The sequence below is a fragment of the Heterocephalus glaber genome, unplaced genomic scaffold (assembly GCF_053883595.1).
Source record: "Heterocephalus glaber isolate CG9 unplaced genomic scaffold, H.glaber_assembly_v1.0 deba00001481, whole genome shotgun sequence".
In the NCBI taxonomy this organism is placed as follows: domain Eukaryota; kingdom Metazoa; phylum Chordata; class Mammalia; order Rodentia; family Bathyergidae; genus Heterocephalus; species Heterocephalus glaber.
This window is the reverse complement of record NW_028258317.1, coordinates 30,978,821-31,096,972: the sequence shown is the minus strand read 5'-3', so window position 1 is coordinate 31,096,972 and position 118,152 is coordinate 30,978,821. Positions and strand designations below refer to the sequence as shown.

Below are 118,152 nucleotides of genomic sequence, written 5' to 3'. Positions count from 1 at the left end.
TCACAGGCTAAAATTATGGGTTCCTCACAGTCCACAGAAGGAACTCCACTTGATTGTGTTTTGAATAACTTCAGACAAATTTCTTCCACAGAAAGGGAAGTTGAATATGGCATGAAATTTTCTAAAGAAAAGTTGCAAAGCCTGTGTCAATTAGAGTGGCCCAGTTTCAGTGTCGGTTGGCCCCCGGTGGGAACCTTATCTCTAACCATCGCTCGTGAGGTTTGAAATATGGTCACGGGAGTAGGGGGCCTGTGGCATCTGGATCAATTTCCCTATATTGATATTTAGATAATGATGTTAGAGGATCCCCCTAAATATTTTATGCAATGCACAGGTCCTGATCGACCTTTGGCGACCCTGAACTGGAGGAAAAGGGGAAATTGGAACCAAAAGGGGGAGGCTCCCCCTTTGATGGTTGTGTCAACAAACAAAGGTGTCCTCCAGTCTGGCCCTGAGGATGACTTTAGCTGACCTCCCCCTTTTCACGTGGGAGGTATTGGCACCTGGGAAAGGGGGCCTGAATCTCCCATCACAGGCCCTCCGGTTCTGGACTCCTCCTCAGACGAGATCTGCTCACCTCCCCATACTTTATCAGGACAGGACTACTGGCCATTGGCCCCATCTTCCTCCTCCCTTTTTGCCTTAAAACAGACAGAGCCTGGGGGAGGATTAATGTCCCTTTCACAACTAGTGATCTCTATAATTAAAAACATCAAAATCCCCCCTTCTCTGAGAAGCCCCAGGCATTGATTTCTCTTCTTGAGTCTGTTTTTCATACCCATCAGCCAACTTGGGATGATTGCCAGCAGATCCTGTTCACCACCGAGGAGTGGGACTGCATTTATCAACAGGCAGTCAAGGAGGCCCTGGGGCCAAACCCCGGTGCCACTCCTGGAACCCCAGGGTATTTAGCCAGGGCCGAAGCTGTGGTTCCATCGTGGCACCCTGAATGGGACCCCAATGATGATGGTAGGAGGAGGCTGGGGACCTACCACCAGCACTTATTAGAGGGACTCTGGGCAGCTGCCAGCCCACTAATTTGAGTAAGGTAAGTGGGGTTCCCCAGGAAAAAAAAAAAGGAATTTCCAGCTGCATTTTTAGAGAGACTCTTGGAAGCCTGCTCCTATTGACCCAGAGGTTCCCAAAAATGCAGCAGCTGTAAATCTGGCCTTTGTTTCCCAATCAGCCCCAGATATTAGAAAAACGTTACAAAAGGTAAAAGGATTTCAGGGAAAAAATAGGACTGAGCTCTTGAGTATTGCCCAAAAGGTTTACGAAAATCGTGACTCCCCTGAAGAAGCGGTGGCAAAAAAAAATTTTTTAAAAAGTCACTATTGCAGCCTTGGAACCTGTGAATCTAAGGGGTGAGGGAGGGATGGGCAAAGGAAAAAGGGATGCCTGCCCTTAAAAAAGATCAATACACAATTTACAAAAAGTTTGGCCACTGGCAGAGAGAGTGCCCCTTCCAAGAGGATAAAAAGAAGACCCCCATGGAGAGGGAACAAAAGGTCCTGATAATGGAGACTGCCAAAGATTAGGGGAGTCGGGGCTCTTTCACTATCAACCCCTGGAAGCCCATTGCGGGGAACCCCCGACTGTTGGCTCTCCAACATCTGACTGACCCAGTATCAAGCCTTACTCCTAGAGCAACTCTGGATTCGCTTCACAAAAGAGATGGCCCTCAACCCAGTGACCTTGCTCCCCGATCCTGACCTGGACAAACCAGCTCACGATTGCCAGGACGTGATCCCTTCCTCCAGCACCAGCGGGCCAGACCTCACTGATGTCCCTATCTGAGAGCTGGAAACAGTATACTTCATGGATGGGAGTGGTTATGTGGAGGACAGGGTCAGGTGTGCTGGGGCAGCTATGGTCACACTGGAAGGAAAAATTAAATGGGCTCAGCCTCTAAATAGGGGCTCCTCGGCCTAAAAAAGCTGAGCTGATAACACTGACTCAGGCTTTGTGGCTCGGCCAAAAAAAAGACTGTAAATATTTATACTGACAGCGGGTATGTGTTTGCCACAGCCCATGTACATGGCGCCATCTACTGGCAACAAGGCTTATTGACCTCAGAAAAAAAATTATTTAAAAAAAATTTGGCCTTATTGGAGACAATTTGGGAACCCAGGGCATTGTCCATTGTTCATTACAAAAGCCACCAAAAGGAGACAGTTTCGAGGCCTGCAGTAACTGAGAGGCCGATGATGCGGCCCGATGAGTGGCCAGAGAACCAGTGGGGCCCATAGACATATTGCCCATCCAACCTTTTGGCTACTTACTGGAACTGCCCATGGTACACTCAGGAGGGAACCCCCCCCCCCAAATGCCCAACTAGGGGTGATAAAACAGAACTCCATGTGATGGAAGTGACCAGATGAAAAAATCTGCCTACCTCAAGCCCTGGGCAGACAACTTCTTCAACAGCTCCATCACTTCACCCATCTAGGGGAATCCAAACTAAAAAAAACTGGTGAGTTCCAAATTCTCCGTTCCAGGATTAACTTCATTGGTTACGGATATCTGTTCCAGGTGCCAAGTATGTGCTCGAGTCAACCCCCGTGCAGGGCCCCATAAGGAGGGGGCCTGATTGAGGGGAACACAACCCGGAAAACACTGGAAACTGGACTTTACTGAGGTAAAAATCCAGCCAAAGGTACAAATATTTACTGGTCCTAGTAGATACTTTTTCAGGATGGGTAAAATCTTACCCTACCAGGACAAAGTCTGCTAATATGGTTACTACAATATAACTCCAAGAGTTCATCCCCAGATTTGGTCTCCCACAGTACCTGGGGTCCGACAGTGGCCTGGCCTTCACGGCTCAAGTGTCTAAATTATTGGCCAGGGCCCTAAATATTAAATGGAAACTACATTGTGCCTATCACCCACAAAGTTCAGGACAAGTAAAAAAGATAAATAGATCTTTAAAAAAAACATTGACAAAGTTCATTTTGGAAACTGGTGGTAGGTGGCCTGATTTGCTCCCTCTTGTCTTACTCAGGGTTTGATGTCAAAACATTCACTCCTTTGGAAAATCTCCACCCCCAAGAGGCCGAAGACCACCATACCAATCTTACAGATATTAACTAAGGTTCATAAATTGCTAAATTTGTCTAGACTGGAAAAAAAAAGAGGAGATTGTTGGTTATGTCTAGACCCAAAGCCCCCCTATTATGTAGGGGTGAGAGTGACCTCTGTGCCTAAATCTGTGTCTTCCACTGACGGTAACTGGAACAAACCTATGCCAACTTTAGGGAATGTACAAGGAACAGAAACATGTCTGACTGGGACAAATTATAACCTGGATAGTTCACCAGGGTTTATGTAACTTAACTTTCACCAACCATAAAACTCCAGGCTCCCCTTTATATTATAAGGCTCCAGAAGATGCCTTGTTTGCTTGTACCAAGGGCTTGACTAAGTGTATACCCAAGTTGGTCTTAGCCACTCAATCTGCCAGTTTATTTTGTGTTACTATGTATGTTGTTCCACAAGTCTTGTATTATAATGGAAAAGGGGGCCACGAACATCTGGGATTAACCACTGAACACTATAGGAGTAAACAGGCTGCCCTCATTTTAGTACCCATTCTGGTGGGATTAGGAATAGCCAGGTCAGTGGCTATTGGAACTTCCTCCCTAATCCTTCAGGACACAAATTTTAAAGCCCTAAGCCACCAGGTAGCTAGAGATTTGGGCCACGTGGAAGACTCAATCTCCAGGTTGAAAACAGGTTGATTCCCTAGCTAAAATGGTCTTACAAAATCAAAGGGGACTTAATCTTCTGTTCATAAAACAAGGAGGATTATGTGTAGCTCTAGAAAAAAAACCTGTTGCTTTTATGCTAATCAGTCTGGTGTCATTAGAGATACCCTAGCTATGGTCAGGGAAAATTTAAAAAGACTAAATATGCTCAACAAAAGGATCAAAATTGGTTTCAAAATCTATTTGGCTGGTCCCCATGGTTAACTACTCTAGTTTCTGCTGTAGCATGTCCCCTAGTTATCTTGTCTGCTTTTGCTCAAGGGTTGATGCAGTTAAACTGATGGTGTTGAGACAAAATTATGAGATTTTAGAAGACGTTTAAAAAAAATCCAAAGAGTAAATACAGGAATCAAAGATTTGATTAAGTTGCAAGAACCAGTGGGGAATGAAGGACCCTAGTTAGCAAGACAGACTCCATATTTCTGCTTGACCCACCTGCCTTGCCTGTCCTTTAGATGAACTCAGAAGGAGGAAGCTTAGAAACCTCCTCCCCTTAAAGAGTCCCTTTAAAAATAACAATCAACTATTGTTTTACAAATGTTCTAACAGCAAGACATTCTGCTTCTGTACCTTTTGCTTGCTTTGCTAGTTCTATCCCATAGGGGGGCCTAGGAACTGTTAGCCTAAAAGGTGTATAAAACATGTTTATCTTCCCCCAGTTGGGGCTCGAGTCTGATGCTCAGCTCAGGTCCCGGCTGGTAATAAACTCCTGTATGGATTAATATCGGTCTCTGGTTGGTTCTTTCTCACTGGGTCTAGCAGTTACCATGTGCAAGATTCTGTGACCTCTGGCAAGCAATGCTGTGGATTCAGCAGCTGTTGTCACCAACCTCCTCGTGTCAGTTGTCCTGGTGAGCTGGACTCCTGTGTGCTTTCTATCCAGTGGGACAAAAGGGCTGAGAAGACTAGGCTGGTAGGGCTTTGCTGCTGGTGCCCACACAGTGACTGGCCCCAGGTCGCTCACACCTGAGAGATGCTCCTCCTGCCTTGCAGTGCCCAATCCTGAAGCACCCTGGCAACACCCCTCCTCCTCCAGAACTCAGGCCCTGCTCTTCTCATTACCCACCCACAGCTGTGGTGCCCTGGCCCCTCCCCTCCCCACCAGGCCCCTCCCCTCCCCCACCAGGCTCCACCCCCTGACATGACCAGCCATGTTGTGCCCAATTCTAGCACTTCTCCTCCTGAACACAGGCTCGCCCCCTGGTGTGGCCGGCCCCACCCCTCCCATGACCCAGCCCCAGGATGCTCTTAGCTGAGGAACCCTGGCTTTGTCCTTCCTCATCCTGTAGCCAGGCTCCACTTTCTTTTGTGAATCCACTGTTGTGACCAACCCTGGTGCTGCCGGGTTAAGCTGCTTCTCTTCCTGAACCCAGGCTCTGGCCCTCCCATAACCCAGCCCCAGTTCCCCCATAGCTGAGGAGCCTGGTCACACCCCTCTTCATCCTGTAGCCAGGCTCTGCCCTCTCCCATGAGCTTACCAGCTGCACACCCTCCTCTCTGGACCCTTCCTGCATCCTGACCAAAGCATTGCCATCAGCTATGGTTTATGTCCAGCAGAGAGCTTTCTAGAGTGGTCACCACAGACGGCAGCTTCATCTCTCTCAGCAGGTGAGGAGCCTCCTACCCTGACAGCCCTCCTTCCCTGGGCAGGTTGAGGTGTGCACACCTGCTGGCCTCACCAACCCCAGGCCTCACCTTCCCACCAAGCCTGTCTGAGGCCTCACCAAGCCCGGGCTCAGCTTTGTGCAAGGCCCACTTCAGACTTCACCTTCCCGACAAGCCCTCTCCAGCCTCACCAACCCCAGGCCTCAACTTCCCACCAAGCTGGTGCTAGGCCTCACCAGTGCCAGCTGTCACCTTCCCACCAAACTCCCCCAGCCTCACCAGTCCCAGGATTCACCTTCCCACCAAGCTGATGCTAGGCCTCACCAGTCCAAGGCCTTACCTTCCTGCCAAGTCCACCCCAGCCTCACCAACCCCAGGCCTCACCTTTCCACCAAGCTCCTGCTAGGCCTCACCAGTTCCAATTCTCACTCAACAAGCCTGCCCCCATCATTACCAACCCCAGGCCTCACCTTTCCACCAAGCCTGCCCTAGGTATCCTTGCTGTGCAGCAGTAGTGTGAGGTGCAGCAAGTAAGGAGGGTTCTGGGTGTGTGGAGAGGGGCCCACATGCACAGGGAGGCTGGTGAAAAAAGGGCAATCCACAATCAGCGAGAATTAAGTTAGGATGAACTGTAGGGTTAGTGCTGGTGTTAGGTGTTGTTTAGGTTCAAGCTAGTTTTATATTAACCTCAAGGTTGTAAGGAAGTATTTATGTTGGAGCTTGTATTATTGCTTGGCATATTGTTAGGTTTATCTCTTACAATTAGGCTAGCTCTGTCAGGAAATCAGTGGAATTTTTATAACATAATGGAATTCTTAGGCCCACTTCACTTTCACCACCTACCCTGCCTGGGAGAAAATTTAATTTATAAATTGCAGATTCAGGCTATTTATGTTCCTCTGCTTTGACAAAGAACTTCAATTAGCTATTTTGGGAATTTGTCAACTCATTTTTCTGAATTTTCACAACTGGCATTATGTCACAATCAGCCAGATATAGTTATTTTCCCTGAAAGTCAATAGTAGTTTACCATGAAATACAACTATAGAGTTGCTAATTTTTAGGGAAATGTTGTTAGCAATATTCAAGTGGTATATTGTCATGAAAATTGTATTTCTAGGAATTTCTTTAACATACTCATTTGCAGATTCTTGTATTTATAATCTCTATTTACATAGAATACCTCAGAAGCATATTTCCCTCCGTGTAAATTGCTGTTAAAATATATTTTCAGTTTTTTAAATTTAGTGACACCACTTCACTTAAATTGTTTTGTTTTGTTTTTGAGACAGAATCTCACTCCATAATTCAGGTTGGCCTTGAACTCACTATGTAGTCTTGGCTGGCCTTGATCTCACAGTGATCCTCCTGCCTCAGCCTCCTGAGTGTTGGGATTACAGGCATGTGCCACCACTCTTGGTTTAAACTTCTTGTTCACCAGTAACCACAGGATTGCTGGCTAACTTTCAGTGCCATTCAGTGATGACTGTCACAGTGGAGTAAAATGGACTTGTTGTTCAGCTGTTACAGGCCTAAGATTGTTAGAGCATCTTTGATGTCTCATCTTTTTTAGATTGTCAGTAAGTACAGTTTGCCAAATAACTTTTGAGGCACTGGAACATACCTGAATTAAGAATGATTTCATGGGGCTGGGGATTTAGCTCAGTGGTTCTGGCACCTGCCTTGCAAGCGCAAGGTCTCGAGTTTGATCCCTGGTACCAAACAAAACAAAAAAGAATGATTTCATCTTTTACTTGTCTTTATACTCACTTAAAGTCAGGTAACCCACCTAAAGTGTGTGCATACTCTGTCTGGAATTCCCCCACTTCCCCAATTAGGTCAGAGATGAGAGGAGAGGAAACATTTTTGACTAAGATTTGGGGTTGGGAGAGAAAGGATTTTTACATAGACATTACCCTTTTGCAAATATTACAAATGGGGAATACAAAGTAGAAAAAGTGTACAGTAGTTAAAACATTTGCTGTGTAAATTGTTAATCTTTAGAGATGGAATGGCTGCTAAAAATAGAGTCCTTATACTAAAGAAAAATTTATGCCATTTTGAAAATCAGATCTTGTTCTGTAAATGCAGCTGAAGTAAATTTTAATGTCAGTTCACAAATCAGTGCTGTGAGGGGAATGAGTAAAGTGGAAAAACTTTCAATTTTAAATAATGTAGTGTAATCAAACATGGTCATACAGAATTTTTATATTTTTCTTTGTACAGAGGTTATATATTCTGGATGTTTTTTAAAAGGAAACTTTTTTTTCTTAAATTCTTTTATTGGTACATTTTAGGTATACAATATGTTTACATTTATCATTGAGTGCTTGTACCTATACATGATGTATTTTAGTTCTTATTTTTTCCCCATTACCTGTGCACCCTTCACCCCCTCCACCCTTTCCTATTTACATAGACTTCGTTTCCATTTTTTTTCTTTTCTCATAATATTTCCTTTCCCCTTCTCCTTCCACTTCCCCTACCCCTTTGGACCTTCCTATTTCAAATTATCATTTTAATCATTTTAATCCTTATTTACACTTTCAGTTCCTCACACTAGAGAAACTATTTGGTATTTACACGTGTGTCCTATTAATTTCACTTAAGAGTATGGCCTCAATATGCATCCATTTAGCTATAAATGCCTCTAGTTTCTCATTCTTTATGGCTGAGTAGTACTCCATTTTATAAAAGAACCAAATCTTTTTTATCCAGTTTCCAGTTGATGGGCACTTGGGCTGTTTAAAGGATACATTTTAAATCCCACAAATCAACATTTTTCATCATTCGTGAATGGACTAAGATTTTCTCAGTACTCTGAAATTTCTTTAAATTATATGCTTAACAATAGAGAAATTGGGTTGTTTTTGTATATATGACTGATTCCACCTGAAATGCTATCACAAGTACTTGAGGGGAATTTATCTTGTACATGCATTTACTTGTTTTATAAGCCCTTAGACTATGCATTTGGCCTGTAAAATGTACAGTTTAATGTCAGCCATCCATAAGTACTGTTGTATAATTTTCTTTGGTCAGAAACATTTGAACATGTAGTGCCACTTGGGTCAGGATTTTCTTCAGTACCCTTTATTTAGCAAACTGACTGTCTTTGGTGTATGCAACTAGCAAAAATTTGTATAATACATCAATATAGTTCTCACACTTAACTTTCACATGAGTAGTTTTTCTGGAACCCAGTTTAGCAAAATTAGAGGGAAAGTTCTAAGAACATTTAAGAGAAAAAGGTCAACATTTTCAGGCTAAATAGTTGAATCTACTAAAGATAGCAAATCATGTCTACTATCTCAACTCTCCAAAGTTTGGGGTTAGTATTGAACTGTCATTTGAGCTTATTTTTGAGGTAGCTGAATAAGAGTGGGGAGCTAAATTTCAGTTTCATGTTCCTCCTGTATAAGCAGAAAATAAGCAGTTGTAAACTGACTTGCAGACAAAGTAAACTGCCCTGCATAATATTTAAGGAAAATGAACTGTTAAAGACTTATTTATTTCAACATTTAATTTTAACAAGACATTTGATAACACAAGACATTATTTTGACAAATTTGTAGCCTTTTAAAATAGTTTTGCTTTAACTTCATTAAGAACAGCTCTCTGAGAGAAGCTCATCTGGTCCCAGAACCCGGAAGGAAGCTCCCCCGCTGCCATCCCAAGCTCCTAGGGCAGAGAAGCTGAGCCAGCCCCAGCACCCAGAAGGAAGCTCCCCACCTCCATCCCAGGCTCCTAGGGCAGAGAAGGTGAGCCAGTCCCAGCACCCAGAAGGAAGCTCCCCACCTCCATCCCAGGCTCCTAGGGCAGAGAAGGTGAGCCAGTCCCAGCACCTGGAAGGAAGCTCCCCCGCTGCCATCCCAGGCTCCTAGGGCAGAGAAGGTGAGCCAGTCCCAGCACCTGGAAGGAAGCTCCCTGCCTCCATCCCAGGCTCCTAGGATAGAGAAGCTCAGCCAGTCCCAGCACCCAGAAGGAAGCTCTCTGCCTCCATCCCAGGCTCCTAGGACAGAGAAGGTGAGCTGGTCCCAGCATCCAGAAGGAAGCTCCCCCGCTGCCATGCCAAGCTCCTAGGGCAGAGAAGGTGAGCCAGTCCCAGCACCTGGAAGGAAGCTCCCCACCTCCATCCCCGGCACCCAGGGCAGAGAAGCTCAGCCAGTCCCAGCACATAGAAGGAAGCTCCCCCACTGCCATCCCAGGCTCCTACGTCAAAGAAGGAGAGCCAGTTCCAGCACCCAGAAGGAAGCTCCCCTGCTGCCATGCCAAGCTCCTAGGGCACAGAAGGTGAGCTGGTCCCAGCACCTGGAGGGAAGCTCCCTGCCTCCATCCCAGGCTCCTAGGACAGAGAAGGTGAACTGGTCCCAGCATCCAGGAGGAAGCTTCCCACCTCCGTCCCCAGCACCCAGGGCAGAGAAGCTCAGCCAGTCCCAGCACATAGAAGGAAGCTCCCCGACTGCCATCCCAGGCTCCTACGTCAAAGAAGGTGAGCCAGTTCCAGCACCCAGAAGGAAGCTCCCCCGCTGCCATGCCAAGCTCCTAGGGCAGAGAAGGTGAGCCAAGTGGGTGCCATAAGCACCCCCCACCTGTGGAAATGAGAAAACACATAAACAAGCCTCAAAAACAGAGTTCCAGATCAGCTACAGCAACTCCAAAGGGAAACAAGATGGAACAATCTGATACTCAACCACCTGGACTCTCTGAACTGGCAACAAAAGAGGATCTGGGAAAAATGAAATCAGAAATAATTACTCAGATAACAGCAAAGATTTTGCTCATGGTGCAAGACATGATTAATAAATCTAGAGAGGACACAGATAAAAAATAGAAGATCTGAGGAACATGATGGAATCCCAACATAGGAAACAAATGGAATCCATAAAACAGATACAAACAGATTTCCAAGAGATTAAAAACTCCATCAAAAGTCTGCGCAGCAGAATGAACCAATGTGAGGATAGAATTTCAGATATAGAAGATAAGATCGCAATTAGTGACCAGGAAAAGAAAAGTTTCTTAAAAATAGTAAGGGACCATGAGAAATCAATCCAGCAGCTGCTAGATGATGCAAAGAAGAGTAACATAAGACTGATTGGAGTCAATGAAGAAAGAGGACAGAGTGCAGATGACATAAAAAACTCTTCACAGAAGTGATGGCTGAAAACTTCCCAAGGAAGGGAAAAAAACTTGACATACAGATAAGTGAGGCATATAGGACTCCAGCTAGCCTTGATGAAAAAAAATCTACACATAGGCATATAATAGTTAGGATTCCAGAAACGCAACAGAAGAACAAAATTCTACAAGCAGTGAGAGAAAAGAAACAAATCACATACAAAGGAAAGCCCATCAGAATCACAGCAGATGTCTCAATGCAAACCCTCAAGGCAAGAAGAGCTTGGAGTGATGTATTTCAAGCCCTAAAGGAAAACAGCCTCCAACCCAGATTGATGTACCCTGCAAAACTATCTTTCAAAATTGATGGAGAAATAAGATACTTTTATGATAAAGAGCACCCCAGGAACTTCATGAATACCAAACCAGCACTCCAAAAAATTTTAGACAATACCCTAGGAAAAGACAATGAGGATCACAACCCCAGGAAGCCCAGAAGAATGAATCCATTGGGCATGACAATTAAACACAAAGGGGGAGAATCCAACAAAAAGAAAAAGTCATGACAAGGCTTTTAAAACTTTTGACTTCATCTCCCTAATGAGTGTATAATTCAATCTTGTTATTGTACTGATTAATATTTTTCTGATTCTAGAGTTGCACACCATTCCTTGTGCTATACTATTTATCATCTTCTTATGTCTACATTTTAATTGGGTTGTCTATTAATGAGCTCTAAGAATTCTTTATATAGTCTGGTCATAGGTTATATGCATTGTAAATATGATCTGTTTAAGGACTACTTTTCATTTTAATGATGTCATTTAAAGTTCTAAATTTTGATGGAATCTCATTTATCAATTTTTTTCTTTTATACATCATGTCTTTCGTATCCTAGGTAGTTCTTGCCTACCCTGAATTCATAAATATTTTCCCTTATAATTTCTTCTTAAAGTTTTATACTTTTAGGCTTTCTTATTTAGGTTCATAGATCCCTTCAAGTTATTTTCATGTATGGAAAACAAGGGTTGAGGTTAATTTTTTATATACAGATACCAGGTGTTCTAGTGCCATTTGCTGAAAACACTATCTCTTCCTCGGCTCTTGAATTGAATTTATATTCTATAAAATGCTAATGTTAAATAATCTTTCAAAACTCAGTGGACCATATATGTGTGGTTCTATTTCTAGATTCTCTGTTTTATTCCAATGATCTATATGTCTTTCCTTACACCAACACTGCCTTGATTACTGTAGCTTTAGAAGAAGTCTTAAAATTAGGTACTAAACATCTTCCAACACTGTTTTTGCTTTTGTTTGTATCTTTTCTAGGTCCTTTGTACTCCTACATAACTTTTAAATTTCAATATCTAATTCTTCATTTATAGCAAGTATACACAGACTTGAATTTTTATATATACCTTGTGTTTTCTAATCCTGCTAAATTCAAGTACAAATTCTAGGGGCTCCTAGAGATTTCTTAGTATTTTCTCTATAGATGATCATTTCATCTACACATAAAGTTTTTGCTTCTGCTGTGCCAATCCTATCCTAATTGTGTCATTTTATTGCCAGACTATTTTGGTGGGGACTAGGTTTCAAAGTTTAATCAACAGATAAAGAGTAAGCATATCTGCCCTTGTTCCCCACCTTAAGGAGAAAGCATTGTATCTTCTCCATTTATATAAAGCATTCCCGCTGGAAATATGGAGTACATGTTTTTAATCTATTGTGAAGTTTCTCTTCTACTTCTAGTCTCCTGATAGTTTTTACCATGAACAGCTGTAGAACTTAGTCCAATACTTTTTCTCCAACTAGTGACAGGATCATATGGCTTTTTCCTTTCCTCTGTTTAAATGATGACTTTTGGGGGTGGATCTTCCAATGCTGAACCAACACTGCCATCCCTATATCAAAACCACTTTCTACATCCTGCCAGATCTGACTTCCAATAGTTTGTTTTGTTAAACAAATTTCTAGCTATGTTCATACTTTTTTCTTCTATTATCTTTATCCAGTCTTAGGATTAGCACAATGTTGATTTCCTAAAATGAGGGGAGTAGTGTTCCTTCTTTTTTCTGCTTTAATTGTTTGATATAATTTATCAGTTAAAATGTTTATGAGCCTGCTGTTGTCATATAGGTAGGTTTTCAAGCTAGGAATATACTTTCTTTAATAGGTACTATTCAAATTTTATATTTCCACCAGAGTTAGTTTCATTAAGTTGTCTTCCAAGGTACTTCTTAGAAGTTGTCAAATTTATTTCAATACAGATTTTTGAAATATGCTTTCTATATCCTTTTAAATTCTGTAAAATCTGTGGTAATGCCTCCTAGATCTTGATATTGTAATTTAAAAAATGTATAACTGATATTGTGTAATAGGAAGAAAAGGTCTAAAAGAGCAGGGTAATTGGGGGGGGTAGGGGAAGGGAAAAAAGGGAAAGAAAAAAATATGAGAAGAGGAAAAAAATGGAAAAAAGGTCTTTGCAAATAGGGATGGGTGGAGGGGGTGAAGGGAGGGTAAGGGAAGGGGAAAAAAATAAGAACCAAGAGACTTATGTAATGGTAAAAGATCCCAATGATGAATGTAACTGTATTTTATACCTAAAATGTACCAAAAAAGTTAAAGGGGAATGAAAAAAAAGAACAGATCTCTATCTTAAGCTTTATTATTTTAAACAGATTTTTAACATTGTTTTTGTGTATTACAACTTTAAAAAAATATTTTTACAATAAATTTTCTCTGGAAACCTTTTATTCAAAGGTTTACTGTTAACATATATGATCAATTTATAACAGAAACATAACTTTTATAAAATTATGCCACTTGGTCATTAGTATTTTAAAATTGTTATTAAATCATATTTGTGTCTCAAACTGTCATATATTCATGTATGCACTGTATATCTAAAAAGAACACATGTGTAACAAATTTGATGTTGGAAATAACCCAGATCATTGCTTTTGAACCTTATAAATTTTAGTAAAAACAAAAAGATTTAAAAATAAAAACTCATTTTAAGTACTTAATTTAAACATAGACTGGATAGACATTAAAATAATAGCACTTTACTTATTATAGAGAAGCAAGGAAGTCTTTTACTATCTCTTAAATCTATTAGCATTTGGCAGAATAAACAAACCCACTAACAGACCAGGTAACTTATAGCTGTTAACTCATTATATCAAAAGATTTTTTAAAATTTAAAAACGGTTATTAGAATATGAAATAAATTGTTCCTGCATAAATAACTTAAAATGATGAACAGATATAATCCTCAATCACTTTGAGACTTATTTTTTAAGCTCATTTTCACTAGTTGATTTGTAGATTGGTAAAATTCTATTTTTTGATATTTGACCTTATATTAGTGATATGTATCAGACACATATCAACAATCTATGAAGTATATGTAATATTTAAATATATTATCATTCATAAATTTTAAACAAAGAATATATGAATTTATATTTGACAAATGTCTTAGTATTTTAACTTAATTGTAAATAATTTAGAGCTTTTATCTACTGCATTTTTAACATTTACATTTATATTGTATGTGTAATATAAAATAATTTACAAACACAATATCTTAAAGCAAACTTGTTGAGAAAAAAATTTAGAAGTTGTCAATATCTCAAAATTCCCTTTGCATATAGTATAACAGAATATTATTTAAATTTTTGAAGCTTTTAAACTTGAATGTTCATATTGACCCCAATAGATTATTTATAATCAAATTTTCATGTCACCCAAAATAAACTATTTTGGGTAATAAGGATACTCATAAGTGAATCTGCTTGGAAGACTATAAAAGGAACTTTATTAATTATGGGCATTGAAAATGGAATAGGCCAGAAAATCTGGAAAGATCTAAGAACTATAGGGAGAAATATTTATTTAGTATAATCATTTTAGAGTTGAGTGAATTATTATCTATATAAATGTAGACTCAGCTTTTTCAGAAAATTAGGAAGAAGTACAGCATGGCTGAACAATGCTTATTTAGACACATGTTAATGTATAAGACAAAATTGCCTGTTTTTTATATAGACTTAGTAAGAAAGGTCTCAAATAAATTTTTTTTTTGGTACTGGAGATTGAACTCGGGAGCTTGCGCTTGTGAGGCAGACAGCAGAACCACTGAGCTAAATCCCCAGCCTCAAATAGACTTTTATTACATAATGTTTAATAAATAGAAACTTTTAAAAGTGTTTCCATTTCTAAATTTTAGTAAACCTGTTATCTAACTCAATCTCTACCAAGTAGAATAACCAAGTAGAAGCTGTCAGGCTCTGTAAACCACTCTTGGTTAAGAAGGCAGTCTTGCAAACATTTTGGAAGAAACTAATCCTGAAACTGCTGTAGTCATGGCATGCAGACCACTATAGAGGTGAGAAATAGCTAGACCTGGAATTTTACTTGCTATTTATTAAAAAGCATAAATTCCATTTTGTTATCAGGGTCTGAAAGGCCATGTTTGCTATAAATACTAACATTTTAAACTAATGTTTATGAAAAAATAGGACCCCTAATACAAATTTAGAAGCAGCCTTTATATTGACTGTTGCTATATATCATTGTTTGAGAAGCTAAATAATTTAAACTTTGAAATAAATAATATCCAGACATTGGTGTATTTATATTGTCTCAATGTTTAACTGACTCTGATTTTTAAGAGTTTTTAAGATCCTAACAAACTCAAAAATTTTAATTATATATGTTATGCTCTTTAATTTTTTTTTGAGACAGGGTTTCATAATGTAATTCAGGCTGGTCTTGAACTATGTATCTCAAGGTGGCCTCAAATTCCCAGCTCCTGAGTCAGCTTCCTGAGTGCTGATTATAGGCATGTGCAACCACACTCAGCAATTAGTATTTTTTAAATTTTGTGAAACTGAAACTTTTTCTAAAGTTAAAACATCTCAAATATAAATTTTATTAGCTAATGCAGAGAATACCTTTGTTTAGGACACCTTTGTTATATATTTTAAAACTTTTTTTTGAGACAGTCTTACTATATAGTCCAGGCTAGCCTTGAACTTACAGTGATTCTCCTGACTCAGCTCTGTTCTGTTTTTTTGTTTTTTTCTTTAAATTTTTGAGGCAAGGTCTCACTATGTATCCCAGGCTGGCCTCAAACTCAGGGCAATCCTTCTGCCTAATCTTCCTGCATGCTGAGACTACAGGCATGCACCTCCATGCCTGACCTTTTTGAAACATTTTTAAAAAATCATGTGAACACAGAGATATTTGGATATATATATGTATATATGTGTGTATACATATATATATCTATATATCTATATATATCTATTTGGTACTAGGGATCGAACTTGGGACCTTGCACCTGTGAGGCAGGCGGTGGAACCACTGAGCTAAATCCCTGGCCCTGAGTTTATATTTTTTAAGTTATTGAGCACTTTAAAAAAAAAATAATGTGGTAACACCTAAACAATTTATAAATGCAAGTATACAGATGAGCATAACATAATATATACATTTATGCCAGCACACATAAAACAACTTAAAGTTATAAATTTTCAAATTAAAAATTTTTTTTTTTAAATTTATGTATTAATTGGTACATTTTAGGTATACAATACATTTACATTTATCATTGGATGTTTGTACCTGAACATGATGTATCTTAGTTCTTATTTTATTCCCCATTACCTGTGCACCCTTCACCCCCACCACCCTTCCCTATTTACATAGACTTTGTTTCCATTTTTTTTTTTCACATAATTTTCCCTTTCCTTTCTTCCCTTTCCCCTTCCCCTCCCACCACCCCTCCACCTTTGGACCTTTTCCTATTTCAAATTATCAATTATTCATTTTAATCATTTTCATCCTTATTTACACTTTCAGTTTCTCACACTAGAGATACTATTCAGTATTTACACGTGTGTCCTATTTATTTCACTTAAGAGTATGGCCTCAATATGTATCCATTTAGCTATAAATGACTAGTTTCTCATTCTTTATGGCTGAGTAGTACTCCATTTTATAAAAAAAACACATCTTCTTTATCCAGTTTTCAGTTGATGGACACTTGGGCTGTTTCCAAACCTTAGCTATTACAAACTGTGCCACTATAAACATAGGTGCACATATATTGCTGTGGTATGATTCTTTTAATTCTTTGGGGAAGATACCCAGTAGGGGAATAGCTGGGTCAAACGGGACCTCTAGTCCTAGTTTTTTGAGGTATCTCCATACGGATTTTCACAGTGGTTGCTCCAGTCTTCACTCCCACCAACAAAGGAGAATGGTTCCTTTCTCTCCACACCCCCACCAGCATTTGTTATTGGTTGATTTCTTGATAGCAGCCATTCTTTGTGGGGTGAGGAGGAATCTCAGTGTTGTTTTCATCTGCATCTCTCGAATGACCATTGATGTTGAACATTTTTTCGTATATTTATTTGCTGCTTTTACTTCTTTGTTTGAGAAATGTCTGTTCATTTCAGATGCCCATTTTTGAATTGGGTCTTTGAATTTGGGGGGGTCTGAATTTTTTCAATTCTTTATATATTCTAGATAGTAGACCTTTGTCTGAGGTACAGGTGCTAAAAATTTCTTCCCATATTGTACGTTGTCTCTTAGCTCTGTTAGTAGTTTCTCTTGCAGTGCAGAAGCTTTTTAATAAGATGAGATCCCAGTTGTTGATTCTCTGTGTTAGCTCCCATGCTACTGAAGTTTTGTTCATAAAGTCATTCCCTATGCCAATGTCATTGAGAGTTCTACCTAACTTATCTTCCTGCAAGTTTACTGTTTCTGTCTTGATATTTAGCTCTTTAATCCATTTCAATCTTAGTTTAGTGCACGGTGATAGGTATGGGTCTAGTTTTACACTTTGGCAGGTTGAAATCTAGTTTTTCCAACGCCATTTATTGAACAGGCTATCTTTTCTCCAATGAGGGTGATTGGTTCCTTTGTCAAAGATGAGGTGGCTGAGTATGTCTGGAGTTGTTTCTGCATCTTCTAATCTATTCCACTGATCCTCAGGTCTGTTTCATTGCCAGTACCATGCTGTTTTTATCACAGTAGCTTTGTAGTATAGTTTCAAGTTGGGGATTGTGATACCCCCAGCCATGTCTCTGTTGCCCAGAATTGCTTTTGCTATTCTAGGCTTCTTCTGCTTCCAAATGAATTTTTGGATTGTTTTCTCTAGTTCTGAGAAGTATATTGTTGGAATTTCAATTGGTATTGCATTAAATCTATATAGCAGTTTTGGAAGTATGGCCATTTTCACTATATTGATTCTTCCTACCCAGGAAGAAGGGATATCTTTCCATTTTCTTACATCCTCTTTGATCTCCTTCTTCAGAGTGCTGTAGTTTTCAGTGTAGAGGTCTTTTGCTTCCTTTGTTAGGTTGATTCCTAGATATTTCATTTTTTTAGATGCTATTGTAAAAGGAATTATTTCCTGAACTTCTCTCTCAATGGGTCTGCTATTTGTGTATAAGAAGGCTATTGTTTTTTGAGTGTTGACCTTATATCTAGCTACTCTACTGAATCTGTCAATTGGGTCTAGAAGGCTTTTGACCAAGCTTTTTGGGTCTTCTATGTAAAGTATATGATCAGCAAATAATGGTAGTTTCACTTCTTCCTTTCCTATCTTTATTCCTTTTATTTCTTTCTCTTGTCCAATTGGTATGGCCAATGTTTCCAGAACAATATTGAACAGGAGTGGTGATAATGGGCATCCTTGCCTTTTTCCTGATTTTTGTGTGAAAGTTTTCAGTTTTTGACCATTTAGTATGATGTTGTTTGTTGATTTTTCATAGATAGCCTTAATCAAGTTGAGATAAAGACTTTCTAGTCCAATTTTCTGTAGCGTTTTTATCATGAATGGGTGCTGGATTTTGTCAAATGCCTTTTCTGCATCTATTGAGATGATCATATGGTTTTTGTCCTTGACTCTGTTAATATAGTGTATTACATTTATTGATTTATGGATGTTGAACCATCCTTGAATCCCTGGGGTAAATCCAACTTGGTCAGGGTGTATGATCTTCTTGATGATCCTCTGTATTCTGTTTGCCAGTATCTTGTTGAGGATTTTTTGCATCTATGTTCATTAGGGAGATTGACCTGTAGTTCTCTTTTTAGGTTGGGTCTTTCCCTGGTTTGGAATCAAAGTAACACTTGCTTCCAGGAAAGAATTTGGAAGCCTTGCTTCCTGTTCAATTTTCTTGATGAGTTTAAAGAGTAATGGTGATAGTTCTTCTTTAAATGTCTTGTAGAATTCAGCAGTGAACCCATCAGGACCTGGGCTTTTCTTTGTTGGTAAATATTTTATTACATTTTCAATTTCACTCATTGTTATTGGGGTGTTTAGAATTTCTATATCTTCTTCATTTAACTTTGGCAATTTGTATGTTTCTAGGAATCTGTCCATTTCTTCTATGTTTTCCATTTTATTAGAGTACAGGTTCTCAAAGTAGGTATTGATGATCCTCTGAATTTCTTTTGGATCTGTTGTAGCTTCACCTTTTTCATTCTTAATTAGATGGATTTGAGCCGTTTCTTTCCTTTTTTTGGTAAGATTGGGTAAAGGTTTATCAATTTTATTTATTCTTTCAAAAAACCAGCTCTTTGATTCATTGATTTTTTTGTATCATTCTCTTAGTCTCCATTGCATTGATTTCTGCTCTGATCTTTATAATTTCCTCTCTTGTGCAAGCTTTGGGTTTGTTATGCTCTTTTTCTAGTAGCTTGAGGTTCTGCATTAGGTTATTTATCTGAGTTCTCTCTGTTTTCCTAATGTGAGTATTCACTGCTATGAATTTCCCACATAGAACTGCTTTCATTGTGTCCCACACATTTCTGTATGTTGTACTGGCATTATCATTTACTTGTAGAAACTAATGTCTTCTTTAATTTCCTCTGTGACTCATTGGTTGTTCAGGAGGGTGTTATTCAATTTCCATGTGTTTGTGGATGTTTTGCAGTTTCTTATGTTATTGGTCTCCAATTTTATTGAACTATGGTCTGATAATATACAGGGGATAACTTGAATTCTTTTGCATTTACTTAGATTTGCCCTATGAGCTAGCATGTGATCTATTTTGGAGAATGACCCATGTGCACGTGAAAAGAATGTGTATTCTGATTTTGTGGGATGGAACAATCTATAAACATCTATTAAGTCCATTTGTACAATAGCTTGGTTCAGTTCTAGAATTTCATTGTTAATTTTTTCCTAGATGACCTGTCTATTTGTGATAGCAGGGTGTTGAGGTCCCCCACTACAATTGTGTTATTATTTATTTGGTTTTTGATGTCCATTAATATTTATTTTGTATAGTTGGGGGCATTCGTATTTGGTGCATAAATATTTAGGATTGTCATCTCTTCCTCTTGGATTGTTTCCTTCACAAGGATGTGGTAACCATCTTTGTCTCTCTTAATTAGTTTTGGTTTGAAATCTACTTTGTCTGCAAATAAGATTGCTACCCTTGCTTTTTTCTGGGTTCCTGTGGCATGGAGAACTTTTTTCCATCCTTTCACTTTCAGTCCATGAATTTCCTTTTGAGTTAGGTGTGTTTCTTGTACACAGCATATTGCTGGGTTTTGTTTCTTAATCCATTCTGCCAGTCTATTTCTTTTGATTGGTGAATTGAGGCCATTAACATTGATAGTTATAACTGAGAGATATTGACTCATTCTTGCCATGATGTTTTATTGTTGTTGGCTCTTTTCATATTCTTCTCCCTTTCCCTTTAGTACCTTACCTTTCATGGTGTCTTCTCTCTGTTGTCTCTCATGGAGTTGTGACCTTCATTGTCTTTTTCTAGGATATTGCATAAAATTGTTTGGAGTGCTGGTTTGGTGTTCATGAAATTTCTCAGGTGTTCTTTGTCGTGAAAGTATATAATTTCCCCATCGATTTTGAATGATAATTTTTCCGGATACCACAGTCTTGGTTGGAAGTTATTTTCTTTTAGGGCTTGAAATACTTCACATCAGGCTCTCCTTGATTTGAGGGTTTGTGTTGAGAAATCTGCTGTGATTCTGATGGGCTTTCCTTTGTAGGTGATTTGTTTCTTTTCTCTAACTGCCTGTAGAATTTTGTTCTTCTGTTGGGTTTCTGGGATCTTGACTATTATATATCTATGTGTAGATTTTTGTTTTATCGTGGCTGGGTGAAGTTCTATATGCCTCACTTATCTGTATGTCCAATTCTCCACCTCTGTCTGGGAAGTTTTCAACTATTACTTCTGTGAACAGTTTTTTCATGTCTACTGTAGTTTCTCGTGTTTTTTCGTGGACTCCTATCAGTCTTATGTTATTCTTCTTTCCATCATCTAGCAGCTGTTGGATTGACTTCTCATGATCCCTTACTATCTTTAAGAAATCTCTGTTTTCATGGTCCTTAACTGCAATCCTGTCTTCTATATCTGATATTCTGTCTTCAGATTCTCTTAATCTGCTCTGAATGCTTTCAATGGAGTTTTTAATCTCCTGAATATCCGTTTGAATCTGTTTTATAGATTCCATTTCTTTCTTATGTTGGGCAATCATGGTTTCCATTTCTTTCTTATGCTGGGCATTCATGGCTTCCAGCATGTTTCTGATCTCATCTATTTTCTCATCTGTTTCTGCTCTAGAGCCTCTAATCATGTCTTTCACTCTACTCACCATTTCTGTATTTATCTGGGAGATTATTTCTGCTTTGAATTTTTCTAGAGCCTCATGTATCTGCTTTGTTACTTCCTGTGCTATCAGTTCAGGGTGTCCAGGTTGTTGATTATCCAACTTTTCCACCTCATTTCCCCCAGAATTTCCTTTTTGTGGTATGGAAGCCTGTGTTTGTGCCTTGCTTAAATGTCTTCTCATTTTTTTTTTTTGTACTGTCCTTGGTTTAATTCCTGGGTTGATATTTCAAAATCGCTTAATGTAGGTATCTTTATTGCTTGTGTTTAAAACCCTTGTGGAATGATTGCTTTTCAGAGGTCTCTTCCAGATATGGCTTGTGTTTAGGTTTTGAGGCCCTAATGACTCTGAGGCTATTTTATTTTCCTTATACCAGGAAGGAAAACTGATTAGATCAATCACAACATGTTAGGCCAATTGTTACAATCAGCGATACCATAGCATCAAGCACAGCTTAGAAAATGACAATTTATGGTAGTTATTAATCTATCACATTTAACTCTATGAAGTATAATCCCCTGTGGCTCTGTAGGGTGGAAAGTTATATTATTATCATATTTTTTAATCATCTTATGAAATACTTAATCTTAAATTTGCACATCTGAAGGTAGGACTGGGGTTGTACCCAGGTTGGAAATATATATTTCAAAGGAGATTGCTTGCCTAATTAAACTGAATTTGAATTTTTTGAAGCTTTTATTCTTTGCCCTAATATATTATAGATCTTAGTCAATTTTAGACTTTTTTTGATACCGAGGATCAAACTCAGGACCATGTGCTTGCAAGGCAAGTGCAGAGCCACTGAGCTAAATCCCTGGCCCCAATCTAAGACATTTTTATTGTGCTAAAATTTAGATATAGATGGTCAGAAATTTGTCTTATCTAATATGAAAAATAATCCAGTTTAGACACAATATTCCCCACAAAAACACAAAGGCAAAACATCTATATCTTAGCCAATCTTATTTTAATGAATCTTTTTAAAGACAGCCCTATGAAATCAGAATGTTGTTTTCATATGTATGGTGTATCACAATAAAATCACCCCTTTTAAGTTACAGGTAACTGAAACTTTATTAGGGAGCTGCAAAGTAGCACAAGCCCATCATCTCTGAATAAGATGGAACCTTGAACTTGTAAGTTTACTAGATCAGAGCTCCCAGAACCTTTTTTTTTAAACCAACAAAAGCATGTATAGGCAGCTGATGCAGCAGATGGGAAAAAAGGGAGAATTTTTAGGGTTCAAAGGTGTCCTTGGCAGGTGCTAGAATGTCCCTAAAGTCCCAATAGCAGGTTGAGCTAGCTATGAGCAAGCGATCTCTTCTCCCAAGTGATTGGTAGGATGCAAGGCTTTCAGGAGCAGGTAAAGACTCTTCATGGTCACCCAAAGTGTTACCAGCCATTTAGGCTCATAGGCTCAAGTTTGTCTGCTTGTCACTGACCAAACCAAAGGAGGGCATATATTTGGGTAAAAAAGGATTTATTTAAAGCTAGCTCCAAGGAGTTGGGGATTTAGCTCAGTGGTTCCAGTGCCTGCCTCTCAAGCGCAAGGTCCTGAGTTCGATCCTCAGTACCAAAAAAAAAAAAAGCTAGCTCCAAGGTGTTAGAGGGACCCATTTTTCTCACATCACCATCTCTGTTTACAGATGGGCCAAGGGTGTTTTATATTAAGGAAGGGGGAGGACCCTGAGAGACAATGCAGATCTTCATACTTGCTTTGCCAGTTTCAGCCATATTTTTTGTCTTATCTTTTTTTGGTGGAAAAGAAACCAGGTCTCTGGCCTTCTTCTTGGGCTATCTGTATATTTTGCCACTTTTTAAGGCTGAGTGGTGGTGGGGGAAGCTGTTCATACTCTAGGCCTCAAAGCCACTTGTCTTCAAAGAAAAACAATTTTTTTAGGGCTTGTTACAAATCTATATTCATTTTTTTTTTCAGAAATGCCTAAGTAGTTTACACAGAGCCTGTACCATGTGTATAGGTTCTAGTTTCTCTGCAACCTTACCGACACTTATTTCCTTAAATTGTACTGATGATAGGTGCTGCAGTAGTGCAGCAGGAAGTTTGGTTATGTGTTCCAGTTCTTATAGGAGTCTCGGAGGCAAAGTGTAGAACAAGCTTTATTTTCAGCACTGGTGGAGCAGCCTGGGTTTACACAAGAGATTGACCCCCCTTTTGAGGTTCAGCAGGGCATGTTATACTTTCAGGAGGGGCAGGCTTGCAGGAGTTATAAAGAGTACAAGTCATATGAGCTCAGTAAATTCATTGGTTATCAGACAGTAAGCTCAAAGCACAGAGTTATATTTTATGTACTTTTGGCAGGGAGGTAGAAGTAACTAGCTGTTTGATAACAGAGAAAATTCCTGAGGTGTTTGAGAAGGACTGTTGGGCCAGGCAAGCCTGGAAATGTTGAGGGTATGGGGGGAGAACCCCTCCATCAGCAAGTCCAGCTTTAACTACAGAAAGGCACATTTCCCATTCAGTAGGAGTGAAGGAAAATCTCACTGCATTTGTAGTTTATATTTCCTTAATGGCTGAAATGTTAAGCATCTCATTCTCAGTTCACATGAAGGGTGGGTGGAAGGAGTAATTTTGATACAGGGATGAAATCAGGACCTCCAAATAGGATGTAAGGGTGTTATGCCCAGATCGTGAAGTCCCAAAGACCACCAGGAAGCCGATTCCAATGTAAGCACACGAGGGCCGTTTATTCAAGCTTAAGCAGGGGCTCCCAACCGTCACCGACGCAGTGGATCAGAATTGAGAGCCCCGATTTTCAAATTAGCAGGGTTTTTATTGTGGTTACAGCAAGGTTTGGAGATTTTTCACTTAGCAGTTACATGATTGGTTGGCATTTAGCAAGCATGAAATGTATATTTCTGATTGGCTAGGCCCATCGGGGGTTTGAGGGGCAGTTACATGTAGGTTTTATGGGGGAAAAGAGGAACAAAGGTTAGTGGTCGACTGTCACATACTGATGGTCAGCACATTGACAGATTGTTCTATAGATAGTGGACCCGGAACGTTCATTTCCTGGGCAAACAAATGGTTGAGTAATTAATTTAGGAACTTTGCTTCGTTACAGATTGTGTCTTTTGTCCCAGAGCAAACACATTTTAACCATTATTTGTGAGGACAATAGAGACTAGGGGAATAGTGGATTTTAGCAAAATGGAGTCGCTTTGGTATCACAAGGGGAATGTTATAATTTCCAACATGTTAGATGTCTGATATGTTGAATTCACGTTCTCTAAATTTGAAGAATGAATTCTAGGAATAACAGAGGTTAAGAGTAGGAAAGTTTTATTGAGAGGATGGCTTCTGAGAGGTGGGGGGGCGGGGGCGGGGCGGTCCTGAATGGATAGCCTAGGATCCCACTTTACAGGAAAGTTTTATAAAGCAAAAACCACATGGGTACAATATGAGTTAAAGCTATAATTAACCAATAAGTTTACAAGTATAGTCACTTAAGTAATAGTGACCCAGTGGGGGAACATGTCACATAGCAAGTGTGTGTGGAAAGAATAAACTCAGGTAGGTGATGGATCTGGGGGTCTTGGTTACTCACTGAGTTGACTGATGCCTATCTAGAGTTTATTAGACCAGGTGTTACCACTTAATCTCATCCCTTGGGGAAGTATGTAGGCCTGGTCCTTTTGTTATTGTCTTGAGGCCTGGCCTCCACCTGATGCATCTTTGGTGACAGTGTGGGACTGTGTGATTCAAAAGTTAATTACTCCCCTAGATTCTGTTGTAAATTTGATGGTTGGAGTGTGTTTGCCTCGGGACAATGGACAATCAGTAATAGGGCAAGGTTACTCAGCCATCTGTTTGCCCTAAATCCAAATGTCCCGGGGCCCAGTATCTATAGGACAATCTGTAAACAGGGTGGTCATAACTGTCAGTCAGGATGTCTGCTGAACATTAGCAGGTGACAATGAGCCGCTAACCTTTGTTCCTTTTTTTTCTGTGAATCCACATGTTAACCCCCCCCCCCCTTAACCCCCTATAAAACAACCTCGGACTCTGAGCCAGGTGCCTCTCTGAGCTATTTTGCTTCAGGAGTGCTGTCTGGCCAGACTAATAAAGGTCTGTTTCCCAACATGGCCGGTGTGTTCCTTCCCGGGTGTGCTCCACTTCAGCTCCTCGGAGCGTTTGGTAAGGCCCTCGGTCTTACAACAGTTGAAATATGTTTTCACTCTGTGTCTTGACTCTCTCCTGAGGGCCCACCCTTATCTGACTGCCTATAATATTTCTGCCTAAAATGGCTGTCTATAATAATTTCACATTCCAGCATTCTGTCTCAGTTGCCAGTTCTCAGTGCCAACATTCAGTGAGATCTGTAATGGACACTGCAAAAGGCAACTTAAATTAGATTTTTTTCCCCCAAACTTTCTCCAGCCTAGAGCATAAATATCTACCCCCACCTCTTCTTAGCCCTGATGAATGGATGGATTATGCAGATCTTGGCATCTGGATGTCAAGCCAAATTTCATTCCCCTAGGCATGGGAGGTCCTGGGAAGGACAGTAGAAGTCTGAACTTGTCTATTGTTTCATTGTATTCCCTCCCTTACTGTTCCTTGATAGTAAAGATCCCAACCTATGGTAAGAGCAATGAGATAGTGATTTGAGGAAAATGCCCCCTCTCATCTTTTTGGAGTTAGCTTTCAGTCAATGTTTTTTATTTTTACCAAAATAAATGGCCTTCTTTGATTTGTTCAGTGTTGAGCAAATGAACCTGAGCATGTGAACCTAAGTGACTAGTAACAAGATGATGGGCCACAGGATTACAGACATTTAGATAAGAGATGAAATGTCACATTAAGCTAGTGAGTTCTCTCATTTCTATCTGCAGCACCTGGGTCTGCTTACAGCACTTCTCGTCATTACCTATTCCATGCAAACATTAATAGTTTCTTGTCCTGAATGACTGCTATGGGGCAACAAATCCCATTTTTTTCAGCTGCTCAGAGCTCTGTCATTGCAAGTCAAGCTTCAGGACATTCTGTTGCATGAAAGGAGGGTGAAACAGAAAAGGGTGGTGCCAGACCATGGGCACTTTGAACTCTACTCCAACTGCCTCATCTTCTCCTTGAACTTGACAAGGAGCCTCTGAGCCAAGGCCACTCAGGTGAGTGTATGGTGATTTATGTGGCCCAGTGCCATGTATGCCTGCACCCTCATGCCTGCAGGATCTGTGGCTGCTGCACAGCTCCCTGGTTGATTCCTGGATTTTTTGACACCAGTTAAAATCATCTGAGGCCTCCTCACCCAGTTTCTCTTCCTGTGGGTCCCCTTAGGTCATCCTTCAATCTACACTGGCCATGTGAATTCTCATCCTTCCTCACCTTCTTGATGGTCAGGGCAGCTATGGGTTCTGTGGAACACAGTCCTCCCCTGAGCCCTCTCCACCTGCTTGTCCCTTCCCATCCCCACCTTAGGAGGTCCCTCAGTCCCTTGGAGAAGTTACATGGGACACATGTTCATGCATTCTAAATTCCATCTTGCTAACTATAACTGCTGGTGTGTTTGGCCCTGATGATTCACTGGGAAGTGAGCTCTTCTGGCAGGGGTATCTTTATTGGATCCCTGTATACCTGGAAGGAGGAAGGAGGAGTTGAGGAGGAGAGACCAAGAGAGAAAGCAGGAGAGTAAAGTAGAGGATAATGAAAGATATGTAATTAGATAGGATCTTATGACTGAGAAAGAATAGAAATGAGACCCAGCAGTCAGAGAATATGCTGCAAGAGTTAGAATGGGGTGTGACTTGACATCTATTATTTCATCTGGCTCCTCTTTTTCTTTGCAAAGAGGGTGTGCTACCACAGAGGGATGTAGATTTCTGATGGACAGAAAATCTGGTAGGTGAAGATCAACTTCATTGGAAGATGTGCTTCTGGAGGTGGAATGGGGCAGGCTCAGCCTCTCTTGTATGGGCTAGCTCCTGTTGTACCTTGGATGAAGAGCATGCTGGCACTCTAGAAAGTGGTTCTGTCTAGTGGATGGAGACTCAGCTGGCTGGAGATCACAGCAGCCAGAAGATATGCTGTTGCAGGTGGAATGACATTAGGCTGTACCACTTCTGAGTCAGATGGTTCCTGGTGATCTTGGAAACAGTCTGCTACCACACTGGGAGGTGATTGTATCAGTGGCTGGAGATCCACAGCATCAGGAAGGTGTGCTGACAGGATTGGAATGGGATGAGATTCTGCCTCTGCTGGATCCAATCACCTTGGATGGAACATCTGCTGCCAGTTGGGGAGGTTGTTCTCTCAGTGGATGAGAATCTAGTGGTCAGAGCTCCCTCCCAGTGGGGCTCAGTCATGACTACCCCACCCATGCCTTCAGACACCCACCTCAGGCCTCCCCATCCTCAGGCTTGGCCTCACTGGTCGTTAGGTCCTCCAGCTGGGTCAGGAATTTGTAGATTTGTGGAGAATTCTGAGCCCAGCATGGTGATCAGGATGTAGGACATAGCTGGTTAGTCTGGCCAGGTCTGGGGATGGGCAAAATTCTTCAGGGTAGTGACCACCCCACATGCCCCTGGGCACTGAGTAAATGTATGAGGCTCATATGAGCAGTGTGCTTCTCACTGTTTCTATACAGCCTTCATACAAGATTGTGTGGGCATGTCTGGCTGGGATGGTCTGTGGTGGTGGGGGTCTATCTTCCCAGGGGCCTGCTTTTCACTATCCCCAGCAACCCCTGTGCTGCCTGGTTACCTGTCTTCCTCCTTCTGCAGGCAAAGCCCTAGCCCCCATCCCTCTACTAGTAATCAACAACATGTTGGCATCTGGGATTTCCCAGCTCCCTTCAAACTCAGTTCCTCAAATCTCCTCCACTCTGGAGACCGAAGCCTTCTCTCTTGGCCCTAAGCCCACTCACTCACTTCTTGATTTACTCATCCTCACAGTTGGGGTGAAGGAATCCATACATAGAGGAGGTCAGGAGAGGGTGGCCTCTTAGCATCCTCTTTTAGTGCCCCCACCTGCCAGGCAGTCTAGGGGGACTGTCTCCTTCCCTGATGAGAATGGAAATAGGGGAGGGCTGAGAGATTTGTCTGTGTTTCTCCCTGAATTAGGTGCTAAGTGACTGGAAACATGCTTGCACATGATGGGTACTTCATATACATGTGTTCAGTGAATGAACCCTGCCATATCCTGCTCAGATACATCAGTGAGACCAAGGCCTCTCACTCTACTCTAAGGGGGAGTCCCCACTCTAACTATATATAGGCAGGGAACTCAGAGTTGGGATTCAGAACTTCATTCAAAAATGGGGAAATTGCATTGTCTGAGGATTCAGTTAAATGAGGCCACAGGTAGAGAGTTTTTCATGGTGGAGGGGAGGTTCTACAGCCCTGGGTCACTGACCCTGACATAGCCTGGCCTGGGGGAGGTGCTTCTGAGCCTCAGCCCTCTTGGTCCCAACTACATGCTTGGATAGTGATCCTCAGATCACCCCAGCTTTCACAGAGAAAATTGGGACACAGAGAGGTGCAGAGCATTCCAAGGGTCTGCCAGGAGGTAGCAAATCCTCCTGGATTTGGACAAGGAGCACACCTGAGGAACAGCAGTTTTAGCACCTATTGTGTAGTGGTGAGCTTATAGGTGTAGGTGTATGGGAATGTGGGCATGAAGAAGAGGGTTGCCACTTCCATGGGCAGGCACAAGGTGATTCACCAGCTTCTGCAGTGTGCCTGCCTTGATGGTCCCCACTCTGCTGGGCTCATATAGGCTTGAGGCTGACTCATTTTCACACTGGGGTGGGACTAAGGAGGGAGGGTTCAAGCATGGGAACAGTAGTGCCTGTGTCTGCTGTGTAAACATCAGTGCAAAGATTCTTGTCTGTGGCCTAAGTGCAGGTTGGAGGGGTGGGTCTCCAGAGAACTCAGCAGAAGAAGGGCTTGGTGCAGAAGCTGTTATTCACAGTGATGACTGTTTCCACTGAACACCCATAAGATAATGCCACACTGTGGTCTGGAGTAAGTGATGAGATTTGCTCACTGTGGCCTGCAGTGCTGAAGTACTATCCACACAGTGGCCTCTGGTACTAGTATCAAAGCAACAGAGGGGTCTATGCTACTAAATAGTGGACCCCTAATAGTAATTTGTACACAGTGGTGCCTAATACTAATTTTATATCCACAGGACACCCTGTAATATGAAATGGCAAAGTTTCCATTTCACTGATAAAACTCCTTACTGCTAGACCGAGAGGATGGAAAGCACACCAGGAGCCTTGGAGACAAAGTGAAAGTAAAGCTTTATTTATGCCCCGGTGGGCCAGCCTACTTTCACATTCAGGAGACTGGCCCTGTCCAACATTTGAGCAAAGAAGGTATACATTCTGGGAGGGGGCATTACAAGTGAGGCAATCTTGGTATACATTCATTGGTTACAGAATTTGAATATGAATTAACAGGCAGGATTAAGCATGACATTGGCTCACATATAATACTGGCAAAAAGCACATTGGGTAATTCAAAATATGAGGTTAATATCTTATTTGCATCTAGGTGGAAAGACAAAACTACTTTAGAGACAAAGACATTCCTGAGATGTGGAAGTTGCCCCAGACATGTCCAGGCCTGTGAGGTGGGCTGAGAGGTTTGTCTGTGTTTCTCCTTGAATTAGGTGCTAAGTGACTGCAAACATGCCTGCACATGATAGGTGCTTCATATACATGTGTTCAGTGAATGACATTTTGAACAAAGAAAATTTCAAGTAGAGGATTTCCCATGGTAAGTCCAGCTTGAACCATGGAGGCAAAATTCCTCTTTCAATATAATTTAATATCCACAGAGCAGAATCTAATACTGTTAATATCCACATAGTAGTATCTAATATTTGAAAGGGTCGCCGAAGGGGCACATGAATGTTCAAGCGGCAAGCCTTTATTGGGGCAACCTGCTGGGCTGACTCACAAAATGGAGACCAGCAGTAGCATGAGCTGAGCTGGAGGCTTATATGGGGTCTTTGTGGGAGAGCACATAGTCTGTTGGTGGGGGTGGGTGATTGTGGTTAGGGTATGAAGCAACAAGTATTGGTTGGGGGATGGAGTAATAGGTTCCAGGAAGTCCCTATCTTATGGGAGCATCTGGTCATGAAACCGGTGGGGCAGAAAGTTCCTAACTAGGAGTGGTCATGTCTTAGTTATGTGGAAGTTCCCTGTTCACCATTGCAGGAAGAGGACAGGGGGAAGAGGGAGGATGGAGCTTGCTTTCGTGGGGGCTCCAGAATACCTAACATCCCAGCCTTTGATTTGTTATGGAATTGGGATGACGGTCTCTTCTTCTGTATCTACTTCCTGCTGATCGGGTATGATGTTTTGGGGGAAGAAGGGGTTGGCTGGGAAGTTGGTATGGTGTGGGAACCCCTGTAGCACTTTTGCCGGCCACATTTCTGTCTATGTTGCCATACTTGGTAGGTGTGAAATTGCCAGAGTGCCAGTTCTTTGGGAGCAGCAATGATTGCCATGGTGGCCAGATCTAGTAGGGAGAGGAATGATGAGAGGTGGGTAAAAGGACTTTGGACAACACGATAACCATGAAGGCTTGAGGTTGTGAGGGAAGAATTTGGTAAGTTCCTCTCAGAAGGTGTCAGGAACAAAAGGGATTCGTGTCCTTTTGTGGAAGTCAAAGAAAACTGTTATCTGTAAAATCATTCTAATATAATACTCATGGGGCATTTCAGGCTTAGGGTGTTGAGGGAAAGTCGGAAGGTAGCAGAAAAGATGGACTAAGAATCTGGTATGGAACTCAGGGGGAAACCAAAAGTGGTTTAGGAGCCCCTGGGGCCAGTGGATTGGTCTAATGGGTTGGCAATGGTGGCAATATCCAAGGAGGACAGCTAGATCTCCCCTTTGGTGCCAGGTGGAGTTAGGGGAGGAACTTTCATAGGGGGCACAGAAGGGGCAGGTCTTTTTCGAGTAAGTGAGGTGGCAGATGAGGTCTCAGACCTCTCCTGAAAGGGACTGTTGGACAACATGGGAGAAGAATTGAGTTCCCAGGGTTTGGAGACAGAGGGGCCTTCCGGACATGGGGGAAGCAAAGCAGGAAGAGATAACCAGCAAATAATAAGGAAAGTATAAAGAGAAATTTCCTCAGGGGGGAAGTCAATGTAAGTCTTATTGCAGGTGGGAAATGAAGTAAAGGAATTGTGAACACAACCAAGCCTGAGTCATGTATTCCTTGTTGTTGGTCGGTCAAGTCAGTCTTTAGGCTGGTGAAGTGGCCTGGTTGGGGCTGGTGGGGATTCTTTTACAATCACCTAGGAGAAGTTCATGGACCATCTGGTTGGTGAAAGCCCTGAGTCTTTCTTCATGTATGATGACCTATTATGAGGTTTCAGTCATGGGTCAGGGATGTTCTGCAATCCTGGTTAACTTAAGCCATGTAGGTCCTAGAGGAGAACAGGAAAAGGCAGAAGGGGTAAGGGGTGGATTGAGCAAAAGGGGTTTGGTCTTTTTGAGCTTGGAAATGTGGAACCAGGGGACATTTTCCTGGAGTTTAACTGCTGTTGGGGTGGTCAAGAGGACCTGGAAAGGGCCTGTCCAATGAGGGGAGAGGTCGGTGGGGCGTAGGGCTTTTAGAAGGACCCAGTTGCCAGGGGCGAGGGGAACAGAGGAGGGTGGGATAGGGAGAAGTTTAGGAAGACAGGAGTCTGCATGTTCTCTTAGGAGATTTTGAACCAGGTTTAGAGCAGGCAAATAATCACCTAAAGGGGGAGTTGTGGAGGGAAGATGGCTTAGGAGGAATGGCCTACCATACATAAGCTCAAACAGACTGAGAAAGGTGGGGCTGTGAGGACTAATACAGATGCAAGTGAGAGCAATGGGGAGAAGGGCAGTCCAGGGCTGTTGAAGCTCTAGAGTTAATTTGGTAAGGTGGGCCTTTATGATACTGTTAGCCTTTTCTACCTTTCCTGATGATTGGGGCTGGTAGGGGATGTGAAGTCTCCAGGAGATACCAGGGCCCTCAGCCACCTGTTGGGCGATTTTTGAAATAAATGCTGGGCCATTATCTGACTGCAGAGATCTGGGGAGCCCAAAGTGAGGGATGATTTCTGATAGGAGGACTTTGGCCACCTCTGCCATGGTTTCAGAGGTGGTAGGGAAAGTTTCTACCCAGCCTGAGAAGATGTTTACTATGGTGAGGAAGTATTTGGTCCATTTATGGGGTGGCATGTGGGTGAAGTCAATTTGCCAGTCTTCTCCCGGGACATGTCCTCTGGCCTGATGAGTAGGGATGGAAGGAGGGTGGAGTCCCCCTTGAGGGGAGATGAGCGAGCAAATTGAGCAAGACTTGGTGATGTCTTATAAGAGAGAGAGAAGGTTTGGGCAGGTTAGGAGGGGTTTGAGAAGGTGATGTAAGGGCTTGGTCCCTATGTGTAAGGCTTGGTGGACTGTAGAAAGTATGTTGTGGGCTTGATCTTGTGGGAGAATATATCTGCCCTGAGTGAGAAGCCAGTCTCCTTGTGAGGCAGCATCTGCTTGGAGAAGGGCCTCTCTTTCCCTTGCAGAATATTTTGGGAGAAGGTGAGGAATAGCCAAGAGCTGTGGGGCTGGGGTGGGCTAGAGAGCAGCTCGCTTAGCCTCAAGATCGGCTTTGTTATTGCCCTGTTAGATGGGGTCCCTGTTGGCTTGGTGTCCCTTGCAATGGATGACAGTGGCTCTGGCAGGTAACTGGGCCACCTCAAGTAGGTGGAGGATAAGGGGGGCATTGGCTATGGGGGACCCTTTAGTGGAGAGAAAACCACGCTCTTTCCAGATGGCCACTTGGGAGTGAAGGATGTGGTATACATACTTGGAATCAGTGTAAATGTTGATGGTCCTTCCCTGTGCTAGGGTGAGGGCATGGGTGAGGGCAACAAGCTCTGCCTTCTGCGAGGAGGTGCCTGGGGGAAGGGGGTTGGATTCTACAACTGAGCTTGAGGAGACTATGGCATAGCCTGTGACTTGGTGTCCCTCAGGGGTGAAAGAGGAACTGCCATCTATGAACCAGGTTTCCTCTGCCTCAGATATGGGCTCAGGGAGAATATGCAGGAAGTGGGGGGCTAAGATATCTAGGGCTTCTGTACAGGAGTGGGAGAGCACTGTATTGGGAATAGGCATGAGAGTGGGAGGATTGAGAGAGGAGCAGTTACTTATTGAGAACTCAAGAGACTCAATGAACATAAGGTGAAAGACTTGGAGCCTAGAGGGTGAGAGATGTTTTGTGGCTCTGTGTGAGAGTAGGTCATTTAAGTGGTGAGGAGATAGGATGGTTGTGTGTTGGCCAAAGGTGAACTTACGGCTTTCCTGAGCCAGCATGGCTGCCACAGCCAAGGCCCGGAGGCAGGTTGGCCATCCTCTGACTGTGTCTAATTGTTTGGAAAGGTAAGCAGCTGGTGCAAATGTAGGTCCCTTTTGTTGTCCCAGGACTCTGACCCCCATGCCCTGTTTTTCTGTTACATATAGAAGGAAGGGTCGGGTAAGATTGGGAAGGGTGAGGGCAGGGGCCAACAGGAGGGCTGACTGTAAGGCTCTAAAGGCAAGGGTAATATTAATAGAGGGATCTAGAGGTTCCTTGAGGTCTCCCTTAGTGGCCTCATAGAGGAGTTTGGCTAGAATACCGAAATTTGGAATCCAAACGTGTAAGTATCCCACCAACCCCAGAAAGGAGAGGATATTGGGCTTAGAGTTGGGGGGTGGGTAAGGGAAGAAATGAGGCTGTGCTGGTCCATGGTAATCTTCCACTCAGTAGGGGTGAGGGAAATGCCCAAGTAAGTGGCCTCAGGGGTGGAGAGCTGAGCCTTGGTAGGGGAGACCTGGTATCCTAGTCTGGCTAGGAAATTGAGGAGGGTTGCTGTGCAATTGATGTGAGAGTCTGAGAGAGGGGCTGCAGGGGAGGAGATCATTGACATACTGGAGGACAGAACTGGGGGTCAGGGAGAGGGATGTTAAATCAGAGGCGAGGGCCTGTCCAAAAAAATGGGGGCTATCTCAGAATCCCTGAGGCAAAATGGTCCAGGTTAGCTGTTGGGAATGACTGGTGTCTGTGTCGGTCCAGGTGAAGGCAAAAAGGTTTTGGCTTTCAGGGTGTAAGGGGATGGTGAAGAAGGCATCTTTTAAATCTAAAACAGTGAAGTAGGTGGTTCCTGGGGGAATTTGAGACAGCAAGGTGTAGGGGTTAGGGACGACTGGGTGAATGGGTAAGACTGCCGCATTGATTATGCAGAGGTCTTGGACTAATCTATAGGAACCATCAGGTTTTTCTACTGGCAGGATGGGAGTGTTGTAGGGGGAGTGCGTGGGTCTGAGGAGTCTGCGGGACAAAAGGTGGGTGACAATGGGTTTTAGCCCCTGTTGGTGGGTCTGTGATATGGGATATTGGGGTTGGTTTGGGAACTGGGAGAGGTCTCAGAGGGTGATACAAATGGGGATATGATGAGCAGCAACTGAGGGGGAAGAGGTATCCCAAACTATCAGGTCTACCACATCAGGCGGCAGTAGGAGGTTATGGTTAGGGGGGTCTGGCTGGCTGAGGACCAGAATGAAAGCAGATTCGGCAGTGGGAAACTGGAAAGAAATGGCTGCCTTAAATTTGGAGAGCAAATCCTGTCCCCAAATAGGGTCAGGGCAATGAGGGAAAAGGAGAAATGAGTGGGAGAAGGGGAGGCCCTGTATATGGCAGGATAAGGGCTCAGTGGCCAGTGGGGAGGAAACAAGTCCATCAACTCCCACAGTCGAGACCCCAGAGGGATGCATGTGTCTGGGGCATTCAGGCAAGGCAGAATAAGTGGCCCCAGTATCAATAAGAAAAGAGATCGGCTTATCTGCCACGTGGATAGTTACCCTGGGCTCCTTTGATGTGATGGGCAAAGGGGCCAACGTCCCAGGGCACCATCAATCTTCTGCAGCTAGACCCAACAGGTCAGGCAGAGATGGACCAGATTCTCTCATGGAAAGGGAGGAGGGGACTGGCCTTCTGCACTGAGGGGAGAGAGAACAGTCTACCTTCCAGTGTCCCTTTTGTTTGCATAGAGGGCAGGGTCCTGGCATGGTTTCAGGGACTGGTAGTCCTTAGCCCAGTGGCCTACTTTGTCACATCTAAAACAGGGACCAGGAGGGGTTTTTGTAGGTCCCCTTTGATTGGTCTGGGAGCCTTTCAGGGCAGCAGCCAGTAGCTGATACTTGGCCTGATCATGCTGGGCTTTTTCTGTCTTTGCCCGATCCTCATGGTCATTGAAAAATTTAAAGGCCATACTCATGAGGTCTCTTTGGGGAATTTGGGGACCCTCCTCTGTCTTTAAGTTTTTTCCGGATATCAGGGGCTGACTGAGATATAAAATGGGTGTTGAGAATTAAAGTCCCTTTGGCCAATGTAGGATCAACCTTGGTGAATTTTTAGAGGGCCTCAGTTAAGTGGGCCAAAAAGTGGGCTGGATTTTCATCTTCTCTCTGGGTAATTTCTCTGAGTTTATCATAGTTGACTGCCTTAAGGGCAGCCCTTTGGAGGCTCACAATGAGGTGGATAACCATCGAGCTGCAGAGGCCTTGGTCTGCATGGCCCACCTGATAATTCCAATTGGGATCCTCCCCGGGGATGACAGTAGCTCCCACAGGTTTGGTGTTATCTGTCTGGTGGACCTCATCTGCATGTGCGTGGGTCACCAGCCAGACCCTCTCTTTTTCTTCCAGGAGAAGAGTGGAAGAGAGAATAATATAGAGATTGTGCCAAGTGAGATCATAGGATTGGGTCAGATATCTAAACTCCTTGAGGTATGTGTTGGGGTCTGCAGAGAAAGAGCCTAAGCACTTTTTAATTTGGGAAAGGTCAGTGAGGGAGAAAGGGACATGGACCCTAACAACACCCTCAGCTCCAGCCACTTCATGCAGGGGCAGGAGGGAGGCCAGGGGAGGATTTTGGCTGTCTCTGGACTGTGTGTGTGTGGAGGGGAGGGAAGGTTGGGGTTATCAGGGCCAGAATCGCCCTTGGATGGAGGGTCAGAGAGGGAAATAGGATGTTGGAGCAGAGGGTCAGGAGATATCTGGCATAGTGAGGAGGGATTCAGGGGCTGGTTGGGGTGGAGGAGCATAAGGAGGCAGATTAGGAGGGGCTGTTGGTGTGGGAAGGAGTGATCAGCAGGGTCAAAAGGGGTTTTGGGATCCAGGCAGGAAGAAGGCTTTGAATGGGCTAGGAGAATTTGAGAGGTGGGACAGGAAGAACACAAAGAGGGGCCAGAGCGAAGAGTGAAGAAGGCTTGAACATAAGGGATTTCAGACCATTTGCCATTGTGGTGACAGAAGTTGTCCAAATCGTGGAGCATAATGAAATCAAAAGTGCCATTCTCAGGCCATGGGGGACCCATTATCTAAATAGTATTGAGGCCAGGCGGTGTTACAGTAAAAGATTAATTGCTTTGGCCTAATGAAATCCGCAAAGCCGAGGGTTTTAATTTTTTTTTAAAGAGACAACCTAGGGGGGTGTCCTGAGGAGGGCAAGACTGAGTGGTGGCCATTAAGTGTCTGCAAATTAAAAGGGTGAGGACAAAGGCTCCAAGGAGAAGGGGGTAGGGAAGGAGCATCCTGGTTCCTTAACCGATCTCCAGAAATGAGAGGGGTGAATTGTTCACCAGTCAGGCATCTCTGAGGTGGTGAGGGTTTGGCCTGAAAGGCCGGGAAGTGCTCCTGGCCTAGCACTAGGACTTCCTGGAGCCCAAGAGACAGGAGACCCGAGAGAGGGTGACCCTTGATTTACCTGTGGAGAGAATCAGGCTGGTGTTGAATGTGGTGTCAGCATTGGCAAAGGACCAAAAGCTCTGGAGATGTGCCCTGGTTCAGCAGGTCTGAGAAGGGGTGATCAGGAGTGCAGCTCCAAGCCCTGGTGTGGCAAGCCCACAAGTCCTGATAGCGCCACCTCCTGGGTTTTTGGCACCAGAATGAAAGGGTCGCTGAAGAAGGGGCACACGAATGTTCAAGCAGCAAGCCTTTATTGGGGCAACCTGCTGGGCTGACTCACAAAATGGAGACCAGTGGCAGCATGAGCTGAGCTGGAGGCTTATATGGGGTCTTTGAATGTGGGAGAGCATGTAGTCCTTTGGTGGGGGTGGTTGATTGTGGTTAGGGTATGAAGCAACAAGTATTGGTTGGGGGATGGAGTAACAGGTTCCAGGAAGTCCTTATCTTATGGGAGCATCTGGTTATGAAACTGGTGGGGCAGAAAGTTCCTAACTAGGAGGGGTCATGTCTTAGTTAGGTGGAAGTTCCCTGTTCGCCATTACAGGAAGAGGACAGGTGGAAGAGGGAGGATGGAGCTTGCTTTCATGGGGGCTCCAGAATACCTAACAATATTAATTTTGTATCCACAGAGCAACCTCTAATACTAATTTAATAGCCATGGAATGGCCTCTAATAATAATGCAGTATCCACAGTTTGGACTTTAATACTAATTTAGTATATACAGAATGGCCTCTAATACTGATATAGGGGGAAGGGATGTAACTCCCAAACCTACTAGATATCTGAAATGCGAGTTTTTGCTCTCTAAAGTTGAAGAATGAATTCTAGGAACAATGGAGGTTAAGAGCAGGAAAAATTTATTGGGAGAAAAAAAGCTTCTGCCTAAGAGAGACAGAAGGGGGCCCGGAAAGTGTGTTGCTCACCCACCCCACTTTTCAAAGATGTTTTATACAGCAAAGCCATGTGGTTAGGTGGGTACAAAGTGGGACAAAATTGTAAGACCCAGTGGAAATTTACAAGGTGGGCATGAGATGGGACAAAACCATGATCAACCAATAAGATTACAAGTACAGTCACATAGGTAATATTGATTAAATGGGGGTCAAATGGGGGAGCAAGTCATGTAGCAAGAATAAAAGGATTTTTAGTAAGGGTGGGGGGTCAGGGATATTTCCTGGAGAGGCTGGGTTAAGACCTTGACACCCCCATCCAGGTGATTGATACCTGTTTAAAATATCAATCACTGCCAATTTATCCCCAGGGGAAGCACAAGGGTGTGTAGTTTCTCTCTTTTTACCATTCTGGCTTTCAGTGAATGTGTCTTGATTGTCCTCCATGTTGGCTCCTTGGCTGTCCTCCCTGTTGGCTTCTCCTGGGCTGGCCCTAACTGCCTACAAGATATCTAATTAAGTTACCTATCTGCAATAACATTTAATATCCAAACTATGACATCTAATACTAATTTTGTATCCACAGAGCAGCCTTTAGGACCAATATTCAGAGTGGCCTTTAACACTAATATTCACAGAGTGGCTTCAAATACTTAATATGAACACAGTAGCCTTTAAGGTCACACAGTGGTATCTACTACTAATTTAATATCCCTGGAGAGACCTGTAATAATTTAATATCCAGAACAGCTTCTAATACTAATATCCATATAGTGGCATGTAATACTACTTTAACATCAACAAGGTGATGTGTGACACTAATTTAGTACCCACAAGGTGGCGCCTAATACTCAGTATCCACCGAACAACCTCTACTACAAATTTATCCAAAAGTGCATGTAGTATGAATGTAATGTCCACAGGCCATCCTCTAATACTTATTTAATATCCACAGAGGCAGCCTCTAATACTAACTTTATTTCCACAATGTTCGCTAAAACTCACTGAATATCTGCAAAGCAGCATGTGATACTAATTTGGTATATACACAGCTGCTTTTAATACTAATTTAACACTTTTTTGCTGACTTGAACCACTGGTTGTACATGCGTGACTGTCCCATCAGGTGGCTTGAACCACCAGTGGTACATGCATGGCTGTCTCATTGGGTAGCATGGCACAGTCATGCATGTACAGCCCCACTGTGCATGTGTTAATATCCACACAGTGGCCTCTAATAGCAATTTAATATCCACAATGCTTCTTCAACTACTAATTTAATATCCACAGATCAGCCTCTATTATTGCTGTCCACACTTCAGCATCTAAAACTAATATACACAGAATGGCATCAAAACTAATACAACATTTACTCTGTGGCTCTTAATGCTAATTTAATATCTACATTGTAGCTCTGTATTAGCAACATAATATCACACTGTGGAGTCCTAATACTAAGACATTCACACAGCACATTCTTCATGTGAATAAATTATCCACATACTGGCCCCTAATACTGTGATAGTATCCTCACAGTTGCCCTTTATTAATTATATACTATTTATTCTATGGCCCATAATATCCACACTGTGGACTTTTCAGACTAATATAAAATCTACATAGCATTTTTTTGAGACAGCATCTTACTACGTAGTCTAAGTGCCCTAGAAGCCCAGTTCTCTTCCCTTATCCTCTCAAGTGTTTGGATAACAGATGTGTTCCACCACATTGGCTCCCAGTGGCATCTTAATATAACCACACTGTGGCCTTTAGTGGTAATTTTATGTCCACAGTGTGGCCTGTAATACTAATTTTATATCCACACACCAACCAATGTAGTAATATATCTCCTGTGATCTCTGATACTAACAATATCCATGCAGTGCCCTGCAGTACTCATGTACAATAATATTCAGACATTGCCCTCAGATACTGATATACTATCCATAGAATGGTCTGTAATTGTAATATCCACACTGTGACCACTTCATAATGTTATGGTAATATTCACAGAGGGACATTTCCAATGTAATAGCCACACAATGGACTCTGAATATTATACTTTCCAGATAGTGGCTGTTACAGCTTGTATCTCAATGTCTCTCCAAAGCCTCGTGCACTTATAGGTGGTGCTTTTTAGAGCTGGCCAGATCTAGGATGTGTAATACTGGGGTTAAGAGTGTGTGGTACTAAATTAGCCCACTTATGGGATTAGCCTGGTGCTGGGTGTGGCTGAATGAATTTACTGAAGACGGAAGCCCCACCCTGGCTGTGGGTGGTACCACCCAAAAGGTTGGCAGTATGGAAAGGATAAAAGGGAAAGGCAGGCACTCTGCCAGAAATTAAAGGGTTTTGACATGAATGTCCAATCCATTGTCCAGCTTCAATTCCACCACTTGTCTCACCTAGGAGAAGAATTCTTTTTTCCATTTGGATCCAGTTTTCTGAAACTTGTTGTGGGACTATTTTCCACTGCCATGTCCTTGACAGAGATAAAGAACATATTCATTTTGTTTGAATAAATATTTTCTGTTCTTTTGTGTATCTACTTAGGTATGGAAGGGTTGAGTAGTATGGTAAGTCTATATTCTACTTTTTGAGGAAATGCCGAAGTATTTCACCCAGAGGCTGCACCATGTGTAAGGTTTCAAGTTTCTCTGCATCCTTATCAATACTTGTTATCTTAAATTGATGATAGGTGCTAGAGTAGGAGTGAAGGAGAACCTCACTGTGGTTATGGTTTTGTATTTGCTTAAAGGCTGACATGTTAAGCATGTTTGTATTTAAATGTGGAAGGGGAGGGGGTATTTGTTTTACATTCTGACTTTCTGGTGTTTGTCTCAGTCATCAGTCCTCAGTGTTAACATTCACTGAGATGATGGCCCACAGGACCATGGTCATTCAGTTAAGAGATTCAATGTCACATCCAGCTATTGGGTACTCTCATTTCTAAGTTTGTAACTGCTGGACCTCCTCACAGCACTCCTTGCCATTCCCCATGCTACAAATCATCAACAGTCCTGTCTTAGTTACTTTTTTCTTTGCTGAGACAGAATACCCAATGACTGAGGTTAAAGGAGGGAGGGTTTATTTTCAGCTCCTTTTTGCTCTGGGATTTGTCAGGGCAACCATCATTTTTCACTGGCTGTGTGGATTCCCATGCTTCCTTTCTTGCCCTTTCACAACTCAGGGCAGCCCCAGGTTCTGCAGACCACAATCTCCTGAGCCCTCTCCACCTGCATGTTCCTTCCTGTCCCCATTTTAGGAGACTCCTTTGGGCTTGGGGAAGTGACTTGAGACCTTGTGTCCATGACTTCCAAATCCCATCCCACTGCCCTTGTTTTCTAGTATGCTTTTCCCTGTCACACTACTGGGAAGTGAGCTCTTCTTTATTTCACCCTTGTGTACCTAAAGGTGGGGAGGGAGGAGGAGATGAGCAGCAGGAACCAAGAAAGAGAAAGCAGGAGGGTGACACAGAGGATAATAGAACATAGGTAACTGGACAGGATCCTATGACTGGAGAGGAGTAGAATTGAGACCCAGCTATGTATTTCAGGCTCTCACACAGCAGTGTGAAACTTTAGGGCTTCATTTGCAGGAAGAAAGCACTGAACAAGGAAAGGGAAGGGAAGCCACTCTGATCACAGAATAAATGGGGCAGGAAGTTTCCATGGGTTTTCTTGGATAGGGTTAAGTACCATAATTTCTAGTGGCCATGGATACAGTTTCAGAAGATTTTTCTTCCTTTGTGAGACACGGACTGCTGTGTAATCATGGTCAACTCATCCTCTGGGCTGTTGAAGTTTTATATATTCTATGATTTTTTTTCCAATACCAGGGATCAAACTCAGGACCTTGCACTGGTGAGGCAGGTGCGGAGCCACTGAGCTAAATCCCTGGCAAGGGCTGTTGAAGTTTTGTGTGGCTGTTGCTATTGCGTTATGCAAAACCTTCCAGTCTTGTGGGGCCTATGATAGAGCCCTATGATAGAGGATGTTAGGTATTTGGACTGCTTGGGGTTGCATAAGGGTGGCTATCAGGGGCTGTGAATGCCCCCATCACCACCTGAGGGTATGGCAAGGATAAAGTCTAAGACAAAGACAAAGGATTGCTTTTATGGGGGCCTGTTGAGAGCATAAGAGCTCTGCAAAGCTAAATAACCAAGGCTCTGGATTTGCCACTGTTGATCACACAACATTCCAAGGAGCATAAAGGCAAATACAGGGAAGAGCGGTGATGAGAACCAGGCTTGTGAAAGGGAGGAATAATGCATTCTTGTGAAAGACATTTCATAATTAATGAATAATCCGCTTGTTTCCTTAGCTAATGTTTGTTCTGGGAGAATGGCTGCAAAGAGTTATAAAGTCTCTAGTTGCAATGTTATCTTGCTATCAGAGGTGCCACAATATCATTGATCATTGAGATCTCAATTGTGATCATTGGGATAGGGAGTTCTGGTTCCATATGCCAGCCAAAGGCTCTTCTAGCAAGTTATGAAGATCTAAGACAGACTCACAATTTAATCAATAGACAATTCCTAAGCCAACTGAATATTTTATAGCCTGTACAGTGTGGTTTCAAGCTCTTCTCCTGAGAGTGGGGATAGAAAAGATAGGAGAGAGAATAAAAGTGCATCATCCTTTTTTTTTTTGGTACTGGGGATTGAACTCGGGACCTTGCACTTGCGAGGTAAGTGGCAAAACCACTGAGCTAAATCCTGGGCCCTTGTTGGTTGTATTGTAGAGTACAGTGCTGTGGTTTTATGTTCTGTTATCTATTACAGTGCTGCATCTAAGAATTTTGCAAATAAAAGCAAAAGTCATCAAGTTGGAAATTCCTTTGTTCATTTCTTTGTTCTGAACATCGTAAGGTGCATACTATATACAATTGTTAATCTATTGACCAATTCATTTAATGTTTTGGTCATAGGAAAAGAAGCTGGTCAATAAATGAGGAATATGGGTAATATATAATCTATCAATTTTATAAAATTGATATATAATACACAATTGACATATATATAAAAATGCTCTACAATTGTGTATCAAGATAATTGATATTTACTTTTGTGAATTATATGATACTGAGTTTAACATTTGTGTTCAGGTTAATGCTCAGATTCATGTTTGTATTCATGTTAGAATTTAAGTCCAGGAACATGTTCAGCTTTGTGTTTGGGTTCCATTCTGGGTTTGTATTCAGATTTGTGTATGGTTTTCTGTTTGGTTATGTGAAGTACAGGGTTCACATTGTGATATATGTTCAGATTCCTGTTCAGGCTTGTGTTAGGGTTCAATTCTGGGTTTTTGTTCAGGTCTGTGTTTGGCTTTGGGTTTGTATTTGATTCAGATACAGGGTTAATGTGCTGGTATGTGTTTGAATTTCTGTTTGGTTTAAAATTAGTTAATGTTTGCATCTGTGTTTGGACTTATGGTTGGTATTTAGGGTTTAGTTTTGAGTTTCTGTTCCTTTAGGGTTCTACTTTGAAGTTGTAGTTTGTGTATTGGTTCACATTTAAATTTGTGTGTGGGTTGGTGTTTGTTGTTGGTGTTTGGGTTTGGATTACGGTTAAGGTTTGGGTGGAGTTACAGTAGGGTTAGGGTTAGAACAGAAGTTAGGGTTAGGATTTGAGGACGGGTTAGGTTACAGGTAGGGATTTAGTGTTAGGATTAGGGTTAGGGTTGGGGTTGGGGTTAGAGTTATCATTAGGGTTGGGTTACTGTTAGGGTTGAGGTTAGGGTTAGAGGGCTAGGGTTGGGGTTAGGGGTTAGGGTTAGGGTTTAGGGTTAGGTTTAGGGCTAGGGGTAGGGTTAGGGGTTAGGGGTAGTTTTAGGGTTTGGGCTAGGACTAGGGTTAGGGTTAGGGATTGGTTAGGGCTAGGGCTAGGGTTAGGGTTAGAGGATTTTGAGGTCAGATCTAATTTATCTGTTACTTAAACATTCTTCTTTCTGACTGGCCTCAGACTTGGAAGTAGAAGCTCTTAAAGAGGACAGGCTGCACTTCTTGACAATTTGTTCCTGGTGTTTCTCTTTGGCTTCCTTCATTCTCTTTGCCAAATGTTTAGCATATTCTGCAGCCTCTTCTGTGTTTTTCTTAGTATGATGCTTCTTCAGAGCAATATAGTGGCATTTGTGTTGAGGGACACGTGGAGTAACACAACACTGAATCTTGGGTGCTTTGGTCCTGGGTTTCTTACCTTCCTTGTTTAAGGGCTTTCTGACAGCATATTGTTGGACATCATCTTCTTTACAGAGAATGAAAATTTTTCAGATTCTGCTTTCTCTTTTTTTTTTTTTGTATTAAATTCTTTTATTGGTCTATTGCAGGTATACAACACACTTACATTTCGCATTGGGAATTGTACCTTTATATAATGCATCTTGGTTCTTATTTTTTCCCCATTCCTAGTCCTCCCTTTATGCCCTCCACCTTTCCCTATTTACAAAGACTTTATTTCCATTTTTTCCATTTCTCATCATTTTTTCCTTTCCCTTCTTTCCTTTCCCCTGTGCCTCCCATGACCCCTACCCCTTTGGGCCTTTTCTTCCTATTTTACATTATCAATTATTCATTCTAGTAATTGCTACATTTTAGGTATACAATATAATGACATTCATCATTGGAAATTTGCACCTTTACATAGTCTCTCTTGGTTCTTCTTTTTCACCTTTGCCCAGCCCTCCCTTCAACCCCTCCAGCCCTCCCTATTTACAATGATTTTGTTCCTATTTTTCCATTTTCTCATATTAATCCCATTCCCTTCTATCCTTTCCCTTAGCCCTCCCACTTCCTTCCCCTTTGCTCCTTCCTATTTCACATGACCTATTATACATTTAGTCCTTATTTACACTTTCAGTTTCTCACACCAGAGAAACTATTTGGTATTTACACATGTGTGTCCTATTTATTTCACTTAAGAGTATTGCCTCAATGTGCATGCACTTAGCTATAAATGTCTCTAATTTCTCATTTTTTATGGCTGAGTAGTACTCCATTTTATTTAAAAACCACATTTTCTTTATCCAGTCTCCAGTTGATGGGCATTTGGGCTGTTTCCAAGTTTTAGCTATTACAAACTGTGCTGCTATGAACATGGGTGCACATATATCACTGTGGTATGATTCTTTTAATTCTTTGGGGAAGATCCCCAGCAGTGGAATAGCGGGATCAAATGGGATTTCCAGTCCTAGTTCTTTGAGGTATCTCCATACTGATTTCCACAGTGCTTGCACCAGTCTACACTCCCAGCAGAAGTGGAGCAGGGTTCCTCTTTCCCCACAGCCCCGCCAGCATTTGTTATTGGTTGATTTCATGATAGCAGCCATTCTTACTGGAGTGAAGTAGAATCTCAGCATTGTTTTCATTTGCATCTCTCGAATGACCATTGACGTTGAACATTTTTTCATGTATTTATTTGCCAATTCTACTTCTTTGAGAAATGTCTGTTCATTTCAGATGCCCATTTTTGGATTGGGTCTTTAAATTTGGGAGATCTGATCTTTTTAAGTTCTTTCTAGATTCGAGATAGTAGACCTTTGTCTGAGGAAGAGCAGGTGAAGATTTTTTCCCACATTGTGGATTGTCTCTTCACACTGCTGGTGGTTTCTCTTGCTGTGCAGAAGCTTTTTAATAAGAAGAGATCCCATTTGTTGATTGTTTGTGCTAGTTCACGGGCAACTGAGGTTTTGTTCATAAAATCTTTTCCTACACCGATGTCTTCAAGGGTTCTACCTAACCTCTGTTCCAACTGGTTCAGAGTTTCTATTTTAATATTTAAATCTTTAATCCATTTTGATTTTAGTTTAGTGCATGGTGAGAGATATAGGTCTAGTTTTAATCTTTGGCAAGTTGAAGCCCAGTTTTTCCAGCACCATTTATTAAAGAGGCTATGTTTCCTCCAGTGAGGGTGTTTGGCTCCTTTGTCAAAGATGAGATGGCTGAGTGTGTCTGGCGTTGTTTCTGCATGTTCTAATCTGTTCCACTGGTCCTCAAGTCTGTTTCTTTGCCAATACCATGCTGTTTTTATCACAGTAGCTTTGTAGTAGAGTTGCAGGTTGGGGACTGTGATACCCCCTGCCATGTCTCTGTTACCTAGAATTGCTTTTGCTATTCTGGGTCTCTTCTTGTTCCAAATGAATTTTTGGATTGTTTTCTCGAGGTCTATGAAGTATGCTGCTGGGATTTCAATTGGAATTGCATTAAATCTATATAGCAGTTTTGGAAGTATGGCCATTTTCACTCTAGTAATCCTTCCTCCCCAGGAGCAGGGGATGTCTGTCCATTTTCTGATATCCTCTTCAATCTCTCTTTTCAGAGTGCCATAGTTTTCAGAGAAGAGGTCTTTGATTTCTTTCATTAGGATGATTCCTAGGTATTTCAGTTTTTTGGATGCTATTGTGAAAGGAATTATTTGCACTATTTCTCAGTGAGTCTGTCATTGGTGTAGAGGAAAGCTATTGATTTTTGTGTGTTGACCTTGTAACCAGCTACTTGACTGAATTTGGTTATTAAGTCTAGAAGACTTTTGGTGGAGTTCTTGGGGTCTTCTATATAGAGTATCATGCCATCTGCAAATAATGACAATTTGACTTCTTCATTTCCTATCTTTATTCCTTTTATTTCTTTCTCTTGTCTAATTGCCTTGGCTAATGTTTCCAGAACTATATTGAACAAGAGTGGTGATAGTGGACATCCTTGTCTTGTTCCTGATTTTAGTGTGAAGGATTTCAGGTTTTGACCATTTAGTATGCTATTGGCTGTTGGTTTTTCATAGATGGCTTCTATCAGTTTGAGGTAGAGACCATCTATTCCAATTTTTTGTAGGGTTTTTATCATAAATGCATGTTGGATTTTGTCAAATGCTTTTTCTGCATCTATGGAGATAATCATATGGTTTTTGTCCTTGGCTCTATTGATATAGTGTATTACATTAATTGATTTGCGTATATTGAACCATCCCTGCATCCCTGGGATGAATCCCACTTGATCAGGGTGTATGATCTTCTTGATGATCTTCTGCATTCTGTTTGCCATTATCTTATTATGGATTTTTGCATCTGTGTCCATTAGTAAGATTGGCCTATAGTTCTCTTTTTCAGTTGGGTCTTTCTCTGCTTTGGGGATCAAGGTGATGCTTACTTCCAGGAATGAATTTGGGAGTATTGCTTCCCTTTCAATTTCATTGAAGAGTTTAAACAGTAGTGGCAGCAGTTCCTCTCTTAATGTCTTGTAGAATTCAGCAGTGAAGCCATCAGGGCCCGGGCTTTTCTTAGTTGATAAGTTTTTAATTACATTTTCAATTTCATTGGTTGATATTGGGTTGTTTAGAATTTTTAGGTCTTCTTCATTCAACTTTGGTAATTCATATGTATCTAGGAATCTGTCCATTTCTTCTGTGTTGTCCATCTTATTGGCGTATAGGTTCTGGAAGTAGGTATTGATGATCCTCTGGATTTCTGCTGGGTCTGTTGTCATTTCACCCTTTTCATTCCTAATTGCATGGATTTGGGCCTTTTCTTTCCTTTTTCTGACAAGGTTGGCTAAAGGTTTGTCAATTTTGTTGATTCTTTCGAAGAACCAACTCTTGGCTTCATTGATTTTTTTTTTTTGTATCGTTCTCTTAGTCTCCATTGCATTGATTTCTCCTCTGATCTTTATAATTTCCTCCCTTGTATGAGCTTTGGGGTTGTCCTGCTCTTCTTTTTCTAGAAGCTTGAGGTTCAGCATCAGGTTGTTTAATTGGGCTCCTTCTGTTATCCTAATTTGCGTATTCACTGCTATGAATTTCCCTTGTAAGACTGCTTTCATTGTGTCCCATAGATTCCGATATGTTGTATTGTCATTGTCATTTAATTGTAGGAACTGTCTGATTTCTTCTTTAATTTCCTCTGTGACGCATTGGTTATTCAGAAGTGTGTTGTTTACTTTCCATGTGTTTATGAAATGTTTTGAGTTTCTTTTGCTGTGGATCTCCAATTTCATCGCACTATGGTCTGATAATATACAGGGGATAACTTCAGTTCCTTTGCACTTACTTAAACATGTTCTATGTGTGAGTATGTGGTCTGTTTTGGAGAATGACCCATGTGCAGCTGAGAAGAATGTGTATTCTGATTTTGTGGGGTGGAAGACTCTGTAAACATCTGTTAAGTTCATTTGTTCAAGAGTTCGATTGAGTTCTGGTATTTCATTACTTATTTTTTGTCTAGTTGATCTATCCATTTGTGACAGTGGGGTGTTGAGGTCCCCCACTACAATTGTATTAGTGCATATATGACTTTTCTTGTCCGTTAGTATTTGTTTTATATAGTTGGGTGCACTAGTGTTTGGTGCATAGATATTTATGATTGTCATCTCTTCCTCTTGGATTCTTCCCTTTACAAGGATGTAGTGTCCTTCTTCATCTCTCTTAATTAGTGTTGGTTTGAAATCTACTTGATCTGCCAAGAGGATAGCTACTCCTGCTTTTTTTCAGGTTCCTGTCTCATGGATTATTGTTTTCCACCCTTTAACTTTCAGTCTATGAGTTTCCCTTTGAATTAAGTGTGTTTCTTGAATGCAGCATATTGTTGGATTTTGCTTCTTGACCCATTCTGCCAGTCTATTTCTTTTGATTGGTGAATTGAGACCATTAACATTGATGGTTATACCTGAAACGTATTGACTTGTCATTGCCATGACTTTTTCTTTTTGTTGGGTTCTCCCCCTTTCCATTGAATTTCTTGTCATGCCAGATGGGTTCATTCTGCTTTGCTTCCTGGGGTTGTGATCCTCAATGTCTGTTCCTAGGCTATTGTGTAAAATTCTTTGGAGTGCTGGTTTGGTATTCACAAAGTTCCTAAGGTGCTCTTTGTCATGAAAGTATCTTATTTCTCCATCCATTTTGAAAGAGAGTTTTGCAGGGTACATCAATCTGGGTTGGAGGCTGTTTTCTTTTAGGGCTTGGAATATGTCACTCCAAGCTCTTCTTGCCTTGATGGTTTGTGTTGAGAAGTCTGCTGTGATTCTGATGGGCTTTCCTTTGTATGTGATTTGTTTCTTTTCTCTGACTGCTTGGAGAACTTTGTTCTTCTGTTGTGCTTCTGGAATCTTAACAATTATATGCCTATGTGTAGATTTTTTTTGATCAAGGCTATTTGGAGTCCTATATGCCTCACTTATCTATATGTCAAGCTCTTTTCCCCTGCTTGGGAAGTTTTCTGCCATTATTTCTGTGAAGAGATTTTTTATGTCATCTGCACTCTCTCCTCTTTCTTCATTGAGCCCAATCAGTCTCATGTTATTCTTTTTTGCATCATCTAGCAGCTGCTGGATTGATTTCTAATGTTCCCTTAGAATTTTGAAGCAATTTTTCTTTTCCTGGTCACTAATTGCAATCTTATCTTCTATATCTGAAATTCTGTCCTCACATTGGCTCATTCTGCTGTGTAGACTTTCAATGGAGTTTTTCATATCCTGGAAATCTATTTGCATCTGTTTTATGGATTCCATTTTTTTCTTATGTTGGCATTCCATCATGTTCCTGAGCTCCTCTCTAGATTTATTAATCATGTGTTGCACTAGGGGCACAATTTCTCCTGTTATCTGAGAAATTATTTCTGATTTCATTTTTTCCAGATCCCCTTTTGTTGCCAGTTCAGTGGGTCCAGGTGTTTGAGTATCAGAGTGTTCCATCTCATTTCCCTTTGGGGTTGCTGTAGGTGATCTGGAAGTCTGGTTTTGAGACTTATTTACGTGTTTTCTCATTTCTACTGGGGCAGGGGGCTGTTAGTGCCTGCACGAATTACCTCCTCTGAGCTGGGTGAGGTGGGACAGGAGCCAGGAGCAGCGGTAGGGATGGTGACCCAAAAGCCCTTTCCTGTGGGCTGGGAGCAGCCGGAGGGATGGTGGCCGGGAAATCCCTTCCTCTGGGCCAGGAGCAGTGGGACAGAAGGTGGCCCAAAAGCCCTTTCCTCTGGGCTGGTAGCAGCAGGAGGGATGGTGACCGGGAAGCCCCTTCCTCTGGACCAGGAGCAGTGGGATGACAGCTCAGAAGCCCCTACCTCTGGGCCAGGAACAGTGGGACTCAGTACCTTGGTCTGATGGTCTGGTGTCCTCTGCGCCTTGGTAATGTGGGATCAGGTGGCTGCCTGTCTGCAGGGGGGTGATTCGGCGTCTACCACATGACTCAGGAGCTCGGTAGGGCATACACAGAACTTCCTGTCGTGGGCTGATTTGGCGTCTCTGCTCTTTTGATTCCCAGGTGGTGAGGCACAGTAGTATCAGTCAATCCAGGGATATCTTTCTCTCCTTTTTTTTTTTTTTTTTAACCATAACCAAGTTCAGAATACTCAGATTGGCATCCACACTGTAACCCCAAACATATTTGGATTTCTTGTCTACAGTTCTTCTTGGTCTGTTACAGGAATGCCCCTTATTCAGCAGTGGGCAAACTCGGCCATGAGTCAAGACTCCCTGCTTCATGGGGAAACCTTGTTTGTCATTCACACCACTGATTTGGACCACATAGCCCTTCCATTCTTTACCCAGAGCTTCAGCAGCAACTTCTGTGACCATATACTTCTCATAGAAAGTACAGAGTTTACGCTTATTGTCCACCTCAGTGATTTTCTGGCAGCCAGTGGTTGGGAAGATGTTCAGTCCTCTAGGCACCACAAAAAAGAGCTTTTCATTTTTAAACTATTAAATCTGTTTAGTAAAGACAATTTTACTCATACATGGGGTTAGAGTTAGGGTTCAGGTTAAAGAGTTAGGGGGTTAGTGTTAGGGTTAGAGGGTTAGAGGGTTAGGGTTAGTGGTTAGGGGTTAGGGTTTGTGGTTAGGGAAAGGGTTAGGTTTAGGGGTTAGGGTTAGGGGATTTGAATTAGAGTTAAGAGGATTAGGGTTGGGGTTATGGTTAGGGCTGGTTTAGGGCTAGGGTTAGGGTTTAGGGCTAGGGTAGTAGGGTTAGTGATAGGGTTATGGTTAGGGGTTAGGATTATGGTTAGGGTATTTTTTGGGTTAGGTTTGGCTTAAGTGATAGTCTTGGAATTTAAGTACCTGTGCATTTGAGTGTGGGTTTGATGTTTAGGATTAGGGTTCGACTTAGGGTTAGGCTTAGAGATATTGTAGGATTTCAAGTAACTGTGTATTGGACCAGTGGTATAATGGTTAGGGTTAGGATTACGGTTAGGGTTGGGGTAAATGATTGTCTTGGAATTTAATTACCTGTTTATTGTATTGTGTGTTTGATGATTAGGGTTAGGGATAGATTTAGGGTTAGCCTTAGGGATAGTATAGGATTTCAAGTACCTATGTATTGGACCATGGGTACAATGGTTAGGGTTAGGGTTAGGGTTGGGGTAAATGATAGTCTTGGAATTTAAGTACTTGTGTATTGGAGTATTGGTTTGATGGTTATGGTTAAGGTTATGGTTATGATTGGGTTAAATGATAAGTCTTGGAATTGCAATACCTGTGTATTGGAGTGTGGGTTTAATGAACAGGATTAGGTTTAGATTTAGGGTTAGGCTTACAAATAGTGTATGATTTCAAATACCTGTGTATTGGACTGTGGGTTCAAAGGTGAGGGATGCCCTTAGGGTTAGCGTTAGGGTTAGGTTTGGTGTAAATGATAGTCTTGTAGTTTAAGTACCTGTGCATTTGAGTGTGGGTTTGATGTTTAGAGTTAGCGTTAGATTTAGGGTTAGGCTTAGGGATAGTGTAGGATTTAGACTAGCAGTGTATTCAATCCTGGGTATAATCATTAGGGTTAGGGATTAGGTTAGGTTTGGGGTAAGTGATAGTCTTGGAATTTAAGTACCTGTGTATTGGAATGTGGGTTGGTGGTTAGGGTTATGGTTAGATTCATGGTGAGGCTCAGGGATAGTTTAAGATTTCAAATACCTGTGTCTTGGACCATGGGTACAGTGGTTAGGGTTAGGGTTAGCGTTAAGGTTAGATTTGGTGCAAATGATAGTCTTGGAATTTAAGTTCCTGTGTATTGGAATGTGGATTTGATGGTTAGGATTATGGTTAGATTTATGATTAGGCTTAGGGATAGTGTAGTATTTCAAGTACCTGTTTATTGGACCCTGGGTACAATGGTTAGGGTTAGGGTTAGTGTTAGCATTTGGATTAGGTTTTGTGCAAATGATAGTCTAGGAATTTAAGTGCCTGTGTATTGGATTGTGGTTTTTATGCTTAAGGTTAGGATTAGGTTTAGGTTTCAGCTTAGGGATAGTGTAGAATTTCAAGAACCTTTGTATGGGACCATGGATTTCATGTTTGGGGTTAGGGTTAGGATTAGGTTTGGGGTAAGTGATAGTCTTGGAATTTAAGTACCTCTGTGTTTGATTGTGGTTTTGATGGTTAGGGTTAGATTTAGGGTTAGGCTTAGGTATAGTGTAGGATTTCAAGTACCTATGTATTGGACCATGGGTACAATGGTTAGCATTAGAACTAGGGTTAGCATTAGGTTTAGGGATGCTGTAAATGAGAGTGTTAGAATTTAAGTACCTGTGTATTGAACTGTGGGTTTGATGGTTAGGATTAGGGATAGATTTAGGTTTAGGCTTAGGGATAGTATAGGGATAGTTAGGGTTAGTTAGGTTTGTGGTTAGGGTTGGGGTTGGTGTAAATGATAGTCTTTGAATTTAAGTGCCTGTGTATTGAAATGTGGGTTTGATGGTTAAGGTCAGGGTTAGATTTAGGGTTAGGTTCAGGGACAGTGTTGGATTTCAAGTATTTGTGTATTGGACTGTGGTTACAATGGTTAGGGTTAGAGTTGCAATAAATGAGTCTTGGAATTTAAGTATGTGTGTATTGAAGTGTGGGTTTGATGTGTAGGGTTAGGGTTAGATTTAGGGTTAGGCTTAGGAACAGTGGAGGATTTCAAGTACCTGTGTATTGGATTGTGGGTATAATCCTTAGGGTCAGGGTTAGGGTTAGGGTTGTAGTAAGTAATAGTGTTGAAATTTAAATAGCTGTGTATTGGAGTGTGGGTTTGATGGTGAGCTTTACAGTTATATTTTGGGTTAGGCTTAGATTTTTGTATAATTTCAAGTACCTGTGTATTGGACCATGTGTATAATCATTAGGGTTATGGTTAGGGTCAGTGTTAGGGCAGGGTTGGGGTAAGAGATATCCATAGAATTTAAGTACCTGTGTATTGGAATGTGGGTTTTAGATTAGGGTTATGGTTAGATTTAGGGTTAGGCTTAAGGATAGTGTAGGATTTCAAGTACTTCTGTATTGGATCATGGCTAAAATGGTTATGGTTATGCTTAGGATTAGGGTTGCAGTAAATGATAGTCTTATAATTTAATTACCTGTGTATTGAAGTGTGGGTTGGATGGTGAGCATTACAGGTAGATTTAGGGTTAGGCTTATGTTAGTGTAGGATTTCAAGTATGTTTGTATTGGACCGTGGGTGTAATGGTTAGGCTTAGGAGTATGGGTACTATTGGGGTAAGTTACAGTCGTGGAATTTAAGTACCTGGGTATTGAACTGTGTTTGTTGGTTAGCTTTAGGGTTACCTTTAAGGTTAGGCTTAGACATAGTGTAGTATGTCAAGTATCTGTGTATTGGACCATGGCTACAAGGGTTAGGGTTAGAGTTAGGGTTCGGGTTGGAGTAAATAATAGTCTTGGAATTTAAGTACCTGTGTATTGGAGTGTAGTTTAATGTTTAGGGTTTGGGATAGATTTAGGGTTAGCCTTAGGAATGATGTAGGATTTAAAGTACCTGTGCATTGGAACCTGGGTATAATGCGTAGGGTTAGGGTTACGGTTTAGTTTGAGTAAGTGATAGTCTTCAAATTTATGTACCTGTGTATTGTAGTGTGCATTTGATGGTTAGGGCTAGGGTTAGATTTAGTTTTAAGTTTAGGTATAATGTAGTATTTTATGTACCTGTATATTATTCCATGGGTATAATTGTTAGGGACAGGGTTTGTGTTAGGGTTGGGATAAGTGATAGTCTTGGAATTTAAGTACCTGTGTATTGGAGTGTGGTTTTGATCATTAGGGTCAGGGTTAGTATTAGGGTTAGGCTCAGGAATAGTGTAGGATTTCAAGTGCCTGTGGTTAGAGTTAGGGTTTGGGAAAGTGATAGTCTTGGAATTTAAGTACCCGTGTATTTGAAAGTGGCTTAGTTGGTTACAGTTAGGTTTAGATTTAGGGTTAGGGTTACAGATAGTGTAGGCTTTCACATACCTGTGTATTGGACTGTGGGGACAATGGTTAGGATCAGGTTATGGTTAGGGGTGAGGTAAGAGATAGTCTTGGAATTTAAGGACCTGTTTATTGAACTGTGGATTTGATGGTTATGATTATGGTTAGATTTATGGGTAGGCTTAGAAGTAGTTTAGGAGTTCAAGTACCTCTGTATTGGACCTTTGATACAATGGTTAGGGTTAATATTAAGGTTAGGGTTGGGGTAAATGATAGTCTTGGAATGAAATACCTGTGTATTAGAGTGTGGGTTTGATGCTGAGGGTTAGTGTTAGATTTAGGTTTATGCTTAGGTATAGTGTAGGATTTCAAGAACCTTTGTATTGGATCATAGGTATAATCATTATGTTTAGAGTTCTTACGGTTGGGTTATGTGATATTCTTAAAATTTAAGTACCTTTGTATTGGAGTATGGTTTTGATGGTTAGGGTTAGGGTTAGATTTGGGTTTAGGCTTAGGGGTGGTTTAGGATTTCAAGTGCCTATGTATTGGACCATGGGTACATATGTTAGGGTTAGGGTTAAGGTTAGGGTTATGGTTATGGTTGCAGTAAATGATAGTGTTGGAATTCAAGTTCCTGTGTATTGGAGTGTGTGTTTGATCATTAGAGTTAGGAATACATTTAGGGTTAGCCTTAGGGATAGTGTAGGATTTCAAGTACCTGTGTATTGTCCCATGGGTATGTTTAGGGTTCAGGTTAGGATTAGGGTTGGGGTATATGATAGTCTTGGAATTTAAGTACCTTTCTATTGGATTGTGCATTTGATGGTTAGAGTTATGGTTTGATGTATGGTTAGGTTTAGGGGTAGTGTGAGATTTCAAGTACCTGTGTATTGGCCCATGGGTATAATGGTTAGGGTTAGGGGTATTGTTGAGTATATGATAGTCTTGGAATTTAAGTATCTGTGTATTGGAGTGTGTGTTTGATCATTAGGGTTAGGGCTAGATTTAGGGTTGGGCTTAGGTATAGTGTAGTCTTCCAGTACCTGTGTATTAGACCATGGGTATAATCATTAGAGTTCAGGTTGTGATAGTCTTGGAATTTAAGTATCTGTGTATACAAGTGTGGGTTTGATTAGGGCTAGGGTTAGATGTAAGGTTAGTCTTATGGATAGTGTAGGCTTTCAAGTAACTGTGAATTGGACCATGGGTACAATGGTTAGGGCCAGGTTACAGGTTGTGGTAACAGTGTTGGAAGTTAAGTCCCCACATATTGAACTCTGAGTTTGATGGTTAGGATTATGGTTCAATTTAGGGTTAGGCTTAGAGATAGTGTAGGAGTTCAAGTACCTCTGTATTGGACCATTGGTACATTATGGTTAAGGTTAATGTTAGGGCTGGGGTAAGTGATAGCCTTGGAATTTAAATACCTGGGCATTTGAGTATGGGTTTGATGGTCAGGGTTTGGATAAGATTTAGGGTTAGGCTTATGGATAATTTAGGATTTCAAGTACCTGTGTATTGGACTGTGGGCATAATGGTTAAGGTTAGGGTGACAGGGTTTGTTAACTGATAGTCTTTGAATTTAAGTACCTGCATATTGAAGTGTGCATTTGATCATTAGGATTGGGGTTAGATTTACTGTTAGGCTTAGGTATAGTGTGGGATTTCAAGTACCTTTGTATTGAATCACTGATTTCATGCTTTGGGTTAGGGTTTTGGTTAGGGTTGAGGTAAGTGATAGTCTTGGAATTTAAGTACCTGTGTATTGCTGTGTGGGTTTGATGGTTAGTGTTAAGGTTAGATTTGGGCATTGGCTTAGGGATAGTGTAGAATTTCAAGTACCTGTTTATTGGACTGTAGGTATAATGGTTAGGTTTAGGGTTTAGGTTATGTTTATGGTTAGGGTTGAGGTAACTGATTGTCTGGGAATTTAAGTACCTGTGTATTGGAGTGTGGGTTTGATGATTAGGGTTGGGGTAGATTTAGGGCTATGCTTAGGGATAGTGTAGGATTTCAAGTACCTTTGTTGTGGAGTGTGGATTTCATAGTTTTTGCTATGGTTAGGGTTAGGGTTTGGCTAAGTAATAGTCTTGGAATTTAAGCACCTGTGTATTGGACTGTGGGTTTTCTGGTTAGGGTTAGGGTTAGATTTAGGGTTAGGGTTAGGGTTAGGAACAATGTAGGATTTCAAGTACCTGTGTATTGGACCATTGGTGAATGGTTAGGGTTAGGGTTAGGGTTAGGTTTAGGGTTGGAGTAAGTGACAGTCTTCAAATTTCAGTACCTGTGTATTGGAGTTTGGGTTTCATGGTTAAGGTCTGTTTTATGTTTAGGGCTAAGCTTAGGGATTCTTGTAGAATTTTCAAGTACCTGTGTATCGGACCATTGGTATAATGGTTAGGGTTAAGGTTAAGGTTAGTGTTGGGGTAAATGCTAGTCTTGGAATTTGGGTACCTGTATATTCAACTGAGGGTTTGATGATTAGGATTAGGATTAGATTTAGGGTTAGGGTTAGAGATAGTGTAGGATTTCAAGTATGTGTGCAGTGGACCATGGGTACAGTCATTAGGATTAGGGTTATGCTTATGGTTAAGGTTAGGGTTGGTGTAAATGATAGTCTTCAAATATAAATACATGTGTATTGGAGTGTGGGTTTGATGGTTAGGGTTAGGATTAGATTTAGGGTTAAGCTTAGGGATAGTGTAGGATTTCAACTGTCTGTGTATTGGAAATTGGGTATAATGGTTTCCATTAGTGGTATGGTTAGCTTTAGGGTTAGAGTTGGTGTAAGTGATAGTCTTGGAATTAAGTACCTGTGTATTAGAGTGTGGGTTTGATAGGGTTAGGATTAGATTTAGGGTTAGGCCTATGGATAGTGTAGGATTTCAAGTAACTGTGCATTGGAGCTGTGTTATAATGGTTATGGTTAGGGATAGTGTAGGATTTCAAGTACATGTGTCTAGGACCTTGTGTACAATGGTTAGGGATAGTGTTAGGATTAGCATTTCAGTTGGGTTTGGTGTAAATGATTCTCTTGGAATTTAAGTACCTGTGTATTGGAGTGTGGGTTTGATGATTAGGGTTAAGGTTAGATTTATGTGTTGGCTTAGAGATATTGTAGGATTTTAAGTATCTGCATGTTTGACCGTGGGTGTAATGGTTAGTGTTAGGGTTGGGATAAGTGATAGTCTTAGAATTTAAGTACATTTGTATTGCAGCATGGGTTTCATGTTTAGCGTTAGGGTTATGTTTAGTTTTAGGCTTAGGTTAGTGTAGGATTTCAAGTACCTGTGTACTGGACTTTGGGTATAATGGTTTCTGTTAGGGTTATGGTTAACTTTAGGGTTAGGGTTGGTGTAAATAATAGTCTTGGAATTTAAGTACCTGTGTATTGGAGTGTGGGTTTGATAGTTAGGGTTAGGGTTAGATTTAGGTTTAGGGTTAGAGATAGCATAGGGTTTCAAGTACCTGTGCATTGGTGCCAAGTTATAATGGTTATGGTTAGTGACAGTTTAGGATTTCAAGTACTTTTGTATTGGTCTGTGGGTACAATGGTTAGCGTTAGCCTTAAGGTTAGTGTTAGGGTTAGGTTTGGTGTAAATGATAGTCTTGGAATTGAACTACCTGTGTATTGGAGTGTGGGTTTGGTGGTTAGTGTTAGGGTTCAATTTAGGTTTAGGATTAGGGATTGTTTAGGATTTCAAGTACCTGTGTATTGGTCCTTGGGTATAATTGTTAGGGTTATTTTTTGGGTTAGGGTTGGGGCAAGTTATAGTCTTGGTTTTAAATTCCTGTGCATTGGAGGGGGGGTTGATGGGTAGGTAGGATTAGGGTTAAATTTAGGGTTAGGCTTAGGGATAGTGTGGGATTTCAAGTACATGTGTATAGGAGCATGCTTACAATAGTTAGGGTTAGTGTTAAGGTTAGCATTTCAGTTAGATTTGGTGTAAATGATAGTCTTGGAATTTAAGTACCTGTGTATTGAAGTGTGGGTTTGATGATTAGCATTAAGGTTAGATTCGTTGTTTGGCTTAGGGGTAGCATAGGATTTCAAGTATTTGTGTATTTGACTGTGCATGTAATGGTTAGCGTTAAGGTTAGGGTTAGGTTTGGGGTAAGTGATAGTCTGGGAATTTAAGTACCTTTGTATCGGAGTGTGGTTTTGTGGTGCAGTTTAGGGTTAGATTTAGGGTTACTTTTACAGACAGTGTAGGATTTCAACTAATGGTTTATTGGACCATGGGCAAAATGGTTAGAGTTAGGGTTAGGATTACATTTGAGGTAAGTGATAGTCTTGAAGTTTAAGTACCTGTGTATTGGAGTGTAGGTTTGATTTTTAGGGTTATTGTTAGATTTAGTGTTAGGCTTAGGGATAGTATGGGGTTTCAAGTACCTGTGCATTGGACCGTGGCTATCATGATTAGGGTTTGGGTGAGGCTTAGGTTTGTGGCAAGTGATAGTCTTGGAATTTAGGTACCTGTTCTTAAGTTCCAAGACTATCACTTACCCAACCCTAACGTTAAAACTAAACCTAACCCTAACCCTAAAATTTAGTATTTCAATTCCAAAAGTATCACTGACTCCAACCCTTAACCACTCATAACCATTATACCAACAGTTCAATTCATAGGCACTTGAAATCCTACATTATCACTAAGCCTAACTCTGAATCTAACCCTAACCCTAACCATCAAACCCACACTCCAATACACACATACTGAAATTACAAGACTGTCAGTTACCCCAATGCTAACCATAACCCTAACCCTAACCATCATACCCATGGTCCAATACAGAGGTACCTGAATTCCTACACTATTCCTAAGCCTAACCCTAAATGTAACCCTAACTCTAACCATCAAAACACACACTCCAATACACAAGTCCTTAAATTCCCAGAGTATCACATATACCAATTGTAACCCTAACATTAACCCTACCTATAACCATTTTATCCACTGTCCAATACGGACGTATTTGAAATCCTACACTATCCCTAAGCCTAACCCTAACCCTATCAAACCCACAGTCCAATACACAAGTACATAAATTTCAAGACTATCACCTAAACCCTAATCTTAACCTTAATCATTATACCCCTGGTCCAATGCACAGGTACCTGAATTCCTACACTATCTCTAAGCCTAACCCTAAATCTAACCCTAACCCTAACTATAAAATGTGCACTCCAAGACACAGGTACTTTACTTCCAAGACTATCACTTACCCCAATGCTAATCCTAACCCTTATCCAAACCCTAACCATTATACACATTGTTCAGTACACAGGTACATCAAATAGTACACTAAACCTAAGACTTATCATAAATCTATCCCTAACCCTATCAAACCCACATTCCAACACACAGGTACTTAAATTACAAGTGTATCACTTTGCCCAATCCTTACCCTAACCCTTACCATTATACCCATGTGTAATACACAGGTACTTGAAATCCTTCATGAGTCCTAATCCTAGTTCTAAATCTGAACCTAACCCTACCCATCAAACCCACATTCCAATACACAGGTACATAAATTCCAAGACAATCACTTACCCCACTTCTAACTGTAACCCCAATCCCAACTCTAACCATTATATCCATTGTCCAATACAGAGGTACTTGAAGCCCTATACTATCCTTAAGCCTAACCCTAAGTGTAACCCTAACCATAACCATCAAACCCACACTCCAATACACATGTACTTATATTCCAAGACAATCACTTGCTCCAACCCTAAACCTAACCCTAATGTTAGTGCTAAGTGTTATACCCATGGTCCAATACACAGGTACTTGAATTCCTACACTATCACCAAGCCTAACCCAAAATATAACCATAACCCTACCTATGAAACCCACACTCCAAAACACAGGTCCTTAAATTCCCATAGTATCACTTATCCCATTCCTAAACCTAACCCTAACCCTGTTATAACCACAGTCCAATACACAGGTACTTGAAATCCTAATGTATTCCTAAGCCTAAACCTAAATCTGAGCCTAACCATACCCATCAAAACCACACTGCAATAAACAGTTACTTAAGTTCCAATACTATCACTTACCCCAACCTTTATAATATCCTTAACCATTATACCCATGGTTCAATACAGAGGTAGTTGAAATCCTGCTATATTTCTAAGCCTAAATCAAAACCTAACCTAACCATCAAACCCAAACTCCAATACACAGGTAGGTAAAGTCTAAGACTGTCACTTACCCTAACCATTACCCCAACTGTAACCCTAATCATTATACCCACAGTCCAGTACACAAGTATTTGAAATCCTACACTATCCCTTACCCTAACCCTAAATGTAACCCTAACCCTAACCATCAAACCCACAATAGAATACACAGGTACTTAAATTCCAAGACTATCACGTACCCCAATCCTAACTCTAAACCTAACTGTAACCATTTTACCCATGGACCAATACACTGGTACTTCAAATCCTACACTCTCCGTAACCCTGTTCCTAAATTGAATCTTATCCCTATCAAACCCACACTCCAATACACCATTACATAAATTCTTTAGAACCACTTACCCCAAACCTAACCCTAAAAAGAATGCTAAGCATTATACCCTCCATCCGATACACCAGTACTTGAAATCCTACACTATCCCTAAGCCTAACACAAAATCTAACCTTAACCCTAACAATCAAACCTACACTCCAAAACAGGGGTATTTAAATTCCAAGACTATCATTTACTCCAACCCTAACCCTAACCCTAACTCTTATACCCAAGGTCCAATGCACAGGTATTTGAAATCCTCCTCTATTGTTAAGTCTAACCCTCAATTTAACCCTCACCCTAATCATCAGACCCACACTCCAACACATAGGCACTTAAATTCCAGAAGCATCACTTACCCAAACCCTGACTCTAACCCTAACCCTAAGCATTATACCCGTGGTCCAATATGCAGGTACTTGAAATCCTATATTATCCATAAGTCTAACCAAATATCCAACCTTAACCATAACTGTCAAACCCACATTCCAAAACATAGGTACTTAAATTCCAAGACTATCACTTACCCCAGACCTAATCATAACCCTAACCCTAAGCATTATACCCCCAGTGCAATGCACAGGTACTTGTAATTCTACACTATCCCTAAGCCTAACCCAAAATGTAATCCTAACCCTAACCAACAAACCCACATTACAAGACATAGATACTTAAATTCGAAGACTATCACTTCAAACCTAACCCTAACCCTAACAGTAACCATCACACACATGGTCCCAATATAAGTATTTGAAATCCTAAGCTATTCCTAAGCCTAATGCTACATCTAACATAAACCCTAAACATCAAACCTACACTCCAAAACACCGGTACTTAAATTCCAAGGCTATCACTTACCTCAACCCTAACCCTAAGCATTATACTCACAGTCCAATACACAAGTATTTGATATACTACACTATCTCTAAGCCTAATGCCAAGTCTAACCCTAACCCTAACCATCAAACCCACATTCCAATACATAGGTGCTTAAATTCCAAGACAATCATATACCCCAACCCTAATCCTAAGCCTAGCCCAAGCCATGAAAACCATGGTTCAGTACACAGGTACTTGAAATCCTTACACTATCCATAAGCCTAAGTCTATATCTAACCCTATCCCTAACTATGAAACCCATTCTCAAATACATTGGTACTTCAGTTCCAAGACTATCACTTACCCCAACCCTAACTCGAACCTTAATACTAACCCTAAGTAATATAACCAAGGTCCAGTACACAAGTAGTTGAAATCCTACACCAACCCTAAGCCTAACACAAAATCTAACCCTAACCCTAACTATCAAACCCACATTCCAAAAGTCAGGTACTTCAATTCCAATACTATCACTTTCCCCAAAACTGAGCCTAACCATAACCCCAACCATTATACCCACAGTCACATATATAGGTACTTGAAATCTGAAACTATTCCTAAGCCTAACCCTACATCTAACCCTCAACTTCACCTTCAAACCACAGTCCAATACACAGGTATTTAAAATCCGAGACTATTCCTACCCCAACCCTAACTCTGAACCAAACCCTAATCATTTTAGCCTTGGTCGAATATACAGGTACTTGAAATCCTACACTATACCTAAGCCTAACCCTAAATGGAATCAACAGTAGTTACAGTCCATGGCTATCACTTACCCCAATACTAATCCTAACCCTAAGCACTATACCCACAGTTCAATACACAGGTACTTGAAATCCTACACTATTCCTAAGCCTAACTCAACATCTACCTTAACCCTAAGTGTCAAACCCACACTCCAAACTGCAGTTAATTTAATTCCAAGACTATCATTTATCCCAACCCTAACCCTAACCTTAACCCTAACCATTATAACCACTGTCTAATACATAGGTATTTGAAATCCTAAACTATTCCTTAGCCTTACTCTACATCTAACTAGAAACCTAACCATCAAAACCACACTCCTCTATACAGGTACTTAAATTCCAACATTATCATTTACCCCAAACCTAACAGTAACCCTAACCCTAACCATTATACCCATGGTTCAATACAAAGTTACTTGAAATCCTATTCTATCCCTAAGCCTAACCTTAAATGTAACCCTAAACCTAACCTTCAAACCTACCTTCCCAAACACAGGTACTTCAATTCCAAGACTATCACTTACCCCATATCTAACCCTAACCCTAAGCAGTATACCCACAGACCAATATACTGTTACTTGATATAATACACTATCCCTAGGTCTAACCCAAAAGTTTACCTTAGCCTTAATCATCAAACCCACACTCCAAGACAGAGGTATTTAAATTCCAAGACTATCACTTACCCCAACCCTAACCCTAACCCTAACCCTAGCCCTAAACATTATACCCATGGTCCAATACATAGCTATTTGTAATTCCACTCTATTCCTAACCCTAACCCTAACCCTAAATCCTAACACTAGCCATCAAAGCCACACTCCAGTACATGAGCACTTAAATTCCAAGATTATCACATACCCCAACCTTAACACTAACCCTAACCCTAACCAGCATACCCATGGTCCAATCCACAGGTACCTGAAATTGTACTCTATACCTAATCCTAACCCTAAATCTAATCCAAAGTAAAACTATCAAATCCACAGTCTAATTCACAGGTACTTTAAATTCCATTACTATCACTTACCCCAACCCTAACCCTAAACCTAACTAACCATTTTACCCACAGTCCAATACACAGGTATTTGAAATCCTACACTATCCCTAAGCATAAAGCTAAATCTAACCCTAACCCTAACCATCAAACCCACAGTGCAATACAGAGGTACATAAATTCCAAGACTATCACTTACCCCAAACCTAACCCTAACCCTCACCCTTACCCTAACCCTAACCATTTTACCCATGGTCCAATACACAGGTACTTAAAATCCTACATTATCCCTAAGTCTCACCCTAAATCAATTACTTTCCCTATCAAACCCACACTCCAATATACCAGTACTTAAATGCCATGACTATCACCTACCCCAAACCTAACCTTAACCTTAAACCTAAGCATTATACCCTTGGTCCAATACACAGGTACTTGAAATTTTACACTATCCCTAAGCCTAAACCAAAATCTAACCTTAACCTTAATCTTCAATCTGCACTCCAAAGCACAGGTACTTAAATTAGAAGACTCACACTTACCCCCAATGCTAACCCTAAACCTAACCCTAAATATTATGCCATGGTGCAATACATATATACATGTAATTTTACACTATCTGTAAGTGTAACGCTAAATCTAACCCTAACCCTAACCATGAAACCCACACTGCAATACAGAGGTTCTTAAATTCCAAGACTATCACTTAAGGCACCCCTAACACTAACCCTAATCCTAAGCATTATAGGCATGGTCCATTCAACAGGTACTTGAAATCCAACACTACCCCTATGACTAACTCTAAATCTAAGCCTAACCCTAACCATCAAACCCACACTCCAATACACTGGTACTTACATTCCAGGACTATCACTTACCCCAAGCCTAACCCTATCCATAACCCTATGCATTATACCCAAGGACCAGTACACAGGTACATGAAATCCTACACTGTCCCTAAGCATAACCCTAAATTTAACTCCAACCCTAATGATCAAACCTTCACTCCAATACACAGGTACTTAAATTCTAAGACTATCACTTACTCCAACCCTAACCCTAACCATTGGACCCATGGTCCAATACACAGGTACTTGAAATACTATACTATCCCTAAATCTAACCCTAACCCTAATCATCAAACCTACATTCCAATACACAAGTACTTAAATTCTAAGCCTACAACTTACCCAATGCTAACCCTTCCTCATCCTGTAAGCATTATACCCATGATACAATACATAGATGTTTGAAATCCCACTCTTTTTATGAGTAACCCTAAATCTCACCCTCATCATAACCATCAAACCCACACTCCACTCCATAGGTACTTAAATTCCATGACTATCACTTGCCTCAACTTTAATCTAAACCCTAACCTAACCATTATCCCCATGTTCCATTACACAGTTAAATGAAATCCTGCACTATCCCTAAGCCTAACCCTAAATCTACCCCTAACCCTAACCATGAAACCCACACTCCAATAGATAGGTAATTAAATTCCAAGACTATTGCTTACCCCAACCATTACCCTAATATAACTCTTACCATTATACCCCTAGTACAATACATGAGTACATGAAATCTATCCCCAAGCCTAACCCTAAATCTAACCCTAACAATAACCATCAAACCCACATTCCAATACACACGTACTTAAATTCCAAAACTATTATCTGAACCCTAACCCTAACCCTTACACTAACCATTATGCCCATGGTCCAATACCAATATACTTGAAATCCTACACTCTCCATAATCCTAACCCTACATCTAACCCTAACCCTAACCATGAGATCCACACTCCAATACACAGGCACTTAAATTCCAAGAGTATCACTTAACCCAACCCTATCACTTAACCCTAACACTATCCTTTTCACTTATGATCCAATAAACAGGCCCATGAAATCCTACACTACCCCTAAGCCCAACCCTAAATTGAATCCTATCCCTAACTATCAAACCCACACTCCAATACACCAGTACTTAAATTCCATTCCTATCATTTACCCTAACCCTAAGCATTATACCCAGGGTCCACTACACAGGTAGTGAAATCCTACACCATCCTTAAACCTAACCCAAAATCTAACCTTAAAACTGTCAAACTCACACTGCAAATCACAGGTAGTTAAATTCCAAGAATGTCACTTACCCCAACCCTAAATCTGACCATTCTACCCACTGTCCAATACATAGGTATTTGAAATCCTACTCTATTACTAAGTCTAACCCTACATCTAACTCCAATGCTAACCATCAAACCCACTCTCCAGTACACAGGTACTTAAATTCCAAGATTATCACTTACCCCAACCTAAACACTAACCCTAACCCTAACCATTATACCTACCATCCAATACACAAGTAATTGAAATCCTAATTTTCTCCGAAGCCTAACCCTAAATCTACCCCTAACCATAACCATCAATTCCTCACTCAAATACACAGCTACTTAAAGTCCAAAACTATCACTTAGCACAATCCTAACCATTTTACCCATGGTCCAATACACAGTTACTTGAAATCCTACATTCTTTCTAAGACACACCCTAATTCAAATCCTATCCCTATCAAACCTACACTCCAATACACTGGTACTTAAATTCCATGATGATCACTTACCTCAACCCTAACCCTAACCTTAACCCTAAGCATTATACCCATGGTCCAATACACAGGTACTTGAACTCCTACAGTATCCCTAAGGCTAACCCAAAATCTAACCTTAACCTTAATCATTAAACCCACACTCCAAAACAGAGGTACTGAAATTCCAAGACTATCACTTACCTGAACCCTAACCCTAACTCTAACCCTCACCCTAACCCTAAACATAAACATTATACCCAAGTTCCAATCCACAGGTACTTGAAATCATACTCTATCCCTGATCCTATCCCTAAATCTAACCCAAACTGTAACCAACAAATGCACACTCCAATACTCAGGTTCTTAAATTCCAAGACTATCACTTACCTCAACCTTAACCCTAGACTTAACTCTATCCATAACCATTTTGCCAATGGTCCAATACACAGGTATTTGAAATACTACACTATCCTTAAGTCTAACCCTAAATCTAACTCCATGTCTATCAAACACACATTCCAATAAACCAGTACTCAAATTCCAAGACTATCATTTATCTCAACCTTAACAATAACCCTAAGCCTAAGCATTATACCCACAGTTCAATACACACATATTTTAAATCCTACACTATCCTTAACAATAACCCTAAATCTAACCCTAACCATAACCATCAAAACCACACTCAACACACATGTAGTTAAATTCCAAGGCTATCATTTACCCCAACCCTAACCTAACCCTTACACTAACCATTATACCCATGGTCCAATACACAGGTACTTGAAATAATACACTATCCCTAGGCCTAAAACTAAATCTAACTCTATCCCTAACTATCAAACCCACACTCCAATTCACCAGTACTTCAATTTCAAGACTATCACCTACTCCAATACTAACCCTAGCCCTAAACCCAAGCATCATATCCATGGTCCAATACATAGGTACTTGAAATCCTACACTATCCAACAGCTCAACCCAAAATCTAACCCTAACTCTAACCTCAAATGCACACTCCAAAACACAGGCACTTAAATTCCAAGAACACCCTAACCCTAACCCTAACCCTAACCATTATGTCCACAGGCCAATACACTGGTACATCCTACACTATCTGTAAGCATAACCATACACCTAACCCTAACCCTAACCTTGAAACCCACACTGCAATATAGAGGTACTTAAATTCAAAGACTATCAGTTACTCCAAATCTAACCCTAATCCTAACCATTATACCTATGGTCCAATACACAGGTACTTCAAATCCTACACTATCCTTAACCCTAAATCTAACCATCACCCTAACCATCAAACCCACACCCCAGTACATAGGTACTTAAATTCCAAGACTACCACTTACCTCAAACTTAACCCTAAGCCTAACCATTTTTCCCATGGTCCAATTGAGAGGTTCTTGAAATCCTACACTATCCTAAATCAAATCCTATCCCTAAGTATCAAACCCACACTCCAAAGCACTGGTACTTAAATTCCATGATTATCACTTTCCCCCACACTGACTCTCACCTTAACCCTAAGCATTATATCCACTATCCAATACACAGGTCCTAAAAATCCTACACTATCCCTAACCCTAAACAAAATCTAATCTTAACCCTAACCATCAAACCCACAGCCCAAAACACAGGTACTTAAATTCCAGGACTACTTCTTACCCCACCCCTAACCCTAACCTATATACCCATGGTCCAATACACAGGTACTTGAAATTCTAATGTATCCATAATCCTAACCCTAAATCTAACCCTAACCATAATAGTCAAATCCACACTCCAATACACATGTACTTAAATTCCAAGACTATCACTTACCCCAACACTTATTCCAGGAATGACTGAACAGTAGTCACCTCGAGTGTCTAGGTCTCTGCATTACTGGTTTGTACAGCACCTCTGTATGAGGCTTGTATTGCAAATGGCAGTTTGGCCTAGAAAATGCCATCCAGTTCTGCTGCAAAGCAAGGTCTTTCAGAGCTGTCAACTTTGTGTGAAGTAGAACTTGGGGTAAGAAGGCAAACACACTTTACAGAATGGCTTGGCAGTTTGAACTGAGCTTTAGACTCCAGGCATGTCCCTGAGGAGTTATTCCCATTGAAGTCAATGGAGGGGATATGACATCCAGCACAGTTACTTCTCAGAGAAGGCAGCTGGAACTGTCCTTGTATAGCCATCAAGCCCACTCCTGGAATGAAGTAAAACAGTCACCTCGATTGGCTGGCTCTCTGCATTCCAGGCTTGTGCAGCACCTCTCTGAGGCTTGTATTGTGAATGGCAGTTTAGACTAAAAGTGCTGCCCACTTCTGCTGTAAACAAAGGCCTGGAGAGCTGTCAAGTTTGTCCTAAGAAGAACATGAGATTAGAAGCCAAAAGCACTTTTCATGATGGTTCTGCATTTTGTACTGCAGGTTTCATTGAACCATTCTCCATGTGAGAGCTCTCACAGAGAAGTTTATGGAAGCATAGGACATAAAGTGCAGTTACTTCTCAGAGAAATCAGCTAGAATTACTCTGATATGGAAATCATCGCCACTCCAATAAGGAAGTAAAATAGTAGTAACTCCAGTGTCTGCCTGTCTGCATTGCAGATTTGTACAGCACATCTCTATGAGGCTTGAACTCTGAGTGGCAGTTTGGACTTGAAAGGGCCATCCAGTTCTGTTGCAATGAAAGGGCATGGAAATCTGTCACCATTCTCCTCAGAAGAACTGGTGGTTAGAAGCCAAACACACTTTTCAGAATGGTTCTACTATTTTTTAAAATTAATTTTATTGGTACATTTTAGGTATATAATTCATTTACATTGATCATTGGGTGTTTGTACCTGCACATGATTTACCTTGGTTCTTATTTTTTCCCCCATTACCTGTGTGCCCTTCACCCCCTCTGCCCGTACCTATTTACATAGATTTCATTTCCATTTTTTTTCTCTTTTCTCATAGTTTTTCCTTTCCCTCTTTTCCTTTCCCCTTCCCCTCCATTCACTCCTTCGTCTTTGGACCTTTTTTCCTATTTCAAATTATCAATTATTCATTTTAATAATTTTAAACCTTGTTTACACTATCAGTTTCTCACACTAGTGAAACTATTCGGTATTTACACATGTGTGTCCTATTTATTTCACTTAAGAGAATGGCCTCGATATGCATCCATTTAGCTATAAATGACTCTAGTTTTTCATTCTTTATGGCTGAGTAGTACTCCATTTTATAAAAAACCCCACATTTTCTTTATCCAGTTTCCAGTTGATGGGCACTTGGGCTGCTTCCAAGCTTTAGCTATTACAAACTGTGTCACTATGAACATGGGTGCACATATATCACTGTGGTATGATTCTTTTAATTCTTTTGGGAAGATACCCAGCAGGGGAATAGCTGGGTAAAATGGGACCTCTAGTCCTAGTTCTTTGAGGCATGTCCATACTGACTTCCACAGTGGTTGCAACAGTCTGCACTCCCACCAACAATGGAGAAGGGTTCCTTTCTCCCCACAACCCTGCCAGCATTTGTTATTTGTTGATTTCTTGACAGCAGCCATTCTTTCTGGGGTGAGGTGGAATCTCAGTGTTGTTTTCATCTACATCTCTCAAATGATGAGTGATGTTGAACATTTTTTCATATATTTATTTGCTGCTTTTACTTCTTTGTCTGAGAAATGTCTGTTCATTTCAGATGCCCATTTTTGAACTGGGTCTTTGAATTTGGGGAGTCTGATTTTTTTCAATTCTTTATATATTCTAGATAGTAGTCCTTTGTCTGAGATACAGCTGCTAAAAATTTCTTCCCATATTGTAGGTTGTCTGTTAGCTCTGTTAGTGGTTTCTTTTGCAGTGCAGAAGCTTTTTAATAAGATGATATCCCAGTTGTTGATTCTTTCTGCTAGTTCCTGTGCTGCTGAGGTTTTGTTCATGAAGTCTTTTCCTATGCCAATGTCTTAAAGAGTTCTACCTAACTTATCTTCCAGCAAATTTAATGTTTCTGTTTTAATATTTAGATCTTTAATCCACTTTGATCTTAGTTTAGTGCATGGTGATAGGTATGGGTTTAGTTTCAATCATTGGCAGGTTGAAATCCAGTTTTTCCAACACCATTTATTAAATAGGCTATCTTTCCTCCAATGATGGTGGTTGGCTCCTTTGTCAAAGATGAGGTGGCTGAGCATGTCTGGAGTTGTTTCTATATCTTCTAATCTATTCCACTGATCCTCAGGTCTGTTCCTTTGCCAGTACTATGCTGATTTTATCACAGTAGCTTTGTAGTATAGTTTCAAGTTGGGGATTGTGATACCCCCAGCCATTTCTCTGTTGCTTAGAATTCCTTTAGCTATTCTAGGTCTCTTCTGGTTCCAAATGAATTTTTGTATTGTTTTCTCTAGTTCTGTGAAGTATATTGTTGGAATTTCAATTGGCATTGCATTGAATCTATATAGTAGTTTTGGAAGTATGGCCATTTTCACTATATTGGTTCTTCCTACCCAGGAGCAAGGGATGTCTTTCCATTTTCTTGTATCCTCTTCAATCTCTTTTTTCAGAGTGCTGTAGTTTTCAGTGTAGAGGTCTTTTGCTTCCTTTGTTAGATTAATTCCTAGATATTTCATTTTTTTGGATGCTATTGTAAACGGAATTGTTTGCCCTATTTCTCTCTCAGTGAGTCTGTTATTTGTGTACAAGAAGGCTATTGTTTTTTGAGTGTTGACCTTGTATCCAGCTACTCTACTGAATCTGTCAATTAAGTCTAGAAGTCTTCTGGTGGAATTTTTTGGGTCTTCTATGTAAAGTATCATATCGTCAGCAAATAATGACAATTTAAATTCTTCCTTTCCTATCTTTATTCCTTTTATTTCTTTCTCTTTTCTAATTCCTATGGCTAATGTTTCCAGAACTATATTGAACAGGAGTGGTGATAGTGGGCATCCTTGCCTTGTTCCTGATTTTAGCTTGGAAGTTTTCAGTTTTTGACCATTTAGTATGATTTTTTCCTGTTGGTTTTTCATAGATAGCCTTAATCAGGTTAAGATAAAGACCTTCTATTCCAATTTTCTATAGGGTTTTTATCATGAATGGGTGCTGGATTTTGTCGAATGCTTTTTCTGCATCTATTGAGATGATCACATGGTTTTTGTCCTTGACTCTCTTAATATGGTGTATTACATTTATTGATTTATGTATGTTGAACCATCCTTGCATCCCTGGGATAAATCTGACTTGGTCAGGGTGTATGATCTTCTTGATGACCCTCTGAATTCTGTTTGCCAGTATCTTGTTGAAGATTTTTGCATCTGTGTTCATTAGGGAGATTGGCCTGTAGTTCTCATTTTGGATTGGGTCTTTCCCTGGTTTTGGAATCAAAGTAACATTGGCTTCCAGGGATGAATTTGGAAGTATTGCTTCCCTTTCAATTTCCTTGATGAGTTTAAAGAGTAATGGCGATAGTTCTTCTTTAAATGTCTTGTAAAATTCAGCAGTGAAGCCATCCAGACCTGGGCTTTTCTTTGTTGGTAAATATTTTATTATATTTTCAATTTCACTCATTATGAGTGGGGTGTTTAGAATTTCTATATCTTCTTTATTTTACTTTGGCAATTTGTATGTATCTAGGAATCTGCCCATTTCTTCTGTGTTTTCTATTTTATTGGAGTAGAGGTTCTTGAAGTAGGTATTGATGATCCTCTGGATTTCTGCTGGATCTGTTGTGACTTCACCTTTTTCATTCTTAATTGCATGTATTTGTGCCTTTTCTTTCCTTTTATTGATAAAGTTGGCTAAAGGTTTATCGATTTCATTTATTCCTTCAAAAAACCAACTCTTTGATTCATTGATTTTTTGTATTGTTCTCTTAGTCTCCATTGCATTGATTTCTGCCCTGATCTTCATAATTTCCTCTCTTGTATTAGCTTTGGATTCATTATGGTCTTCTTTTTCTAGGAGCTTGAGGTTCTGCATTAGGTTATTTATCTGAATTTTCTCTGTTTTCCTAATATGGGCATTCACTGCTATGAATTTCCCTGGTAGAACTGCTTTCACTGTGTCCCATAGATTCCTGTATGTTGTACTGGCATTTTCATTTACTTGTAGAAACTGTTTAATTTCTTCTTTAATTACTTCTGTGACCCATTGGTTGTTCAAGAGGGTGTTATTCAGTTTCCATGTGTTTGTTGGGGTTTTGCAGTTTCTTATGTTATTGATCTCCAATTTTATTGCACTATGGTCTGATAATATACAGGGGGTAACTTCAATTCTTTTACATTTACTTAAACATGTCCTATGAGCTAGCATGTTGTCTATTCTGGAGAATGACCCATGTGCAGCTGAACATTCTGTAAACATCTATTAAGTCCATTTGTACAATAGCTTGGTTCAGTTCTAGAATTTCCTTGTTAACTTTTTGTCTAGATTATCTGTCTATTTGTGATAGTGGGGTATTGAGGTCCCCCACTGCAATTGTGTTAGTGTTTATTTGGTTTTTCATATCTATTAATATTTGTTTTGTATAGTTGGGGGCATTCGTATTTGGTGCATATATATTTATGATTGTCATCTCTTCCTCTTGGATTGTTCCCTTCACAAGGATGTAGTGACCATCTTTGTCTCTCTTAATTAGTTTTGGTTTGAAATCTACTTTGTCTACAAATAAGATTGCTACCCCTGCTTTCTTCTGGGTTCCTGTGGCATTGAGAACTGTTTTCCATCCTTTTACTTTCAGCCTATGAGTTTCTTTTTGAGTTAGGTGTGTTTCTTGTATACAGCATATTGTTACATTTTGCTTTTTAATCCATTCTGCCAGTCTATTTCTTTTGATTGGTGAATTGAGGCCATTAACATTGAGGGTTATAATTGATAGATATTGATTTATCTTTGTCATGATGTTTTACTTTTGTTGGCTCTTTTATTTCTTATTTTTCCCCCTTTCCCATTAGTGTCTTACCTTGCCTGGTGGCTTCCCTCTGTTGGGCCTCATGGAGTTGTGGTCTTCATTGATTTTTTTCTAGGATATTGTTTAGAATTGCTTGTAGTGCTGGTTTGGTGTTCGTGAAATTTCTCAGGTGTTCTTTGTTGTGGAAATATCTAATTTCCCCATCGATTTTGAAAGATAATTTTGCAGGATACAACAGTCTAGGTTGGAAGTTATTTTCTTTTAGGGCTTGAAATACTTCACTCCAGGCTCTCCTTGATTTGAAGGTTTGTGTTGAGATGTCTGCCGTGATTCTTATGGGCTTTCCTTTGTAGGTGATTGTTTCTTTTCTCTAACTGCTTGTAGGATTTTGTTTTTCTGTTGGGTTTCTGGGATCTTGACTCTTATATGTCTAGATGTAGATTTTTTTTGATCATGGCTAGTTGGAGTTCTATATGCCTCACTTATCTGTATGTCCAATTCTCTACCTCTGTCTGGGAAGTTTTCTGTGAAAAGTTTTTTATGTCAATTGTGCTTTCTCCTGTTTTTTCATGGACTCCTATCAGTCTTATGTTATTCTTCTTTGCATCATCTAGCAGTTGTTGGATTGATTTCTCATGGTCCCTTACTATTTTTAAGAAATCTCTATTTTCATAGTCCTTCCACAATCCTGTCTTCTATATCTGATATTCTATCTTCAGATTCCCTTAATGGGCTGTGGATACTTTCAATGGAGTTTCTGATCTCCTGAATATCTGTTTGAATCTGTTTCATGGATTTCATTTCTTTCTTATGTTGAGCGATCGTAGTTTCCATTTCTTTCTTATGCTGGGTATTCATGGTTTCCAGCATGTTTCTGAGCTCATCTATTTTTTTTTATCTGTTTCTGTTCTAGATCCTCTAATCATGTCTTTCACTCTGCTCACCATCTCTGTAGATGTCTGGGAGATTATTCCTGCTTTGAATTTTTCTAGAGCCTCATTCCTGTGCTATCAGTTCAGGGTAACCAGGTGGTTGGTTATGGGACTTTTCCATCCCATTTCCCCCAGGATTTACCCTTGGTGGGGTGGAAGTCTGAGTTTGTGCCTTGCTTAAATGTCTTCTCATTTTTGTTTTTGGTACTGTCCTTGGTTTAACTCCTGGGTTGATAGTTTGAAATTGTTTATTGTAAATATCTTTGTTGCTTGTAATTAGAACCCTTATGATTCTAATTCACAGAATGATTGCTTCTCAGAGGTGTCTTCCAGATATAGCTGGTCTTTAAGTTTTGAGTCTCTAATGACTCTAAGGCTATGTCATTTTCCTGATACTAGGAAGGTTCATTGACTAGATCAATAACAACACCTTAGCCCAAGTGATACAATCAACAAAACCATTGCATCAATTACATCTTCAAAAATGACATTTTGTGGTAGTTATTAATCTATCACCTTTAGCTGTGTGAATTAAATCAAGATTGAGGAACAGCCCAACATATAGTGAATAAACTCTTCAACATAACAACTTTATCCTTTGGGATTGGAGTTATAAGGGGTAGGGGAGGGAGGGGCCAATGGGAAGAAGGATAGGGGAAGGTTAGCAGTGTGGCCAGAGGACACAGGTGAGAAGGAAAAAGAGAATAATAGTAAAATAAAGAACTCTGAGTGTGGACCAAAACAGGGACAAAAAGGGAAGCTAAACAATGTGAGAGAGCAGGAAAGTGAGTGTAAGAGAGAAAGGAAAGAGAAAAGAAAGAATAAAAGAAAAAAAGGAGAGAAAAACAAATATTTGCAAAGAGTATGGAAAAAAATTAAAGATAAGAGGAGCAAAAGTAAAGAAAAGAGAAAAAAACCAACTAATAATACTAATGTTGGGAATAAAAAAAACAATGAAGATGTAGGGCCTATTTCAGTGTATGTCTCTACTGTCACAATAGACAGTGTGGGTAGCAGTGTGCAGATCTAAGTCAATGAGTCTCAGCAAGGCAGTAGCAGACCCATGAGATTCAGGCAGATTTCTGGGTGCAAGTCCCAAATTGAGCTCCCTGTCCTCCTGTGGGGTTGAACTCTGCAGAGTTGTATTTCAGGTTCCAGCTGCCCTTCCCCTGAAATTAGACCCAATCCTGATGGGAGGTGAAGATGACTCCAACTTACCCAGTACTGTGGTCTGGTGGTCTGGTGTTCTCTGCATCTTTGTAGTGTGGAACCAGGTGGCTGTACAGAGCAGAGGCCAGAGGAGCAGGGTGGGGGTTGTCCAGTGGATTGCTGCTGGGGTGCGGGCTGATTCGACATGTTCCACATGACTCAAGACCTCGGTAGGGTGTCCACAGACCTGCCTGTGTGCAGCGGGCTGATTTGGCATGTTCCGCATGACTCCTGACCTTGGTAGGGTGTCCACAGACCTGGCTGTCTGCAGCGGGATGATTCGGCATGTTCCACATGACTCACGACCTCAGTAGGGCATCTGGCTGGTTCTACTATTTTAACTGCAGGTTCCATTCAAACATGGTTATTGTGCAGCTCACTTACACATCAATGGAAGGGGAGGACATAAGTTCAGATACTTCTCAGAGAAAGCAGGTAGAAGGACCCTTTTGTGGCAATCAAATCTCCATGTATGAAGTAAAACTTTGGTCACTTGAGTGTCTGCTTGTCTGTATTGCAGAACTGTACAGCACATTTCTATGAGGCTTTTCATATAGATGGCAATTAGTAGAAAATGCCCCCGAGTTCTACTGCAGAGAAAATGCCTGGAGTGCTGTCAACTTTGTCATCAGTAGAACTTGAGTTTAGAAGTCAAACACATTTTTCCAAATTTTTCTGCAGTTTGAACTACAGGTTTCATTCAAATGTTGTAGCCTGGCCAGGTATCCAATAGAAATCAATGGAAGGGCAGGACATAAAGTGAGTTACTTCTCAGAGAAAGCAGCTACAATTGCCCTTGGGTGCCAATCAACTCCACTCCAGCAATGAAGTCAAAGTCTCATCAGTTGAATTTCTGCTCATTTCTGTTGCAGATTTTAGAGCACATCCCTATGAGGCTTGTACTGGGAATGGGAGTTTAGAATAAAATGTGCCACGCAGTTCTGCTGCCAAGAAAGGCCTGGAGAGCTCTCAAGTTTCTCCTAAGAAGAACTTTCCATTAGAAGCCAAGGCTACTTTTGAAAATGGTTCTGCATTTTGTTCTGCAGGTTTCATTGAACCATTTTCCATGGGAGAGCTCTAACAGAGGAGCCAATGGCAGTGTAGGACATAAAGTCCAGGGATTTCTCTGAGAAAGCAGGTAGAACTGGTCTGATGTGGAAATCAACTCATTCCAGGAAGGAAGTAAAATAGTAGCCACTCCTGTGTCTGCCTGTCTGCATTCCAGATTTGTACAGCAATGGTTGTGGAATGGTTGTGCAGTTTGAACTGCAGGTTTCTTTCAAAAAAGCTTTCCCGGCCAGCTCTTTCATAGATACCAATGAAAGGACATGACATAAAGTGGAGTTACTTCTGAGAGAAAGCAGCTAGAACTGCTCTGATGTTGAAATTAACTCAACTTCAAGAATAAAGTAAAACAATAGCCACTGCAGGGTGTGCCTCTCTGCATTGTAGATTTGTACAGCACATCTCTATGAGGATTGAACTATGAATGGCAATTTAGACTGGAAAATCCCACCCACTTCAGTTGCAAGAAAAGGGCCTGGAGACCTGTGAACTTTCTCCTCAGAAAAACATGCAGTTCAAAGCCAAATCCACTTATCAGAATGCTTCTGCAGTTTGAAGTGCAGGTTTCATTGAAATATTGTTCCTGCACTAGCTATCCAATAGAAGTCAATGAAGGGCAGGACAGAAAGTGCAGGTGATTCTCAGAGAAAGCAGCTACAAATTCCCTGGCATGGAGATCAAGTCCATGTCAGGAAAGGAGTCAAATATTAGTCATTTGAATATCTGACTCTTTACAGTGCAAATTTTTACAGCACATCTCTATGAGGCTTGTGCTGGGAATGGGAGTTGAGACTAAAAAGTGACATCCAGTTCTGCTGCCAAGAAAGGCCTGGAGAGCTGTCAAGTTTGTCCTAAGAAGAACTTGAGGTTAGAAGCCAAGACAATGTTGCAGAATTTTCCTGCAGTTGGTACTGCAGATTTCACTGGACCATGCTCCATGGGAGAGCTCTCACAGAGAAGCCAATGGAAGTGGAGGACATAAAATCCAGTGACTTCTTAGAGAAAGCATCTAGATCTGCTCTGATGTGGAAAACAACTCCACTTCAGGAAGGAAGTAAAACAGTAGCCTTTCTAGTGTCTGCCTGTCTGCATTGCAGATTTGTATAGCACATCTCTATGAGGCCTGAACTCTGAGTGGCAATTTGGAGTCGAAAGTGCCATGCAGATCTTTTGCAATGAAAGGACCTGAAGATCTGTCACCTTTCTCCACAGAAGAACTTGCGGTTAGAAGCCAAATCACTTTTCAGAATGGTTGTCCTGTTTGAACTGCAGGTTTCATTCAAACATGCTTTCTGGCCCACCTCTCACATGGACATCAATGGAAGGGGAGGACATTAAATGCAGTTACTTCTCAGAGAAAGTGGTTTTTAGAAGGATCCATTTGTGGCAATCAACTCTACTCCAGGAATGAAGTAAATCATTGGTCACTCGAGTTTCTGCCTCTCTACATGGCAGATCTGTAGAGCACCCTTCTATGTGACTTTTACTGTGAATGCCCATTAGGAGTAGAAAGTGCCATCGATTTCTCCTGCAAGGAAAAGACCTTGACAGTTGTCAACTTTTTCCTCAGAATTTGAGGTTAGATGCAAAACCCACATATCGAAATGATTCTACAATTTGAACTGCAGGTTTCATTCAAACATGCTTTCCGGGCCAGCTCTCACTTAGACATCAATGTAAGGGGAGGACATAAAATGTAGTTACTTCTCAGAGAAACCAGTTGTTAGAAGGGGCCATTTGTGGCAATCAACTCTACTCCAGGAATGAAGTAAAAGTTTGCTCCCTTGAGTGTCTGCCTCTCTCCATTTCAGAATTGCACAGCACATTTCTGTGAGGCTTTTACTGTGAATGGCAATTAGGCTTAGAAAGTGCAACCTAGTTCTACTGCAAAGGAGTGGCATGGAGAACTGTTAACTTTGTCCTCAGAAGATCTTGTGGTTAGAGGCAAAACCCGTGTTTCCAAATGGTTCTGCAGTCGAACAACTCCAGGTTTCATTCAAACATTGTCACCAGGTCAGCTATCCTATAGAATTCAATGGAAGAGTAGGATGTATAGTCAGTTGCTTCTCAGAGAAAGTAGCTGCAAGTGCCCTTGTGTGGCAGTCAACTCCACTCCAGCAATGAAGTCAAACTCTAGTCACTTTTGTTTCTGTAATTTGCATTGAAGATTAGTATAGCACATCTCTCTGTGCTGGTATGGTGAATGGCATTTCAGAGTAGATATTGCCATTGAGTTCTGTAGCAAAGAAAAGGCTGGGATAACTGCCTCCTTTGTCCAAGGAAGAACTTGATGTTAGAAGCCAAATCCACTTTGTGGAATGGTTCTACAGTTTCAAGTGCTGGTTTCATTCAAATATTCTCTCTGGACCAGCTCTCCCTTAGAATTAAGTGGAAGGGCAGAAGATAAAATGCACTTGATTGTCAGAACAAGCAGCTAGAAATGCCCTAGCATGGCAATCAACTTCACTTCAGGAAAGGAGTAAAACATTACTCACTTCAGTGTCTGCCTCTTTACAGTGCAGATTTTTGCAGTACATCTCTATGAGGCTTTTACTGTGAGTGGGAGTTTAGACTAAAAAGCGTCATCCATTTCTGCTGCAAAGAAAGGCCTGGAGAGCTGTCAAGTTTGTCCTAAGAAGAACTTGATAATGATAGATTTCCCTTCAGTTTAGGGTGGCTGCTGTATATAATAGCTACCTTCTTTCCAACATGCCCCTACTCCCACCAAAAGAGTAACTAATACGTGCTCTCCTCCTAGCAACTAGTGACCTCACAGGCTCCTCCCATCCCTAGCCACTACCTCACTCAACCCCACCTCAGCTCCTACCAGCCCCACCCCTGCTCCTATAAAAGGCACTTGCTGCTCTGGCCATATTGCTTTTGTCTATTTTTATTCAGAGACAGCCCAGTAGATTGTCCCTACAATAAAGGCTTGTTGTGGCCTGGTCTGGTCTTGGTTTTTGGCCTTTTACCTGGCATTTCTGGTGCCATGACTCAGATAGTAAATGGTCCATTAAGGGACAATCCCCCATGGGACAGGGTTGATTGGCCTTTTGGCCATCTCCTCCAGACCATATCTGCCAAGCCAGGACCCTTTCAGGGCTTTCTGCCTTTGCCATTGCTGATGCTACACATCCACACTGGTCACCAATCTCTGGGTGAGTAGGAAGTTCAGCTTCCCTCTCATCAGGTTATCTGTTTCATTCTCACTGTCTTCCTCCAGGGACTTCTCAGAAATCTAAGCGCTTGGTCAGAGAAACCCCCTTGGCCACTGGGCCCAGGACTGTGCCCCTGGGGGATGCCCCATCAGTTGGCTCCTCTTGTTCTCTTCCTCCAGGCAACTCACTTGGAGATTGTCAAAGGAGATGAGGATGCTCCTCTCTTTTGTCCTCCCAGGGAGCTGCCTCCTCACCCGGTCTAACATGGGGGCCCAACAATCCAAACCCTGCCCCTCAATGCCTCTGGGCTGCCTACTGGCACAACTCAAACCCCTCGGATTGTTGGGACCAGACTTTAAGCCAAAAAGACTTGTTTTCTATTGTACTCAGGTTTGGCCTCAGTATAAATTAGATAATGGGCTTCAATGGCCCAAAAATGGCACTTTGGATTTTAACATACTGTGTGATTTATACAATTTCTGTCAGTCCAATGGCCAATGGTCAGAAATCCCCTACATACAAGCCTTTTTCCACCTATACTCTTGACCCTCCCTCTGTCAAACCTGTTCTTCTCAAGAACTCCTAGTTTGAGCTGATCACTCACTGCTCACACCTCCCCCACCTTATAACCCTGTAAGCTCTCCTTCTGTCTCTTTTGTGTTTTTCTTTGTCTCCACCACCGTGTGAGCCTCCCTTGCCTCCTCCCTCATCTCTGCTATCTTGTATTTCCCCACCCTCCACCCATTCTCACTACCCAATCCTTCCAACATCAGCCCCAGCCACACAGATGCCTCTCTGAGAGGTTGTCAGGACCAAGGGCATTGTTAGAGTACATGTCCCCTTCTCTTTCTCTGATCTTTCTCGAATTAAAAAATGCTTAGACTCCTTCTCTGATCCTGATCTCTATATCCAAGAATTTTGTTACTTGACTCTGTCCTATGATCCGACGACACAATATCTATACAATACTGACTTCTACCCTTCCGCCAGAACAAGAAAAGAGTTTGGATGGTGGCCCAGACCACAGCAGATACATTTTATGGTGCTGATAGCACCAAGCCAGTGGGAATACAGGCCATCCTGGAGGAGACCCACAATGGGACTCTCAGCTAGGCCAGGCAGATAGAGGCTGCAGAGACCATATAATTCTGGCTCATAAAAGGTTCAAAAAGACAGCTCACAAGTCTGTTAACTTTGATAAGACTAAAAAATAACTCAGACCCATAAAAAACCTGACACAGTTTCTGTCACAGGTCACTGAGGCCCTTTAAAAATATACCAAAATTAATCCTACCTCCCAGGCTGACACTCACTTTATCTCTCAGTCAGCCCTTGATATTAAAAAAAAGTTAAAAAAGGTTAAAGAGGGTTGAGCAGGACTTGCACTCAGATTTAAAATTTTTTTTTAAAGTAAGTGATGGATTAAAAACAGCTTAAAAAGCTCTGAAGAGCATAAAACAAAGTAGTGAGAAAAAACACTCCTGACTTTAAAAGCCAAGGTGAGCACTATCCCAAAACAAAGCCAGAGAAACTACAACCATGCTCTACCAGAAATCAAGAGGTTTTACAAGAAAAATCAAGTTACAAATTTTAGCTAATTGATAAATGTATTTGTTTCAATTGAGTTGATGTTTAATTGGTGTGCTTAAAACACTTCTTGTACGTTGTAAATTCTTGAATTGTAATTATAGGGTTAACTTGCTCTTTTCTATACTTCGTTGATAAAAAACTCAAGGTTGCTACCATTCTATTGGTAGCCAACCAAATTTAAAGTGTAACAATCTGAAAAAAAGGGGGGGTCACTTTAAAATTTTAACAGCTAAAGACAAATTTGTTATAAAAGGTTTATAGTGAGTTGGAGGCAAAATATTAAAAAAGCTATAAGTAAAAGATATATTTTTGATATAAAAGGATTTTATATGTTTGTCTTGTTAGAAGCACAAGACCACAAAAGGCCTAGGTATGTCAAGAAGGTGTGCGGAAGTGATTTATGAAGGAAATATATATGTTTGCTCGTTGGTTTCAAGTTTGTTATAAAAGGTTTATAGGAATAGAGTTTTCATTCCTTCTGATTGTAATTCTACAAGCGATCTCTGTTAATTGACCTACAAAAAGTTTTGAATAGTCTTATTTATAATTATAAACCTAAAAATTATATAGATATTATAATTCCATTGGGCTAAATACATTTGAGTGCACTCTAGTTTTATAAAGTGCCTTATATCTTTGTTTTTTGTCCAATCCTACAGCTGTTTTGTTTATAGATAAAGGTTATTAAGTTCAAGGCATGCTCCCCTTGGTGAACAAAGGAGCAGCCACATGGAAATATTTTCCAGTCTTTGTTCACTAGGGGGACCTCAACAGTTTTCATCTTACAACAGACTGACCCGATAGTTTTCATAGCCTTATAAAAAACTTACATCAATAAATATTACTTAAATATATTATTATACTATGTTTACATCAGTTGTCATCAAAGGGATAAATTCTAAATATGCTATTATGGTATGCTTACACTGGTTATTTTCAAAGGACTAAATATTCTGTAAAAAACAACAATAACAAGGTTTTATTTTTTCTGGTGTACTAAATGTATTTATACTTGCTGACTGTACAGGTTTTCTAATATTTGTTTATGATAATAACCTCCTTTTGATTCAGGTATTTGCCTTTTTCATACACTCCAGCTATTTATGATAACAGATACATTTATGGGCTGAGATATTTTCTTTAAATGGTATCCTATCAAAAGATAATAATTTAGATAAAAACTTTTGGTGTTTTTAAAAAATGAGTATGTTTAACAATGGCTCTTTTATATCAAGATGGACATTTAAATGTGTTACAAAGGTAAAGTCATCATAATTGTCATGTTAAAATATTATTTGTGGCTTTTTTTCTGTTAATACTCTACAGAAATTCAACTACTAAAACAACCATGACTGATAACAATAACAGTTCTCTATATTTTAAATTCCAAAATGCTTGGTATTCAGGTAAAATTATAATAGTTAAATTCATTACTCTTGTTACAATGCTAATACTATTGACCTTCTCTTCTGGGTGTTCAGCAACTAAAGTTTGGAGACCAAAACTAAAAAGGTAACTAGGCTATGAGGACAGCCAATATTTTGGCCCAGGCCCCTCAAGGTCAACAAAGATCCAGGACATGAGGGAATCTTCTCTACAGGGTCCTACATCTTTGGTAAGTTACTCAACCTCCTAAACAGGGAGATTGCTGGACACCAGAGGACAATGTAGGGTCACCCCCAAAAAAATCTCCCATCCTTTCACTGAAAGCAACTTGGTGAAGTAAGGCCATGACCCATCCTGATGGCTGACACTGACAGAGGAGCAGAGAGGCTCTATGGATGGTTCCAAAGTAATGGCCTGGGGAGACTTAACTGACCTTGATAGATAACGAGAGGGTCATATTGATTGACACAGGTCTCACTTTAACTTGATCTTAAACACCTGGAACAAAAAATAACCAAAAGAAGTATAAAATAATGACATAATAAAGCTAGACTTCAGAAAAATTAAGAAATAGCCCATCCATAAAAATCTTGGTTCATTCATGACACAACCATTTAAAAAAAAACAAAGCTTTGGGGACTAAATAGAAGGGAAAATCATTAATTAGCTACAAGTGTGTATAGATTCTTTTCAGAGAAATTAAAATAAGTTCTTTACAGGTGTCCAATCCTAGAAACTACTAGTCTCCAGATCTCTCCTTTTAGATAAGTGTTTTTCTGATTCTGTGATAACTAATTAACTATTGTGTAATTATCAAAAAAAGAAAAGAAAAAGTAAGAGTATTGGGGAAAAAAATCACCAGCTTTTCAGCCACAGTCAGGATAAGTTCTATACGAGCAGCTACAAGATTTATTCCTTTTAAAATAATGTACATCCTTGTTCTCTGTTTATGATGCCTCTTCTCTCATTGTGCTCATATTTCCTGGATACCTACCCGTGTCTAAAAAGATCAAGCCTTTTATGTTACACTTAATCTCCTTAAGTTGGACAGTGTCCTCGTTGAGGTTATCAGTTCTCTTTATTTTTAAATATATCTAGAAGGCCTCCAAAAACTGAGAGATACAGGAACAAAACTGTCCTTTACACAACTATTCCATGGCTTTGCTGGAACTATCAACCTAAAATGTGTTTTCATGGCCTTGAATTTAAAGGACAAGTCAGGTTCATAGTAACACTACAATCATCAGTATGTTGACCTCTAAAAGACATTTGCTGTTACATACACCTTTTATATTCCAGAAAAAGATTATAAAGATTATATAAATTGTGTTTATCACTTTTCCACTCATTCTCTCAGAGCAAGGACATGACATGGGCCCTTAGATCATGAGCTATGATCGCTTACTTCTATAACAGTCTCTTACTTCTATAACAGATGAGCCCCTAAACATCCAGCTGTCTCTGTAAAGCTTATGTAAATAATGAAAAAAAATTACACATCAAATGAAAAAGACTTAAGACTCAATTGGCCAGATAGATACACCCCCCAAGGTGCTAATCAATGGTGGGATATGTTTGGTTCCTGGAGCTCATGGCTCCCCTGGCTATTACTGCTCTTGGGACCCCTCAGTATTATCTGTCTGATCCCCTGCTTTGGACTGTGCTTGTTTTGCTGTTTTCAAAATTTCTTTCAGGAATGCATGAGGACATTTACCAACCAGACAGTCATGGAGCTCATCATGGCAGGATACCAGCCACTGCAGCAGAAGGAAAAAGCCCCCACCTAAGCTGCCCCCATCAGATCCAGGTTTAGCCCTAACCTTCACCCCTTTGTCAGCTTGAAGCAGCTCCAGAAGAAGAGACCTTTGCCCAACAACCATAAAACAAGAGCCTGGAATGATAGGTTTCCCTTCAATTTAGGGTGGCTGCTGTATATAATAGCTACCTTCTTTCCAACATGCCTCTACTCCCACCAAAAGAGTAACCTAATACTTGCTCTCCTCCTAGAAACTAGTGACATCACAGGCTCCTCCAGTCCCTAGCCACTACCTCACTCAATCCCACCTCAGCTCCTACAAGCCCCACCCCCACTCCTATAAAAGGCAGTTGCTGTCCTGGCCATATTGCTTTTGTCTCTCTTTTGTTCAGAGACAGCCCAGAAGATTGTCCCTACAATAAAGGCTTGTTGTGGCCTGGTCTGGTCTTGGCTTTTGGCCTTTTACCTGACAGATATTAGAAACAAAGATCACTTTTAAGAATCAATCTGTAATTTGTCCTGCAGGTTTCATGGCACCATTCTCCATGCGAGAGCTCTCACGGAGATGTCAATGGAAGCTTAGGACATAAAGTCCAGTTATTTCTCAGAGAACACAGCTAGAACTGCTCTGATGTGGAAATCAAGTCCACTCCAGGAAGGAAGTAAGATACTCATCACTCAAGAGTCTGCCTGTCTTCATTGCAGATTTCTTTAGCACATCTCTATGTGGCTTGAACACTGCATGGCATTTAGGACTGGAAATGGCCATCCAGTTCTGTTGCAATGAAAGGGCCTGGAGAACTGTCACCTCTATCCTCAGTTAGAAGCCAAACACACATTTCAGAATGGTTGTGCAGTTTGAACTGCAAGTTTCAGTCAAACATGCTTTCTAGGCCAACTCTTGCCTAGACATGAATGGAAGGGGAGGACATAAAATAGTTATTTCTCAGAGAAAGCAGTTGAAAGGGCTGGGTTTTTTTGGCAATCAACTCTACTCCAGGAATGAAGTAAAACTTTGGTCACTTGCATGTCTGCCTGTCTGTGTTGCAGAATTGTACAGCACACTTCTATGAAGCTTTTACTATGGATGTCAATTCGGAACAGAAAGTGCCACTGAGTTCTACTGCAAAGAAAAGCCTTGGAGTGCTGTCAACTTTGTCCTCAGAAGAACCTGAAGTTAGAAGTCAAATACATCTTTCCAAACCATTCTGCAGTTTGAACTACAGGTTTCACTCAAACATTGTCACCCAGCCAGCTATCGAATAGAGGTCAATAGAAGGGGAGGATATAAGCTGAGTTACTTCTCAGAGAAAGCAGCTGTATCTGCCCTTGTGTGGTAATCAACTCCACTCTAGCAATGAAGTCAAACTGTAGTCATTTGAATTTCTGCCCATTTGCATTTCAGATTAATACAGCCCATCTCTATGAGGTTTGTACTGTGAATGGCATTTCAGACTAGATATTGCCATACAGTTCTGTAGCAAAGAAATGGCTAGGAGAACTGCCACCTTTTTCCTAAGTAGAACTTGATGTTAGAAGCTAAATCCACTTTTGCAAATGCTTGTGCCATTTTAACTGCAATTATCATTCAAATGTTCACTGAAGGACAGCTTTATAGAAGTCAAAGGAGGGGTAGCACATAAAATGCAGTTACTTCTAGGAGAAGGCAGGTAGAACTTCACTGGTGTGGCAATCTACTCTAATCCAGGAGTGAAGTAAAACAAGTCAATGAAGTTTCTGGCTCTATGCATTGCAGATTTGTAGAGCACATCTCTCTGAGGATTCTTGTGTGAAGGACATTTCAGAGTGCAAAGCCCCTTCCAGTTCTGCTGCAAAAAAGGGTGTAGACAGCTGTCACCTTTCTCCTCAGCAGAACTTGAGGTTAGAAGCCAAAGCCACATTTTGGAATGGTTGTGCTGTTTGAAATGCAGGTTTCAGTCAAACATGCTTTCTGGGCCAGCTCTCCCATGGATTTCAATGGAAGGGGAGGCCATAAAGCACAGTTACTTCTCAGATAAAGCAACTGAAGGGACCTTTTGTAGCAGCGAACTATACTCCAGGAATGAAGCAAAACAGTGGTCACTCCATTCTCTCCTTGTCTGCATTGCATATTTGCACAGGACACGTTTATGAGGCTTGTACACTGCATGGCAGTTGGACTTTAAAGGGCCATGCATTTATATTGCACCAAAAGGGAATGTAGAGATGTGAGTTTTCCCCTCAGAACAACTTGCAGTTAGAAGCCACAGCCATGTTTTCAAATTTTTCTGCAGTTTTGACTGCAGGTTTCACTGAAACATTATTGCCAGGCCAGCTCTCCATTAGAAGTCAATGGAAAGGCAGGACATAAAGTGAGTTACTTCTCAGAGAAAACAGATACAACAGCCCTTGGGTGGCAATCAACTCCATGGCAGCAATGAAGTTAAACTAGTCATTTGAGTTTCTGCCCATTTGCTTTGCAGATTTTTACATCACCTCTCTATGAGCCTTGTACTGTGAATGGGAGTTTAGACTAAAAGGTGTCATGCTGTTCTGCTGCAAATAAAGGTCTGGAGACCTCTCAAGTTTCTCCTAAGAAGAATTTTCTGTTAGAAGCCAAGACCACTTTGGGGAATGGTTCTGCAGTTTGTTCTGCAAGTTTCACTGAACCGTTGTCCACAGGACAGCTCTCACAGAGAAGTCAAAGAATGTCGAGGACATAAAATTTACTTCTCAGAAAAAGCAGCTAGAACTGCTCTGATGTGGAAATTAACTCAACTCCAGGAAGGAAGTAAAACAGTAGGCACTCCAGTGTGTGCCTCTCTGTTGCAGATTTGTATAGCACATGTCTATGAGGCTTGAAATATGAGTGGCATTTTATACTGGAAAATGCCATCCACTTGGTTGCAAGAAAAGGGCCTGGAGAGCTGTCACCTTTGTCCTCAGAAAAACTTGCAGTTAGAAGCCAAACTCATGTTTTGAAATCATTCTGCAGTTTTAACTGCAGGATTCATTGAAACATTTTCACCAGTGCAGCTCTCCATTAGAAGTCATTGGACGGGCAGGACATAGAGTGAGTTGGTTCTCAGAGAAAGCAGCTATAACTGCCCTTGTGTGGCAATCAACTCCACTCCAGGCATGAAGTCAAACTCTCATCACTTGAGTTTCTGCCCATTTGCTTTGCAGTGTTTTACATTACATCACTTTGAATCTTGTACTATGAATGGGAGTTTAGAGTAAAATATGCCATGCAGTTGTGCTGCAAAGAAAGGCCTGGAGAGCTCTCAAATTTCTACTAAGAAGAACCTTCAGTTAGAAGCCAAGAGCACATTTGAGAATGTTTCTGCATTTTATGCTGCAGGTTTCATTGAACCATTCTCCATGAGAGAGCTCTCACAGAGAATTCAATGGAAGTGTAGGACATAAAGTCCAATTCCTTCTCAGAGAAAGTAGCTAGAACTTCTCTGATCTGGAAATCAACTTCATGTCAGGAAGGGAGGAAAGAATAGTCACTCCAGTGTCTGCCTGTCTGCATCACAGATTTTTTAAAAAAATTCTTTCATTGGTATGTTTTAGGTATACAATATGTTTACATTTATAATTGGGTACTTGTACCTGTACATGATGTATCTCAGTTCTTATTTTTTTCTCCATTACCTGTGCACCCTTCATCCACTCCACCCTTCCCTATTTACATAGATTTCATTTCCTTTTTTTTCTTTTCTCATAATTTTTCCTTTCCCTTCTTCTCCTTCCCCTGCCCTTCCCACCACCCCTACACCTTTGGACCATTTACTATTTCAAATTATCAATTATTCATTTTAATCATTTAATACTTATTTACACTTTCAGTTTCTCACACTAGAGAAACTATTCAGTATTTACACATGTGTGTCCTATTTATTTCACTTAAGAGTAGCAGGGCCTCAATATGCATCCATTTAGCTATGAATGTCTCTAGTTTCTGGTTCTTTAAGGGTGAGTAGTACTCCATTTTATTAAAAAAAAATCCATCTTTATCCAGTTTCCAGTTGATGGGCACTTGGGCTGTTTCCAAGCTTTAGCTATTACAAACTGTACCACTGTAAACATGGGTACACATATAATGCTGTGGTATGATTCTTTTAATTCTTTTGGGAAGATACCCAGCAGAGGAATAGCTGGGTAAAATGGGACCTCTTACCCTAGCTCTTTGAGGTATCGCCATACTGATTTCCACAGTGGTTGCACCAGTCTGCACTCCCACAAACAATAAAGAAGGATTCCTTTCTCCCCACACCCCCACCAGCATTTGTTATTGGTTGATTTCTTGAGAGCAGCCATTCTTTCTGGGGTGAGGTGGAATCTCAGTGTTGTTTTCATCTTCATCTCTTGAATGACCAGTGATGTTAAACATTTTTTCATATATTTATTTGCTGCTTTTACTTCTCTGTCTGAGAAATGTCTGTTTAATCCAGACGTGCATTTTTGAACTGGGTCTTTGAATTTGGGGTTTCTGATTTTTTTCAGTTTTTTATATATTCTAGATAGTAGTCCTTTGTCTGAGGTAAAGCTGCTAAAATTTTTTTCCCACATTGTAGGTTGTCTCTTAGCTCTGTTGGTGGTTTCTCTTGCAGTGCAGAAGCTTTTTAATAAGATGAGATCACAGTTGTTGATTCTTTGTGTTAGTTCCTGTGCTACTGAGGTTTTGTTCATAAAGTTTTTTCCTATACCAATGTCTTCAAGAGTCCTACCTAACTTACCTTCCAGTAAGTTTAGTGTTTCTGTCTTGATATTTAGATCTTTAATCCACTTCAATCTTAGTTTAGTCCATGGTGATAGGTATGGGTCTAGTTTTAATCTTTGGCAGGTTGAGATCCAGTTTTTCCAACACCATCTATTAAATAGGCTGTCTTTCCTCCAGTGAGGGTGGTTGGCTCCTTTGTCAAAGATGAAATGGCTGAGTATGTCTGGAGTTGTTTCTGTATCTTCTAATCTATCCCACTGACCCTTGGGTCTGTTTCTTTGCCAGTACCATGCTGTTTTTATCACAGTAGCTTTGTAGTATAGTTTCAAGTTGGGATTGTGATACCCCCAGCCATGTCTCTGTTGCCTAGTATTGCTTTTGCTATTCTAGGTCTCTTCTGATTCCAAATGAATGTTTGGATTTTTTTTCTCTAGTTCTGTGAAGTATATTGTTGGAATTTCAGTTGGCATTGCATTAAATCTCTATAGTAGTTTTGGAAGTATGGCCATTTTCACTATATTAGTTCTTCATACCCAGGAAGAAGGGATATCTTTCCATTATCTTATATCCTCCTCAATCTTCTTTTTCAGAGTGCTGTAGTTTTCAGTGTAGAGGACTTTTGTTTCCTTTGTTAGATTGATTCCTTGATGTTTCATTTTTTGCATGCTATTATAAAAGGAATTATTTCCAGAATTTTTCTCTCAATGAGTCTGCTATTTGTGTATAAGTAGGCTATTGTTGTTTGACTTTATATCCAGCTACTCTACTGAATGTGTCAATTAGGTCTAGAAGACTTTTGACCAAGTGTTTTGGGTCTTCTATGTAAAGTGTCATATCATCAGCAAATAAAGACAGTTTAACTTCTTGGTTTCCTATCTTTATTCCTTTTATTTCTTTCTCTTTTCTAATTGCTGTGCATCACAGATTTGTACAGCACAACTCCATGAGGCTTGCATGGCAGTTTAGACTGGAAATGGCCAAGCAGTTCTGTTGCAATGAAAGGGCCTAGAGAGCTGTCACCTTTCTTCTCAGAAGAACTTGCAGTTAGAAGTCAAACCCATGTTTCAGAATGGTTGTGCAGTTTGAACTGCAAGTGACAGTCAAACATGCTTTCCAGGCCAGCTCTCCCACAGTCATCAATGGAAAGGGAGGACATAAAGTGCAGGTATTTCTGAAAAAATGCAACCAAAGGACCCTTTCATGGCAATCAACTGTATTCCAGGAATGAAGTGAAAATGTGATCACTCCAGTGTCTCCCTGTCTGCAATGCATATTGGAACAGCACATGTTTATGAGGCTTATACTGTGCACAGCAGTTCGGACTGGAAAAGGCTATCCAGTCATGTTGCAGTGAAAGGGTTTATAGAGCTGTCACCTTTGTCCTCAGGGGAAGTTTCAGTTAGAAGCAACAGCATCATTTCAAATTTGTTCTGCAGTTTTGGCTGCCAGTTTCACTGAAACATTGTTGCCAGGCCAGCTCTCCATTAGAAGTCAGTGGAAGGGCAGGACATAAAGTGAGTTACTTCTCAGAGGAAGCAGCTACAACTGCCCTTGGGTGGCAATCAACCCCCCTGTAGCAATGAAGTCAAACTCTCCTCACTTGAGTTTTTGCCCATTTGCTTTGCAGAGTTTTACATCACATCACTTTGAATCTTATACTGTGAATGGGCATTTAGACTAAAATGTGCCATGCATTTCTGATGCAAACAAAGGCCTGGAGAGCTCTCAAGTTTCTTCTAAGAATAACTTTCAGTTAGAAGCCAAAACCACTTTTGAGAGTGGTCCTGCAGTTTGTTCTGTGGGTTTCAGTGAACCATTCTCCAATGGAGAGCTCTCACAGAGAAGTCGATAGAAGTGTAGGACATAAAGTCCCATTACTTCTCATTGAAAGCAACTAGAACTGCTCTGATGTGGAAATTAACTCAACTCTAGGAAGCAAGTAAAACAGTAGGCACTATAGGGTGTTCCTCTCTGCCTGCAGATTTGTACAGCACACCTCTATGAAGCTTGAAATATAAGTGGAAATTTAGACCAGAAAATGCCATCCATGTCAGTTGCAAGAAAAGGGACTGGAGAGCTGTGATCTTTCTCCTCAGAAAAACTTGCAGTGAGAAGCCAAACCCATCAGAATGGCTGTGCAGTTTGAACTAAAGCTTTTATTTCAAACATTCTTTTGGGGCCAGCTGTCCCATGGACATCAATGGAAGGGGAGGACATACAGTGCAGTTACTTCTCAGAGAAAGAAACTAAAGGGTCCTTTTATGACAACTCTATTCAAAGAAGGACTAAAAACACTGGTGAATCCAGTGTCTGCCTGTCTGCATTGCAGATTTGTACATTACTTCTCTATGAAGCTTATAGTCTGCATGGCAGTTTGGACTGGAACGGGTCATCAATTTCTGTAGGAACAAACAGTCCAGGAAAACTGTCACCTTTCTAATCAGAAAAACTTGCAGTTAGAACAGAAACCTGCATTTTGCAATGGTTGCACAGTTTGAACTTCAGGTTTCATTCAAATATTCTCCCTGGGCCAGCTCTCATATAGAATGCAATGAAGGGGCAGACAGAAATTGGCATTGATTGTCAGAAAAAGCAGCAGTGGAAATCAACTCCACTTCAGGAAAGGAATAAAACTTTACTCACTTGAGTGTCTGCCTCTTTACAGTGCAGATTTTTACAGCACATTTCCATGAGGCTTGTAATGTGAAAGGGAGGTTAGACTAAAAAGTGCCATGTAGTTATGCTGCAAAGAAAGGCCTGGAAAGCTGTCAAGTTGTGCAAAGAAGAACTTGAGATTAGAAGCCAACACCACTTTGAGAATGTTACTGCAGATTGTACTGCAAGTTTCACTGAACCATTGTCCACAGGAGAGCTCTCATAGAGAAGTCAATGAAAGCATAGGACATAAAGTCCAGTTACTTCTCAGTGAAAGTAGCTAGAACTGAACTGATGTTGAAATCATCTTCACTTCAGGAAGAGTGGAAAACAGTCACTCCAGTGTCTGCATGTCTGCATCACAAATTTGTACAGCACAACTGTATGGCAGTTTCAAATGGAAATGGCCATCCAGTTCTGTTGCAATGAAAGGGCTCCAAGAGCTGTCACCTTTCTCCCCAGCACTTGCAGTTAGAAGTCAAATTCATGTTTCAAAATGGTTGTGTAGTTTGAACTGCAAGTTTTAGTCAAACGTGGTTTCTGGGCAAGCTCTCCCATAGATATCAAAGGAACAGGAGGAAATAAAGTGCAGCCATTTCTGAGAGAAAACAGCTGAAGGACCCTTTTGTAGCAATCAACTCTATTCCAGGAATGAACTAAAACATGGGACATTCCAGTTTTTCCCTGTCTGCATTGCATATTTGAACAACACATCTTTGTGAGGCTTGTACTCTGCATGGCAGTTTGGACTGGAAAAGGCCATCAAGTTACACTGCAATGAAAGGGTGTATAAAGCTATCATCTTTGTCCTAAGAAGAACTTTCTATTAGAAGCAACAGCCACATTTTAAAATAGTTCTGCAGTTTTGACTGGAGGTTTCACTGAAACATGGTCACAAGGCCAGCTCTCTATTAGAAGTCACTGGAAGGGCAGAACATAAACTGTGTTACTCCTCAGAGAAAGCAGCTACAGCTGCCCTTGTGTGGCAATCAACACCACACCAACAATGAAGTCAAAGTAGTCATTTGAGTTTCTGCCCATTTCCATTTCAGACTAGTGCAGCCCATCTTTATGAGGCTTATATCATGAATGGCATTTCAGATATTGCCATCCAGTTCTGTAGCAAAGAAAAGGCTTGGAGAAATGTGACCTTTGTACTAATAAGACTTTGATGTTCGAAGTTCAACCTACTTTTCAGAATGGATCTGCAGTTTGAAAAGCAGGTTTCAGTGCAACAATTTCCCTTGCCCATCTCTCCTATAGAATGCAATGAAGGGGAGGATAGAAAATGAAGTTGACTGTCAGAGAAAGCAGCTACATATGCCCTAGCATGGTAATCAACTCCACTTCAGGAAAGGAGTAAAACATTACTCACTTAAGTGTCTGCCTCCTTACAGTGCAGATTTTTTTTTTGTATTAAATTCTTTTATTGGTACATTGTAGGTATACAACACAATTACATTTCTCATTGGGAATTGTACCTTTACATGATGCATCTTGGTTCTTATTTTTTCCCCATTCCTAGCCCTCCCTTCACGCCCTCCACCCTTCCCTATTTACAAAGACTTTATTTCCATTTTTTCCATTTCTCATCATTTTTTCCTTTCCCTTCTTTCCTTTCCCCTGCCCCTCCCACTACCCCTACCCCTTTGGACCTTTTCTTCCTATTTTACATTATCGATTATTCATTCTAATCATTGGTACATCTTAGGTATACAATATAATGACATTCATCATTGAAAATTTGCACCTTTACATAGTCTCTCTTGGTTCTTATTTTCACCCTTGCCCAGCCCTCCCTTCAACCCCTCCAGTCCTCCCTATTTACAAAGATTTTGTTCCTATTTTTCCATTTTCTCCTATTAATCCCATTCCCTTCTATCCTTTCCCCTAGCCCTCCCACTTCCTTCCCCTTTGCCCCTTTTCTCTCTATTTCACATGACCTATTATACATTGAGTCCTTATTTACACTTTCAGTTTCTCACACCAGAGAAACTATTCGGTACTTACACATGTGTGTCCTATTTATTTCACTGAAGAGTATTGCCTCAATGTGCATCCACTTAGCTATAAATGTCTCTAATTTCTCATTCTTTATGGCTGAGTAGTACTCCATTTTTTTAAAAAACCACATTTTCTTTATCCTGTCTCCAGTTGATGGGCATTTGGGCTGTTTCCAAGATTTAGCTATTACAAACTGCACTGCTATGAACATGGGTGCACATATATCACTGAGGTATGATTCTTTTAATTTTGGGGGGAAGATCCCCAGCAGTGGAATAGCAGGGTCAAATGGGACTTCCAGTCCTAGTTCTTTGAGGTATCTCCATACTGATTTCCACAGTAGTTGCACCAATCTACCCTCCCACCAGCAGTGGAGCAGGGTTCCTCTTTCCCCACAGCCCCTCCAGCATTTGTTACTGGTTGATTTCATGATAGCAGCCATTCTTTCTGGAGTGAGGTGGAAACTCAGCGTTGTTTTCATTTGCATCTCTCGAATGACCAGTGACATTGAACATTTTTTCATGTATTTATTTGCTATTTCTACTTCTTTGTCTGAGAAATGTCTGTTCATTTCAGATGCCCATTTTTGGATTGGGTCTTTAAATTTGGGAGGTCTGATCTTTTCAAGTTCTTTATAGATTTGAGATAGTAGACCTTTGTCTGAGGAAGAGCAGGTGAAGATTTTTTCCCACATTGTGGATTGTCTCTTCACACTGCTGGTGGTTTGTCTTGCAGTGCAGAAGCTTTTTAATAAGAAGAGATCCCACTTGTTGATTGTTTGTGCTAGTTCACGGGCAACTGAGGTTTTGTTCATAAAATCTTTTCCTACACCGATGTCTTCAAGGGTTCTACCTAAGCTCTGTTCCAACTGGTTCAGAGTTTCTATTTTAATATTTAGATCTTTAATCCATTTTGATTTTAGTTTAGTGCATGGTGAGAGATATAGGTCTAGTTTTAATCTTTGGCAAGTTGAAACCCAATTTTTCCAGCACCATTTATTAAAGAGGCTATCTTTCCTCCAGTGAGGGTGTTTGGCTCCTTTGTCAAAGATGAGATGGTTGAGTGTGTCTGGCATTGTTTCTGCATGTTCTAATCTGTTCCACTGGTCCTCAAGTCTGTTTCTTTGCCAATACCATGCTGTTTTTTTTATCACAGTAGCTTTGTAGTACAGTTGCAGGTTGGGGATTGTGATACCTCCTGCCATGTCTCTGTTTCCTAGAATTGCTTTTGCTATTCTGGGTCTCTTCTTGTTCCAAATGAATTTTTGGATTGTTTTCTTGAGATCTATGAAGTATGCTGCTGGGATCTCAATTGGAATTGGATTAAATCTATATAGCAGTTTTGGAAGTATGGCCATTTTCACTCTATTAATCCTTCCTCCCCAGGAGCAGGGGATGTCTGTCCATTTTCTGATATCCTCTTCAATCTCTCTTTTCAGAGTGCCATAGTTTTCAGAGAAGAGGTCTTTGATTTCTTTCATTAGGATGATTCCTAGGTATTTCAGTTTTTTGGATGCTATTGTGAAAGGAATTATTTGCACTATTTCTCTCTCAGTGAGTCTGTCATTCATGTAGAGGAAAGCTATTGATTTTTGTGTGTTGACCTTGTAACCCACTAGTTGACTGAATTTGGTTATTAAGTCTAGAAGACTTTTGGTGGAGTTCTTGGGGTCTTCTATATAGAGTATCATGTCATCTGCAAATAATGACAATTTGACTTCTTCATTACCTATCTTTGTTCCTTTTATTTCTTTCTCTTGTCTAATTGCCATGGCTAATGTTTCCAGAACTATATTGAACAAGAGTGGTGATAGTGGCCATCCTTGTCTTGTTCCTGATTTGAGTGTGAAGGATTTCAGTCTTTGACCATTTAGTATGATATTGGCTGTTGGTTTTGCATAGATGGCTTCTATTAGTTTGAGGTAGAGATTATCTATTCCAATTTTTTGTAGGGTTTTTATCATAAATGCATGTTGGATTTTGTCAAATGTTTTTTCTGTGTCTATGGAGATAATCATATGGTTTTTGTCCTTGGCTCTATTGATATAGTGTATTACATTAATTGATTTGCGTATATTGAACCGTCCCTGCATCCCTGGGATGAATCCCACTTGATCAGGGTGTATGATCTTCTTAATGATCTTCTGCATTCTGTTTGCCAGGATCTTATTAAGGATTTTTGCATCTATGTTCATTAGTGAGATTGGCCTATAGTTCTCTTTTTCAGTTGGGTCTTTCTCTGCTTTGGGGATCAAGGTGATGCTTGCTTCCAGGAATGAATTTGGGAGTATTGCTTCCCTTTCAATGTCATTGAAGAGTTTAAACAGTAGTGGCAGCAGTTCCTCTCTTAATGTCTTGTAGAATTCAGCAGTGAAGCCATCAGGGCCCGGGCTTTTCTTAGGTGATAAGTTTTTAATTACATTTTCAATTTCATTGGTTGATATTGGGTTGTTCAGAATTTTTAGGTGTTCTTCGTTCAACTTTGGTGATTCATATGTATCTAGGAATCTGTCCATTTCTTCTGTGTTTTCCATCTTATTGGCATATAGGTTCTGGAAGTAGGTATTGATGATCCTCTGGATTTCTGCTGGGTCTGTTGTCATTTCACCCTTTTCATTCCTAATTGCATGGATTTGGGCCTTTTCTTTCCTTTTCCTGACAAGGTTGGCTAAAGGTTTGTCAATTTTGTTGATTCTTTTGAAGAACCAACTCTTGGCTTCATTGATTTTTTGTATCATTCTCTTAGTCTCCATTGCGTTGATTTCTCCTCTGATCTTTACAATTTCCTCCCTTTTATGAGCTTTGGGGTTGTCCTGCTCTTCTTTTTCTAGAAGCTTGAGGTTCAGCATCAGGTTGTTTAATTGGGCTCATTCTGTTTTCCTAATATGCGTATGCACTTCTATGAATTTCCCTCATAAGACTGCTTTCATTGTGTCCCATAGATTCCAATATGTTGTATTGTTATTGTCATTTAATTGAAGGAACTGTCTGATTTCTTCTTGAATTTCCTCTGTGACCCATTGGTTATTCAGAAGTGTGTTGTTCAATTTCCACGTGTTTATGAAATTTTTTGAGTTTCTTTTGCTATGGATCTCCAATTTCATCACACTATGGTCTGATAATATACAGGGGATAACTTCAATTCCTTTGCACTTACTTAAACATGTTCTGTGTGTGAGTATGTGGTCTATTTTGGAGAATGACCCATGTGCAGCTGAGAAGAATGTGTATTCTGATTTTGTGGGGTGGAAGACTCTGTAAACATCTGTTAAGTTCATTTGTTCAAGGGTTTGATTGAGTTCTAGTATTTCATTACTTATTTTTAGTCTAGTTGATCTATCTATTTGTGACAGTGGGGTGTTGAGGTCCCCCACTACAATTGTATTAGTGCATATATGACTTTTCATGTCCATTAGTATTTGTTTTATATAGTTAGGTGCACTAGTGTTTGGAGCATAGATATTTATGATTGTCATCTCTTCCTCTTGGATTTTTTCCTTTACAAGGATGTAGTGTCCTTCTCCATCTCTCTTAATCAGTGTTGGTTTGAAATCTACTTGATCTGCCAAGAGGATAGCTACTCCTGCTTTTCTTCGGGTTCCTGTCTCATGGAGTATTGTTTTCCACCCTTTAACTTTCAGTCTATGAGTTTCCTTTTGAATTAAGTGTGTTTCTTGAATGCAGCATATTGTTGGATTTTGCTTCTTGACCCATCTGCCAGTCTATTTCTTTTGATTGGTGAATTGAGACCATTAACGTTGATGGTTATAACTGAAACGTATTGACTTGTCATTGCCATGACTTTTTCTTTTTGTTGGGTTCTCCCCCTTTCCATTGAATTTCTTGTCATGCCAGATGGGTTCATTCTGCTTTGCTTCCTGGGGTTGTGATCCTCAATATCTGTTCCTAGGCTATTGTATAAAATTCTTTAGAGTGCTGGTTTGGTATTCACAAAGTTCCTAAGGTGCTCTTTGTCATGAAAGTATCTTATTTCTCCATCCATTTTGAAAGACAGTTTTGCAGGGTATATCAATCTGGGTTGGAGGCTGTTTTCTTTTAGGGCTTGGAATATGTCACTCCAAGCTCTTCTTACCTTGATGGTTTGTGTTGAGAAGTCTGCTGTGATTCTGATGGGCTGTCCTTTGTATGTGATTTGTTTCTTTTCTCTGCTTGGAGAACTTTGTTCTTCTGTTGAGTTTCTGGAATCTTAAACATTATATGTCTATGTGTAGATGTTTTTTGATCAAGGCTATTTGGAGTCCTATGTGCCTCACTTCTCTGTATGTCAAGCTCTTTTCCCCTGCTTGGGAAGTTTTCTGCCATTATTTCTGTGAAGGGATTTTTTATGTCATTTCCACTCTCTCCTCTTTCTTCATTGAGCCCAATCAGTCTTATATTATTCTTTTTTGCATCATCTAGCAGCTGCTGGATTGATTTCTCATGTTCCCTTATAATTTTGAGGCAATTTTTCTTTTCCTGGTCACTAATTGCAATCTTATCTTCTATACCTGAAATTCTGTCCTCACATTGGCTCATTCTGCTGTGTAGACTTTCAATGGAGTTTTTCATATCCTGGAAATCTATTTGCATCTGTTTTATGGATTCCATTTGTTTCTTTTGTTGAGATTCCATCATGTTCCTGAGCTCCTCTCTAGATTTATTAATCATGTGTTGCACTAGGGGCACAATTTCTCCTGTTATCTGAGAAATTATTTCCGATTTGATTTTTTCCAGATCCCCTTTTGTTGTCAGTTCAGTGGGTCCAGGTGGTTGAGTATCAGAATGTTCCATCACATTTCCCTTTGGGGTTGCTGTAGGTGATCTGGAAGTCTGGTTTTGAGACTTATTTACATGTTTTCTCATTTTGACTGGGGCAGCGGGCTGTTAGCACCTGCACGGATTACCTCCTGTGAGCTGGGTGAGGTGGGACAGGGGCCGGGAGCAGTGGTAGAGATGGTGACCCAAAAGCCCTTTCCTCTGGGCTGGTAGCAGCAGGAGGGATGGTGACCGGGAAGCCCCTTCCTCTGGACCAGGAGCAGTGGGACGATGGCTCAGAAGCCCCTACCTCTGGGCCAGGAACAGTGGGACTCAGTACCTTGGTCTGGTGGTCTGGTGTCCTCTGTGTCTCTGTAGTGTGGAATCAGGTGGCTGCCTGTCTGCAGGGGGGTGATTCGGTGTCTTCTGCATGACTCAGGACCTCAGTAGGGTGTGCACAGACCTTCCTGTCTGCAGCGGGCTGATTCAGTGTGTGTTCCGTGCGACTGGGGACCTCGGTAGGGTGTGGGCAGACCTGCCTGTCTGCAGCAGGCTGATTCGGCCTGTTCTGTGCTACTCAGGACCTAGGTATGGCATGGGCAGACCTGCCTCCCTGCAGTGGGGTGATTCAGCATCTTCCTATAGTGCAGATTTTTATGGCATGGCTCTATGAGGCTCTTAATGTGAAAGGGAGTTTTGATTAAAAAGTGCTATGCATTTCTGCTGCAAAGAAAGCCATTGAGAGCTGTCAAGTTTTTCCAGAAGAAGAATTTGAGGTTAGAAGCCAGGCACAGTTTTGAGAATGCCTCTGCAGTTTGTACTGTAGGTTTCACTGAACCATTCTCCATGGGAGAACTCTCACAGAGAAGTCAATGGAAGCATAGGACATAAAGTGCAGGTACTTCTCAGAGAAAGCAGCTAGAACTTCTTTGATGTGGGAATCAACTCAAGTCCATGAAGTAAGTAAAACAGTAGCCACTGCATAGTGTACCTCTCTGCATTTCAGATTTGTACAGCACACCTCTATGAGGCTTGAATTATGAGTGGCAATTGAGACTGTAAATTGCCATCCACTTAGGTTACAAGGAAAGGGTCTGGACAGCTGTCACTTTTCTCCTCAGAAAATGTTGCATTCAGAAGGCAAACTCAGTTTTCTGAGTGGCTGTGCAGTTTGAACTGTAAGTTTCATTCAAACATGCTTTTGGGGCCAGCTCTCACCTTTACATCAATGGAAGGGGAGGGCATAAAGTGCAGTTAGTTCTCAGAGAAAGCAACTGAAGAGCCCTTTTGTGACAATCAACTCTACTCCAAGAATGACTTAAAACACTGGTGACTCCAGTGTCTGCCTGTCTGCATTGCAGAGTTGTACATCACTTCTGTATAAGCCTTGTATTCTGCATGGCAGATTAGACGGGAACGTGTCATATGTTTCTGTAGGAAGGAATGGGCTTGGAAAACTGCCACATTTCTGATCAGAATATCTTAGCATTAGAACCGAGACCCACATTTTGCAATGGTTGTGGGGTTTCATCTTCAGGTTTCATTCAAACATTAACTCTGGGCCAGCTCTCATGTAGAATGCAATGAAGGGGTGAACATAAAGTGCAGTGGATTGTCAGAGAAAGCAGCTACAAATGCCTTGGCATGGTAATCAACTCCACTTCAGGGAAGGAGTAAAATATTACTCACTTGAGTGTCTCCATCTTTACTGTGCAGATTTTTTTTTACAGCACATCTCTATGAGGCTTATAATGTGAAAGAGAGTTTAGACTCAAAAGTGACATACAGTTCTGCTGCAAGTAAAGTTCTGGAGAGCTGTCAAATTGTCCCAAGAAGAACTTGAGGTTAGAAGCCAAGACCACTTTTGAGAATGGTTCTGCAGTGTGCACTACAAGTTTTGTTGAATCATTGTCCACAGGAGAGCTCTTAAAGAGAATTCAATGAAAATGTAGGACATAATTCCAGTTAATTCTCACAGAAGGCAGCGAGAACTGATCTGATGTGGAAATCAACTTCACTCTGGGAAGGAAGAGAAACAGTAGTCATGCTTGTGTCTGCCTGTATGCATTACAGATTTATACAGCACATCTCCATGAGGCTTGAACACTACATGGAATTTTGGCCTGGAAATGGTCATCCACTTTTGTTGCAAGGAAAGGGCCTGGAGAGGTGTTACTGTTCTCCTAAGAAAAACTTGCAGTTAGAAGTCAAATCCACATTTCAGAATGCTTCTGCAGTTTGAACGGCAAGTTTCATTCAAACATGCTTTCTGGGTCAGCTCTCACATAGAGTTCAATGGAACTGGAGGACATAAAGCACAGTTACTTCTCAGAAAAACACAACTGAAGGGCGCTTTTGTGGCCATCAACTCTACTTCAGGAATGAAGGAAAACTGTGGTCACTCCAATGTCTCCCTATCCGCATTGCAGATTTGCACAGCACATGTTTATAAGGCTTGTACACTGCATGGCAGTTTGGACTGGAAAGGGCCATCCGTTTATTTTGCAGTGAAAGGGCATATAGAGCTGTCACCTTTCTCCTCAGAAGAACTTGCAGTTAGAAGCCAAACCCAGGTGTTGAAATCATTCTGCAGTTTTAACTGCAGGAATCATTGAAATTTTCTTGCCAGGCCAGCTATCACTTAGAAGTCAATGCAAGGGCAGGACATAAAATGAGTTTCTTCTCAGAGAAAGCAGCTACAACTGCCCTTAGGTGGCAATCATCTCCACTCCAGCCATGAAGTCAAAATCCCATCACCTGAGTTTCTGCCCTTTTGCTTTGCAGAGTTTTACATCAAATCACTTTGATTCTTCTACTATGCATGGGAGTTTAGAAAAAGATGTGCCATGCAGTTGTGCTGCAAAGAAAAGCCTGGAGAGCTCTGAATTTTCTCCTAAGAAGAAGTTTCAGTTAGAAGCTAAGACCACTTTTGCGAATGGTTCTGCAGTTTGTTCTACAGGTTTCATTGAATCATTTTCCAAGGGAGAGCTCTCACAGAGAAGTCAATGGAAGCATAGGACATAAAGTCTAGTTACTTCTCAAACAAAGCAGCTAGAACTGCTGGGATGTGGAAAGTAACTCAACTCCAAGAATGAAGTAAAACAATAGGCACTGCAGTGTGTGCCTCTCTGCATTGCAGATTTGTACAGCACATCTCTATGAGGCTTGAAGTATGAGTGGTCATTTAGATTGGAAAATCCCATCCACTTCAGTTTCAGGAAAAGGGCCTGGAGATCTATAAACTTTCTCCTCAGAAAAACATGGGGTTAGAAGCCAAACCCACTTTTCAGAATGGCTGTGCATTTTGAACAAAGGTTTCATTCAAACATACTTTTGGGGCCAGCACTCCCATAGACATCAATGGAAGGGGAGAACATAAAGTGCCATTAATTCTCAGAGAAAGCAACTTAAGGGCCCTTTTCTGACAATCAACTCTATGCCAAGAATGACTTAAAACTGGTGACTCCAGTGTCTGCCTATCTGCATTGCAGATTTCTCCACTTCTCCATGAGGCTTGTAATCGCATGGCAGTTTGGACTGGAACAGGTCATCCATTTCTGTAGGCAATAATGGGCTTGGAATACTGTCACCTTTCTAAAGAGAAAAACTTGCAGTTAGAACTGAAACCCATATTTTGCAATGGTTGTGCAGTTTGAACTTCGAGTTCCATTCTAACATTCTGCCTGGGCCAACTCTCATATAGAATGCAATGATGGAGTGGACAGAAAGTACAGTTGATTGTAAGAAATCAGCTACAAATGCCCTGGTATGGAAATTAACTCCACTGAGGAAAATAGTAAAATTTATTCCCATTTTTTTCCTCAAATTCTTTTATTGGTACATTTTAGGTATACAGTACATTTACATTTATCATTGTGAACTTGTACCTTTACATGATGTATCTTGATTCTTATTTTTTTCCCCATTCCCTGCCCTCCCTTCATCGCTTCCACCCTTCTCTATTTATAAAGACTTTGTTTCCTTTTTTTCTATTTCTCATAATTTTTCCTTTCCCCTCCCCCTCCCACTTTCCCTACCCCTTTGGGCCTTTTCTATTTTGCATTATCAATTATTCATTTTTATCATTGGTAGATTTTAGGTATACAATATAATGACATTTGTCATTGGAAACTTACACCTTTACATAATCTCTCTTGTTTCTCATTTTTCCCCCCTTCCCCTGTCCTCCTTGCAACCCCTCCATCCCTCCCTATTTACAAAGATTTTGTTCCTATTTTTCCATTTTCTCATATTTATCCCATTCCCTTCTATCCTTTCCCCTAGCCCTCCCACTTCCTTCCCCTTTGCCCCTTTTCTTCCTATTTCACATTATCTATTGTACCTCTTAGTCCTTATTTACACTTTGAGTTCCTCACACTAGAGAAACTATTCGGTATTTACACGTGTGTCCTATTTATTTCACTTAAGAGTATCGCCTCAATGTGCATCCATTTAGCTATAAATGTCTCTAATTTCTAATTGTTTATGGCTGAGTAGTACTCCATTTTTTTAAAAAACCACATTTTCTTAATCCAGTCTCCAGTTGATGGGCATCTGGGCTACTTCCAAGTTTTAGCTATTACTAATTGTGCTGCTATGAACATGGGTGCACATATATCACTGAGGTATGATTCTTTCAATTCTTTGGGGAAGATACCCAGTAGGAGAATAGCTGGGTCAACAGGGACTTCCAGTCCTACTTCCAATCTCCATAGTGGTTGCACCAGTCCACACTCACACCAGCAGTGGAGCAGCGTTCCTCTTTCCCCACAGCCCCACCAGCATTTGCTATTGGTTGATTTCATGATAGCAGCCATTCTTTCTGGAGTGAGGTGGAATCTCAGCATTGTTTTCATTTGCATCTCTCGAAAGACCAGTGATGTTGAACATTTTTTTCATATGTTTATTTGCTATTTCTACTTCTTTGTCTGAGAAATGTCTGTTCATTTCAGATGCCTATTTTCAGATTGGGTCTTTAAATTTGGGAGGTCTGATCTTTTTATGTTCTTTATAGATTTGAGATAGTAGGCCTTTGTCTGAGGAAAAGCAGGTGAAGAATTTTTCCCACATTGTGGGTTGTCTCTTCACATTGCTGGTGATTTCTCTTGCTGTGAAGAAGCTTTTTGAGAAGAAGAGATCACACTTGTTGATTGTTTGTGCTAGTTCACAGGCAACTGAGGTTTTGTTCATAAAATCTTTTCCTACACCAATGTCTTCAAGAATTCTAGCTAACCTCTGTTCCAGCTGATTCAGCATTTCTATTTTAATGTTTAGATGTTCAATCCATTTTGATTTTAGTTTAGTGCATGGTGAGAGATATAGGTCTTGTTTTAATCTTTGGCAAGTTGAAACCCAATTTTTCCAGCACCATTTATTAAAGAGGCTATCTTTCCTCCAGTGAGGGTGTTTGGTTCCTTTATTGAAGTTGCGATGCAAAGTGTGTGTCTGGAGTTGTTTCAGCATCTTCTAGTCTGTTCCACTGGTTCCTCTGGTTTGTTTCTTTTCTTGTACCATGCTGTTTTTATCACAGTAGCTTAGTAGTATTGTTTCAAGTTGAGCATTGTGATATCCTCTTCCATGTCTCTGTTACCTAGAATGGCTTTTGCTATTCTGGGTCTCTTCTTGATCCAAATGAATGTTTGGATTTTTTCCTCATGATCCATAAAGTATGGTGTTGGGATTTTAATTGGGATTGCATTGAATCTATATAGCAGTTTTGGAAGTATGGCCACATTCACTATGTTGATCCTTCCTACCCAGGAGCAGTGGATGTCTTTCCATTTTCTGATATCATTTTCAATCTCTCTTTTCAGAGTGCTATAGTTTTCAGGGAAGAGGTCTTTGATTTGTTTTGTTAGGTTGATTCCTAGGTATTTCCGTTTTTTGGATGCCATTGTGAAAGGAATTGTTTACCCTATTTCTTTTGCAGTGAGTCTGTTTTTCGTGTAGAGGAAGGCTATTGATTTTTGTGTGTTGACCTTGTATCCAGCTACTCTACTGAATTTGGTTATTAAGTCTAGAAGAATTTTGGTGGAGTTCTTGAGGTGTATCATGCCATCTGCAAATAATAATTTGACTTCTTCCTTTCCTATCTTTATTTCTTCTATTTCTTTCTCTTGTCTAATTTCTGTGTCTAAAATTTCCAACAACTATATTGAAGAAGAGTGATGATAGTGGACATCCTTGTCTTGTTTCTGATTTTAGTGTGAAGGATTTCAGTTTTTGACCATTTAGTATGATATTGGCTGTCAGTTTTTCATAGATGGCTTTTATCAGATTGAGGTAGAGATCATCTGTTCCAATTTTTTTTGGCTTTTTATCATACATGCATATTGATTTTGTCAAATGTTTTTTCTGCATCTATGGAGATAATCATATGGCTTTTGTCCTCGGATCTCTTAATATAATGTGTTACACTGATTGATTTGCATATGTTGAACCATCCCTGCATCCCTGGGATGAATCCCACTTGGTCAGGGTGTATGATCTTCTTGATGACCTTCTGCATTCTATTTGCCATTATCTTATGAAAGATTTTTGCATCCATGTTCATTAGTGAGATTGGCCTATAGTTCTCTTTTTTGGTTGGGTCTTTCTCTGCTTTGGGGATCAAGGTGATGCTTGCTTCCAGGAATGAATTAGGGAGCATTGCTTCCCTTTCAATTTCACTGAAGTGTTTCAACAGTAGTGGCAGTAGTTCCTCTCTAAATGTCTTGTAGAATTCAGCAGTGAACCCATCAGGACCTGGGCTTTTCTTAGTTGGTAAGTTTTTAATGAGGTTTTTAATTTCATTGGTTGATATTGGGTTGTTTAGAATTTTTCAGTCTTCTTTGTTCAACTTTGGTAATTCATATATATATAGGAATCTGTCCATTTCTTCTGTTTTCCATGTTGTTGGTGTTTAGGTTCTTGAAGTAGGTATTGATGATCCTCTGGGTATCTGGTGGGTGTGTTGTAATTTCACCCTTTACAATCCTAATTGCATGGATTTGGGCCTTTTCTTTCCTTTTTCTGATAAGGTTGGCTCAGGGTTTGTCAATTTTGTTGATTCTTTCGAAGAACCAACTCTTGGCTTCATTGATTTTTTTTGTATCATTCTCTTAGTCTCCTTTGCAGTGATTTCTCCTCTGATCTTTATAATTTCCTCCCTTGTATGAGCTTTGGGGTTGTCCTGCTCTTCTTTTTCTAGAAGCTTGAGGTTCAGCATCAGATTGTGTAGTTGGGCTCTCTCTGTTTTCCTAATGTGGGTGTTCACTGCTATGAATTTCCCTCATAAGACTGCTTTCATTGTGTCCCATAGATTCCGATAGTTTGTATTGTCCTTGTTATTTAATTGAAGGAACTGTCTGGTTTCTTCTTTAATTTTTTCTGTGACCCATTGGTTATTCAGAAGCATGTTGTTCAATTTCCATGTGTTCATGAAGCTTTTGTGGTTTCTTTTGCTATGGATCTCCAATTTCATCACACTATGGTCTGATAATATACAAGGGATAACTTCAATTCCTTTGCACTTACTTAAACATGTTCTATGAATGAGTATGTGGTCTATTTTTGAGAATGACCCATGTGCAGCTGAGAAGAATGTGTATTTTGATTTTGTGGGGTGGAACACTCTGTAAACATCTGTTAAGTTCGTATGTTGAAGAGTTCAATTGAGTTCTAATATTTCATTACTTGTTTTTGTCTAGTTGCTCTATTTGTGACAGTGGGGTATTGAGGTCACCCACTATGATTATATTAGTGCATATATTATTTTTCTTGGCCATTAGAATTTGTTTTATACAGCTGGGCACACTAGTGTTTGCTGCATAGATATTTATGATTGTCATTTCTTCCTGTTGGATTGTTGCCTTTACAAGGATGCAGTGACCTTCTTTGTCTCTTGTAATAAGTGTCTGTTTGAAATATACTTGATCCACAAAAAGGATAGCTACTTCTGCTTTTATTCAGGTTCCTGTCACATGGAGTATTGTTTTCCACCCTTTACCTTTCAGTATACGAGTTTCATTTTGAATTAAGCATGTTTCTTGTATGCAGCATATTGTTGGATTTGCTTCTTGACCTATTCTGCCAGTCTATCTCTTTTGATTGGTGAATTGAGACCATTAACATTGATGGTTATAACTGATACATATTGACTTATCATTGTCATAACTTTTTCTTTTTGTTGCATTCTTCCCCTTTACATTTAATTTGTTGTCGCACCCAATGAGTTCATTCTGCTGTGCTTCCTGGGGTTGTGATCCTTATTATCTGTTACTAGGGTATTGTCTAAAATTTTTTGGAGTGCTGGTTTGGTATTCACGAAGTTCCTGAGGTGCTCTTTGTCATGAAAATGTCTTATTTCTCCATTAATTTTGAAAGATAGTTTTGCAGGGTACATCAATCTGGGTTGAAGGCTGTTTTCCTTTAGAGCTTGGAATACATCACTCCAAGCTCTTCTTGCCTTGATGGTTTCCATTGAGAAGTCTACTGTGATTCTGATGGGCTTTCCTTTGTATGTGATTTGTTTCTTTTCTCTGACTGCTTGTAGAACTTTGTTCTTCTGTTGAGTTTCTGGAATCTTAACAATTATATGCCTTTGTGTAGATTTTTTTGATCCAGGCTATTTGGAGTCCTACATGCCTCACTTATCTGTATTTCAAGTTCTTTTCCCCTGCTTGGGAAGTTTTCTGCCATTACTTCTGTGAACAGTTTTTTTTTTTTAATGTCATCTGCACCCTCTTCTGTTTCTTCATTGACTCCAATCAGTCTTATGTTATTCTTTGCATCATCTAGCAGCTGCTGGATTGATTTCTCATGGCCCCTTACAATTTTGAAGCAATTTTTCTTTTCCTGGTCACTAATTGCAATCTTATCTTCTATATCTGAAATTCTGTCCTCACATTGGCTCCTTCTCCTGTGTAGCCTTTCAATGGAGGTCTTGTTCTCCTGGATATCTATTGCATCTGTTCTATGGATTCCATTTGTTTAATATGTTGGAATTCCATCATGTTCCTCATCTCCTCTTTAGATTTATTAATCATGTCCTGCATTATGAGCACAGTCTCTGCTTTGTCTGAGAAATTATTTCTGATTTCATTTTTTCCTGGTCCTCTTTTGTTGCCAGTTCAGGGAGTCCAGGTGCTTGAGTATCAGTGTGTGCCATCTCATTTCCCTTTGTAGTTGCTGTAGGTGATCTGGAAGTCTGGTTGTGAGACTTGTTTATGTGTCTTCTCATTTCAAATGGAGCCGGGGGTGGGGATGCTGTTAGTGTCTGTATGCCTCACCTCTTCTGGGCTGGGAGCAGTGGGATGGTGGCTCAGAAGCCCCTTCCTCTGGTCCTGGAGCAGGATGGATGGCAGCTGGGAGGCCACATCCTCTGGGCCAGGAGGGTCAGGATGGATGCTGGCCCCAAAGCCCCTTCCTTAGGGCTGGGAGTGGTGGGATGGATGGTGGCCTGGAAGCCCCTTCCTCTGAGCTGGGAGTGGGGAGGATGGACAGCAGCCCCTATTTATTCTTTCTGAAAGCCTTGAAAACCTCAGAATGCTTCTGAAGGATGAACTTCAGGTTTCTTTCAAACATTTTTGCCAGGCTAACCATCCAATAGAATTCAAAGGAAATGCAGAATTTCAAGTGAATTCCTTCTCAGTGAAAGCATCTAGAATTGCACTTGAGTGACAATCAACTCCACTCCAGCAATGAAGTAAAAATCTACTCACTCCAGTGTCTTCCCTTTTTCATTGCAGTTTAGTACAACATATCTATAAGTGTCTTGTGCTGTGAATGGCAGTTCAGACTAGATATTGCCATCCACTTCTCTAGCAAGAAAAGGCTTGGAGCACTGTCACCTTTGTCCTCAGAAGAACTTCAGGTTAGAAGCCAATGCCATTTTCAGAACAGTTGTGCAGTTTTACCTACGGGTTTCCTTCAAACATAGTCCCTGGGTCAGATCTGCAGAAGTGAATGGAAGGGTAGAACATAAAGTCCAGTTGATTCTCAGAGAAAGCAGCTAGAACTGCCCTGGTGTGGCAATCAACTCTAATCCAAAAAGGAAGTAAAAGAGTAGTCAATCAAGTGTCTGCTTCTCTGCATTGCAGATTTCTACCACACATCTCTATGAGGTCTATATTGTAAAGGGCATTTCAGACTGAAAGGGACATCCAATTTGGCTGCAAAAAAAAAAGGCCTGGAGAGCTGTCACCTATCTCTTCAGAGGATCTCCAGGTTGAAGACACACCCACATTCCAGAATGTTTCTGAAGGTTGAACTGCATGTTTCAGTCAAACTTAAATTCTGGTCCAGCTCTCACATAGACAATAATGGAAGGGGAGGACATAAAGTGCAGTTGCATCTCAGAGAAAGAAGCTAGATGGGCCCTTTCCTGGCAATGAACTCTACTACAGGAATGAAGTGAAACATTGGACACTTGAAAGTCTGCCTGTCTGCATTGCAGATTTGTACAGCATATTTCTATGAGGCTAGTACTGTGCATGGCAATTTGGGCAGGAAAGGGCCATCCAGATCTGTTCCAAAGAAAGGGCCTAGAGAGCTATCTCACCTTTCTCTGAAGAATAACTTGATATTAGAAGCCAAACCCTCTTTGCAGAATGCTTGTGCACTTTAAGGTGCAGGTTGTTTTCAGACATGCTTTTCAGGCCAGCACTGGCATAGACATCAATGGAAGGTGAGGACATAATGTGCGTTTGCTTATCAGAGAAAACACCTGGAAGGGCCTTTTGTGGCAATCAACTCTACTTCAGGAATGAAATAAAACTTTGGACACTGGAATGGCTCTCTGTCTACATTGCAGATTTGTACAGCATATCTCTATGAGACTAATTCTCCTCATGGCATTTTAGACTAGATAGGGCCATCCAGGTCTGTTCCAAAGAAGAAGCCTAGAGAGCTGTCACCTTTTTCTGAAGAAGAACTTGATATTGGAAGCCAAACCCAATTTTCAAATTAGTTCTGCACTTTGAACTGCAGGTTTCATTCAAACATGCTTTCCAGGCCCGCACTCACAGAGAGATCCATGGAAGGTGAGGACATAAATACAATTTCTTATCAGAGAAATTAGCTGGACATGCCCTTTTGTGGCAATCAACTCTACTCCAGGACTGAAGTAAAACTTTGCTCACAGGAGTGTTTGCCTCTATGCATTGCAGATTACTACAGCACATTTCTTTGAGGCTCTCTTGTAAATGGCAACTAGGCCTAGAACGTACCACCGAGTTCTACTGCAATGAAAAGGACAGGAGAGCTATCAACTGTGTCCTCAGAAGAATTTGAGGTTAGAAATCACACACATATTTCAGAATGCTTATGAAGGTTGAACTGCACCTTTCAATCAACATTGTTGCTGGGCTAACTATCCAATAGAATTCAAAGGGGGTGCAGGACATAAAGTGAGTTCCTTGTTAGGGAAATCAGCTAGAATTGCCCTTGAGTGACAATCAACTCCACTTCAGCAATGAAGTCAAAATGTAGTCACCGGAGTTTATGTCCTTTTCATTGCAGATTAGTACAGGATATCTATACATGTCTGGTAGTGTGAATGGCAGTTCAGACTACATATTGAAATCCATTTCAGTAGCAAGATAAGGCTTGGAGTACTGTCACCTTTGTCCTCAGAAGACCTTGATGTTAGAAGCCACTTTTCAGAACCATATTACAGATTTAACTGCATGTTTCATTCATCCATTTCCTTGGGCCATCTCTCCCACACAATGTAATGAATGGCAGAACATAAAGTGCATTTGATTCTCAAAGAAAGCAGCTGGAAATGCTTTGGTGTGGCAATCAACTCCGCTTCTTGAAAGGAGTAAAACATTACTCACTTAAGTGTGTGCCCCTTCAAAGTTCAGATTTTTATAGCACATTTGGATGAGGCTTCTACTATGAATGGGAGTTTACCCTAAAAAGTGCCATGCATTTCTGCTGCAAAGAAACATCTGTAAAGCTGTCAAGTATGTCTGAAGAAGAACTTGAGGTTAGATGTGAAGAACACTTTTCAGAGTGGTTCTGACATTTGTAATACAGGTTTGATTGCATGATTCTCAATGGGAGAGCTCTCACAGAGAAGTCATTGGAAGCATAGAACATAAAGTGCAGTTAAATCTCAGAGAAAGCAGCTAGACCCGCTCTAATGTGGAAATCAACTGCACTCCAGGAAGGAAGAAAGACAGTATTCACTCAAGTGTGTTCCTGTCTACATTGCAGATTTCTACAGCACAACTTCATGAGGCTTGTATGCTGAATGTCAGTTTGGACTGGAAAGGGCAATTGAGTTCTGTTGCAAGGAAAGACTCTGTTGAACTGTCACCTTTCTGCTCAGAAGAACATGCAGTAAGAAGCCAATGCCACTTTTCAGAACAGTTGTGCAGTTTTTACTGCAGGGTTCCTTCAAGCATTGTCTGCGGGCTGGCTCTCCTGTAGAGGTCAATGGAAGAGCAGGATATAAAGCTCAGTTACTTCTCAGAGAAACCAGCTAGAACTGCCCTCATGTGGCAATCAACTCTAATCCAGAAATGAAGAAAACCCAGAGTCAATCCAGTTTCTGGCTCTCTGCATTGCAGATTTGTACAGCACATCTCTATGAGACTTACATTGTGAAGGACATTTCAGATTACAAAGGGACATCCAGTTGGGCTGGAAAAGGGGGCCTGGACAGTTGTCAACTATCTCCTCAGAAGAACTGGAAGTTAGAAGCCAGACCCACATTTCAGAATTCTTTTGCAGTTTGAACTGCAGGTTTCATTGAAACATGCATTCTGGGCCAGCTCTCACATAGACAACAATGGAAGGGGAGGACATAAAGTGCAGTTACATCTCAGAAAAAGCAGCTATAAAGGCCCTTTTGTGGCAATCAAGTCTACTCCATGAATGAAGTAAAACTTTGGACACTTGAATATCTGCCTGACTGCATTGCAGATTTTTATAGCATATCTTTATGAGGTAGTGCTCTGCATGGCAGTTTGGACTGGAAAGGGTCATCCAGTTTGGTTCCAAACAAAAGACCTAGAGAGCTGTCACCTTACTCTGAAGAACTTGAGATTAGAAACCAAACCCAATTTGCAGAATGGTTGTGCTGATTGAACTTCAGGTTTCCTTCAAATATTCTTTTCAGGCCAGCACTCCCATAGACATCGATGGAAGGGGAGGACAGAAAGTGCAGTTACTCATCAGAGAAAGCAGCTGGAAGGGCCCTTTTGTGGCAATCAATTCTACTCCAGGAATGAAGTAAAACTTTGGTCACTAGAGTGTCTGCCTCTCTGCACTGCAGATTTGTTCAGCACATTTTTTTAAGCTTTTCCTGTGAACAGCAATTAGGCTTAGAAAGTGCCACTGAGTTCTACTGCAATGAAAAGGCCTGGAGAGCTATCAACTTTGTCCTCAGAAGAACTCAAAGTTAGAAGCTTTTCAGAATGGTTCTGAAGGTTCAACTGCAGGTTTCATTCAAACATTGTTGCCAGTCTAACTATACAATAGAATTCAAAGGAAGGGCAGGACATAAAGTGAGTTCCTTTTCAGAAAAAGTATCTAGAATTGCCCTTGAGTGACAATAAATTCCACTCTAGCAATGAAGTCAAAATGTAATCACTCAAGTGCCTGCCCTTTGCATTGCAGGTTAGTACAGCATATGTATGTCTTGTACTGTGAATGGCAGTTCAGACTAGTTATTGTCATCCACTTCTGTAGAAGGATAAGGCTTGGAGCACTGTCATCTTTGTCTTCAGAAGAACTTGATGTTAGAAGTAAAACCCACTTTGCAAAACCATTTTGCATTCTGCGGATGCCACAAAGGTGTCCTTGGTCATGGGAACCCACCCCATCCAGCCTGCACTAGCCAGGCACATCCACAGATACCACAGAGGGGTCCCTGGTCACAGGGAACCCACCCCATCCAGTCTGCACCAGCAGGCACATCTGCAGATGCTGCAGAGGGGTCCCCAGTCAGAGGGAACCTGCCCCATCCAGTGGGGACCCCCAGCACCAAGCCACTTAGTCATGTGGGTGCCTACAGTGCCAACCCCCATCTCCTCTGGCCTCTTGGCTGTACTGCCACCTGGTTCCACACTACAAACACACAGGGTGCACTGGACCACCAGACCACAGTACTTGGTAAGTTGGTAGGATCATCACCTCCCATCAGAACCGAGACTATCTTCAGGGGAAGGACAGCTAGAACCTGCAGTACAACCCTGCAGAGTTCAACCCTACAGGAGGAGAGGGACCTCAACTTGGGACTTGCATGAAGAAATCTGCCTGAATCTCATGGGTCTAGGACTGGCTTGCTGACACTCATTGACTTATATCTGCACGCTGCTAACCAAGTTGTCCACTGTGACAGCAGAGACATACCCTGAAGGAGGCCCTTCATTTTCATTTTTATTTTTTATTTCCAAAATTAGTATTATTAGTTTTCCTCCTCTTATCTTTAATTTTTTTTCCCACTCTTTGCAAATTTTGTTTTTCTCTCCTTTTCGTCTTTCTTTTCTCTTTCCTCTCTCTCTCTCTCTCTCTCTCTCTCTCTCTCTCTCTCTCTCTCTCTCCCTCTCTCCCTTGCTCCCTTGGTGTTCCACATTGTTCCTCTCCTTTTTTGTTCCTGTTCTTGCCCTCAGTCAGATTTCTTCTTTATTTTTCTATTATTCTCTTTTTCCTTCTCTTGCCTGTGTCCTCTGGCCTCACTGCTAACCTTCCCCCATACTTCTACCTATTTATCCCTCCCTCCCCAGCTCCTTCTAACTCCCCATCCTGAAGGGTAAAGTTGTTATATTGAAGAGTTTATTCACTCTAAACATATGTTGGGTTGGTCCTCCATTTTGATTTAATTCACACAGTTAAAGGTGATAGAGTAATAATTACCACAATATGTCATTTTCTAAGATGTACTTGATTCTATGGTGTTGCTGATTGTATCACTTGGGCTAAGGTATTGTTATTGATCTAGTCAGTGGTCCTTCCTGGTATAATGAAAATGAGATAGCCTCAGCTTCATTAGGGACTCAAAACTTAAAGACCAGCTATATCTGGAAGACACCTCTGAGAAGCAATCATTCTGTGAATTAGAATCATAAGGGTTCTAATTACAAGCAACAAAGATATTTACAATAAGCAATTTCAAAATATCAACCTAGGAATTAAACCAAGGACAGAACCAAAAACAAAAATGAGAAGACATTTAGCAAGGCACAAACTCAGACTTCCACCCCACCAAGGGTAAATCCTGGGGGAAATGGGATGGAAAAGTCCCATAACCAACCACCTGGTTACCCTGAACTGATAGCACAGGAAGTAACAAAACAGATGAATGAGGCTCTAGAAAAATTCAAAGCAGGAATAATCTCCCAGATATCTACAGAGATGGTGAGCAGAGTGAAAGACATGATTAGAGGGTCTAGAACAGAAACATTAAAAAAAAATAGATGAGCTCAGAAACATGCTGGAAGCCATGAATACCCAGCATAAGAAAGAAATGGAAACTATGATCACCCAACATATGAAAGAAATGGAATCCATGAAACAGATTCAAACAGATGTTCAGGAGATTAAAAGCTCCATTGAAAGTATCCACAGCAGATTAAGGGAATCAAGATAGAATATCAGATATAGAAGACAGGATTGTGGTGAAGGACCATGAAAACAGAGATTTCTTAAAAATAGTAAGGGACCATGAGAAATCAATCCAGCACCTGCTAGATGATGCAAAGAAGAATAACATATGACTGATAGGAGTCCACGAAAAAACAGGAGAAATTACAAATGACATAAAAATCTGTTCACAGAAATAATAGTATAAAATTTCCCAGACAGAGGTAGAGAATTGGACATACAGATAAGTGAGGCATATAGAACTCCAACTAGTCGTGATAAAAAAAAACTACATCTAGACATATAATAGTCAAGATCCCAGAAACCCAACAGAAGAGCAAAATCCTACAGGCAGTTAGAAAAAAGAAACAAATCACTTACAAAGGAAAGCCCAGCAGAATTACAGCAGACTTCTCAACACAAATTCTCAACTCAAAGAGAGCCTGGAGTGAAGTATTTCAAGCCCTAAAAGAAAATAACTTCCAACCTAGACTGTTGTGTCTTGCAACATCATCTTTCAAAATTGATGGGGAAATTAGATACTTCCATGACAAAGACCTGAGAAATTCCATGAACACCAAACCAGCACTACAAGCAATTCTAAACAATATCCTAGAAAAAAAATAACGAAGGTCACAACTCCATGAGGCCCAATAGAGGAAAGCCACCAGGCAAGGTCAGAAACTCAAGGGAAATGGGGAAAAATAAATAAAATAGCCAACAAAAGTAAAACATCATGACAAGGATGAGTCAATATCTATCAATTGTAACCATCAATGTTAATGGCCTCAATTCACCAATCAAATAAATAGACTGACAGAATGGATTAAGAAGCAAAAGCCAACAATATGCTGTATACAAGAAACACACCTGACTCAAAAGGAAATTCATAGACTGAAAGTAAAAGGATTGAAAACAGTTCTCCATGCCACAGAAACACAGAAAAAAGCAGGGGTAGCAATATTATTTGCAGACAAAGTAGATTTCAAACCAAAACTAATTAAGAGAGACAAAGATGGTCACTACATCATTGTGAAGGGAACAATCCAAGAGGAAGAGATGACAATCATAAATATATTTGCATCAAATACGAATGCCCCCAACTATACAAAACAAATATTAATGGACATGAAAAACCAAATAAGCACTAACACAATTGTAGTGGGGGACCTCAATACCCCACTATCACAAATAGACAGATCATCTAGACAAAAATTAACAACAAAATTCTAGAACTGAACCAAGTTATTGAACAAATGGGCTTAATAGATGTTTACAGAGTGTTCCACCCCACAAAATTAGAATACACATTCTTTTCAACTGCACACGGGTCATTCTCCAAAATAGACCACATGCTAGCTCATAGGACATGTCTAAGTAAATGTAAAAGAATTGAAGTTACCCCCTGTATATTATCACACCATAGTGCAATAAAATCGGAGACCAATAACATAAGAAACCACAAAACCCCCACAAACACATGGAAATTGAATAACACCCTCCTAAACAACAAATGAGTCACAGAGGAAATTGAAGAAATTAGACAGTTTCTATAAGTAAATGATAACGCCAGTACAACATACAGGAATCTATGGGACACAATGAAAGCAATTCTACGTGGGAAATTCATAGCAGTGAATGCCCATATTAGGAAAACAGAGAACTCAGAAAAATAACATAATTCAGAACCTCAAGCTCATAGAAAAAGAAGAGCATTACAAATTCAAAGCTCATACAAGAGAGAAAATTATAAAGATCAGAGCAGAAATCAATGCAATGGCGACTAAGAGAGTGATGCAAAAAAAATCAATGAATCAAAGAGTTGATTTTTCAAAAGAATAAATAAAATTGATAAACCTTTAGCTAACCTTATCAAGAAAGGAAAGAAAAGGCTCAAATCCATCCAATTAAGAATGAAAAAGGAGAAGTCACAACAGACCAAACAGAAATCCAGAGGATCATCAATACCTACTTCGAGAACCTGTACTCTAATAAAATAGAAAACACAGAAGAAATGGACAGATTCCTAGATACATACAAATTGCCAAAGTAAAATGAAGAAGATCTAGAAATTCTAAACACCTCAATTACAATGAATGAAATTGAAAATGTAATAAAAAATTTACCAACAAAGAAAAGCCCAGGTCCTGATGGCTTCACTGCTGAATTCTACAAGATATTTAAAGAAGAACTATTGCCATTACTTTTTAAACTCATCAAGGAATTTGAAAAGGAAGCAATGCTTCCAAATTCATTCCTGGAAGCCAGTGTTACTTTGATTCAAAACCAGGGAAAGACCCAACCAAAAAAGAGAACTACAGGCCAGTCTCCCTAATGAACATAGATGCAAAAAATCCTCAACAAGATACTGGCAAACAGAATACAGAGGGTCATCAAGAAGACCATACACCCTGACCAAGTCAGATTTATCCCAGGGATGCAAGGATGGTTCAACATTTGTAAATCAATAAATGTAATACACTATATTAACAGAGTCAAGGACAAAAACCATATGATCATCTCAATAGATGCAGAAAAGGTTATCTAACAAAATCCAACATCAATTCATGATAAAAACCTTACAGAACATTGGAATAGAAGGTCTTTATCTCAACCTGATTAAAGCTATCTATGAAAAACCAACAGCCAACATCATACTGAATGGCCAAAAACTGAAATCTTTCACACTAAAATCAGAAACAAACCAATGATGCCCACTATCACCACTTCTGTTCAATATAGTTTTGGAAACATTAGGCACAGGAATTAGAAAAGAGAAAGTAATAAAAGGAATAAAGGTAGGAAAAGAAGAAGTTAAACTGTCATTATTTGCTGACAATATGATACTTTACATAAAAGGCTCAAAAAACTGTGCCCAAAGTCTTCTAGACTTAATTTACAGATTCAGTAGAGTAGCTGGATACAAGGTCAACACTCAAAAAATAATAGCCTTCTTATACACAAACAACAGACTCACTGAGAGAGAAATTTGTGAAACAGTTCCTTTTACAATAGCATCCAAAAGAATGAAATATCTAGGAGTCAATCTAACAAAGGAAGCAAAAGACCTCTACACTGAAAGCTACAACACTCTGAAAAAAGAGATTGAAGGGGCCAGGGATTTAGCTCAGTGGTTCCACCACCTGCCTCACAAGCAGAAGGACCCGAGTTCAATCCCTGGTACTAAAAAAAAAAAGAAAAAAGAAAAAAAAGAGATTGAAGAGGATACAAAAAAATGGAAAGACATCCCTTGCTCCTGGGTAGGAAGAACCAATATAGAGAAAATGGCCATACTTCCAAAACTACTATATAGATTCAATGCAATACCAATTGAAATTCCAACAATATACTTCACAGAACTAGAGAAAACAATCCAAAAATTCATTTGGAACCAGAAGAGACCTAGAATACCAAAAGCAATTGTAGGCAAAAGAGACATGGCTGAGGGTATCACAGTCCATAACTTGAAACTATGCTACAAAGCTACTGTGATAAAAACAGCATGGTACTGGCAAAAGAACAGACCTGAGGATCAGTGGAATAGATTAGAATATGTGGAAGCAACTCCAGACAAACTCAGCCACCTCATCTTTGACAAAGGAGCCAACCACAATCATTGGAGGAAAGATAGCCTATTTAATAAATGGTGTTGGAAAAACTGGATTTCAACCTGCCAAAAGTTAAAACTAGACCCATACCTATAATCATGCACTAAACTAAGATCAAAGTGGATTAAAGATCTAAATTTTAAAATAGAAACACTAAACTTGCTGGAAGATAATTTAGGTAGAACTCTTAAAGAAATTGCCAAAAGACTTTATGAATAAAACCTCAGTAGCACAGGAACTAGCGCAAAGAATGAACAACTGGGATCTCATCTTATTAAAAAGCTTCTGCACTGCAAAAGAAACCACCAACATAGTTAACAGACAACCTACAATGTGGGAAAAAATTTTAGCAGCTGTACCTCAGACAAAGGACTACTATCTAGTATATATAAAGAAGTGAAAAAAATCAGAATCCCCAAATTCAAAGACCCAGTTCAAAAATGGGCATCTGAAATAAACAGACATTTCTCAGACAAAGAAGTAAAAGCAGCAAATAAATATATGAAAAAATGTTCAACATCACTTGTCATTTGAGAGATGCAGATGAAAACAACACTGAGATTCCATCTCTTCCCAGAAAGAATGGCTGCTATCTACAAATCAACCAATAACAAATTCTTGCAGAGGTGTGGGGAGGAAGGAATCTTTCTCCATTGCTGGTAAGAGTGCAGTCTGGTGCAAACACTGTGTAAATCAGTATGGAGATACCTCAAAGAACTAGGACTAGAGGTCCCATTTGACCCAGCTATTCCCCTGCTGGGTATCTTCCCAAAAGAATGAAAAGAATCATACCACAGTGATATATGCACTCCCATGTTTATAGTGGCACAGTTTGTAGCTAAATAATAGCTAAAGCTTGGAAACAGCCCAAGTGCCCATCAACTGGAAACTGGATAAAGAAGATGTGGCTTTTTTATAAAATCGAGTTCTACTCAGCCATAAACAACGAGAAACCAGAGACATTTATATAGCTAAATGGATGCATATTGAGGCCATACTCTTAAGTGAAATAAATAGGACACACGTGTAAATACCGAATTGTTTCTCTGGTGTAAGAAATTGAAAGTGTAAATAAGGATTAACATGATTAAAATGAATGATTGATAATTTGAAATAGGAAAATAGGTCCAAAGATGTAGGGGTGAAGGGAGGGGAAGGGGAAAGGAAAGAAGGGAAAGGAAAAAT

General features: G+C 40.6%; 1 long non-coding RNA gene and 1 pseudogene across 4 annotated transcripts; one reads left to right on the top strand and one right to left on the bottom strand.

Moving 5' to 3' along the window:
- The first annotated feature begins 24,495 nt into the window (after positions 1-24,495).
- LOC147825879 (uncharacterized) lies at positions 24,496-86,232 on the top strand. 4 transcript variants are annotated; one of them, XR_015440055.1, is made up of 5 exons: positions 24,496-30,477; positions 35,840-35,920; positions 82,008-82,141; positions 83,607-84,330; positions 84,719-86,232. It is a non-coding gene; the product is annotated as an uncharacterized LOC147825879 (long non-coding RNA). The 4 variants fall into 4 exon arrangements; XR_015440053.1 differs by having other exon boundaries at positions 24,498-30,477; positions 82,008-83,719; positions 84,194-84,330; XR_015440052.1 differs by having other exon boundaries at positions 24,498-30,477; positions 82,008-84,330.
- LOC101699271 (small ribosomal subunit protein eS6 pseudogene) lies at positions 49,745-53,309 on the bottom strand (annotated as a pseudogene).
- Positions 86,233-118,152: the final 31,920 nt, after the last annotated feature.